The 144,179-nt window shown below is 35.7% G+C and overlaps 13 protein-coding genes and 2 pseudogenes across 18 annotated transcripts in view; 8 read left to right on the top strand and 7 right to left on the bottom strand.

Annotated features, from left to right (window-relative positions):
* Window positions 1–3,204, top strand: part of LOC113230153 (adenylate cyclase type 2-like) — a 32,779-nt gene extending 29,575 nt beyond the window's left edge. The window contains exons 17-20 of the mRNA XM_026463943.1: window positions 135–313; window positions 495–765; window positions 2,030–2,154; window positions 2,689–3,204. Coding sequence (XP_026319728.1) covers window positions 135–313; window positions 495–765; window positions 2,030–2,154; window positions 2,689–3,081 — 968 coding nt within the window. The 3' untranslated portion in view covers window positions 3,082–3,204. The remainder of the gene's footprint in view (window positions 1–134; window positions 314–494; window positions 766–2,029; window positions 2,155–2,688) is intronic.
* A 10,079-nt stretch (window positions 3,205–13,283) lies between these two features.
* LOC113229894 (general odorant-binding protein 56d-like) lies at window positions 13,284–14,824 on the bottom strand. Its single transcript, XM_026463583.1, has 2 exons — window positions 14,777–14,824; window positions 13,284–13,640 (listed from the first exon to the last, which is right to left on the bottom strand). The coding sequence occupies exons 1-2, from the start codon at window positions 14,822–14,824 to the stop codon at window positions 13,284–13,286; spliced, it is 405 nt and encodes a 134-aa protein (XP_026319368.1).
* Window positions 14,825–23,331: 8,507 nt separating this feature from the next.
* On the top strand, window positions 23,332–30,857 carry LOC113230280. Its single transcript, XM_026464136.1, has 4 exons — window positions 23,332–23,448; window positions 24,309–24,536; window positions 27,725–27,872; window positions 30,722–30,857. Exons 2-4 carry the CDS (start codon window positions 24,318–24,320, stop codon window positions 30,814–30,816), a joined length of 462 nt encoding a protein of 153 aa, XP_026319921.1. The 5' UTR covers window positions 23,332–23,448; window positions 24,309–24,317; the 3' UTR covers window positions 30,817–30,857.
* Window positions 30,858–38,616: 7,759 nt separating this feature from the next.
* On the bottom strand, window positions 38,617–55,410 carry LOC113229999 (N-alpha-acetyltransferase 35, NatC auxiliary subunit). 4 transcript variants are annotated; one of them, XM_026463716.1, is made up of 14 exons: window positions 55,345–55,410; window positions 53,015–53,097; window positions 52,591–52,742; window positions 52,126–52,349; window positions 51,408–51,591; window positions 50,767–50,956; window positions 49,807–49,988; window positions 48,438–48,707; window positions 47,384–47,524; window positions 46,307–46,470; window positions 44,557–44,749; window positions 42,037–42,194; window positions 41,491–41,584; window positions 38,617–39,272 (listed from the first exon to the last, which is right to left on the bottom strand). In XM_026463716.1, the coding sequence occupies exons 2-14, from the start codon at window positions 53,091–53,093 to the stop codon at window positions 39,132–39,134; spliced, it is 2,172 nt and encodes a 723-aa protein (XP_026319501.1). In that variant the 5' UTR covers window positions 53,094–53,097; window positions 55,345–55,410; the 3' UTR covers window positions 38,617–39,131. The 4 variants fall into 4 exon arrangements, with proteins under 4 accessions (XP_026319501.1, XP_026319500.1, XP_026319502.1 ...); XM_026463715.1 differs by having other exon boundaries at window positions 55,357–55,406; XM_026463717.1 differs by having other exon boundaries at window positions 48,492–48,707; window positions 55,357–55,406.
* Window positions 55,411–56,349: 939 nt separating this feature from the next.
* On the bottom strand, window positions 56,350–62,531 carry LOC113230000. Its single transcript, XM_026463719.1, has 6 exons — window positions 62,337–62,531; window positions 61,497–61,600; window positions 58,706–58,850; window positions 58,131–58,223; window positions 57,067–57,224; window positions 56,350–56,542 (listed from the first exon to the last, which is right to left on the bottom strand). Exons 1-6 carry the CDS (start codon window positions 62,389–62,391, stop codon window positions 56,360–56,362), a joined length of 738 nt encoding a protein of 245 aa, XP_026319504.1. The 5' UTR covers window positions 62,392–62,531; the 3' UTR covers window positions 56,350–56,359.
* Window positions 62,532–62,720: 189 nt separating this feature from the next.
* On the bottom strand, window positions 62,721–66,363 carry LOC113230496. The gene is made up of 6 exons (XM_026464453.1): window positions 66,238–66,363; window positions 64,126–64,208; window positions 63,692–63,827; window positions 63,497–63,589; window positions 63,263–63,414; window positions 62,721–63,036 (listed from the first exon to the last, which is right to left on the bottom strand). Exons 1-6 carry the CDS (start codon window positions 66,293–66,295, stop codon window positions 62,812–62,814), a joined length of 747 nt encoding a protein of 248 aa, XP_026320238.1. The 5' UTR covers window positions 66,296–66,363; the 3' UTR covers window positions 62,721–62,811.
* Window positions 66,364–67,419: 1,056 nt separating this feature from the next.
* On the bottom strand, window positions 67,420–70,114 carry LOC113230476. Of its 2 annotated transcripts, none has more exons than XM_026464421.1 (4): window positions 69,935–70,114; window positions 69,463–69,762; window positions 68,477–68,645; window positions 67,420–67,604 (listed from the first exon to the last, which is right to left on the bottom strand). In XM_026464421.1, exons 1-4 carry the CDS (start codon window positions 70,005–70,007, stop codon window positions 67,439–67,441), a joined length of 708 nt encoding a protein of 235 aa, XP_026320206.1. In that variant the 5' UTR covers window positions 70,008–70,114; the 3' UTR covers window positions 67,420–67,438. The 2 variants fall into 2 exon arrangements, with proteins under 2 accessions (XP_026320206.1, XP_026320205.1); XM_026464420.1 differs by having other exon boundaries at window positions 69,463–69,855; window positions 69,935–70,108.
* Window positions 70,115–70,371: 257 nt separating this feature from the next.
* LOC113230473 lies at window positions 70,372–72,029 on the bottom strand. The gene is made up of 4 exons (XM_026464416.1): window positions 71,658–72,029; window positions 71,079–71,582; window positions 70,814–70,982; window positions 70,372–70,743 (listed from the first exon to the last, which is right to left on the bottom strand). The coding sequence occupies exons 1-4, from the start codon at window positions 71,728–71,730 to the stop codon at window positions 70,449–70,451; spliced, it is 1,041 nt and encodes a 346-aa protein (XP_026320201.1). The 5' UTR covers window positions 71,731–72,029; the 3' UTR covers window positions 70,372–70,448.
* Window positions 72,030–72,905: 876 nt separating this feature from the next.
* LOC113230085 (transcriptional regulator ADR1) lies at window positions 72,906–82,047 on the bottom strand. Of its 2 annotated transcripts, XM_026463839.1 has the most exons (7): window positions 81,894–82,047; window positions 81,116–81,208; window positions 75,478–75,645; window positions 74,762–74,851; window positions 74,365–74,676; window positions 73,530–74,273; window positions 72,907–73,472 (listed from the first exon to the last, which is right to left on the bottom strand). In XM_026463839.1, exons 2-7 carry the CDS (start codon window positions 81,186–81,188, stop codon window positions 72,952–72,954), a joined length of 1,908 nt encoding a protein of 635 aa, XP_026319624.1. In that variant the 5' UTR covers window positions 81,189–81,208; window positions 81,894–82,047; the 3' UTR covers window positions 72,907–72,951. The 2 variants fall into 2 exon arrangements, with proteins under 2 accessions (XP_026319623.1, XP_026319624.1); XM_026463838.1 differs by having other exon boundaries at window positions 72,906–74,273.
* Window positions 82,048–87,838: 5,791 nt separating this feature from the next.
* Window positions 87,839–96,118, top strand: LOC113230141. The gene is made up of 5 exons (XM_026463925.1): window positions 87,839–88,195; window positions 91,922–92,068; window positions 92,743–92,835; window positions 94,846–95,053; window positions 95,688–96,118. Exons 1-5 carry the CDS (start codon window positions 88,126–88,128, stop codon window positions 95,944–95,946), a joined length of 777 nt encoding a protein of 258 aa, XP_026319710.1. The 5' UTR covers window positions 87,839–88,125; the 3' UTR covers window positions 95,947–96,118.
* A 10,475-nt stretch (window positions 96,119–106,593) lies between these two features.
* LOC113230202 (pancreatic triacylglycerol lipase-like) lies at window positions 106,594–110,263 on the top strand. The gene is made up of 7 exons (XM_026464012.1): window positions 106,594–106,664; window positions 107,722–107,773; window positions 107,920–108,068; window positions 108,381–108,472; window positions 108,699–108,849; window positions 109,122–109,434; window positions 110,102–110,263. The coding sequence occupies exons 1-7, from the start codon at window positions 106,616–106,618 to the stop codon at window positions 110,157–110,159; spliced, it is 864 nt and encodes a 287-aa protein (XP_026319797.1). The 5' UTR covers window positions 106,594–106,615; the 3' UTR covers window positions 110,160–110,263.
* A 1,975-nt stretch (window positions 110,264–112,238) lies between these two features.
* On the top strand, window positions 112,239–117,393 carry LOC113230236 (pancreatic lipase-related protein 2-like). Its single transcript, XM_026464073.1, has 5 exons — window positions 112,239–112,459; window positions 113,555–113,726; window positions 114,710–115,116; window positions 116,396–116,738; window positions 117,027–117,393. Exons 1-5 carry the CDS (start codon window positions 112,423–112,425, stop codon window positions 117,247–117,249), a joined length of 1,182 nt encoding a protein of 393 aa, XP_026319858.1. The 5' UTR covers window positions 112,239–112,422; the 3' UTR covers window positions 117,250–117,393.
* Window positions 117,394–128,057: 10,664 nt separating this feature from the next.
* On the top strand, window positions 128,058–130,235 carry LOC113230007 (pancreatic triacylglycerol lipase-like). The gene is made up of 5 exons (XM_026463729.1): window positions 128,058–128,117; window positions 128,204–128,390; window positions 128,536–128,930; window positions 129,137–129,470; window positions 130,147–130,235. Exons 1-5 carry the CDS (start codon window positions 128,081–128,083, stop codon window positions 130,190–130,192), a joined length of 999 nt encoding a protein of 332 aa, XP_026319514.1. The 5' UTR covers window positions 128,058–128,080; the 3' UTR covers window positions 130,193–130,235.
* A 7,018-nt stretch (window positions 130,236–137,253) lies between these two features.
* LOC113229988 lies at window positions 137,254–138,531 on the top strand (annotated as a pseudogene).
* A 4,041-nt stretch (window positions 138,532–142,572) lies between these two features.
* Window positions 142,573–144,046, top strand: LOC113229987 (annotated as a pseudogene).
* The last annotated feature ends 133 nt before the right edge of the window (window positions 144,047–144,179 follow it).

Here is a 144,179-nt window from a genome sequence, read left to right as displayed (position 1 = left end):
CTCTCTCTCTCTCTCTCTCTCTCTCTCTCTCATATATATATATATATATATCTCTCTTTCTTTCACTCTGCGTACGTGCTTGTACGTGCATGTGTTATGCTGAATGTTATTTTAGTTGTTATTCTGTTTTTCAGTTCAAGTGTACCTGGACTTAAATAGATCTATAGATGAGCTTTACTACGAGAAGTACGATAATGTGGCTGTGATGTTTGCATCTCTAACGGATTATAAATTGGGCGTCGAAGACGATGGTGACTTAAATGACAAATTTTTTTTGCGCATATTAGACGAAATTATTTCGGATTTTGATAGAGTGAGTAAATACATACATACGATTGCTAACCACGTACATAGATAATAACATTCTAATGAATCATAATGCTACCACCATTTTTTGGTTTTGGCCTTTACCAAGGGTTTTATAGCAATACGAATACTTGTCTATAAATCTTTAATGTATTATACTAAAATGCGTCTATAAACCATAATTTCAGCTCTTACTTATGGGCTCATCAACTCACAAAGTAGAAAAAATAAAAATGGCAGGCTGGACCTACATGGCGGCGTGTGGCTTAGATCCTACCCGGCGGGAATCATTCGATTCTATATCATACAACCATTCGATCGGGGACAGTCGACAAACTACACCTTATAATAAAGCGATTCTCATCACAATGGTGGAATTCGCAGCAGCTATAATGATGCAACTACAAACTTTTAACAGAGGCTCTTTTCAGAGTTTTGAAGGAATGAATATAAGAATTGGTAAGTAAATCTATATACTCTCTCAAGTTTCTCATTTATCGTATGCGATAGGCAAAATAAATATGCAGATCCATTTCTTTCCGTTGCTTTAAACGTTTAAATATGTATAATTATTAACAATAAACTATGCAAATAGACTATAGAAAAACTGTTCTACAGCTAACTGCTCACTAATATCGGTTTCTGTAATTGCGAGAATTAAAAAATAATAAATATCTATATATTACCTACTTTGCTTTTAATTATAGTGCACGATATACCTTTTTTTACGATATACCAGCCCGGGGATGCCCGTGGGTTATGTGGGACTAGCCCACTAAAACTATCCGACGCACCCTCTTGGCGGGATGTTGTGGGCCGTGGTATCCCGTAGATTCACCACTACGACGCCTCCGGCCATCTTGACTTCTGCCAAGGTTTCCGCGCTAGAGAGAGGAGGGCCGGACGCTTGACCTTATCCCCCAGACAGAGCGGGTTCGCGTCGACTGCGTCTTCGCGTACTCGCTCTCGGCCTCCTTTTGCGAGACGACCTCCTCGCAAAAAAAGGTCACAGCCTCCCAGGATTCCTCGTCGCTCAGCATGGCAGATACCACGCTTGGCAGCGAGAGATCTCCCCCTATGGTCGCTACCAGAGTGCGGCGTTGCGCACTCCAGCGATTACACACCTCTAAGGTGTGCACGATATACCAGCCACATGTATTTAAAAACAGTCATTAAAATAAACGAAAGTATTTCGAATTTCGTTTTTGTTTTTTCTGTTTCATTTTTGTATTTTTTATATATTCTTCGCGCATGATGAGTCTTAGTAAGAAGAGCGAAAATTTAATAATAAGCTAGTGTATCCCTACTACGCCTAATTTAAAACAAGAAACGACATTTAGTCATGGAAAACTGGCATCACTTTTTCTATTTTGCATTTTCATTAATTCTTTAGTCTTTTATTATATATTTCCTCGCATTGTTTGAGAAAAGCACTATACCTCTGTACACCTCGGCGAGAACGAGGATTGTCTGACTCGTATAATACAAGGTAAAAAGATATATCTTTTTACCTTGTATAGCAGTATGAGTTATAACTCATACTGCTATCCGCTAACTAATACGCGGCTATGTGACAAGTGGTCAAATATCCAGTAGCATACTCGCCTGGGAATTGTTTACTTCCCGGCCTTTGCAATAATGTACTATTTTTGTATAGGCGATTGTCCTAAAATACATTAAGTGCCACTTTATACAGAAGTTAATTATAAAACATTTGTCCAAGGTATTTCAAATGGAAAAGTCGCGGCAGGTGTAGTGGGCTCTCTGAAACCACTGTACGATATTTGGGGCCACGCCGTTAACATGGCTTCCAGGATGGACTCCACTGGAGAAGCTGGAAAAATTCAAGTGAGATGCATATAACTCAAACATTATTAACACTATACTTATTAGCTTTCTCAATCTCATAGCCATTATTCGATGTCAAATAAAAGACAGAATATAGCACAATATATCGCACTGTTAATATAATAATGTATTAACTCACAAAGTGTATTTTTTCAAAATCGATGAATAACGAATTACTCACTTGCTGAAAAATATTGTTAGAACTTATATATAGTTTAAAGTTTATCACAGACATCTAAACAATTTGCTACTTCCGAAATATCATATTTAAAAATAAAAGGGAAAAATCATTTAGTATTTCTTAGAAAGCTGTTTTGTCCAGAAATAGCTCACAAAAAATTGTCTCATTTTCAGTTGAATAGATATATTTCAATTGTTTCTTGCAACATTCAAACGACGGTTTTATTTACTTGAAGAGAATCATATTTTAGGTTCAGCTGTGGCATAATCTTGAATTTCACATATTTTGAGTTACAACGTTATTGTAATAGCAGTGCGATATCCTGAAATTTATTTCAATTGTGATTTTTACAGGTAACTGAAAATACAGCATATATTTTGGACGAATGTGGGATACTCACTACATACAGAGGTGAAACCTTCGTTAAAGGAGCTGGTTACATTAAAACATACTTCGTGCCGCTTGATGAGAAATTTTGCTTAATAAAGAAAGAACAAAGCATGGAATACTATAGAATTCATGACAAGAGCCGTTATTGTCATTTAAAGAATGCAGTGCTTAGCGATGATAGCTGGATGGAGGATAATAAATCACAGAGTTCCACTTATGATGTAAGAACCTTATCCATGTATGATGGTAATAGTGATGAAGATAGTAATAATAGCTATGAAGGTAATGATTATATCAATAATAGAAACAAAAGTCATGCGTCTTTAGAACACGAAGTTATTGAAACTCGGTGTTGAATATTGTATATAGAAAATCATTATGAAATGTTTTCAACTGTATGTATACGACCACGATGTTATAAAAGGTTTTACTCGTAAAAATAGTTTTAAAACACGTTTTTTGTACTCTGAAATCGACTGTAGAAAATCGTCAGTTGTTATAAAATGATAGTTATTAAGTATATAATTAAATGTAAACTAATTTTATGTAAATTAAGAATGTATTTACAGTAAAATAAAGAAATTCTTTCAGATCGTACCTACTTTAATGCCAATGCCCTTTTGAAATGCTAACTAAACGTGGAATAATCGATATATTTAATACGTTAATATACTTTTGGTGATGTATAGTTTTCTAAGGAAATCCTTGTAATATTTAAAAAGAGGCTGCTTTATATTAGCAAATTAGCAATTGATTAACTAATCAATTTGTTAAACGATACTATTACGCGATTAAGTAAAAAGAAAATACAAAACATAACTTCACGCGAAATTGTCATTTACCATTTTTATTTTACTTTCTCGTACACATTTGTAATTCTGTCCAAGCATGCGCATTTAGAAGCAAACGATTAATACCGTGATTGACATTCCTATTCCTATTCCATTTTGTCGAGTCGCAATAAAAAAAAAAAAAAAAAAAAAAAAAAAAAATTCCTTTTCATTTTAACAGTGAAGTGGTCAGTGATCTTAGAGGATGAAAAAAAAAGGAAGTCGAAGTCGGTGATAGTTAAAAGGTTTCAAACGATAACGTCAAACATATTTTAATAACTAAGTACATCGTATTATTATTAGCAGGATACGGTTAGTCGTTAATTTGTTTCCTTTATTTTTCGAAAATAGACGTATCTAATAGACGTATTGCGACTATCCAAATCAAACTAATTTTCATATTCTTGATGTAACAAGGCAACATTTGCAAAATGATAACTTTTTAGGAAGATGTTTAAAGCTACATCTCTCCAGAAAAGTTGTCATTTTACTTTTACGAACAAATTCATCGATAACTTTTATTTATAAAAGCCGATACGACCTCACCTCGAATTCAATTTTTTCCCGTACTAATACGGTTCATTTTGCTTGGGCCGAGCACTGCGGCAGGGCACTGACTTTATTCCAGAATAATTTTTTTTTACAAATGAAATTAAAGCCATTTGGAAAATATATATCGCACTGCCATTACAATAGTGTTGTAACTCAAAATATGTGAAATTTAATATTATATCATTACTGAACGTAAAACTTGATGCTCTACACTTCAAAACAACCGTCTTTGGAATATTGTAAGAAACAATCAAAAGACATCTACTTAACTCAAAATGAGACACACTTTATGTGAGCTAGTTCTGGCCAAAATAATCCTTATTGAAAAATATGATATTATTTTTTCCATTTTATTGTTAAATATATTTGGTAAATTATTTAAGTGTCTATAATAAACTATAACATATAGATTTTATTGATTTTTTTGCGGGAAGTGAGTAATTCATTTTTCATCGATTCTGAGAAAGTCCTCTTTTTGAGTTACAATACTATTGTAATGGCAGTGCGATATCGTATAGGTTACTATACGTGTTTTATTTAGTTCACTTCACAAAAAAAATCATTGGTATATGTAAGGTACCTATTGAATAAGCGGTTTTTTTGTAAAATTTCGAAGTGTGTATTTTTTTTATCGTGAAAATTTTTAGGAATCGTATTAACGCGCCGTGTATATCTTCAATTTTACTGTATATTTTTTCCAAAGTTATTGATTCAATACTTTCACAGTTACGCGGAATAAACTAAAGCCAATTGAGGTTGTATAGACTCTTAAATAGGAGAATTATAACATTTCACATGTAGGCATTGACTTACAGGTATATAATTTGTTTCATGTAATCCGTAATATTTTAACGACTTTCATGAAATAAAGCAGTTTTGACGTATGACTACATGTGGCTTTATTATACCAAGGGTACGTTACAATGAGGTAAATAATTGGCTATAAAAGTTTCCGTACCTAATTTGTAAGAGCCGTCTACATACGTGCGGCGCACTATAAGTTTCCGAAATGAATAAGAAAAAATACTATAAATGGTCAGAAATTCATTTATTGTTTCTCAAAATATTCTCCGTTAGCGTTAATGTACTTTTTCATACGAATGAACCAATTTTGAAAACATTTATGCCACTCCTCCGTGACAATCTCTGATACATACTTTTCATACTATTCGACAGCCTCTTCAGGTGATGAAAATCGTCGACCGCGAAACTGGTTCTTAATTTTTGGCCATAAATTAAAATCACAAGGTGCCAGGTCGGGACTGTACGCGGGATGGCTCATAAGGTCAACATTGTTCACCTACAAAAATTCATTTGTCTGTCTGGCCGTGTGAGAACTGGCATTATCGTGGTACAAGATGATACGGCGTTTACGGTTATTTTTACGGAATTTGTCAATAACTTCCGGCAAACAAATCGTCGTGTCAAACGGTCGTGTGCCAATCGCTATTCACGGTACAACGATTCTCCAAAGCAACAGTAGCTACGTGTCCAGTTTTATTAAAAACAGAAACAATCATCCGCTTAGAGGCACTTTGCACGCGCGTCACTTTGGTTGGTTTCGGGTCATGTCGAAAGACCCATACGCTCGATTGCTGTTTTGTTTTGGGATCGTAACTATAAATCCATGTTTCTTCACCTGTTACAATGTCCCGCACCAAATTTGACGACCCTTTGTTAATCTGGTAATCATGGCATTGCACCAAGTGACGCGATCCGTTTTTTGAGCCTCAGTCAAATTGTGTGCGATCCACCGAGAGCACAGCTTTTTTACACCCAAACGTTTGTGTAGTATTGATAGTATTTGACTCATGCCTATGCCTAAAGATGCCCAAATCTCATGATACGTCACATGTCTGTCTGTTTTGATCATGCGGTGCACAGCAAAGATGTTTTTGTCATTCTCAGCAGTGGACGGGCGACCATCACGAAATTCGTCACTGAGATTCACATGACCACATTTGAAATCTGCAAACCAGCTATAAATAGTCGTCTTGCATGGTGCTTCATCGCCAAAAGAAGTTTGAAGCCGAGCGAAACTCCATTGAGCTGTTAAATTACACATAAAGTCGTAGAAAATCATACTACGAAAATTTTCACGAGTTAAATCCATGGTGATGTAGACAACCAATGTCTAAAATGACGCCACATTGTAAAAACAAGTGACAGTCAGATGAAACAAACTGTATTCTACAGCCAAAGAGTTCCATTTTCAAATGTTGTAATTACTTTTTAAATATTGCTTATGTAAGTGGCCAGTTCCGGAAACTTATATTGCGCCCTATGTATTTTCCATTCGTTGGGATATATTAGTCGACAGAAAGCACAGGTTGAAATTATTCTGATATTCTTCTACCACAGTTTTTTTTATAATTTACAGTTTTACAATTATTATTATTAATATTGAGCCCAATCACTATCATTTCAATTTATTTATTTACATAAGAATCTTAACATGCTTTAAGCCTATCTCATAAAAACATTGCACAAAATGAAATACTATCTTAGATGTTTGTGTTAGTGATGTGTTAGTTGAATACGGAAACTTAACAGAAATAATAAGGTATTACACACAAAATATAAAATCCGAGTATAGAAATACGTATGTAAAACTTCATACATTGTATCCATGTGCCTTAAGTTTTTTGATGTCATACAAATGTATTATTTCTTTTTATTATTTTTGTGTTTGAGCTTGGTAAAAAGTGCACCTACTCCAGATGATGCGGTGGATATACCATAGATACATGCCATTTATACATATCTTAAATACACTAGTATATTTTTGACTATGGCACCTAGGTAAGTATTATTTGCATTTGTTTCCTATTAATATACGCATTCACTGTATTTCCTCAACTCCTATGTACTTAAAACACATATCCTAATAGATGTGGAAACAGGATATTTCAGCTTACAGTCCAAGATTTAGGTTTTTATACTTACTAGAAAAGTTTACTTTTCAATGACAATGTTGTTCTCGGCAAAATAAATTCTATTAATACAAGAGAAGGAAACTAAACAAGGCCTAACATTCAAGAGGTTACATTTTCAATTCGTGACGATGATCGCTATACAATGTATTATTAAATAAAGGTTTATAGAGCTCATAGACGTTTTATATAGTTAGTATATTGCTAAAGTAGAGCCGATTTTAGAGGCTTTTAGTCAATGGCCATCTATTATTTAATCTAAGTATTAATTGGATGAGGTGACATACTACGTACGTTACGAATCTAAGGGCTTGCTGAAGCATTTATGTTAGTCGACGATAGATGGCAGTGTGTTGTTTACCAAAATTATATCGTATACTATGATGTGAAGACGAATGTACAATGTTTTAATTGAAAATCGTCAAGTTCTTGGTCGGTTTTATATATTATTAATTTTATCTATATATATTTCAGCAATTAAATTACCAGCAGCAACGGTTACTAGAATATTTTTGCAGAGTTTACCATGCGTGCCCTAAAAAAGTCCCACTGCTTTCAAATTAATTGAAAATGAAATATGCGAGATACGGGACTAAATAAAAAAGCTTCGGTGTTGCGTTTTTCATCTTCAGAGGGTAAGATAGTTATACGTTGAAGTTGACTGAAATATTTCCTGATGGAAAAAAGAAAATTGTGATTGTAACTCAAGAATGCAGAAATGATGACGAAGGCGAAGGTAGCCCTGAAGATAGTATTTCATTTTGTGGAATGTTTTTATGAGATAGACTTAAAACATGTCAAGATTCCTATGTAAATAAATAAATTGAAATGATAGTGATTTAGCTCAATATTAATAATAATAATTGTAAAATTGTAAATTATAAAAAAAAACGATGTTAGAAGAATATCAGAATAATTTCAAACTGTGCTCTCTGTCGACTAATATATCCCAAGGAATGAAAAATACATAGGGCGCCATTAGGGCGCATTATAAGTTTCCAGAACTGGCCACGTACATAAACAATATTCAAATTAGACGCTTATAAAGGCGCTGCAATGGCGCCTATTATAAGCGCTATAGTGTTCGCGTTAGGGCGCGTTCAAATTAGCCGCGCTGCCGCAGCGCTGCAGCGCGTCTAGAATTGTATGAAAAGTGACAGTCGCGCGGCCGCCGCGCGGCTGCAGCGCTGCTGCAGCGCGGCTAACAGCGGCAAATTTGAACGCGCTCTTATTATGAGTGTGTGCACGTAAATTTCAAATAAAAATTTCGCACATAAATTCCGAAAACTCAAACTCTGGGCTCGCCCAGATTCCAATCCATGGCCTCAGCTTGAGAGGCTGTAGACCAAACCATTAGACTACCACGGCTATACTTACTTTGTTACCATCTACTTTATACAGCATGTGTTTCAAATAAATTGTGAATTATAAAAAATCAAACAAACAAACTTTATTCCACATTTAATTACCCCAAGCAATATGAACTGGTGTCTTTTCTTGATAACATTTAAAAAAATTATAAACTTTATCTTTTGCCTCTGTAGCACTATGGTCTTTGCAGTTTTCAGCGGCTTTTATTATTCCTTCCTTGTCTACATTTTGAGGGTAGATTCTTAGCAATTTGTCCGTATTTATAATTCCTTTTCTATTCGATATCCCTGACTTTTTGAACGCACATAGGAAGAACTGCTTCACGTTATCATCAGCGGAATATTCCTTATTGCGAATTTGTATCAGAATTGCAGGATCCGCACCAGTTTCGCTGATACATTGTAATACAAATTGTAATAAATTTGTAGTTTTTTCTGGTGCAAGCTGTACATTCTGGAATAAATAAATAAGTAAGTAAATGAGAAATCGATTAAATAAAAAATTAATTCCACGTTCTACGTTAATCTTTTATCAAGTAGTTTCTAATTTTTAACTGACTACAAAAAAGAAGGAGGAGGTTTTTAATTCGATTGTATTTTTTTTATGTATGTTATGCGATTACTCCGATATTTGTGAACCGATTTTGATGACTCTGTTTTTTTTTGCTAGAAAAGGAGTACATCAGTAGTGGTCCTATTCAAATTTGAAGAAAATATTTTACTTCTAAGAGTGGTAAATTAGGGAATTAATCTGGTTCATTGAATTTCACCCATTTTCACTTAAACGATTTCAATAAAACTTGGCACATAGACGTAATACAAATGAAAATAAATTGTCATGACAGATGAGACGAACTCCTCAACATACTCCTCAACACAGCAGCTACCTTGTGTTTGAGCTCATACGTGATTCGTTTTGATAAGGATTTTCATATGCGTAGCAGTAGAGCTCCTAGTGAAAGAGTTCGTCCAGGGATTTACTGCTACCTTACCTATTTCTGCCGCCAAGCAGTTATGTCAGCATTACTGCGTTCCGGTTTTGAAGAGTAAGGGTGCTGGTGAAGTTACAGACACAGGAGACTTGTCTACTTATGTCTCAGGGTTACGGGCGCAGTGGCAGTGTCCCTAAGATCATTACGATTTAATGCTGTGAGTGGCACTGCAACTGTTATGGACAGGCGTGTCGCTTACCACCAGGCGCACGACTTGTTCGTTTCGTCACTTGGAATTATAAAAAAATGCGTTTAGATTATTATTGAGGAGGCCGCGTCAACGAACAAAGCGAAAACTGATGAGATTTAGGTCGACTTTTTTTAGTAATATGTTATGATTATATTATGTATCAACAAAAGAAATAAGAAATAAATTACCTACAAGTAATGTTATTCAATTACCTATAAATATAATACTTTATCGAATTTTAATTAAACTTGTAACAGTAAAACCGGCAATTGGAAATTATTGTTCATAGTTCAGTTAATAAGCGCTTTAGATATGACAAGATAAATAAGAAAGATAACAAAATTTTATCATTGTTTCGGATTTACAGGGAATTCTTTCGTAAATTAACTCATTCATTAACAGTACCCCAAACAAAACTGTCACTAGTTTTCTTGCCGTAGTGCTTATATTGATTCAATATAGTAACAGTAGAGCGACTTGAGAAAAAATTATTCCAAGTAACTACTGCCATCTTACCTATTTCTACGGCCAAGGAACGCAGTAATGCTCACATTACTGCGTGTTTTGGAGGATAAGGATGCTGGTGAAATTACATGCACATGGGACATTTCAACTTTTGTCTTAGGGTGATGGGTGCAGTGGTAATGCCCATCAGATCTTAGCGATTTAAAGCTCTGAGCGAAACTGCAACTATTTTGGACATGCGTGTCGCTTATCACCAGGCGCACGACTTGTTCGTCCCATCACTTGGTATCATAAAACAATACATAAAATTTTCAATATAAATCATTGAATTTTGTCAGTACATTGTTAAATACTTCTCTATGGAGGAGCAGTATGCAGCAACGACACAGAAAGTACTTATGAATCGCACTGTAAAGTCCGTAGTTGGTCTTTTGAGGTCCGTATAGCGAAACGAGGTACCCCATATTATTACCCGATTTTAAAAAAGGGGGAGGTTCTTTATTCGATTGTATTTTTTTTGCATGTTTCGCGATAATTCCGACATTTGTGAACCGATTTTGATGATTGCTTTTTTTGTTGCAAAGAGGTCACCTCTGTATTGGTAGTTGGTCCCATTTCAATTTGAAGGAAATATTCCACCTCTAAGGGTGGCAAACTAGAGGATGTATCCGGTTTCACTCATTTTCCGGTAACCAATTTCAATAAAACTTGGCAAATATAAAGTAACTCCACGAACTTTTGAGGTCGTTTTTTTATAACAAAGTCATCATATTCTGATATTTAATATTACGGTAAATGACGTTACTGTCTATGAACGGGTTAATATATTAAGACTTAATTAATTAACCTTACAAATAACCAACTTACGTGACGCGAATAACCAAAGTCAACATAAACCAAACTCAAGGCAAATGTAAATATTATTTTATACATTTTAAATATAAAAAAATAATAATGTAAGAAATTAGACAAAAAGAGTCTTACAGCACTCAATACATCTAGTAGAATGAGCACGGTGAGGGTAACCATAACTTTTTATACCTTTATTTAGGTGGCATTGAAACGGATTGAGGATAACTTGTTACATTTGACTAAATGCACCTTTATATAAAAAAAAGTAAATTCTTGAACCTTCTTCTTCATTATTTGATGACATTGGTGGCCCGACGGTTTAGGACCACCTAATATCATCCAGATAGAACAAATTTGGAACTTTTCCAAATTATTTGTTCTCTTGGTGACCCGGAGAGCATTCTATTGCCTTGGTACTCAAATATAATACTGAATATAAAAATACACAAAACAAAGAATTCTTCCTTAGTTCGAGAACACGTCACACATAAAACCAAATAAATGTCGCAACTCAAAATTGTGAATTTAATAAAACACGTTTCGAAAGTACAAAATATTTACTAAATGACACCAATAAATTTACATTCTCGTTTATAAATAGATGTAAGTGAACATTGTGTATAAATAAAAATAACCATATTATTCGCTCCACATTATAAGATCCGTTCAATATTTTTTTTTACTTTCAAATTGTATTTTCTCTATTCCATCAATTTTTGAGTTAGAGACCGTATTTGGTTTCAAATTCGATCTAAGTGTGGTTATTTGGCACATTATTATGAATACAATATAATTTCGATGTAAATAAAAACAAAGACAATGATTCAAATGATACTGACCAGTATAAAATTTCCTGGTGGTATTAGCATTCTACTTTTACGAGCTTATAAAAGTATTGAATATGAAAATATAATAATAACGCACACACTCCCAGCCCCACACTAGGGAAATCCTTTATCGCGGGTGCCATAGACGCACATGTAGACAACCACAAATTACATCCAAAAAGTGCGTGGCAACAGTTCGGCCAAGGAGGTAGTATAATATGTAGAGGGATATTATTTTTAGTAGCGGTAGAACTCCTTGTGAAAGAGTAATGTGAACATTACTGCGTTTCGGTTTTGAAGGGTGGTGGTGAAATTACAGACACATGGGACTTGTCAACTTATGTTTACCACCATGCGCACGACTTGTTCGTCCTGTCACATGGTATCATAAAAAAAATATTATTCGCTCAGGAGATCGCTATACTATCCATAGGTAAGATCCGGAACCAGGAGTAATCTGAAAATCAGCGTATTTGAATGTCCACCAACATGAATGGCTTTAAATTTCTAAACGATTGTCATGGATGACCAAACGCAAAACTACGCGGATGAATTAGTTTTTTGATATCATTCTGACAAAACTCACGAAGTATGCTTCCACATTTGTATGGCGAACGGTTGTGGAGTGGAATTCCCTGCCTGTAGACTTATTCCTTGAACGCTATATCGTCAAGGCGAGAGTAAATAGGTATTATTTAGGTGTGCATGCTCCATCGTCGACCTCCTTACTTTCTATCAGGTGCGATGGAGTTCAAACGCGCACTTATTTTTTTTATAAAGTTAAATAAATAAAGTTTAATTTGGCAAATTAATTTAAATAAATATTAATGTATTAATTAGACTTTGGAACCTCAGAAGACCTAATCGTAGAACACTTATGTAGCGAATCACAGCAGTCGCTACAAATCTCCTTTATATATATTTTATACAGCCTTTTTAAGTTTAGTTTTATATTTAAATTCTAAATTTAAATGTGATTGTTTTTGGCGCCTTCTCTTGCTATTGTTTTCTGTTTTGCTTTGATAGCTGTACGTGTTTATAATAAATTTATAAACTGTAAGGGATGCTTAGATGGTTCGGACATGTAGAGAGAATGAATGAAAGAAGATTGACAAAACAGATTTATAAGGCGAGTGTGAGCGGGTAAGTTGGTAAGGGCCGACCAAGGCGAATTTACCATGACCAAATTGAGGCCATCCTAAAGAGGGGCCAAGTCAAGAGTACCTTTACCTGACGAGCGTGTTTGAAAGCACTGATGCGTATTGATGAGGCGAAAGGTGTGTGTCAGGACCGTAGCAAGTGGAAGGCTGTTGTCTCTACCTACCGCGATGGGAAAAACGTGTGAAAGACATGTTAAAAAAGATCCACCCAATTATACGTGGTAGTTTTACCACGTGTAACAAAACTAATAACAAAATGAATATACAAAACGAATAACAAAATTAAAATGTAACAAAAAATAAACATTTTAATAATTTATCAAAGATTGAAAGAACAGCATAAATTAAAAAGAATAACAATATACAAAAAATCAATTTCTTATTTGCTTAAAAAATGAGATGAGTTGGAGCAGCACTGTAGTAGCATTTGAAAATTTCAAACGCAGTGTCGGCATGAGTCTTTCCCGTCTTCTTTTTACATTCCTCTAGAACTTTAGCTACTTTGGTTTTATCGACGTTGGAAGGCAATTTGGCTAAAGCTACGTCAGTATTAAGCTTCGCATCGGAAGTCAAAATTCCGGTCTTTTTGAAGAAACATAGGGTAAATTTCTTAAGAGCCTCATCGTCGCTGAATTGACCTTTCTTTGCTTGGGCTAGAAGTTCGGGTCTGACGCCTGTTTCCTTGACGCACTCAGCAGTGAACTTCTTTACGGCTTCCTTTTGTTTTTGCGACAACTCGGCGCTCTGGAAATAGAGATAAAAAAAACCTATCATATTTTTTTGTTTTGGAAAACTGAGTGTATTGTAGTTAGCTATGATATAGCTATGACCATATTAAAATAAACATTAACAAAATGAACCTTAATTATTAAGTAATCTTCATTTTATTTATTACTTACTTATTTGGTAAGTAACTTACTAATCTTCATAAACCTATACAATTATATCTTAGAATAATAGTGTAGTTGCGATGCCTAAACAAAGTAAATGACTACCTTTATTTTAGGTATCTTGTTGTAAGTAAAGAATGTGCAAAGGAAGCAGAAGAATCTGTGCGGGTGTGCTGTGAGGAGTTGTATACAAGAAAAGTATCGAGTCTGTGGTTGGTTAAAAATATGGAACCAAATGGATTAATTGATTGTTTTTTTCAAAACTTTTTGTAGGACAAACAGTTGCCGAACAGAGAGGCATGTAGTATGTAGTCTTATGCTGTCGAAGAAGAGGTAACCAATGGCGGATACGAGTTCTTAAGTAAAGATGGAGTGACGATATGCGAAAGACTGCTGCCAGAAAATGAATACGAGAAGCTAGGGAGAAGGCAGGGCGACATGACGCACATTGGGAGCGGTCTTTGTCCAGCAATGAACCACAATAGGCTGATAATTCTGATATACGTGCCGATCCGAAGGTTGAGGCCATTATCCTGTTGGCATTAGAAACAGAGAATTTACTTTTTTATTAATCTTTGTTTATTTAGGGACTTTGATCGTTATTGAACATGTCAGCCCCATTAGTAAAATGGTACATCAAGAAAACACTTAAAAAAATCCAGACAGATAAATCAAAATACAACCTAACTAAACATGTATACAAAATCTCCACGGCACTCTACATGTTGGCCCCGACAAAACAGATAAAAACCACCCAATATTAAATGTAATTAAAACCAGCCTAAACTAATGAATGGGTTTTTCTTTTATCTACATAAATTGTAATAAGATTATTGAACATTAAAAACAAATAAAATTTTATAGAAGTGATGCCTAAATAAACCACAGAACATCTCATGACGCCTTACGTCAAAATCACTACAATATTTTCTATTTTTTTTCCTTATTACATAAGCTATTGCTTAATATATAATAAGTAATATATCTTACATTAGCAGCGGCGATGGCAACCATGCACACGAAAAGGAACGCCTTCATTGTATCTAAATAAACTAGATAGTAAATACTCCTGTGAAATACACAAAGTTATTGGATAAAATGAATTGGCACTATATCTTTTTATACTAGCCGTGAAGGAAATCTACTATAGCTTTGAGGAAATAAAGTATTTTATATCCAGATTTCAATATCATCCGGTATTCCTTCCGATCAACGCCTATGTAGGCACTTGCAGTTCACTCACATTGAATCCAGCTCCAGAATCGTAAGTTTTATAATAGAACAGATAAAAAAATTAAATGATCATTAAAACTAAATTGTATGATATTATAATGTTCTTTGCCAGTAAACTTATTCTAGTAAATAAACTTTATATTACATAGTGCAGATTGCATACTTGCTGTTGCACACACCTTGTTCTTTATAATTAGTTAGATGCCAGCTGTTTATAATGTATACTTACTTATATCTTTCTATCTTTTTAGTTTGCTTGTTTTGTTTTCACTGTTAATTTATTATGTGTCCTTATGGTAAGATAACATTACGTATTATGTATTGTCTATCTTTCTAATTGTAAGCAATTCATTGTAGATCTAGCTAATCTCACGTATACCTACCTACTCAATAGCGATGCATTGGATACCATAACGGACGCAGACATCAAAAGTACGAAAACGGAAGCGGACGCGGAACGCAAGTGTAAATACCATAAAGATTTCAACGAAATAGTTCCAAACGGGGCTTGTTTTAGTTTCACAATTGCACTTAACACAGCACAAAACTGCTAAACACGCGCGCCCCATCGCCAATACGCATGTGCGCCTGTACCATCTCGAACGATGTAAATTTCGAGTAAAGTTCCATTACAACAGTTGCGGAAGCAGAAACGAAAACAGGCGTGAAAAAACGGGCGAAACTTCCGCAGTTGCAGCAGCAGAAGCAGAGGTTTGTTTTTCTGTCAATTTAAAGAGCTTTGTCACAAAATGCGATTACGCCGTTCTATATATATAAATCACAGGTATGTTGCATAATTAATACTCAGTTTAGATAAATGGATAAAACAATAGTTATTTGACTTTAAATCTACGAAATACGCGCGCCTAACAACACCTAGTAACACGCCTGTCCGAAACAGTTGCATTTCCCCTCAGATCTTATCTTATCTTATGTCTCAGGGTGATCCCTGAGACATAAGTTGAAAATCCCATGTGCCTGTAATTTCACCAGCACCGTTCCAAATGGGAACGCAGTAATGTTCACATTACTGCTTGGCGGCAGAAATAGGTAAGGTGGCAGTACTTCCCTGGACGAACTCTTTAGTAAAGTGCTCTATTGTTACTAAAGGCGCAAGGAGCTCTGTTACATAAAATGTCTAAATAAATAGAACCGCAAACAATCAACATTCTTAATTAAAAAAAATATGTTTAACTATTCATCATATACATTTATAATTTACCAAATTATCATAAAAATATGTAACCATCTAAAGACATAAGATTTTTATAATACACTTTTGTAGTTCTATATAGGGTCGAAATGAGAATAAACTTTTCCAGTTTCAAGATGTAATAATAACGATAGTTAGTAGGTAAATACTAGATGAATAATCGCCTTAACCACATGATACCAGTTACAGCAACTTCATGACCTAACCTTGCCCGGTGAATTTCCGCTTGTTGCACTGTAATTGGACCGGTACTTGTTTAATTCCCGTCCACATTTATTTTTAAATTTTATTTGTAAACTTTTTCAAATCGACTTCGGAAACGGTCCACTGAAAACTAATGCTGTGGCTCCACGCCGCAGTATATTTTTTATAATATCAAGTGACGGGACGAACAAGTGCGCCCATGGTAAGCTACACGCCATAACAGTTGCAATGCCACTCAGAGCTTCAAATCGCAAAGATCTGAGAGGCACTGCCACTGCGCGCGTCACCCTGAGACATAAGTTGACAAGTCCCATGTGCCTGTAATTTCACCAGCACCCTTACCCTTGAAAACCGGAACAAACGGTATTTGCTGAGTTGGACCCTTTTCAGTACAACACACTTTGAAGCATAAATTCATAATATTGTACTCGTAATTGTACTGCATGTATGGTACTAAAAATATATATATTTTCTCTTTTCTTTCTTTCTAACTGCACTTGCGTTATGAATATCAGAAACAACGACGGTACCACAAACACCCAAACCCGAAACAATATAGAAAAGTAAGTTTTCTATATTGTCCTGGCCAGGGATCAAACCCGGGATATCCGAGATGGCAACACCATGAAAACTGTAATTTGTCCGTAAAGATAGTTTTGAACATCATCATTATCATCAACTCATTTACACATCCAACTGCTCTGCACGGGTCTCCTCTCAGGCGAGGGTTTTGGTCATAGTTAGCCACGCTGGTCCTCACACACACGCGTTTTCCGAGGATTGTGAACCTTCTTCAACGTGCGAGTTTCATCACGATGTTTTCCTTCACCGAAAAAGTCATGGTAAATTTCTAATTAAATTTCGCAGTTAATATGTGTGTTTTTATGTGAGTTTTAAATATCTAGGGCGTTATATTACCGACGACCTTGATGACCAGGCGGATATTGAGAGGAAACGTAGAGCATTGGCGATTAGAAGTAATATGTTGGCACGCAGCGCAGGTTTGCTCGTTGCAGTAGGCAAGTAAAAATTACGCCCTTCAAAGCCTACTGCCAATAGTTGTATACGAGCAGCCTGTGGTTCAATTATACTAAAAGATCATGATGCAATAATAAAAACAAAAACACCTCGACTTCAGTTTCGCGTGTGGATACAGTGAGTGTGGTTTGTGTGAAAAAAGTTAGTGACAATGGTAACGCCACAACAAATCGCGATGAAGGTAGTTCGTCGATAGCGCAAGAGGGTAGACAGATATGTCTGCTCTTAAAGCTGTCATCTGCCGCTGTCCAGTCAACCCGTGACCATGGAGCGTGCAACCGTTCCTGAATATCGGGAAAATAAAAAGAAGTCATACCGTGGTAAGAAGCCTAAAATTAGTGATAATCATTTTTGTGAATAAACACGAAAGCCTTAAAATCTATATACTAAAAAATCGCTTAGTGAGATAGTTTGACTTGTATTTTTATTTTATTTTCTTTGTCACTAACATAGTTTTTTTAATTATTTTGTAAGATACTAACACTGTTGGACAATACCATTGTCTGAATATATAATTATATTATTATTCAAAATTCCGAAAAACTCATAGTCTTTCGTATGACTTGAGATAAATATATCATAATGTGATACCCACTACCTCTTATCCCGCGACTTTGTAGAGCAATTTTGCACTCGTATTTTCCTGTTGATATCATAAATCTGAACAGAATCTGATTACAACGTCGCAATGACGAATGGGGACCTTCTTTATAAAAAGGTATCATTCGAAATGAAACTATTTTTTCCGGATCTAATCGTGTTTATTTATTTTTTCATACAAACTAACGTTTTGGGCTCTTTACGAAACTGAAAGACATTTATCACTTTATAACATACTGACCTAAAAGAAAATTTCAAAACATGTCTTCGATGATGTTTTTTTCTCGTAATTATGTAGGTATCTAAACACTTTATTCTATTAAAATATAAATAATAGTTATAACTTTTTTATAAACAAACCGATCTCAAAAGTCTGTGGAATTAGATCTATTTGCTAAGTTTTATTTCAATCGGTTAACGGATAGTGAATAAAATCCAATAAACCGCATTCATCCCTTAATTTGCCCCTCTTAGAGGTGGAATATTTTCTTTGAATGAGACCGCTACTGAGGTGCCCCCTTTACAACAATAAAAGAATCACCGAAATCGATTCCCAAATATCGGTGTAATCGTGTAACACACACAAAAATAAGAAAACTTAATCGAATTGAGAACCTCCTCCTGTTTTGCAGTGGGTTAAAAATATGCGAGACGTATATTCAATTATGAACCTCCTAAATTTTAAAAAGAAATTAGATGTAATGTCACTCTAATGTGTTTTACTACGGAAATATAACTTACGCACGAATAAAATAATACACCTCTATTACGCATAATCAGGCTTCAACAATAAAAAACGAGTATAATCGTATAGGGTATCTTGTCATTTACTTAAAAGTGGTTTACACGTTTATTGTTGTATTTTATTTTATCTTACTTTTTGGTATTGTATCATGCAATAATACATGCCTATTGAAAAAAATTGGCAGTCGCTTATAGTTTTTATACAAATAATAGCGAAAAATTCTTTCAAACTGCTGTTCAAATATGTTTTCACAAAAATATAAAAATATACCACATATTTTTTATTCTTTTATTCTTGTGAAATGAAAATTTCACATTGATTTTGATGAATATTACGATATTTTACTACCATATTCTTTTATTTTTGTGAAATTACTCCTTAATGACTCACCTACTTGCTACTTACTCCACTAGTTTATTATAATTATTAATACAAAAGTCGGAAAAATTCCTTCGATCTGTTAGGACACGAACCTGTGTCCGTTTTGCCAATCTAGGGCAACTATCATGTCAGATCAAAAGAATGATTTCCTGATGTTCAACCTCTGTATTAATAATTAAAAATATTTGGTTTTCAGACATTTTCTTAAAAACCTTTTAAATTCTACACATACATTTTATTTCAATCACGTTCATCATTTTTTTCAAATAAATCCATCAGGTGCAGAGTTATTGAAGTTGTTACTCTATTTTTCCTGTAAAATTGATATTTTGATAATACACATATTTTATTCGGTGGAGCCATCGATATTCTATACTATACTATAGTTTTGTCTAGTTGATGTGAACTTTTAGTATAAAACGACTAATTATTTTCGTAGTAATGTTGTACCTACTCGTATTATTGTGTGGTAACATTTTCGAATGTAATACAATTAGGTTAACACCTTGTATAAAACGATAAATACTTAATGTAAGCCCGAATTAGTGACCGTGCAGTTTTATTGACTCTAGACGTCACTCTAATGTCGTAAATCTTTACTTGTCAGTATATACGTCTTTACATAGGTATACCTAAAAACTAATTGGTGAGGTAATCAGAAAATCAATTAGAGATTTCGATTACGTTGGTATTGAAGGACAAATCGGCAATATGAAAATCAAATCTTGATCTAGTTCGATATTGGCCTTAGAATATGCAGGCCACTGATATGCCATAGATGGTTATTGCATGCTGGTACCTATCTTGTATTAGAATAAATTGAGTAAACTTGTTACTGACCTAGGATATTCAAGTACAGACTTACGTACTTAGTTTAGTCTTGTAGGGTAAATAAAAGTGAATGATTTAGTTTAAGTGTAGATGCTAGAAGAAAAGCTTTTAGATTAATTTCAACGTTGCCTTTGTCGTTTTCTGCATCTTCTTACGCCGCTGATCACAGTCACAAGGTTCATTATAAACCGACTTCAAAAAAGGAAGAGGTCCTCAATTCGACTGTTTTTTTTATTACGCGATTACTCCAACTTCTGTGAACCGATTTCGATGATTCTTTTGTTGGAAAGAGAGACCTTGGTAGTTCCATACAAATTTAAAAAACATCCTACCTCCAAGGGTTATAAATTAGATGATGAATCGGTTTATTGGATTTCACCTACTGTCCGTTAGCAGATTTCAATAAAAACTGGAAAATAGAGGTACCTGAGGCACATTTTATTCTTAACGTTACAAAAAACGGTATCCATGAGGTACGATCTCCCAAACAGTTTACTGTAGTAATTGTGAATAGCACCAACAGAACAGATACAAAACTTGCAAAACCGAATTTGGAAGTTTTCAACAGCAGCCACCACAGCAACCGCCGCAGCAAGAACTGCACCCGCCACAGCAAGGCCCGCATCCGCCGTACCTAATTCTACAAACTTTTGAGGTCATTTTTTTATATAAAAAAGTTATAATTGTATGTTATTTTATATGATTTCTGTTAGCACCTTTCTTCTTGGACATCTTTCAGACAAACCTTCATCGAACTTACCTATACTTTATTATCATTGCTTATAGTAACATGTTTCTTTTTTCTGAAAAAAAATTTACCGAAATTCGTTAGTATCAATATATTACAGTACTCATTATATATTAGACTGCCTATTATATATTAGAACCTTGACCTACCTGCTTCTGGATTATAGTCATAATCACCAGTCATGGAAGGAGGCTTTTTGGAGAAATCTTTGTCGATGTCGCTTTTGTCGTTTCAGTTGGATGTGTGTGTATATTTACGTGTGAGGCAACAAATATGCTCGAATTTTCATACCTATTATACGTCAAAAATTAACATTGAAGCAGTGAATCCTCACAAGTGCCAGGGATGCACAACATTGTTACAATACAATAGTCTGAATTTTAAAAAAAACTATGATAATTATTGGGTTGTACTAAATCACTAAAAACAGGACATTGAACAGTTTAAATAGCCATTATACTTAGATACTTTTGGTTTCACAAAGAAAAATCATTTGTGTTAAAAAACTAATGAAAAATACATAGAAAGAAGAATGAAAAATAAAAGTGACGTCGGTCCAAAAGCAGTAACTGAATGGAGTCCCTAACATCCTCCGGAGAACAAAAAAAAACACAATAATAATAGCAGTAATAACCATAATGGTATAATAATTAACACAAGGATCGAACACTTAGAAAAATTCCTTCGGAACGTCTTCTAGCAAACCGTGTCAGACGTTATGCCAACTAAGCTACGGAACGAATCAAAACACAATAAAATCCAAAAGACAATGTCAAGTATGAAGCTTCATTTACTTCATGCGTCTATAATTCGGTCGAGTACTACATATTTGTCAATAATTGTTTCGGATAGATATCGGACGGAAAACGGAAGTACCAAGTAGGTAAGGTGCTAAGAAAGCTATTTGTGATTCCGCTCAAGAACACTTTAATGGAACAAGGTCGAAACTTAGACGTAGAACACATAGGGCGCACTATAAGTTTCCGGAAGTGGCCACTTACATAAAAAAATATTTAAAAAGTAATTACAACATTTGAAAATAGAACTCTTTGGCTGTAGAATACAGTTTGTTTAATCTGACTGTCACTTGTTTTTACATTGTGGCATCATTTTAGAAATTGATTGTTTACATCACCATGAATTTAACTCGTGAAAATTTTCGTAGTATGATTTTCTACGACTTTAAGTGTAATTCAACAGCTCAGCGGAGATTCGCTCGGCTTCAAACTGCTTTTGGCGATGAAGCACCATGCAAGACTATTTATAGCTGGTGTGCAGAATTCAAACGCTGTCGTGTGAATCTCAGTGACAAATTTCGTGATGGTCGCCCGTCCACTGCTGTGAACAACAAAAACATCGATGCTGCACACCGTATGATCAAAACAGACAAGCATTTGACATACCATTAGATTTGGGCATCTTTAAGCATAGGTATGAGTCAAATACAGACAATACTATACAAATATTTGGGTGTGAAACAGCTATGCTCTCGGTAGATCCCACACAATTTGACTGAGGCTCAAAAAACGGATCGCGTCTCTTGGTGCAATGCCATGCTTACCAAATTCAACGAAGGGGCGTCAAATTTGGTTTGGGACATAGTAACAGGTGACGAAACATGGATTTATAGTTACGACCCCAAAACAAAACAGCGATCGAGCGTATGGGTCTTTCGAAATGAGCCGAAACCAACCAAAGTGATGCGCGTGCAAAGTACCTCTAAGCGGATGATTGCTTCTTTTTTAAATAAAACTGGACACGTAGCTACTGTTGCTTTGGAGAATCGTTGTACCGTGAATAGTGATTGGCACACGACCATTTGTTTCTCAGAAGTTATTGACAATCTCCGTAAAAATAACCGTAAACGCCGTATCATCTTGCACCACGATAACGCCAGTTCTCACACGGCCAGACAGACAAATGAATTGTTGAAGATGAACAACGTTGACCTTAATGAGCCATCCCGTATACAGTTCCGACCTGGCACCTTGTGACTTTTATTTATTTCCAATAATTAAGAACCAGAACGCAGTTAACGATTTTCATCACCTGAAGAGTCTGTCGAATAGTATGAAAAATATGTTTCAAAGATTGTCACGGAGGAGTGGCATAAGTGTTTTCAAGATTGGTTCATTCGTATGAAAAAGTGCATTAACGCTAACGGAGAATATTTTGAGAAACTATAAATTCATTTCTGACCATTTATAGTACTTTTTTCTTATTCATTCCGGAAACTTATAGTGCGCCCCACGTATAGAGGGCGGTTGCGCCACAGAAATCTTTGCGGCTATCGTTACATAAGGCGCTACCTGTTCCTTCACGTCTATTGATTTATGAACATAGGTACTAGCTAGTACTAGTAGGTACTACCAGTCTTTCACACGTTCAATACTACTCTCGCCTTTTTTCAAACACCATGGTATTTAGAATTTTCAATGAAAATATTTTTATAATCACGTCGAACCTGACGTGTTAAAATGTTGGTTAACCCTAAAACAGAACCTATAGCAGATTATATTTATAAGGTTTCAGCGTGTCACTCGGTCTACTTAGTGGCCCACTCACCAGTGTTCAAGCTGCTTTTGTACACTCCACTAATTGTCACTATATTTATATCATTTTGAATACAATCAAATTGTTTTAACATCTGACTCTGTTTTAAAGAACCGGTAAGTTTAGAAAAAAAATAATACGTTCCTGAAAAACAAAATAGGTTTGATCTTGGTAATTTGGATACCTCGTACTAGAATGCCTATATTTAAATACTCAAATTCCAGTAATTACTCGTTTGTGGAATTTATAGGCGTTAAAGTAGGAAATCCGTTTTTTTCTCTTTTCCAATTATATGACATAAGTATCGTCATATAAACAAATCATATCGACACGCGGCAAAACAACAACATAAGTTTTGTCACCAGTGTAACATGTTAATAGAAGACGATGTTTTTAAGCAAAGTATTCAATAATGTAACTTTGGAATAGCCTGAAGTTGTGTCTACGTAACCTATACCTATTCATTAATAATCTCAGTACAGAGTACCTACTAAAAAAACCGACCTCAAAAGTACGCGGAAATACATCCATTTCCCAAGTTTTATTGAAATATCCACTTTCGGTTCACAATTCGCCACTATACAGGACTTGACATAGGAGATAATAAAAATCGGTACTCACTACTGAAAGTATATTGAGAGAACCAACCATTAAAATAATTGCTCCTTAAGTAAAATCGCTATTTATAAAAATGAATGTTCATGCGTGATCAGCCACCCTTAGAGATGGATGATTTTCTTCAAAATGAAATGCAACCACTATGGCGGTACCCTCTTTCCAACAAAAAAAGAATCATGAAAATCGGTTCACAAATACCGGAGTTATAGCGTGACATACATACAAAAAAAAATATGCAGTCGAATTGAAACCCTCCTCCTTTTTTTTAAGTCGGTTAAAAATAAGTACTTACCTTCTGTAAAATATAGGTCTACAACGTCTCAACAAAATAAAATTGATTCGCGTATCTATCCCCCAGATAAGAAGCATGAATGACGAACCTGAATGCGGAGTCCGTCGTCGACGATCATCCGCCAACCCAAATCTACCACTCAACCTAGAGGTTGGGTTCCAAGTGAACGAGGGCGGTCCAAGCCAGGGCACTCCTTCTCCGTGTCATTTCAAGCTGATGAATTCTGATAGCAAGGAAGGGCCTTCATCAGCTCTATTAGAGTTCAGAAAGAAGCAACAATCGTTTGATGTCCAGGTACTATTTCACATTCTACGTAAATGAAATGAATAAAACTATCTATTAAATTGCTCATATACATTATTATTTTGCTAAGACCAATTTATAACAAATAACATTTACAATTGTAATATGCTATAAATTGCGGAACTAGCCGCCGGAAGGAGGTTTTTAAAAAGGCGATTTGTGTCCTTTTATAAGATTTAATTACATAGGTTTGCCTTAAAACTACTTATGCTAATTGACCGGTTCGCTTCAGCGGTTGAGCGAGAGTGTTCTCTAAAACGTTACATGGATTAACCTTAATTTCGACACTTCACTTTTGGGAATTTTACCAATGATTCACTGGTCTTTCACAATCACTGTTGGTATGCGGCGTCTTTGTGAAGGGTTAGCACCGGTAACACCTCCCCTCCTAGACAAGTAACTATTTACAAAGGTTGAGAGCAAATATTGCGACTTGACGATCTTCCATAGATGTCCTTTCAGCTTCCATGGGTGTAGAGATCTCCGTAGTCCTTATATTGGTTTCAGGGGTTGTTTGAGTAATTTCTATCTGACGGCGGCGACGGTGTCGCAGTATATATAAAATACTAAGTACAGCTGCACTTAATAGAGCGATGTACAACGGTATTGTCGTATGATATAAATATTTGAAGGATCAACGCTATCAATCTTTATCGGGGCTTCCATAAGAACTTGGTGTTGAATATTGTGCAATTTGTCCAAATTAGTCGTTGTGAAATTGTAGTGTGGCAAATTCTTAATAAGTGGTGTGGTAATTGTTGGGATTGGCATCAGTTCGACGGCGTTACCGCGAATTTTGTCATCAGCATTAATGATTATCAAATCTTTTGTTATAATTTTGCAATCTTTGGGTACCGTTGCAAAATAACTGCCGCTCAGTGAGCTATATTTTTCATTTTCGCAGAACATCTGAACTTTTGTGGCTTCTGGGAATGACATGATGTAATGTTGACTATCGAGTTCCAGTAGTGCCTCTTTGAAAAGAGTTACCACTGTTGGGGGCATAGATTTTCTGTTTCGCGCTGGTATATGAGATGATAGATGCAGTCTCGATGTGCGCATTTTTGATGTGTGAACTTCTGCTCGCAGATGTTCCAAGAGTTCACCTTCGGGCATTCTGCCTCTATGTACACGAATTCCTTGGAATTGGTTACTATGAAAGGGAATGGAGGCAAAATTATATGGGAATTTTTATTAGGGACTGGGCAGAGTCGGTAAAGATTATAAGTTGTTGAAGATAAAATAGGGAATTTTAAGAATCACTATTTTATTATCAATGAAATAAGAACCTAAGCTAATCATATCATAGTAATATCTAGTATCTAATGACCTGTAAAGGGCCCGAAACGTCGGTTTGTTTGAAAAAACAAATATACGCGATTTAAATCCGGAAAAATAGTTTCATTTCCTATGTGTAACAATCGCGAAAACCTAAAAACTCGATATCTAGTATCTAAGTTAAGAAATTGATCCGAATTATATAAAGTGTTTAATTTGCTTACTATGTTGCCTAATTGCTTAATAGATAGTATCGAACGGTGCACAGATTAAGTATGACTAAATGCTAAAATATTTTCTAGTCTATCTATTTCTAAAGGAAGCTCCTGAATATTTTCAGAAATCGCGTTGAAAAGTTGCATTGTCTTAATATATTATATTACATGCTCATCCTTTGAGGAATTCATAAGATAAGAAATAGCTCCCCTAAGCTTTTGTTGATTATGACTTTTGTTGTTTAGAGTTTGAGTATGTTGAATAGTCATATCTTGAAATAAACTAATGTGTTTGTTTAACGTCGCTGATAGTGCTCGATCAATCTTTTGCAAAATTTTGATAGCGTTTTCGAATCTTAGAGCGTCATTTTGGTCAAGATTACCTGTTATACTTTTAATAATCGTACCCAAGGGATCGATTAGACCACGTGTTTATCTTTTAGATTCAAATGATTCTAGGCGTGATTTTATTAGTTTTAGTTTACTAAAGAGGTGGAAGAATTGAAATTTGAAAATAAAATTGTTTTTCTTAGACAAACGACTGATAGAGTCAGTTAACTGGGTTTCAAGAGAGTTAGTTTGATTTTGTATTTCATCGATGTGTATTTCTTGTGGAAAGGAATGTTGGTGAGGTATGATTTTTGTTTTGCCTAAGTTGAAGAGTAGTAATTCAGGTCCGTTAGACAAGTCGTCAAGTCGTATGATGTTCCCCGTCAGGTGGTCGGCTTGTACTGGGTCCAGGCTCTGGGTCATGACGAGAATCAGTTCTAGTAGTCGCTGCATAACTTCACCCATCGATTTTTTGATGTAGTGCTCCTCAACGCAGGAAACTGTAGACTCCTCCAACGGTACTTCTCGTAGATTCGTAGAGATAGTCGACTGTCGACGAAACGACTATCAGACGCGGGCGATCGATTTTCGGATCACTCGGTCCGATTCGCCACTGTCCTACCGACTGCGCCAATTATGGAACTAGGTGCCGGAAGGAGGTTTTTAAAAAGGCGATTTGTGTCCTTTTACAAGATTTAATTAATGAAAGTATTACGTAGGTTTGCCTTAAAACTAATTATGCTAATTGACCGGTTCGCTTCAGCGATGAGCGAGAGAGTTCTCTAAAACGTTACATGGATTAACCTTAATTTCGACACTTCACTTTTGGGAATTTTACTAATGATTCACTGGTCTTTCACAATCACTGTTGGTATGCGGCGTCACTGTGAAGGGTTAGCACCGGTAACATATATGAAAACAAACCATTAAGTATTTGTTCGTGTCGAAAATAATAAGAAACGCAGAATTGTTCTGCCATTTTCTCTAATTGACTTATTGTACAGATGGATAATAAGTCATATTGTATTAAGATATGCTAACAATAATATGATGTGCTAATAATATATGTTATTGTACATAGCCTCTGAAAGTTCAACAGTTTGTGTTCTCTAATAAAGACTTATTAACAGGAAATGAAACTATTTTTCGGATTTAAAACGCGTATATTTGTTTTTTCAAACATACCAACGTTTCGGACCCTTTATAGTCAACCATGGGAAAACTCGATAAAGACTTATTAAGTAAATTTGAAAAAACTGTCCAATTAGATACTTATGAGCTATTATATACCTTTAGCTCTACATAGTTAAAATTGTTTTAATTCTTCTCCAAGTAAAATTGTTTTTTTTTTTCAAGGAATCTTTGCAGATAGAAGAATGCGAAGAGGAGGAAATCATAATCGATAGCGACGGCGAAGGGGACGAGAATGGAGCTGCATGTGCCGACCGTAGTGTAACGCCAATGCCCATACAGGACTTTGCTGCTAATACAGTCTATACTGAAGGTCAGTACAATTAGGGTTCAACATTGATAAGGAACGTTTATATGGTGTAGTTTGGTTTTCAAATCCCAGATGTAAGATAATACAGGGTCCGCCATCTAACGTTTTTTTTTTCAACTAGTGCTTATTTCGTGAATAGTAACACTTAGCTCATGTTTGATTTGACAGATAATTAGTTTTATCCTTCCGCTGAACGAATATGGTTGTGTATACGCTTGAACAACGCTGGGAAATATTGCGACATTACTTTGAAAATCATGGTAATATTGCAGAATGTGTGAGAAAATTGCGTACGGATTTTGGAAGAAGAGAAGCACCGTCAGCTCCGTATGTTCGTTATCTTGTGAAAAAAGTGAAAGAAACTGGCATCCTCATCGATAAACCAATGCGTGAAAAGCCCAAAACAGTGCGTACACCCGAGAATATTGCTGCTGTGGCAGAAAGTGTGCGTGAAGCGCCATCAACATCAATTCACCGTCGTTCTCAACAATTGAACATTTCGGAGACATCATTGAGACGAATTTTGCATAAAGACCTTGGTATGACGCCATACAAAGTCCAATTGGTTCAGGAGTTGAAGCCAACTGACCATCCAATGCGTTTTCGCTTCGCTACGTGGGCCTGCGATCGACTTACAGAAGATGCCGATTTTGCAAAAAAAATCATCTTTTCAGATGAAGCTCATTTTGATCTTGGCGGGTATGTAAACAAGCAAAATTGTCGCATTTGGGGCACAGAAAACCCGCACGCATACATTGAAAAGCCGACGCACCCAAAACGAGTCACTGTTTGGTGCGGATTTTGGTCCAGAGGCATAACTGGGCCATTTTTCTTCGAAAATGAGCAAGGAGTGGCCATTACAGTCAATGGCGATCGTTATCGGGCCATGTTGAACGAATTTTTGTTCACAAAAATTGAAGAGGAGGATATTGGCAACATTTGGTTTCAACAGGACGGCGCTACGTGCCACACAGCCGAAGCTACACTCAATGTTTTGCGCCCTGTTTTTGAAGATCGCATTATCAGCCGCAGAGCTGATGACGTTTGGCCACCTCGGAGCTGCGATTTGACACCGTTGGACTATTATTTGTGGGGTGCCGTCAAAGATAAGTGTTACGCCGACAAGCCAGAGACAATTGACGCTTTAAAGGACAATATTCGTGAAGCCATTGGTGAAATACAGCTGCACACAATCGATAATGTGCTTAAAAATTGGACCGATCGTGTAGGCTACTGCATGGCCAGCCGAGGCAGCCATTTGAATGAAATTATTTTTCATTATTAACCGGAAGGATTGTACTTTCAAATAAAAAAAGAAATTTGAGAAAATATTCAGTAGTTTTTTTTTTAATTTCATTTAAAAAAAAAAGTAATTTGGCGGACCCGTTAGAATGCATCCAGAATTGCGTTGGCCACATAATGGAGCTTTCCTCTAATCCTAAGGCTTAAGCGTGACTTAGAATTAGACCTCTATGATAAATATGTGAATTTGATGAATAGAAAATGAAGTACCTACTGACATACATCTTTACATACGTACCTTTGAACGCGCATTATCAACATTTTATGATTATCAACATTTTATGATCTCATTCTGACCTCTGATTATTGTCGAAGACAAAGAAAAACTTGAACTATAAAATGTCAAAGGAAATTCTATTATGATGAGTTATTAAGTACTTAGAATAACAATTTAGTTCAGCAATTACAGTAACAAAAGTTAAAGTGCACCTTTAATGTAAGTATGCATACTTATGTCATCCCGATACTATATAGCTTTAATACAAGACAATGGATTAAGAAAATCGATATAAGACATGTGACTGTTAGGTTACGTCGCTTATTAGATTATCCAATAGGTGCTATTGAAAATTATTCCACTACGGTCTGTTTACTTGAGAATACGCTCTTGAGTATCTACCCACTTGAGAATCAATCCAATGCTTTGGAGAGTTATAGATACATAAAGCCTGTGACACGGATGCAATGATCAGCAACTGTGTTTTCCGCTGAAATAATATAAAATGAGATCCTGTTTGGATTACTAAGCCAAGGCAATTAGGTTTATTGTAACACAATAAACCTAATATAGTTGTAATATAGTTGTAACACAATAAACCTAATATACGGTATACAATTATTTATTACGCTAATGATACTGCCGTTCTAGGTATAAGCACTACCGTCGTAGGTACTTGTTTGGGACAGATTCCGAGTAATACGCGCATAAATTGTAAATCACGTTAGGGCGCATTTATTCGATACGAATTTCATTATGCAACTTATAGGTACTCATTATGCTGTATTACCTCAATATGCTCAGAAAGTTACCGGCTGAGTGAGAAGGTTCATAAATCTCCCACAGATGTCGCTTATGGTGTCGAAAACCGAAAAAACTCAATAGATACAAAGATCTACATAGAAAATTTTCGCCGAAGCAAGAAAACGTGCTTATAAATCACCCTCATGTAAAAGTCAAACCTCACGTAATTTACTGTTTTTAAATCATATAGATATCCTTTGTAAAATTTCCTTAGTAAAATTTAAATAATAATAAGTATAATTCTTGTTTTTATGTATTGTTCTTTATGTAATTATCACTCAGATATATAGGCCCTTTTGGGACGAGTGTTGTCTGGATTATTAGGAAGTGTTTTATAAGCACTGATTGTACTTTATACATCATTTTATTCCTTTATCGTTACAGCATTTACGTTTCTACTTGTAAATAAATTATGTGGATCGAGACTTTCTTTTACTTTCTCTAAGGTTAGGTCACACGTTGATTATTAAACGGCCTTGTATAGAGGAAACCTACATCATCCAGTTTAATATTAGTACTTTTTTTTCAGGACCACATACCATGGACTTCTTAAAAGTGAAGTCTCTAGAACAAGATTGCATCACGGATATTTCCGATGCGGAAACAGAAGGCGAGGAAGAATAATGAACGCCATCAATATAGACCTCTACGAAATAAATTATCCATAACGAGTAAAAAATAAAAACTGTATTTCCGTGGGTATAGTTTAACTAGGGTATAGATATATGGGACCTAAACGTATGGCGTTAGAAATACATAGATAGAACTTAGAATTAAACGTTGATTGAGATGAAGGAATCGCTAAATTATTCGTATTGTAGATAAACGGTTTATACGGGATGACTTTGATGAAGACTTTTAGAGCCAGTGCAAACACATCATCAACCCATTACGCGTCCCACACACGGGGGTTTGGACTATGGTCCGCCAAGCTAGGCCATTGCTATTTGGGGACGACGCATTTACAGTCCAATAATTTCCACAGTGTTTAAAGTGTAGTATCGATTAATAGAGTACATGATATTTTAAAAATAATGTTTTAGTATGGCTGCGTTAGAGAGGTATATCATTTTTTCTTATGATGTCAAGTGACAGGACGAACAAGTCATGGGCCTGGTGGTAAGCGACACGCCTATCCATAGCAACTGCAATGCTACTCAGAGTTTTATATCGCAAAGATCTGAGGGGCACTGCCTCTGCGCCCGCCACCCTGAAACATAAGTTGACAAGTCCCATCCCCCTTACCCTTCAAAACCGGAATGTAATAATACTCACATTATTGGTTGGCGGCAGAAATAGGTAAGGTGGCAATACTTCCCTAAACGAATCTTTTCAAAAGAGCTCTAATGCTACTATCAATGTTATTGCTATCTCTATCAGTCATGACGCTTGTGTGACCGAGATCTGTCTCAGTCACACAAACGTCATGACTTCATGGTCGTTTGGAAAAAAAACGTAATTGCAAGTAATTTTTGTATTTCGTAGTTTGTTATATTTATTCAAATTATGTAGTAAATTTATTATTTTTTTATTATATTAATTAAATTGATAATGTTTTATTGACTGAATGAAGTTGGAATATTTTGAACGAAATTAAATTTTTGAACCAACGAACCACAACATTAGTAGATTAGTTACTATTCAAATTGGAATCGAATTTCTTCGTACAGAGCGAATGGCTAAACTGTCTCAAACACTATTGTAATTATGGAAAGCTAGTCATACAATACAGAGGCGACTGTTTCCTGTTCAGCTGCCTTTAAACTTTTTAATAAATAGTACCTACACCGAGCGCAGAAATTACCTTATCGAGTCATCCCGATTATCCAAGGGTTCGTTAATGTTAATCGTTTATTCAGTTATTTATAATATAAATCAAAATATGCATTATTTTTAATAGAGTCTAATTTGATCTGGTAAGAACGTTGTTATTTTATTAATCTCCTCATTTATTTAAAAACCTATTTACTTAATTGTACTTCATTAGAAACACTACGTACTTTGCTTATACAACCGTTGTTTACTAATGGTTAACTAACGACACTCATTGCCATATTTAGAGGACCGCTAAAAATGGTAGAAATGTGAGAACAATGTTTACTGTCCACAAATCGCTATCTCCAATGAATATTACACCAACTAAATTTTTGGTCATTTTCTGTTTTTAATTTTAAACGCCCTTATTTATTTACTAATATAAAGGTCCTCAAATTTTGTGAAAAAAAAAGAAACAAAACAAATTAAGTTGGCGTAGTATTCATTGGAGGCATTGATTGGTAGGTCAATGATTGGAGTTATCGAAATACCAGAACGTGCCAGAACGTATAATTTAAAAAAAGAATGGCTTCAATCGTCTATTGATTTTCGTTAAAAGTTTTAGTATAAAATACACACATCAAAAGTGTCTAGGGATCAAGTGAATATTTTTGAAATAAAAATTATTTAAGCAATATTTACCAAATCCAGTCTTCCAGGACGACTTCTTACTTTAATGCTTATGTTTTATTTAACCGTTTACCCCTATATTTAATTAAAATAAACTAAAATTGATGTTTTTGCAAATTGTGGGAAAAAACTCAAATTAACGGCGTCAATGAAATGACAAAAAAATGGCGAAAATCATGATTTTGCTCATTTTTATTGTAAAGATAAGAAAATTAATAATCTGTATTTCCACCATTAACACGAATCACACAATTACAGCGATTTGGCATGCTTAAGATGAGTTCATCAAAATCACTTTGAGGAATGGCCGCCAAAATATTGTTGTAGAGTATGTACGGTATGCATACTCGGCACAGCTCTTCTTTGAAGCATATCCCATGCGTGCTCAATTGGATTGAGGTCTGGCGATTGAGCAGGCCACGGCAGAACGTTGATACGAGCTTCGGCAAGAATGCGTGTTACGACTCTAGCCGTGTGTGGACGTGCGTTGTCATGCATTAGTTGAAATGAATCACCCAACTGGCCTCGCAAAGGGATGATAACATCTGAAACAATCCTCTCTGCGTAAACTTGAGCATTGAGGTTACCCCTGATCCAAATGAGATCGGTTCTTCCGCCGATCCAAATACCGGCCCATATCATTATTGTTCCCCCACCATATGGATGAACTTCCTGACAATATCTCAAACGTTCATGACGTCCAGATGTTCTCCAAACTCGAGTACGTCTTGTATCCGGTCTCATACCGAAGCGGGATTCATCCGAAAAGCACACATAGCGCCAGTCTTCTTCCTCCCAGTTTCTGTGTTCGCGAGCCCATCGTAAACGGGTCCTGCGATTGCAGGGTGCAATAGGTGGAACTCTGAGCGGCCTTCGGGATCGCAGACCCACTTCACGTAAACGATTTCGGATTGTTTGATCGCTTATTAGCAAGCCTGAGGAGCTGTGGAGCCTCGTAACCAACATCATGGCGGTCATGGTACGATTCCGTCGAGCAGTATTTTGGATATACCGGTCCTGTCTGCGAGTCGTGATGCGAGATCGTCCTCCATGTCGCTCGGCCACGCTGCCCGTCATGCGATAGCGCGTCCAGAGGCGACTTATGACGCTCTGTGTAGTGTTAAGAGTGAAAGCCACAGCACGTTGCCTGGAACCAGCTTCCAACATTCCGACGGCTCGCATCATCACTTCTCGGGTTAAATGATGTCGTCTCTCCATAATAATGTAAATTGTTTCGGTTCCGATGCAGATATTGTAATGATTTTGTCAAAACGCTATAACTCATTTTTATATAAAACCACATTGACAATCGATTTTCTTCTTATTATCGAATTTTAAACAATATTCCTTATTTAAATGTTAAAACTCACTAAAAACTATCAATAGCGATACAAAAAAGTTAATATAATTAACCCTAATTGCAGCAATACTCTTAAACGTACTTGATCCCTAGACACTTTTGATGTGTGTATTTATGTGGGCAGTGCAAGTGGCATAAATGAACCTTGTTATCATAATTCAACCTTTTTTAGCATTCGTCTAAATATATCCTGATATATATTGAGTACAGTTTGCGAAATTTTTAAACTTTTGGGAAACACATATAAAGTCAGAATTGAAGACAAGCGTCACCTTTTTACAAAATCGGATCTAGAGAGAGCAAACCGCGGTACCAGGCTAGGCCAGTTATTATGGACGCGGCGGGCATTCGTCTGTACTTTTGAATCGCTTCACTTACGACCTTTGCCATCTCATGGGCTGTATTTTGGTCGCTAAAGTGACAATAAAACATGTTGAATGATCAATCAATCAAAATTTCTCTTTTTTTTTTAAATTGTTTCAGCTTTAATCATCCGTGTCTTTACTGTTATTAACCGAAAGCGAAAAATGTTTGCAATTTTTTTTCTATGAAGAAGACGGATCATGTAGTTATGATAAATAAATAACAAAAAGGCTGTATATTCAAAAAGCCCACTTATTAGACAAATTGCGCTGAGACTTTATTTAACAAAGGTTAACTTCTTCTATGTTACATCTAATTATAAACTGGCCGCCTCTAGTACGGAAAGGATAAGAATAATCACTTCACCTATTTCTGCCGCCAGTTAGTTAGGTACCAGTAAGGGTGCAGGTGAAAATACAGGCAAATGGGTTTATCAACTTAAGTCTAAATCTTTATTAAATATTATTATAAAATAGGACTGAACATCCTGGAAAAGTCAGAGAAAGCTATAAATTTGCCTACTCCAGCTGTATGTTATAGATAGGGACAATGAAAATTACTCAAGTATTGGATAAACTTTGCTCGCTCAGATTGCTTACGTCTTTTAGATCCATCATGCAGGACTATTCTTAGTTTGCGTCTCATAGACTAGTATGTCTACAGACGAGTGTCTGAAATTGGACTAATCAAGTAAACAGTTGCCATGTAATCGGTTCTAGCCGTAAAAATTTAGTCGATTTAGTCGCTCGGTAGTTCAAGATATAAGGGTGTTTTACTGTGCATGCTACAATAAGTTTATTCCAGCAGCGGCATTCCTCAATCAAATTGAGACCAGCACCTAGCTTAGATCCGATTTCACTAAAAAAATGTCATGATTTACCTAATCGGTTCTAATAATCTTATTCCGCCGTGGACAAGGCAAAATTTATATTGCGTCGGAACGGAACGGAAGCGAATTTTTCTAACGTACGAGTAACGTACAAACTAAATACGAGCCAAAATCTTCCGCGAAATGCGCGAGAATTCCGCGGAAGATTTTGGCTCGTATTTGGTTTTATTATGCTATGAACAATATCGTTACAAAAATTCGCTTCCATTCCGTTCCGCGGCAATATAATTTGAGCCTAAAACACCACCATAACTTTAAAACGACGGACTGACCAAATCTAGTTTTTTGCGGCTTGAAAGGACTGAATTTTCGCAATTGTTACACTTAGGAAATGAACTATTTTTTCGAATCTAGTTCTGAAGCTAAACAAACAAGGCTTGTACGCGATTTAGATCCGAAAAAACAGTTTCATGTCCTTAATGACGATATTTTACCTGGCAAACCAAGTTTCAAACGTTCCCATGTTAACGCTGGAATAAGGAAGTCTTCTAGTTTTCGTATAAAATACGGAAATGTTCAGGGTTTGCTACTACGCCCGACGTTATCGGTCATATTCTAGTTTTGTTGAAGATTGCAAAAAAAACCTTTCACCCGTCATAGTCATGTAGCCCTTACAGAATTCGTCACAGTTTTATTTAAATTTGCTTTTTGTTACAATTAATAAATGCTGTAGAGGAGGGGCGATAATCCCAAGCTATTGCTTTACTTCGGAAAAATATCCGGCGTCGCATGTTCAGGATCAAAAAGAAAAATTCAGTAGCCTCACCAAGACTGCACTTTAATGCACTATTACATAAGGAACTTCAAATACATATACTTTTTTTATATTAGACAGCATCAAATACGTTGCTCTAATCCCAAAGTAACTAAAGCACTATGATATGAAAATCGGAAACAAAGACGGTACCACAAACACCCAAACCCTAAACAATGTAGAAAAGTTCGTTTATCTACATTGACCTGGCCAAACCTTAGAGATGGTGACCCCATGTAAACCGGTGTGCAAGTCACTCGACCACGGCCGTCGTCAAAATTCTAGCAAGGAAAAAAGTAAACACAAGAGGCTTAAAGTGTTTTCAATATTTTATTGCACATGATCAGGATACAAATCATCATAGACGAGTTAAAAGATAATATTTCCGGAACATACATTATCAAATTTACAGAAGTACTATAATCATTCTACTTCTTATTTATAAAACTGCTCCACAGTTTATTACAAAAACATTTTCTATTTACATTTTATTGTTTAAGTAAGGTTTCACGCTTTAAATTCATGAATACCATTCAGTTCTAAGTTTATGTGAGATCGGAACGTCAATGTCAGACAGATATATGAAGATTTTAGAGAATTCATACATGCCAAGTATGCTATACTTCGTTTTTTTTAGGTATTAGGCAGAAGCAAATTTTAGATGTTTTATCAGGCGTCATTTCATTCCGTCATTTTGTAGGCAAAGCAATGTAATATAAATATACCGTGAAACGAAAGTTTTCAAACACATTCACAAAATTTATGTAATTATATTATTATTAAAGATTGAAAACTTTTGTCTTTACATACTCTGTCTACTTTCAAAAACGTGCACTATCAAAACTTAAAGAAACAAGGTTACGAACATTTAGAAGGAAACTTTTTATAATAGTATCTTATCGAGTTATTTATAAATGCCATTAAAATTTGTTAGTTGGTCAATGGCCGTTTGTTATCAATTCTCGTGATGTTTTCTTTAATGTAATTTATTGTCAGATGAAAAAGGTTTATGATCACTGCTTCTTTGTTTACGTTTTTTCTAATTCCAAAAAAAAAAACGAACTATATGACTTAGTCTCGCGTTATAGCGTTCCGTATTCCCGTTTGGCATTCCATGTAACGTGCGTATGAAGGTATGACATACACAGAAGGCGTACCAATCGGGCAGGTCAACTATATTGAATTTAGCAAACAGGAGTGAGCACGAAAACGCGTAGAACACATGATCGCCGACTATCTAATGGTTATATTATAAATGTCATACGTTTTAGCATTAACATAGTGTAATAAGACGAGTAGTGTAACTCTATGCAAGGCTTGTATGTAGGCACACCTGCAGCGCACCCCATGCGCTATTCTTCATTGTGTCAAATCTATAATATTTTTATTTATAAATGTATCGTTATGTATATACAAACAAGCATTTCATTTCTATTTCATGATCGTATTCTTATAATTGACATACTAATCCACGATACGATTAAAATATCAATATGTAAATAGGTACTGCATATATAAAAAGGTTATTTCAATATAGCACGAGGCTACTGTGATGAATTTATTTTTTTAAGTTAAATTATGTTTTGCAACCTGTAGGTACAACTAAAATAATGTTACAAGCCTACGCTATGAGCGACATGTAGGCGTACACGCCGGAAGAAACACTGCTTGTCTTATTTATACTATGCCATTGATTTGTTGCAAAAGTAAACCGCCTTCGCTATAAGATACCTTTAGCAGAGGATATTTTATTTCGGGGCGGTCTTCACCAGGCTGTTTTGCGCCTCATTTCAAACATCAACGACAACTTTACAGGAAAAATTCAACCTTAAATTAACCCGAGACGGATTAACAGTTTATGTATTAGTATAAGGCTAAGGGCGCCTTCAAACTAGATGCTTGTAGAAGCGCTGCAGCGGCGCTACTGTGGCGCTGCAGCCTCGCGACTACTAATTTTCATATGTCATAGTCGAATAATAAAAAGAAATGAAACTAGACTAGACAGTCAACCGTATATACACCATTATGACATTAAGGGTCGTATTCTAGAACTCTACTCAATGCTCAAGTCAGGATTTGAGTATGGTTTAAAGCACTCGAAATCACACTCAAGTCCCTGCCATTAAGGTCATATTTCCAGTGCTTGTGTTTCCAGTGCAATCCTGACTTGAGCATTCAGTAGAGTTCTGGAATACGACCCTAAGAGTCAAAATACGGCTTGACAACCTGTTTCGTCTACTATATCTTGCCTGTGTATTTTTTATCATTAGCCCTTGTAACCTTGATAGATAAAAGAAACGAAAAAGATTTTAATAATTATTAATACAAAGATCGAAACACATAGACAAAATCCTTCGATCTGACAGGACCAACTACTAACTGAGCAATAGATTGAGTCAGCAGAGCTTACGAATATCTATGCGTTTGTTACAGATTTTTCTTTTTGGTTTTAACGGCTTGAGAAATCTATGAGTTTTTTCTTCACTCAACCAGATCCCTTCCAGTTACCGGAGGTTAACAAAATATGTCGCTTTTTGAAATTGTAATATTGATTGTATTAAATACCATGACGTTACCATGAAACATCATGGTATTTAATAAAATCAATATTACGTGTAAGTGATGAAAAAGGAGAATGATTACCGAATTAAGTACCATCGTGATGAACCCCTTATAAATCTCACTACTGGATACGGTCTAGTCTAGGGTTTGTGTGAGACTTCACACGTTTCCCAAGGCTTGTGAACTGTGTGTATTCCATATGTAACTTTCTTCCTTCACCATTAGGCTGCTAACAGATTGACTACATATTTGAAGTTAATGCGTGAAGTCATTATCAATTTCACGCATTAACTGCATGTAGTCGATCGCGGCTGCACGAAGTTGGTTTCGACTTCATGCAGCCGCGAGAGGTAATCATACTATTCACAAATGTAGATAACTTAGAAATAAACATCGTTTAGGATATGCCGCCACAGGGATTCGAACCGTAGACTTCTCAATTGAAAAGCTGAATTGAGTACACCAATGATGAAACAAGAAACAACTAACTAGTTTTTGGTAGACGAAACGGGATCAAGCACAAAGAACAAAGGTAAAACCGAAAATATAACTATACTTAAACTATATTACACCAATTTTATGATTGGAAAATGTCTATGTACAGAGAAATCAAACTCGGGTGGCACCGTCGAGTCCCTTTTGTGTCCACCGGCTAATAATTTTAAAACTACGAAATTTGTTTTGGCTATCTTTAGGAGATCTTGTACCTGAAAATAAAGAGGAGCAACATGTATATTAAAAAAAAATAGTGCCACCATCTAATCATTACGTACATTATGCTTTGTTTGTCCAGGAATATGGACGTCGTTAATCAATGGATGGCGCTAGCATTTTTTTGCGTTACAAATTTCAGATAATTTTTCAGAGCCCAAAGGCCTTTTTGAAATGTACTTTAAAACATGTTTAAATAAAAACATGAACCCAGAAAGCCAGTAAAAAGCATGAAGTTGGAGATAAGTGTACGTATAAAAATACTTCCCGCGTTAGCCACCAGTTGTCTTATGAGGTGATGACTCTATACCCGTATGTATAAGGTAGTTAGTTTTTGGTTAGCCTCTACATAGTCCCACTGTTGGACACAGGCCTCCTCTTACAATGAGAGGGTTTGGGCTGTGATTACCACACGGTCCCAATGCGGGTTAGGAACTTCACACACAAAATTAAATTGCTTTGCACACGTGTGCAGGTTTCCTCACGCTTTTTTTCTTCACCGAAAATAAATTCCGTAAAATTCAAGAGGTGCAAGGCCGGATTCAAACCCACGACCCTGTACTTGAGAGGTGGTAGGTCAAACTATTCGGCTACCACGGTATACTGGGTTATTTTTAAAATAATAGCAACCTAGCAGGACCGGACTTTTTTGTACAATCTGACACTTTTTAGATCTGCTAGCCCACCCTCGTTCTCTTTTCGAAACAATTACTGTCAAATAAGTAATACTCGACCAAATAAAAGACGCATGATGCGAATGAAGCTTCATACTTGAAATTGTTTTTATCATTGCCGGAGAACAAGAGTTAAATTTACTACCATGTTACCAAATACAGAGAGTATTTGGTAGCATGGTAGTAAATTCAAATGTGCAAGCGTCCTATCCGATGACTCCCGCGTTTTGCACAGAGTTACCACCGTTTGAAGCAATCTGTTCAAATAATGTTATTTTTATATGAAAGTGAAATCTGGCGTGATAAAAGTCATGGAACAAAAGTTGTTGTGTATTATGTTAATAATACAAGTAAAAGTTGTTAGTATTTTACAAATAACCCCGTATAATAGATAGTAAAAAGTTTTTTTTTTTCATAACTATAAACATTTTATGTTTAAAAACAGAAAAAAGGATCAAGAGATTTTCTTTCCATGAATCGCTTACTAACGTTGGACCTTGCATTCCGATGTGACTACGTGATATTATGGAGCAAACATGCTAACAAAACAAACAACATAGCAGAAACATCTCCGGATTTTTACCGTTTCGAACCACGGTTGGCTGAGATGGTAAAGTCATCAACAAACAAACAAACAACCTGTATAGGTCCCGAAACGTTAATTTGTTTAAAGAAACAAAAATACGCGATTTCGATTCGAAAAAAAAGTAATTTCCAATTAACATCGAGTCTATAACCAGAAATAGAGACAAAATAATAAAATAATCCATCCTTGGCAACTCATCAGGTAAATGGGCCTTATATCACTTTTAAATATCAACTCTCGTTTGCGCTGAAATCACAAATTAGAAAAACTGAAATAGTACAGCGCCAACAACTGACCTGTGTGTACGTCTCCGTACATTCGAAAAATATTCTGTATGTATTGTAATAAACATAATATCTCTAACAATGGGGGCTGTTACAATCGGTGGATAATATCTCTAACAATGGGGGCTGTTCCATTCGGTGGTGTGGGAAAAACAGCAAAACATCTAATTACAAAACAAACGGAATAACATTTCATCGGTAATTAAAAATGTAATTTTTCAATTTTCGTCCATTATAGCAATTTAAATTTTTAATTGCTCAATTTAAATTGGTCGATTTGAAGTGAAACAATTGACGACTCCCGTCAATTGTTTCGAACTCGGACTGGCCAATCGGAGCACAGTTATCTCAGTAATGATTTGGCAGAATAGTTTTCAAACAAATTAATTGACTTGATGTCAATTAAAAGCTTTTGTTTAAAGTTTAATGCACAGCATCGTATATAAGCAGATATATGTAAGTCCTCTAAAGGAGTATATATAATAAGAAACAAGCACATTACACACAAGTTGTCAAAATTATATGCACCGTCTGTGGCATGCCAGTTTCATCGCTGTTTGCCTTCACAGCAAGTGGTAATTGTAAACTCAATAGTCCATAACCTGGCTTTATTTGGGTTTTAAAATTTCAGGTACACAAGCAAAAACAAAAATACACTATAAAACCTTACCTCTTGATCGGGTGTTGTAATAGTTTCTAAAAGAGACCGAGCCTGCTGAAAGTGTTTGCAGCCGCCAAGGTATAATATCACAGGGTTTTCGTACCTGGCATATAATAAGAAAGTTAGTAAAGTTACAATTAATTTGAAAATATTAAAATCCCTACTCGTTCGATATTCCCTTCAGGCGTACTAAGCACATTTAGTCATTTATTCCGAGCACATACAGCCCAAGTATCATCTACTATTGTATAAGTTGAAAAGTCCCATGTGCTTGTAATTTCACCAGTGACATTAATTAGAGGATAAACTCTTTCACAAGGAACTCTACTTAGTAGTAGCGCATGCAATGTAAAAATTTAAAATGTGACAGTCCTGCATGTAATGGACTACAAGAACTATGCACATCCGTAATTTCTCTCATGCGAAAAGGTTTTCGCATTTTATTTATATACATATATGTATATGGCTCTTATAACGTAGTTTGATTTGACGCGCGCAAATTTAACTACATTTGATCTTAGTCTAATGAAGGAAATATACTAGTTTTATACTTACTGTAACGGCTGCGTCATTTCGCAGAATTCGTGATAATGAACTTGAGGTGGTGTCAACACCGACAATGGGGCGAAACGGTGCTTGTACCGCACGGCTTCGTTGTCAAATTCCGATTGGGGCTGCCTGATTTTGCCCTGTAGTTTGAATGCCACTAACGCCTGAAACCACATAAAAAAACAAAAAAGTTCAAAAAGTTGCTCTACAGTAAATAAATAAAAAAGAAAAAACCATAGGTCATTAAGTAAGACTGCTTTTCTAAACGCTTACCACTTTAGCAGAAAATGTTCGCTCTGTATAATATATATTGGAAAATCGAATAATATTTTATAGTATAAGGAAATAGCTTTATAAAGAGCCGTATCCTTTACATCATAGAACGCGTTGTTTGCCGTGGGACATTAACGTAAGGTGCCTATCTGTGTAAATCTAGGCTGAATTATGATGTAAACTTTTTATTGATGATAAAGTACCGGACTCAATCCCCGGCCGGGTCAATGTAGAAAATTCATTTTTTCTATATTGTCTCGGGTCTGGGTGTTTGACGGTGCCGTCGTTGTTTCCGATTTCCATAACACAAGGTATTTTAATTACTTACTCTGGGAACAGAGCAACGTATGTATGTTGTCTTATATTTATTTATTTACTTCTATGACATCACAGATTATATAGGCGGTAGTAAACATTTAGCATCAAGTCAACATTCTCATTATTTACAGTTTTACATCATACAAATTACAGTCACTTCCACTCCAAGCTCCTTTATTATTAAGAAACTCTCAAATAGGTAAACTTTTAATTATAGTTTGTCGCACCATTTATTTTATTTTGACATAAGCATGCGTATGAAGTTTAATAATTACTGATAGAAGACCGTAGACAAAAAAATTCAACAATTCTCTGGACGCTGATTTTTTCTTTACTGTAGTGAAGCAACGTACACTTTAGCTCCGATATTTTATCGCGCAAACAGATTATGTAAAGATAATTTTTATTTGATTTCTCCATTGTATAGCAGTATACCACGGAACTGTCTAATAAATTATAACCAAAATTAATAAATTAAAAAATGTTTATAATAAATTCTAATTGTTTATTACAATCAATTCTTCTCTATATGAACTGGAATCATCACTTGAATCCACTGTAATATTAATAATGAATTCATTGTGAATGTGAACCCGCTCACATTCACGATTAAAACTTCTTCATTAATAAAGTCGATTGTAATAAGAAATCGAATCGGTGACGCATTAGGACGTCACTAATGATTAGTACTCAAGCTGTAAAAGTAAAAAAATAAATGGTCTGCCGGAGTATAAAAAAAACCATTACGGTCTTCAAATACAGTGCATGTTTAAAAATATATCCGGTAATTCAAATACAGAATGTATCTAAACAGATCTAAACAGTTAATATAAACATTTAATTGCGGTTGCAAGGTCACAGGCGGGAAAGGAATAACATACTTAACTTTGAGTAAACTAATATAAAACTAATAAAAACCAAATGTTTTGAGCTCTAAGAAGAACACATAAAGTCTTATAGGAATTTTGAAGTACACTAAACTTGCCGTTGTTAATCATCTTTACATGTTTTTACAATTATTTTGCTAAATTCAATAATTACGATATAAGAGGAACAGTACATCGTATAGGTACCTCGTGTTCTCAAGATTTCGCAATAAAATTGTCAAGATTGGATTTTTCCGCCATTTGGATTTGGAGCACCGTAGCGACATCTCTATAAAATAATTTAAACTAATTTATCTGTTTTATCAACTGAAAGACTATTAGTGCTAAACTCTTTAAATTATGTGAAGGCTTCAAGTAGCGACGGGACGAGTTGTATTTTTTTCAGCTCGAATTACTCGAATTGACTCGACCTGGTGTCTGACAGAGCAATCGCAAATCACGAGTAGCGAGAGCGATGCGGCGTATATTCATATTAATAATAATAATAACGCACACACTCAACATAGCCCCGCACCAGGGAAACCCTGTGTCGCGGGTGCCATGGACACACACATAAACAACCACAAATTACACCCAAACTCACGATAGAAATAAATGTAGGCCATACAAATATTTCTCCCGACCCGGGAATAGAACCTGAGACCTCTGCGTGGCAGTCCGGCATGGTAACCGTTCGGCCACGGAGGCAGTTATTCACCGAGTTGGGCCTATCGGCCAGCAGACTGCGTCTTGAGCGTGTGAGAACGAGTAGCCGAAGCCGCTGTATGAATGAAGTATTCGCGCGGGTTACGCACCAAGCTAGCTCGAGTTCATAAAAAAGTACTCGAATTGACTAGTGAGAGTAAATAAATAGAGTTAAATAACTCGACTCGCCCATTGCTAGCTTCAAGTCCCTATTCCCCCGGTGTTCCTCTTACCCCCATCTGACCTTAATTTTATATTGCCAAATAATATATAAGAATAAAGTAGGGTGACAATGAAATCGTTAACTCAAGTGAAACGTATAAGCTTAGACTTTAAAAAACAATACTTTTTATAGGACACTAACTTTGTAATACCCTCCACACATATTCTGCAAGATTTGGCACATCAGTCCTTCCCTGGCGTAGGGTCTGGTGCGTTTCTTTTGTTTCTTAACGCCGCTACGTTTGGAATCACCTCGCTTGGCGCCCTCACCCGCCAGACCTTCCGCGCGGCCCAATGCCGATATTAGCCACCCGTACAGAAATTCGTATAAATACCTGGAAGTTAAGCAAATAATTAAACAAATTACATTACAATATATTATATAATTATTACTAGACAAAAGGCAATAGGGAACCGAAAGGTATATGTTTAGTCACCTGATAACGTCACTATAGTGTTGGAAACATAACGAATCACAATAAAACACCGACAATAGAATACACACTTAGTTTATTCGTAAGGCCTACGTATTATGGTATGTTAACATCAAAAGCCGCGCGGTCGGAGCGCGGCGGGCGGAACTCTATACAACACGTACAAACGCTGGGTCGCGGACGCGCGAACTGCACGTAGGCGGAGATCTGTCGCTGGCGCACGCCGCGGTGCGCATGCGTAGTGAGTGTATCATGGCTTGTGTAGTGGCTGCGCGCAAACGTGTCCTTATAATAGTTTTTTAGAAGCATTATAGAAGGAAAGAGAGGCAGAGGAAGACCGAGATGAAGTTATTTAGACCAGATAAGGGAAAAAGTCAATGTCGTGTCGTATCAGGGATTCATAATTAGGCCGTTGAACAATGATGGTTGGTGATTGCTCCACTGACAAAACCTGGCTCTCAAATAAGAAGATTCGTAATACTCCAATATCAATTTAATTTAGTATAAAATGATTATGAAGAAATTCATCAACATTCGTTGTTGTTTACGTTTGCAATTATTTATTATATAATTAAATAGTTTCTACATAAGTTTTTTAGCAGAAGAATAGTCGAGAATTTATAACGTTTTTGTGACTAATTTTGTATATGTGATGGATGTGTTTCAGTGAATTGATTTTGAACTGAAACAAATACATCATTAACATGACAATAATATTTTACAATGTGACATTAGTAGCTGTAAGTTTTGTCTAGCTAATCAAAAATTCTCCTTTAGATAAAAAAAAATAGTGAAGCATAACGCTTTTAGTTATCGCACAGGGAAATTTGAGTAATATGTCAATAGTATGTTAAAAAACGCTTATCAGTGATAGACCACACGTCACGTTACAATGTCTGAAATGTGTGAATGTGATGTACGGACAACGGCACATCAGGCTACACGTTTTTGTTCGAAAATCGCCTCCAGTGCAACGGAACAAGTTACGTCAATGCGCACCTAGATGTGCTGGTGCGTGTACAATACACTAAACCCCACTCCATACAAAACCAATCCTTCGAAACTTGTGCCTAGTCAATGTATAGGGCTTTTTCTCTCTTTATTTTTAATGTAAAAGGGTTTGTTCACGCAGTGAATATGCCACCGCACTAGGGAAACCCTGTATCGCGGGTGCCGTGGATACACATATAGACAACCACAAATTACACCCATTCACGAGAGAAATAAATGTAGGCCATACAAATATTTCTCTCGGCCCGGGAATCGAATCCGGGACCTCTGCGTGGCAGTCCAGCATGGTAACCATTCGGCCACCGAGGCAGTAGTCGTTCTACGTTACATTGTTATCTTCTACTAATACATTTGGCTACTAATTTATATTGCACGTTAACCTCGTCCGATGTGGGTGATAACGGAAAGGATAATGTTAACGTATAGGGCTTGAAATAGAATACCAACCAAAATATATAATGATACTCGTGCACGCTGTAAAGCTCCAACTCTAGCCCCGAAAGAAGGTACGCGATCATGACGCGTAATACGTGGTACAGGATCCAGGTGCCGAAGCAAGCGCGCGGCGGAGTGCCCGCAGCGCCACTCACCACTGCGTCCACACTCTCCGCCTGGACAAAATTTACATGGCAATATGTAAGTACCAGTTACATTAAATGAGTGTTTACCAATGATATTTATCCATAGTTGGGGAAGCCCCTGGCAAAGTCGCTATCAGTTGCACAATACATTTCATTTTGCTTTGAAACGGGGCCATCCGCTTACTGTTTATTGAAAAACAAATTAAGTATAAGAAAAAATACAGTCGAGCTGAAATTACTGATACTATGTACTTTTCCTTGCGGAAAAGCAAAGATGATTAGACCATGCCGCCTAGTCTTTTTAATATTTTTAAAATATATATATTATGGTAACCACAGTAACTGTTTTATTCATATTATACGCACTCTGTTATTGTGTAGTCAGAACACTCTGTTGCTTATTAATCTATGATATTAAAGTGTTGTGTATAGAACACCGCATCATAGATTTCGTTGGTAATAAGAGTCATCTTTGATGACGTCATTTCAAGTAATCAAGGCCATTGCATAAAAAGACAAGTAAGGTAATTCCTTACAAAAGTAGCAGCGAGGTTTGTGTGTCGCACACGCCATTTGTCATAGAATTAAAGTAATCGCTCGGTGTTTAAAAAATTACTTCAAATTGTTGACATGTTTACTGTTGTGTATATGGTTGTATGAGCAAGGGTGTCTCAAATTTAGAACTGATGCTGCCATATTACATGTAATGATTGGATGGAACACCTAACTAGCACCAAAGATAGTGTATATAATATTTGGGTCGTAATGCTGAAAAACGAATTTCTTATAATACATAATAAATTCAAAAATCAATTGTTTACACCGTTTGTAGGTCAAGACATAACAAATAATGATCTGACTGTTTGTTGTTATCTGGTAACTTTAAGGCATATTGTATCAGGTATGGTGTGTTCAAATATAAATAATTGTATAAAATGTGTACCTCCTCTTGAAGCGCAGCAAATTCGTCAAGCAACAAAGCCAGTTTGTCCCTTTGCCGCGCGCGGTTGTGTCCACAAACTTGAAGTAGCACCGCAAATGGCCTCACGCAGCGAGATAGGAAGTTTTCTACGAACTCGCGAGCCTACAATAAAAAGAAAAAAAAAAAAAGGACGTAATGAGAAAACATCTGCTTTTTAAAAGAGTAGCTGCGGTAAATCGGGGCCACTACTGATACACTCACGGAAACTAACCCAACAGTTCGCAGTGTGGGCACTAGATGAGGACGTCTCAGGTTCAATTCCGGGTAGGAAATAAACATTAAACTCTAAAATTAATAATAATAACGCACACACTCCTAGCCTCGCACTAGGGAAGCCCTGTACCGGGGGTGCCATGGACACACACATAGACAACCACAAATTACACCCAAACTCACGAGAGAAATAAATATAGGCCATATCTAGTTCTTAGGTTTTCGCGATTGTTACATCTATATGTAACGTTCCTATGAAATGAACCTATTTTTCCGGATTTAAATCGCGTATATTCGTTTTTTTCGTGTAGTAAGTCAATGTCAAACCAAATGTAGGCCATACAAATATTTCTCCCGGCCCGGGAATCGAACCCGAGACCTCTACGTGGCAGACCAGAATGGTAACCGGTCGGCCACGTAGGCAGTTTTAGTTCTAGAATAGTTCTAGAATGGAAGTTCTAGGTAGCGCCCCGGAGTGAATTGCGGTGCTTTTGGTATACATAGCACGGGAATAATTACCATTTATATAAAAAAATTGACTTTATTTAAAATAGAAAAGATTGCTTACAGTATGTCCATACGCGATATTGAATGATACAATTAGTAATCATAAGTACCAGAATGGTATAAGGCGAAATCAGTGGTTATATTTAATACATACATTTTATTTTCCTCGGCAAATGCCGATTCGTCAGTGTTAAAAAAATCAATGTACTGTCTCAAAAATGTATAAAGACGTACACGTCGTCGTCGAAGCGGAAGCCTCTCGTCAGACTTGCGAAGAAATGCGAGAATGACTTACCCCTGCCATGGAACGGTCAGAGACTGACAGGTCGGTGGTGTTAGAATAACTCACTCCGCGGTAGGTGGGCATGAGCGCCGGCGGGTTCACAAAGGCCTTGACAGAGTCGCGCAGCACCTCCAGGAAGGCGTGGTGGGGACGGGGGGACGCAGGCGCGGGGGACCCGCCGGCAGTCGCCGCGCCCGCCGGGGACCCGCTCACGTACAACAGCTGCAGCGCCGACCGCGACAGGATGCACGCGCGCCCCCGGCTGAACTCCATGAAGAAGTCCTGCAACACCACGCACACATTAGCAAACATTTCACTGCAATTTCGCTGATGTTTGCTACATTACTTTCGAGCAAAAGCAAACTATTTAAAATCTTGCTCATCCCATTAAAACATTCAAATCATTAAAGATGCCTGCAGATTTGTTTGGTTTTTTTGACGATCGATACGCGTGAGTACATTTGTAATAAACAGGCGATTGACATCCTATTTTTGTTCGATGAACATGTGTGATCAGACAAAAGCGACTATATGTTGGAAACAGACGATAGATAGCGTATTTTTTGTAATCAACGCGTGTCGATCGTCAAAAAATCGAGCACAACAGTAAATTTGTTTCTAAAAGTTATTATACTTTTTCTAACCGTACTCTAAAAGGAGTTTTCTCAAATATGCTCGGAAATGTTTGTATTACTTTCAAAAAACGAACACGGAAAGTTTGTCCTTTATGGACCGTTTGACTTCTTCCCGGCAAAGGCCTGCAAAGTATATATGAAAATCCATCACTGTCTAGTTCTCTAAACTTTTAAATCTACCTACTAAATGAACTATGTAAACAGGCAAAAGGAAAACTCATACAGCCAACTGCCTAGTGTTCGTAATTGCATCGTCGTATTTTTTAAAAAGGCGGTAAAATAAAGTCATCTAGTACATAAACTCTATAAGTAAAGTGCTTGGGTATTCTTTTGTTCTTTTTTTTTGTCTTTTTTCGTCGCGAAAATAAGTTCTAGTGAGAAGAGCGATAACGAAAATGCCTGCAATACTATGTCAAATATTACTCTTCATTTTAATAAACATTTTATTTACTTTTTCTATTATACATCTTCTTCTCTTTAGTCTTCTATTATTTCCTCACATTGTTTGAGAAAATCACTATAGAAGCCTCGGCGGGAATGGCTGCTTGACTCTTTGGCTATTAAAACAACGAGTATGAGTTACAATATTGTCCCCCCTTAGTTCCCAGCCTCTGCAATAATCTATGTGGCTGGTTTCTAGCAAAGGCACAATATTTTTAACCACTAGAGGCGCTGTGTATTTTATCCATACACATTTTACGCTTTCTCAAGAGGCTTTCACGCTGTGAACTGTACAGATACACTACCAATGCCGTATGGAAGTTGGAGCAAGAAGTAATCTTCCAGGCGTGGCGCAGCCTCGCGACTAGTTCGTCGAAGTAAAGAAGTGCTTCGGCGCGCGGCTTGATGCGCGTGTAACGGGGAAATGTTGGCGGTAATAGGCGCTGATTGATCATCGGTTCGAACCCCATTGGGTTTGGGGAATCCGCTGAAACAATAATAAAGATATCTTGCTAGAAAAATACACCCTATCTACGTAAATAAACAAAAGCACTTGGCATAGTCTAGAAGACACAGGCGAATTTCAGATAGTGTCCATTTAAATTGTACAAACCGGTGTTACATTTTTTGGCCTAGTAAGAGGTCGCATCTATCACGGGTGCAGTCAGTTGGACACAGTGGGTACGAAAGCAGGTGAGACATACTTTGTGCGAAGGATCCGCAAGCACAATGGTTTTGGGTTGGGTTAATATGGCCCCATCACATTCACCACATTTGTCTGTACATCGATCAACTTGTCCTAACATGGTTCACGGATTAATATTGACCACCGCGACCTATGACTGCAACTGACCACCATTTTAATTAAATTCCGTGTAACGAATTTTAGTGCATGCATAATGGCTGTCATCAATTAACGCTATAGTATATCGATGCCTTACTTTCTCAAACTCGTATAAATAGTGATTACTCAGGAGATGGCAATACTTCCTATTTATTTTAAATTTCTTATCAAGGGTTTTGGATGCATTACTTTAAGAATAGGAAAAAGCCAGTGTGTGCATATGAAGGAAATGTGATGTGAAATCAGCCTGCAAAATTTGCATACACAACCCATTTTTTGCATTTCAGTAACTTTGTGCTTTACGATGCGAGTTTGAGAAAGTAAGGCGACGATATTGAATATATTCAACTTCTGAAATTTATTTACATTTATTGCATTATTTATATATATTTATTGTAATCACAACAGAATACGAACTTACAATTTTCCACTGGTTGTGTGCCCCGCGGCGCTGTCTTGATGATGACTTTCATCATCTCAGAACAGCCGTTGAGAAGCGCCACGCAATCGGCTCCTGATTGCGAATCTCGCTTCGTGATCAACAGGAGTGCTTGGTACAACATTCTTGTGAATCTGATACGGGCCGCTAGCGCTCCCCACAAAGTGCTGGCCTAGAAGGTTTTTATTAGTAACAACTTTGACGGACGATGGTCTTAAAAGCAAGTACACCATGCTAATACTTGTTGAATAATAATGATTATAACAATTCACTAACTTGGCATGTGTATTTATAGTAAACAGTACACAATAATCTCAGTACAAAGTATTAAAAAAACCGACCTCAAAAGTTCGTGCAATTATATCTATTTGCCAAGTTATATTGGTCGGTTACCGGAAAGTGAGCGAAAACGGATTCACCTCTAGTTTGCCACCTTTCAAGATGGAATATTTTTATACTATATGGGATCACTATTAAAGTACCCTCTTTCCAACAAAAAAAAAGCATAATCCAAATCGGTTCACAAATGCCGTATCAAATCGCGTAACATACATACAAAAAAAGAGATGAATTGAGAAACTCATCCTTTTTTTGAAGTTGGTTAAAAATAAAATTTTTCTTACGTAGTCATCTGTAGCGCTCCTAACTTTCTTATTAAGCTCCTCCTCCTGCTCACGAAGCATAGCGATGCACTTTTGTTCAGTGACGTCCTGACTAGCGTCGTACGCGTTGCCTGCCTGTGGGTTCGAACCTAAACGATAACCATAGCCCATTGGTTGGAAATCTTCTTCTTCAAACACCTGAGCCCTAAAAAATTGGATAATTAGTTAGCTTTGTTACTAATCCATACAGACACGCACATGAGTTGATAGATACAGCATATTAAAATCACAAAATAAATTCTGTAGGAAAGTGTTGTACATACGTATTTCGTATACGTATTATCATTTAAACATCAATTACACAATAAGACCAAGTAAAACATTTGGCGTTGTGTACGAAGTGAGGTGTTCGTACCAGTTCACTTGGAAATTTATATCTATAATATTTAGTAGCAGTAGAGCTCCTTGTGAAAGAGTTTGTTCAAGGAAGTACTGCCACCTTATCTATTCCTGCAGCCAAACAATAATGTCAGCATTACTGTGTTCCGGTTTTGAAGGGTCAGGGTGCTGGTTTAATTACAAGTACATGGGACATGTCGATTTAAAGAGCTGAATGGCACTGCAACTGTTATGGACAGGCGTGTAGCTTATCATCAGGCGCACGACTTGTTCGTCCCGTCACCTGATTTTATAAAAAAAAAATCTGAATATACTATAAATATTACACAAAATCACTTACTTGTTAATACAATCCCTAATGCAATCGAGCAGCTTATATACAGCAATGCAATAAGCTTTCAATGTCTTGTTCACTATAGAATGTGGTTGATGCAGGTATAGGTTTGTGAAGACTGTTTGAGCAAGTGAATGGCCTTCTAACCAGGACACTATACAAGCCATTGTAGCATCTATTATGCCTATTATCTCACTTGGTTCTAGGTCATCAATTTTCAGCTTTCCTGCCTGCAATCCAAAAAAAGAAATAAAATTTTGACATTAGAGGCTTATCAAGATTTTGCAAAACATAAAGTCAAACTATGAAACCAGCTGCTGCAGACATCAGTAAACAAAGATGAAAGTTAGATAAAAGGGCTTTTAATTATAATCTCTGTTAATGCAGTGGAGCAATGAGTATCTTGAAGATCCTAGTTACATAAATATTTTTTATCATACTGACTTAGAAATTATTAAGCATAATACATACAGCAACCGCTTGTTGAAAGTTCAGGGGCTTAGGGTTACCACGATTGCACATCATGCCTGCATCCATCTTGGGGTCCATCATCTCAATAGCTGACATAGCCTCGAATAAACCAAATAGATGTCCATCGTGCAATAGCTCTCCTAATTGGAGATCTGGAAAATGGATAACAATTGGAAATCAGAAAACAAAAACTGCAAGAATATCTTACGTGCAAATTGAACATGCAGCACTTATTACATTGTGAATAAAATCTGTCTATTTGTGATCAAAATATGTTTTATTGAAGTAACCAACTCAGATGGGTATAAGAATGTTATATGCTCACCTAATATCTAAATGACCATAAATTTAAGGTTAGCTTGAGTGAATTGATTATTTATTGCATACATAATGGTACTGTTTGTACAGTACTGACAAAATTTACCTTGTATGTATTTAAAGAAATCTGATGTTATGTCAACCCAATTGTAGGTGACTTCGGGAGATGCTGGCATTGAGTCCATTGCCCTGTAAGTGATGGAAAAATGTTCATAGTTCTTTTTATTAATCATAGATAGGCACAATAGTAAGACCATATACTAGACAAAATATAAGTTTTTTAACCTGCCACATGTCCTAGAGGCATACTATGTCCTTAACAATTTTGGTATTATAGCCTTACAAAGTCTCTAATGCACAACTAAGTTTACATCCACCTTATTTAAAAATAATTAATTATTTTTTTAATTTTCCCAAAACCATTACGGACACCATGTCTCCAGGATGCATGTCAAGTTAAAGGCATTACACTACTTTGTGTCCACATCAAAGTAATAGGTTAGGAAATGGCCAGGAAGAAAAACAAAAAGGATCATATAAAATTGATTATAATGAATATTATTATGTTTAACCTCCATGATATGCCCTTATTTTTGTAGAATATCTTTCCAAAAAATCCATTAAAAACAAAAACAACAAGATCTGTAAGAAACACGTGGAAGAATTCATAAGGTCTGCTAACACAATCTGTAGCCACTTGGTAGAGCAGTTGCCCTGGTATAGCACAGATGCAGATTTGAGTCCTGTCAGATCGAAGGAATGTTTTTCTTTATGTTCAATTTTTGTATTAATATAATATAATAATTCGAAATATATTGACCCTGGAAAGTAAAATGTTTAACGTGCTTTTAGAAAATATTACAGGTGATTCACGTCATCAAACCGTTGAACTGCTTTTTTGTATTCACATGTAACAGTGAACATCAACGAGTCCAATTTTAAAGTCATGCAATCCAAATGTCGTTAAAGTTATTCTGGTATATGAATCGAACTTAAATTTACTCTTAAACAACAAGTCATATGCATTCTGCTAAACTTTTGACAGTTCTTTCAAGGGACTTTCGACAACTAAGTGTCAAATTTCACAATCCAAGATGTCATTCATTAGTTGTTACATTATGATTCTACTCATATCAATGTTTGTTCAAGTGATACGTGAATACCCATTTACGACGCGACTTCGCTCTAACGACTACGTAACTTAAATGATACTTTGATAGCTTGAATTTACGTGAATCGCACTACTGGAGAGTAACTTGAATTCATAACATGAAGTCGTTTAAAAAAAAAATTATAACTCTAATTTTATTTCTTATGTGGAAAAGCTGAAACTTTCTAGATTTCCATATAAGAAATAAAATGAGAGGTATGATTTCTTTCCTTCAAAAATTTTTTTTAAATCGCTCTCTTGTAATATTTTCCAAATTACATAAGATGCATGTCATACTACAAAACTCTTAGATCATAAGTACTTTTGTTACTAACCACCTGTAGATTTTAGTTTATTCAATCTTTAATTTTTTTTTGCTTATTTATTCAGTTTTAATTACCTAAATTTTAATTACAAGTAATATTACAATAATATAATTTGAAATATGGATTGTAATAATCTGAACTAAAATATTTTTGTTATAATTATTAATACAAAGATCAAACACTTAGAAAAGGATTCAAACCGACATCTTCTAGCATGCCGTGCCAGACACTATACCAACTAAGCCACGGTAGGTTCGGGTAGGAATTTTTTCTGTGTTTGATCTTTGTATTAATAATTATAACAAAGTAATGGATTAATTTCACAAAACAATAATTGAATGTCAATTCAATAAAAATTTCAAATATTTTTATTTTTATTTATTTTATAAGATGTTTTACCTTTCCAGCATCAATATGAACATTAAAATTTTTAAAGCACTACAGAAAGTAATTCCTCAGAAATGAAACTAGCAAAAAATTTAACACATTTGAATAGCTTTTTTGGCAGTGATCCAAAATAATAAGTGTTAAAAGTCAGGGCATGCTAAAGGACAGGTTAAAGATTATATAAATACAACACATTTTGCACCAGACTGGCAAACACCATGTTAATGACAATAGCTAAAACTGCATGTGAACCACACATTGTTTTTTTTTTCATTCCCACTTGATTCTATGTACTGTGTAAATTTACTACCACTTCATAAGTAAGGTGAGTAATAGCCATGCAAAATCCAGGAATGTTTGCATGCTTTTTGTCTTAGAATACAGGTTATATTGTATAGCAATAATGTCAACCAGTATAAAACCACAAAAACACAAATTATAGATACACTTACTGCAAAAACAACAATGTGTATATACAACATCAGGTGCGAATTATTGCTAATACTTACCAAAAACTTAAAATAAGCTAAAGTTAAACCAGTAAAACACGTAAAATATTTCGGTATCATGCACCTCTATACTAACCCGTCACCATCGTAATATTCATCGTTATCGCTCATTAGTATACAAAAATCGTGGATTCGTATAAGAGAAGCTAAATTACCATGTAATTTTGATGATAAAACAAATAAACGACAAATTTGCTTTCGGAAACCGCTCGCGGGATCAATTTGACTTTATTTATTTGACACTGTGCTTCGCAATAATGATTTCATATGGAACTACTTAGTAAGAAAGAGACACATTACGAATAACTACAGAACAACTCTATCGTCTTTGATACGCAATAAACGAACAAAAAAAACGTTAATTTGAAGCATAGATAGTTTTGGAAAAAAAGGGTTTGAAGTGTGAAGTGCACAGAATTGGCGTTTTTTAATAGTTACATTTTTACACCAATTAATTTTTAGTTTATGTATAATTACGTTGTGCGTTTCTTGATTATTTGCTACCATTACGCTGAAGGCTCTGAAGCCAAACAATGCTTTATAAATAATAAGTGTGGAGTGGTCTTTTTTTTCTGAAATGGTGGGCTTTATGGCTTTAGCAGTTACTTTTTTTACATGAATTAATTTTTAGTTTATGTATATTACGTTGTGCGTTTTTTTATTGTTTGTACACATTAAGCTGATGGCTCTGAAGCCAATGCTTTATAAATAAATAAATAAAAGGTGTGAAGTACTGCCATCTAGCGTCGAGCAGAAACTATAATATATCCAAATAACCAACAAAAAAAAAACTCCAATATGACATTTTTCCGCGACGTGTTCTTTGTTGTGTATTGCTATTCACAGACTTCCTTAGATGCTAACGCATCAGCAGCTTGATTTTGATTGCCTCTCCCGATCGGAAACTGCATCTTTTCCGAGTTGAGGCGTATAATATTGCGGATGGGCTACCCGATCGGATTAATTCCGGTTTGAATTAAAATCAGGGCCCAGATGGATGATTGATATTACTGGTACCTACTGCTAATGGATAGAAAGAAATAATGAACTTCTCGTATGAATTAAAACAACGCATATAATTATATATATGTTATACTGTTATTGAACATTTGAGTAGTGGGTTCCACAGCCTCTGTGACGGGATCGTAGACGTCGCTGTCGAGTTGACTCGGTTCGGTGGAATCACTTGCTGGCATGACACCACCAGGTTTCGATAAGCCGACACCGTTGAAACCCATGTCCATACAATCGAAATGAAGGACCTGTTTACAATAAAAGAAACTAATTATAGAGAACTGATAGGAATAGTTTTTTTCCGTAATCGAGTGGCTTGTACACCGGTTTCATGACGTCGCCATCTCGGAGGTCTCGGGTGAATGAAGAAAACTAAGTTTTCTATATTGTCTCGGGTCTGGCTGTTCGTGGTACCGTCGTCGTTGTTTCCTATTTCTATGACATAAGTGCTTCAGTTACTTATTTTGGTATCAGAGCAAGGTATGTGATGTTGTGTAACATTTATTTACTTGTTGTTTATGTACCGGTATTGGTTCTTGATAAGAATCTCGGAAACTTAAAAGACGGACGTAAAACTCTCGTAAAGACGAAAGAAGTGGTGGACGAATATGTATGATATGGACATCCAACAGCAACCAGTACATGCATCCTCTTAAAAACTAAAAGGTCAAAAAGTAGAAACCCTTACGCAACAAATACGCTATATATGATGCTATCTGTTCATAATTACTTACGACAAACGTAAACGATTTAAAGGGTACAAAATCTTTACCAAAACAGGGGTCATGTCGATCCTAGTATCAATGTCCATACAGATGTGCAGTCTCTGGTCCATTACGTTTATGTCAAATAATCGGATGCACATGTCGACGAGACCGGGCGGTACATAAGGCACTGGAATCGGCAGGCAGAACGGTGGTGGATTGCGAGCTGTAAAACAAATAAATAGGTAGGTAAGCTATGTAAGTTGCACACTTTCCATTTCTTGCGCCGTACGTGTAAAGTTCATTTTTAACCGACTTAAAAAAAAGGAGGAGGTTCTCAATTCGACTGTATCTTTTTGTATGTATGTTACGCGATAACTTTGTGAACCGACTTTGATGATTCTTTTTTGTTGGAAAGAGTGTGCCTCAATATTTATTGATCCCATTTAAATGTCAAGAAAATATTTCACAAATTGCTAATTAGGGGATGAATCCGGTTTCGCGCACTTTCCGGTAAGCAATTTCAATAAAACTTGGCAAATAGATGTGATTCCAGGAACTGTGTGTGATTTGAGGTAGATTTTTAGAACTCTGTACTGAGATTGTGAAATATTTATTTGTAGATATAATTTGAATAAGCTTTATTGTTTTAAGATAGACTACCATTATAAAAAAAATATTACGATAAGTGTTATTTTTAGAAAAAATATAAACTAATTCAAGACTGTTCTGAGCGTGAATGTATTTATCACATTCCAAACACCATTTATTTTTCAAGCAACAAAGTGGTAACAGAGAAATCCGTAAACGAACAAGAGCCACCGATATAGCTCAAAACATTTTTAAATTCAGCTGTCCATAAACCCTACCAAACAGGCTACATACGAGTATATGCAGATATCTGCCCGAACTGACAGCCAGTTGTGAACAAAAGACTTCCATTGGTGACTCAACGGACATAGGCCCATCATTAGGTGAACCGATGACCTGCTGAAGGTCATCAGTTCTTTTAATTACTTGTCATCAAAATATGGACGTAATAATTCGGAGTAATATCATTTCGTAGAGCAACGATAATAATTATTCTGTTAATTAGCTCTCAAGTAACAGTGAAGTAAATGCCTACACATACCAGAAAATGTATTTTTGTAGATACTCGCATTGTTCATCATTACTTCCATATTGAGCGTCGAAGGTTCGGGATCATAGTTGAGAAGTATACAGGCTGCAAACAAAAATGCTCATCAGTAGTTAGGTAATTTATTTGTGAATGTTTATATTGGATAATTATGGCTTGTGTAGTTTGTGTAGTTTTATTGAGTGAAGTTTGAAATAGTTTCCCATGGCTTATTAGGCATTTATTTTTATATTATGTAGGCAGCAAACAAGCATATGGCCCTCCTGATATAAAGCGGTTACCGTCGCCTATGAACGCCTGCAACACCAGGTGCGTCACGAGGGCGTTGCCGACCCACTAGGACCCTTCTCAAACCCCTTATAACCTTACGCAGACAATCTCACGCAGCTACCAATCCAAATCATTTAGTAAGCGTAACTTCTTATTCTGTGAATAAAGCAACTAATTCCTAAATCACTCCATCTCGTTTATGTTGCTCAATCCATACTTCTATTTCTACTGTTACCTTAAACTAGCAAAAGTATCATGCTCATATACAACATTCCTAATGTAATCTAATACCCACTTACTTTTTTCAAAACCGAACGTCCTTATCTTAATTCCTGTACAACATTTACACTGATTTTCTTCACAAGAACATGCTCCTCCCATGAATGGCAGCCGCAGCATCCAACCAGGCTTGTACCATGGACGGGGCATCATTCTCTTTATTGTCTGTGAAATAGATATTTTCGATCAATCTCAAAATGACTCATTTCTGTCTCCTTGAAGGAAGCTTTTATTCCAAACCCAACACTAACCCCATCCGTATTTGAGATTTTACAACTTTCAGGAAACTTTTCACAAGGTTTTCAGTCACAGAGGAATATCAATATAACAATTCAATCTGGTGGTATAATACTACGGATTACGGACTTACTAAATACGGATATAAGAATTAGGGCTTTAAGTGAACAGCGATTGCCATTTACGTGGTTTAAAGCTTAGTGAAACAAAAACTTTAGTAAAGATTAATTAAACAGGTTCTGCGTAGGCACTTGAACGACCAAAATCCATGGTGGTGATCCGTTTAGCTTTTGCAGTTTGTCTTGACCTTTCGTATTTGTAATAAATATTGTAAAATACAAATGTTTATTTAGAAAAACCAACCTCTAACAAATGTTTACTTAAAACGAACAACGGTTACAAATGAGTGGTAGCGTTAATCAATGTGACGATTTCAAGTGTAATTTGTTACCTATGAAATAAAGATTAATTGAGTTTGAGTTTAAGCCAAACTACGTGGCAAGCATGGTGAATATTCTAAAATCTTTTTTTATTTCAAGATGTCTGTGAAGCCTTACAATTGACCGATAGCGTAAGTGAATTCTTAATCCAGTTGTTTCAATCATGTACTACAATGAATTCAACAACATGCGTCACTTAATGGCTCTCCGATATGAAAGGCGGAAGATGTGTAATTTTTATTGAATACTTTAAAACACAACGCGAAACAAAGTACTATTTTAGGAACACCTTCAATTGGTTGACTAATTCGAAAAACTTTAACAACAACTCTGCCGTTCTTATCATAAACAACGTGATCGACCTTTTTAGCGAAATTCAGTTATTAACATTATCTGGGATCAGAGAACGAGACTCGTACAATCACATACAAACGGTTTTATTATATATTATTTACTTTCAGTTTTAGCGTAAATTTACAATTTCCAAAAAGAAAACTAGGTGCCAATATTTGGAATGTTCCCAAAATGCAAATGCATTGTTTACGACAATTTCATGTGATAAATAATAACATTCCTGAAAACTTTAATTCTTATGTAATTTCTTGAAAAGCTGATTGTTTCAAAGAAAAAAATTTTAGTTTGGATAAATAAACATTTTATTTTTTATCTCGAAATGTAGGAGAATGTAATGTGTGTGGTTTATTTACAGTATAGGTCCAATCATTCTCTATCAAGAAAAAATAACCCATCTGCAGGTACTTGCGGCTTCACGAGTAAAAGGTGACAAAATTTTAGATTTGTAATTTATTTTTAACCGACTTCAAAAAAGGAGGAGGTTCTCAATCCGACTGTATGTTTTTTTATGGTTTTTTTTGTATGTATGTTACGCGATAACTCCGGTATTTGTGAACCGATTTTCATGATTCTTTTTTGTTGGAAAGGGGACCACTAGGTCCCATTTCATTTTAAAGAAAATCATCCACTGCTGTGGCTGTTCACGCATGAAGATTCATTTTTGTAAATAGCAACAAAATTTTACTTAAGGAGTAATTATTTTAATGGTTGATTTTGCTATTTCTCCAATTCAAGGAGTTTTTCTCTCCTTTGAGTAGTGAGAACCGATTTTTATTATCTCCAGTGTCAAGTCCTGCACAGTGGCGAATTTAAGGATATGTCAATAAAACTTAGCAAATAGACGTAATTCCACGTACTTTGGAGGTCGGTTTTTTTAGTACTCTGCCCTGAGATTATTTAACACAATATACTAGTTTCTATTTAAGTTTCGTGTTATTGTTATAACGTTCTTTAAATTACACTAAAATAACTTTTCTTTAGTCGTAGCTCGTGTATTTTGTTAAATAAGTACATAAAAAAGTTAGCAATTTTGTCGCACCTTTACTTACAAAGCCGCAAGTATATGCAGATGGATTTTTTTTTTTACATAGAAAATTATTGGAACTATACTGTACGTAACCAATGTGCGTGACATTACATTTTCGTATATTTTGAGATAAAAAAAAAACATTAATTATTCTTTTTCTCTGAAACTATCAACTTTTCAAGAAATTATACAAGAATAAAAGTTGCAAGGAATGTTATTATCTATCACATAAAAAAAAATAGCTTGATACTCCACAAGTTATTCCTATGTCCAAGAATTATCAATTTAAGCCCACTCTGGGGCACCGCGCCGTGGTAGTGCCCCTAAGATCGTTACGATTTAAAGCTCTGAGTGGCACTGTAATTGTTATGAACAGGCGTGTCGCTTACCACCAGGCGCACGACTTGTTCGTCGCGTCACTTAGTATTATAAAAAAAGTTGAAATTAAAATTAAAAATAATATGTCTACGAATGTCCTTCACGTCAAGCTACAAAGCCTTCAATTACAATATAGAATCTTTTCAAATTATTCACAGTGTAGGATGTACATGTGTATGTATTGCACCTTTGCTGAGATTGACGTCTGGGCGTAGTAAAATGAGGAAGCCACGAGTTTGATCACAGTGGTACAATTTGAGCAGTACATTATATTTTCTTCTTCAACAAGGAGGCCGAAATTGCACAAGCTCAAGAAAATGCGACCGTGTAACCATAGACGTTTGAGAGTGCGCTTGTGCTACTGCAAAAACTTACCTCGTTAGTTTTCAAATCGTAATAAACAGAAAAATCGGATATATCCATCACTTCGTTAGCATTTAAAATTCTGGCATTGTCTTTTCTATGTTTCAAAGACGTTCCTGAAATTTAACAAACATAATTTTTATCAAATTCTTGAGTTTTCGCTATTGTTACACATAGGAAATGAAACATGATTAAATCGGATCTAAATGATCTAAACAAATATACACGTATATTTGTTTTTTCAAACAAATCCACGTTTTGGTTCCTTTACGGCCCCATGTGAGTCAGCCGTGACCACGGAAGAAAGAAAAGTTATGTGGTCTGTGGCCGTGACCATGGGACCTCTAAAGAGCCCGAAGCGTTGATGGTTTGCTATATACGCGATTTAGATGGGAACTAACAGTTTCAACAAAATTTTTGATAACTGTTTAATTTTGTTATATTTGTATAAAAATCCGTGGTCTATAAAAAAATAAATACATACCTACCAATTTTTCTTTACATTAAATTAAATTTAAAAATCTTCACTTCAACGGAAGGAAAATATAATCGCCAACTGAAAACTTAAATGAGACTACCAGCGCATAAGTGGTGTAAGCCATGTTTTTACATTTTTTCTACAATATTATTAAAATTTAAATGATACTAAATTACATAGTTATTATATACGTATTTGAATACTATTCTCACGTATAATTTTTTTAAATAATTATGCATATTAGTCGTATATGATTACTATATGTATGTAAAAGAATTCGGCTAACTTTAAATCCTTCATTATCTTCTATATGCGTTTCATGGGGTGACATTAATTTACGGTGCTAGCCTCATATATAACAATACACTACTCACCACAGCTAAAGGCACCACACACCAGCAATACCGAAAACACTGTTCCAATTTCCATGTTTGTAAGACACTCAACCTATATTCTATGACCCGCTGCCTCCAGGGACACCATTCAAATGACAACACGTCGATAACCTATGTCAACGGTAGCAGTTTTACTATTTGTATGCATGGCGTGCATGAGCGCAACTAACGCGGGACTTTCTAGAGAAACTCCTGCGCATCACTGTCGAACCACCACTGCAGTGCATGTAACGACCATCACAGTTTCACGCTGAATATTACAAAACTCTCTCGCGAAATCGCAAACCATTCATTATATATTATTTTGTTAACGTAATGGGTTTAAAGAAAACATACCACCGTGTGTCGTACTTACTTTACTTATGATTTAAAATAATTTACAATTTTCTGAAAGTGAGCGTATACAAGCATTGAAAACAAAACCGTCCAATTTTTTATTTTGTCGTGAACTCTATTAAAGTATATCCAAAATTTTAACATTTGTTTGGGATTGATTTGCTCTCAATTTATTTTGCGAAACAGTATCGTAAACATCGCTGTCTAATTGGGAACTTATAGTAGTCATACTACTGTTATCGGAGCCCATTTCAGTACTGACTGTATTATCAGGTCCACCGAATCCAGGTCTGGTAATACTAATTCCACCAACTCCCAAATCCATGCAGTTAAATTGGAGTGTCTAAAACCAGATATCATTTATTGATTAGATTATTCTGTCAGTCACTTTTATTACACTGAGTGGTCATTTAATTTTTTTTGTAGTGAAAATATATGTCCACTGTAGCGAAAAAGAATCAGACAAGGAATACTATCCCGTTTTAAAATATTTTTCGTATTGCTGAAAAAGTTTGAATTTTGCTATTGGCAATTTCGTAGCCTACACTATTGTTCTAAATAAAGCTTACCAAAAATGGATATTGAGCGATCCTGACCAACATAGCCAAACAAGTATGTAGTCTTTGTTCTACAACATTCGTATTGTAAAGTTGGACGCACCAGTCCACAGGGCCAGCTATAGTGATAGGTATAACAGGCAAACAAAGCAGTCGATCTTGAGCTGAAAATTAATTATTTACACACTTTCAAATAATTTTCGATATTTATTTGTGGAAATAAAACTTAGTAGGAATAGGTCTTACTAGAAAACCTGCTATGCAAAAGGCTATTATTATTCATCCTTAACTCCAAATCCAGTTTTGACTCTTCTGCCTTGTAGGTTAATACTGCACAAGCTGAAATAATGACGTACATTAACACCAAGTTACAAGATAATTATTTAATAAAAACATTATATAGCACAATGTACCAGTGTTGTACTACACAATAATCTCTACCTTCTCTATCAAATCCGAAGCCATGTATTCGAATGCCAGTACAACATTTACACTGTGGGCCATCACAGGAACATGGAGAGGCGAATGGCGTCAATGCTAAAGTTTCAGGTTTCGATGGGCGTTTCATAGTAAGTGTCTAAAAAAAACATATCTAATCAATTGGATCTTTTCCACGGTGTACCACTAGGTACGTTACTGGACCCCTTTGCAACTAGTTATTTCCTGCGTTCACCTCATTGGTCCACTTTTTAAGACACTGCCGTATAGGGTCTTCCAAGTCAATATTGCCAATCAAAAACCTTTGTACGACAACAGTTTTAAAAGATGAACAAGAATATTTATTGCCGAAAAAGTTAAACTTTAGGAATGTATTCGATTTTTTTTTTATTAATTTTTGTTTCAAGCAAAGATGCCAAATTGAACTAAAAAGTCACCTGATTCGTTTTTGTATTGTAGAAAGTGGACAAACTTGCTATTTTGGCAACATCCAATTTTCCATGTTCCTTTTCTACATGAGCTGAAATTGAAAGTGTGACAAATAAGACAAAGGTACTGAATACTTACAAACGACAACACGCGGTAGAATGTTCTTTCAAGTGTTATTATTATTGTATAAATAGTACATACTACATTTCATCACAACTGTCTCCAAGCAATGTAGGCCGAGATAACAGATCTCTCGATCGAGATTAATACCTGACTAACTTTTCGTTAAATGCTTGATGGAACTCTAATTTTACATATGTATTATACAATATTAAAAATTCAACGTGCCTATTTAATGGCTGTCATTAATATAAATAGCTACGTGCTATGCGATCTGAAGATAGGTATGGTGTTGAGCCGTTTTAAGGTATACAGTCACGTGCGTGAATATCACACGTAGCGAAATTATAATAACAGATATCCCTGAAACGTTTTTTGTTATTTTTTAGAAACTAGGTAATTTGTATGTAAAAAGAGGGAGGACATCTACCACGGAGTTTGCCCAGGGTGAGGCTGACAGGCTTCAGCGATCTAAGAACGCATTTGACCTCCATTTTATCCATTTGATCCTTGTGAAGGAATTCGTCCAGAGAAGTACTTTCACCTTACCTATTTCAGCCGCCAAGCAGTAATGTGAGCTTTACTGCGTTCTGGTTTCGAAGGGTAAGGGTGCTGATGAAATTTACAGGCACATGGGACTTGTCAACATATGTCTGAGGTGGTAAGCGACACGCTTATCCATAACAGTTGCAGTGCTATTCAGAGCTTTAATAGCAAAGATCTTTGGGGTACTGCCACTGTGCCCGTCATCCTGAGACATAAGTTGAAAAGTTCCATGTGCCTGTAATTTCACCAGCACCCTTACCCTTCAAAACCGGAACGCAGTCATTACTGCTTGGCGGCAGAAATAGGTAAGGTGGCAGTACTTCCCTGGACGAACTCTTTCACAAGTAGCTCTACTGCAACTATAAGGCGCACAACTTGCTCGTCCCATCTCTTGGTGTGTGAAAAAAACACCTGATGGATAGTGACAATACACAAGCTCGACGATGGAGCATGCACATCTAAATAATGCTTGTTCACACTCGCATTGAAAAGGCCCAAGTTAAGTATTTAGGGAATAAGCATCAAGCAGGGAATTCCACTCCAGAGCCGTTCGCTAATTATAAATGAAGAAGCGAAACGCTTCTTTCCATTCCTTACAATATCAAAAAAAAAGGGAAGGCGAAATCCAATTGTGCATTTCCATCGCACACTCTCCGTGATGTATGCTTTAGAATACTGATAAGCAGGCAACTTTAGGGCGCGGCGGTGTTTAAGGCTCTGCATTTTCACGTCTACTAAATCCGAGTCGCCTATAAGCTTCTTAGCATTCTTTTCAAGTAAATCCAAGGTGGCCAGTTGGTAGCTGGGCATCAATTTGACTTGCCAACACTAAGTGCGGGTATATGTGTTTAGTAGCAGTAGACTTCCTTGTGAAACAGTTCGTCCAGGGAAGTAATGCCACCTTACCTATTTCTGCCGCCAAGCAGTAATGTCAGCATTACTCTGTTCCGGTTTTGAATGGTAAGGGTGCTGGTAAAATTACAGGCTCAGCGGACTTGTCAACTTATGTCTCAGGGTGTCAAGCGCAGTGGCAGTGTCCCTCCGATCTTTGCGGCTTGCTCTGAGTGGCACTGCAACTGTTATGGACAGGCGTGTAGCTTACCATCAGGCGAACGACTTGTTCGTGCCGTCACTTGTATTATAAAAAAAGAAATTAACAACATACTGACCAATCCTGCATCCAAAGTGGCCAGAGTGTCCTCTAATAAATAAAGTAAAAAGAGACTATAAGTAAAAAGAGAGAGAATTGATATAAAATATCATAGTTATGGTTTCAATGAATGTTTGTAACGAAAATTGTAATTGTATTTCACTATATACTTTCACAATTTCAATATTTTTATAGGTCATAGGACACAAGTATTGTCTTAATTTAATGAAAAAGCACCTTGAAAACACGGCAATGTCCTGAAGTGTATTTGTATTTTTTTTTAATTTTATGTCTTGTTACTTACCTGTTGCAATGAATCCTGTTAAGACGCTCAACATTAATATTAGAACTAAGTAACTCATGTTTTCTGTGGTAGTTTTTGCTTATGATATTGTCTTCCAATACGCACGAAACTTTATATTTTTTTGTCTATTGTCACGGCATTCATTAGTAGTACTACTTTATAGAATAAAGATTCAACTGCAACTAAGAAGACTTTCTCTCCTGTGCATATCGTTTATGCACCACCACTTGTTCTCCAATTCATAAATCAAGTTTAATTTATGCAAAATGTGATCATCTCACGATAAAATTAGAATTATAGATTCTAACAACAAGACGGGGATTTGAACATTGTACGTACATATTTCACATCTCTCAAGAATTTGAAGATTTACTACTTTACTAAAATACATTTTTTACATGAATAAATACATGTCAAATCAACGAAAATAGGAATAATAACAGCTTTTAACCTAATAGGTACTGCGTTATAACTGCGTAACGTGGTGAAGGCCTCGAGCACAAAGGGATACATCACAAAAATGAATACTACATACAACTATGGTCATAAGACCTATCCTTAATGTACACCTTGCTTAGTTTGAACACTTGATCCACCGTTATTAAATAAGTAAATGTAAAACAATTTGTATTTACGCATTAAGAATAATAATGTATAAATACGAAAATCTAATTACGCATGTACACTAACAAAACAATCGTAGACAGTATGAGCTGATAGGGGAAGCGGTTGATTCACAATTGAGAGGTTGATGGTTTGAATCTTTGAGGCGGATTGAATCCATGTATATATGTAATTCATGTATAATTTTAATATGTGAATGGTTACGCAATATCTCTCGCATACAGTAAATGAAATCGTTTTGATGAAGTTTCTGGAAGTTCGACATGCTCGAAGAAAGTTCACAATTCTTAAGACTGCCCGTGCTCGCCCGTGGCGGCCTGTTTGGATTCTCCGCCTGGTCGGTAACCCTCAAAGGCGCGAGAGCGTGTGCGCCCCGGCCCGTGGCCATCCGGAGTCGACTGTTTCGCAAGCTCGCCCTTACAATCGGCGCGTTCGACGTCACCGCCCTTGGGAACCTACCCTTAGAAAACGCGTATGAAACAAAATAATTTATAAATAAAACGCAAATAAACAATAAAAACAAATAATTTAATAAATAAAGTCAACAATTAACACAATATTCGTATCCATGCGTTCTCTATCTTCTGTCGAATAAGTCTAAGAGTGATTTCACAACATTTTCGTCGTAGTCTTCGATGTCATCTCCTGAATCCACAACGGCATCAACTCCTCCTTGAGGGTTCGGTATAGTGATACCGCCATTGTCCTCCGGTCTCATCATCGCTAGGCCGTCGGCGCCCATCCTGAAAATTAGTGATAGCTCATTTCCACGCTATTCTACACTCTTAAGGCCCAGCAAAGTACGCTGGGAAAAACGCTAAATTAAAATATACTAAATATAATTGTATAATAATAACATGCTTCAGACACAAGTTAGTTGTGCATGAAAAACTTTTTTTTTTTGATACCCTATGCTATATTTTCATAGGGTGTTTACGTGGTCGTAGGAATAATATTGTCTGACTCTGAATCACTTCACATTACATTTTGATGTACGAGGGGCATTCGGAGGCTATAGTATCCAATATATCATCGTTATTGTATTAATTCATATTTTTTGTTTTTATTCAATTAAGATAATATACAGGTAAGGTAAAAAAGACAATAAAAGCTTAACTACTAGAAAGTAAAACTAGGATTTTTAAATTATATGAATAAAATTGGGTCCCCGCAGCAAGGTGCTAAGATGCTGGCTGCGTTCCCCCTTTGTAAGTAACTTTTCAATCAGTGTAAAGTAGGGTGATATTAGATATAACTGGTTGACGACTTTATCATCTCAGTCAACCGTAACCATGGGACATGTAAAAGACCCGAAACGTCGGTTTGTTTGAAAAAATAAATACACGCATACACATAGGAGGTGCATACATAATTTTGTCTTGTTGTGCACATAAACCCGTTATTGTAATTATTGTGTCCCATATTAAGAGGTCAGACAGGAAGAAATTTCTTTTAGATTTAAGCAGTACCCTATGTTTGTGTTTTCCTTTTTACTTCAATAAATGAATACATGCGTTTTAGATCCGAAAAAATTGTTTCGTTTTATCGTTGTAATTATTATTATACTAGCGAAAATATTGACTGGCACCTATACTGCGTTGGTAAACAAACATACCTCAAACAATCGAATGCCATGTTAAAGAGCTCCAACTTCCTCCACTGACCAAACATGGCGAGGCAAAAGTGAAAGTTTCTCCCCGGGAAAAATACGTTGTAGAACTTCGCGCACACTTTTAAATTATTCATTCGCGGTGGGCTAATACAGATTGGGCGGGGATTTTTTCCTGAAAACATTGGTTTAAAACACTAAATTTGGCTTAACATTATAACATACGAAAGTTATTTCACTATACTTGTAATTATAACCAACACGTCTTCTGATTTTATTGGCGTAATGTTCACCATCAAATCTATGCATCATATTTGGTATAATAATAAAGTAAATGACATGAAAGGCATAAAAATAATACGAACAATATGAAACAAGCTATGTATATATGTGAAATATTATAACTTTCCAATTTGAGCATAAAAAAGCTGTTGACACATTTCGTTCGTAGAACCCTTAACGTTTTGACGAGACTAGTGATGTGACAAGTTATGAATTTCCACCAATATTACTTTAATTCTCCCAAGTTAAAGAAGAACATAACTGAGCATAAAATGCAACTATGAATACTTACTTAACTAGAATATACAAATAATACATGGAATATCTTAATATTGATTTATTAATTTTTGAAAACGTTCACGCTTTAAAACGTCCATGGCGGCCAACGGGTGAAAACCCTGTCTTGAAAAGTTGTCATTTTGCAGATATGGCCTTACACCACGCGTGGGATATTTGATTGTTTCAGTTAGCATAAGAAACAGTACAAATAAAAGAGAATGTAGTTTAGATAATTAATTACCAATCGCGTATATTTGTTTTTTCAAATAAACCAACATTTCGGGCCCTTTATGGGACCTGCCATGGTCATGGTTGACAGTCAACTGTGGGTTCCTTTGAAAAAACAAATATGCGCGATTTAAATCCGGAAACAAAATTTTATTTCCTATGTTTAAGAATCGGGAAACCCTAAGAACTCGATAATTAATTACCTGTTAAAGAATTTTCGTAAAGAATCCGATCGTTCCATGACATAGCGACATCGAAAGCGAAGTCGCCAGGATGGTACGTAACTCTCATACATGCCTTCTGGTTGAACAGATCCATGATAAGGCCTGTGCAACATTTGCATACTCCAAGGGTACAGGTGCACGGACGTGATTCCTCCGAAGATGATGATGAAGATGAAGAATTTGTAATTGCTGTCGCAGGAGCCACTGTTACTTGAGTTTGCTTCGGCCTGGCCCTCCCCATATATGATATAGTAGTTGATTTCTTCAAATTCAGCCGGTCTAGTAGTAACAAAGAACTATCAGGTACTTCCAGTTCCACATCGTTTAGTGTTAATTTATGTGCACTTGTAGCATTGGCTCTCTTTGGTATAACTACAAGAAAGTAAAGCTTGTGGTATTATGAGGTATCTAGCAAAGTTATATAAAATTGACAAAAATGCAAAAAACTTACGTAACTTTTGTCCGTCGATCGGCGGCAAAAACAAGACTATCACAATATATAGCAATTTATTGTATTTGATCATATTTAATATTTATTGCGACGCGGGACTGCGCACGCGGCGATCTTCTGAATAATACAACGTTCCAATTCAATACGACTGTTTCGGACCGGTTTAACGCAAACGATCTCCACTTTCACATGCAGGTTTAGTTTTATCAATCTTTAAATATCATAATGGTATTGACTAACCCAGAGTTTACATAGTCTGAACATTCACTAAGAAGGGGCAAGAAACATTGTTTTCACTCACAATAAGGCGCCACTTTCGCTTTCGCTTTTACACAGAAGCTACTAACAAAAATCGACTCTAAGAAAAAGTATACACCTAAATTTTCTTTATAATTTAGTACATTTATTAACAAATAATCAGTACGCGTCTCTTAATTACAATACATAAATAACTTAACAAGGTTTTATTGTTATTCACAATATATTGTACACGTTTATGGCACGCTATAAGTGTTTAAACTTTTACACTACGTCCATCAAAAAAATCCCCGATAGCATCGCCGATACCATCTAGTGGTCCTCCATCGTCATCATCGTCGGATCCTCCACCACCGCCACCGAAAAATCCACCTTCGCCACCAAAAATTCCACCTCCGTCACCTCCTCCGAAGAGTGCCCCTGCAGCGTTTTGAAGAAAACTTCCACGATCACCATCATCATTGTTACTATTTCCGTAAATGTTAATAGGAGTAGGTCCTGCTGAAACTGGTTTAGGCTTTAATCCTGACTGAATTCCAGACACACCGAAGCTGTAAGGAAATACATAAAGTTAAAAGATAATAGAAGAAGAAACTTCACAAAGAAGTATTAATTTCTTACCCAAAACATCTAAAGGAAGCAGAATAAATAGGGAAACCTCCAATGTCCGCGTTGATGTCTAAACAAGCGTAAGCGTTTCTATTCCGCACACGAATATTTGAAATTTCAGCACAAACTTGAACAAATGGTGCTCGTCTCGGATTAAAACATATTGGCGGAGGGTCACTAGCTACAATGTAAGATGAAATCTCCAGTAAAACGTAAATTATAATTGAAATTAAAAAGGAAAAATCAAACTGAAATCAAAAACATAAACAACACCCACCTGAAACTCTTTGTCGTACTACCGTCTTATTATTTACAGATAATCTGACATCGAAAACAAAGTCTTCTGGGACAAAAGTCATATTTCCACAAGTTCTCATTCTGTATCGGTCTAAAAATGCCCCTGTACAACATCCACACTCTCCGTCCCTACACGAACATGGAAACCGAAACACTTGCCCGGCTACCGGTTGTTGTGCTGGAGGGTCGCTCACCGGAGCTTCACTGCTTGGGGTGTCATTAACTACAGTATCATTGGCTAATACTGGTGTAGGTGTGGTATTCACATCGCAAATTTCATCTTCGGAGGCTGTCGTACTTACTACTTCTTCTTCGTCTAGGTATTCATCATCTACCTGATTTTCTTCAGACACATGCACCGGTAAAACAATAGTTACTGGTGACTTAAGCACTGGGGTAGGTTTTAATGCTTGCTTCCAGACATACTGAGGCACTTTTATGTTGATTACATCGTATGGTCTATCCTCTTTTGTTAGTAGGTCAGCTGTAATTATGACAAATAAAGGTTAAGCAATGTACTCTAAATAGGTTGGTTACATTTTTTAATATTACTTCATACTTCTTCTCGCACTGGTTTGTGTACCACTATATACTAAAATTATTAGCAAGCAAAATTTAAGGGAAGTGTTCATTTTCTGCCAAGGAAAATAGTAATGAAAACGTCTTGATGAGCGTGGTTTGACTTTGTAGTTGCAATTGCAGGCTCTATCAGTAGCGTCAAGTATTTAAGTGTTGTCCACCGACTGGGTTCCTATGAGTCATGTGATTGCATGGTCACTGGATGTTGCGACAAGTTATAAATTTTAAAGACAGTACAGGAGAAAGTTGAGTTTAAACGATTTTATAAATTTCTCCTTTCGGCATTGGAAGCGTGTTCTGAATTGGCAGGTATGTCATAACCCTTATAATGTTTACATCAACTTAAAATGACGGGGCCATATCCACATAAGACTTGACTTGATCAATTTTTACGTGACATTTGATTATAAATACAACTTATTACAACGAATAAGTACCTTAATAGTAAATTAAAATGTGGTTCCAATTACAAACATATGATTGTCTGATACATCTAAGGATTCAAAAGTATTATTGGATGTTTACTAGTTTCCTTATTTTCTTCGAAACTGAAAAACTGTTAATTTCCTACTAACTTAAAAACTGAATCCACAAAAAATGTTAAAACGGATTTATTTTATTTTAGTTTTTTGGATAAATAATAAAAAAATATATCGAACTTTACGCCTGTTATCTATAAAAAAATTTAATGAATATATTCTTGACTACTAAACTATGAAGCTTAGACCCGAGCTTATGAGCTACGAAACGGTTCTTGTTGATTTATTCATTCCATTGACTTTTGTTGGTTTATGCAGCCATTCAACTATCTACAATGATTTGATAATTTTACCGATGATAATCAGTAGAGATAATATTTTGTCGTAAAAATATATTGTATGGCCTACCTATAAATATCTAAATAATTATGTAGTTGTGTCATTGAACTGAATTTGTCATTGAACTGAAGATTACATTAATAAAAATAGTTAATATGGTCGTTTATCACATTTTGTTTTTAATAGACTGAAGAGAGTGCAGAAGGCGAAATAGACTTGTAGGGAACTGTAGTTTCATCTTTTCTGCCTACCTAAGAAAATAATTATTGTTTTTTTAAATTTTATTTAAGGATAAAAAATAGCACAGTTTCGAAACGTTCTATGTACGTCTTTATTAATACTCAGGCCAAACATACAAACACTAATATAATTTCACTATTTACACAGTCAATAAATAAATTAATATTGAGATATAAATAATTTCTATGCCTACTTATAACTAATGTGACTCTTCTGTCATGCTTTGGACCATTCTCCTTGCATCATCTTATTCTGTCTTCTCCTATTTTTATTGTTTTTTTCAGATCTCTCAAGTCCAAGAGATTCGCCAACAGTATCAAGACCAAGCATATCGTAATCGTACTCTTTTTGGCTTCCTTTAAATCTTGTGTCCTTATGTTTTTTTTGTCTCTTGTTTCTTCCTAAAAGACCTAATTGATCTCCTACAGTTTCTCCAATAGTTTCTAATCCAAGAACATCATAATTATCGATTTCATCATTTTCTCCGTGGACTTTTGTGTCTTTATGTTTATGTTGTCTTTTGTTTCGTCCAAACAATCCAAGTTGATCACCAACTGTTTCACCAATTTTATCGAGCCCCAAAATATCTAAATCCTCCAGACTAAAGTCACTGTTCCTGTTTTGTCTAAGTGGAATCATAGGTACATAAGAGTTGTCTTGAAAATGAGTAGTTCTTGTTTCTTCAGCTGTCATTTTTTCTTCTTCTTTTTTTGAGTCTGTTATCGTTTCTTCTGAAGTGGAGTCAAGATTTTGAACAACCTGAATCATATCTCCGTTAACTCTTTGCTCTGAAGATGTAGGGAATGAGACCGTAGTGCCTTTAGGAGTGATAGTTTCAATTTTTTCATAAGCAGTATGCCCTTGATCGTGCATTGTAGACATCATGACAGTATCCTTAGCTGCTTCGGATATAATTGAAGTCTCAGGCATAGCAGATAATTGACCAGTTATATGAGCTAATGACATTTCTATACCAGGGTCTTCAAAGTTTGTGTCTGGTTTTTCTGTGGGAGTTGACATTGTGAAATGTGGTCTTTGAGTTACTATAACTACTGGCTCAAATTTTTCATCATTTGCGGTCGGTTGTGGACTAATTGTCGTTGGCATAGGCGTGTTGGCAGAGGACAGTACTGTAGATGATGGTGTAGTCATTGTCGACGTGGAAATGGATGATGGAATAGAATTTTCTGTTACTGCTGTAGTAATAGTCGGTCTTCTATTAGGGCGATTAGGTCTCCTTGACGGTTTGCGAGTGGTTCGCTTATTTCCTGCGGCCGGACGAACTTTTACTGTCGTTGTTCTAATGGGTCTTACTGTCGTAGCTCTTGAACTTGGCTTGCGCGTAGGACGTCTGTTAGGTCTAGGTCGTTTAGTAGTCGTAGTAGTAGTCGATAGGGTTGGCGCCTGCTTTTTCTTATTTTTATTCGATTTTTTCTTATTTGATGTTTCGCCAAATAAGTCTCCTAATAAATCTTCACCTAGGAGACTAAACCCTGTATAGTCTCCACCGTCTACATCATTAATGCCAGTGAAGTCACCTGAAAGTTACAATAGTCATAATAGTTCCTTTATAATTATCATTAATTTCAGCATAGAATATTTTTGTATTCTTGCTAAAATGCTACTTACTATCATCGTCGTTATCTGCGAGGTCGAAATCGTCATCATCATCATCGTCGTCGTCATCATCGTCATCGTCGTCACTGCCTTTCTCATTTTGTGGTACTAAAGGCAATGGATCAGCCGGTTCTGAAGAGACTCCTCTAGGGCCAAACTTGAAGCATGATACTCTCACAGCTGCTTCAATGGTTTTCCTCGATTGAAGCTCCAATCCAAGACACGCTCTGAACTCTTCACCAGAACGGGCGATATTGTACACTCTTCCACAAAACTTCGATATACCACCTGGTAGAGGCATGCACACCGGACTTGGCTTGCGACCTGTTTAACAGATAATTGATAAATTGTCCGCTAGCATTTACAACATTATTTTAAATTTTATAAAATAAAAACCAATCATACTCACTTGAAAGAGTCTTATTTGTTATAACTTTTCTTCCGAAGCTCAAGGACACCGCCATTTTGTCACCATTCAAATACATTAACGTTGCACATCCTGAAATATTTTTTAAAATAAATTTATTTTCTGTTGAAATGTAATTCATAATATTATTTTATTTGAAACATGATAATGCAAGCTAAATTATTAGACACGAACATAATAATAACTTTCTGCACGTTAAGAAATTTTCAATGCAAGTCTATATTTATGATGACATCAAACTCTTTTATTGGTCCATGCACTGCTAGACGCTTTCTGCTAGATTGTTCGTAAAAACTGTATAGTTTCTTTTTCTTAGATCTCTAGAATATGTGTATTAAATTGTAATCTATCTAGATAGACTAAAATTTATCATTGTCATTATACTGATTGTACTATAACTATACCATGTGCTTTACTATAATTTTTAATATTTTCTACATTTTGCTTAAAATTATTTCTAAGTTAGATAACTGTTATTAAACAAGTTCTTAGGTTCCTAGGTCCCATGGTTACGGTTGACTGTCAACCGTAGGGCAGATTACAATTTAATACATATATTCTAGAGATCTAAGAAAAAGAAACTATACAGTTTTTATGAACAATCTCGAGTTGTTTGCCAAAAAACAAGTATACGCGATTTAAATCCGAAAAAATAGTTTCATTTCCTATGTAATTAAACAATTTCAAAGTGTTTTTACCTGGTCCATCCAATTTGACTAGCGGCAAAGCGAAATCTCTACAGCAGTTGCAAAACGCTTCGGAACACTTGCAATATCTATTGATGCTGCTGTCTTCTAGAGGTATCACTTGCTCCGAAGATACATCATGTCTATTCGTTAGGTTTTTTTTGTTGTTCTTCTTGTTACCTTTAAACAAATATTGACTACAATTTATATAATGTAGAGGATACATTCCATTTACAAGACCGTTTGTTATTATAATTGAAGCATTGGATTAATTATTCGTTAGGTACTTTTTTTTCAATTATATCTGCGTTCATACATTCTACAGCTGCGCACAGGCTTTCTTTAAGAAATGAAATTCGTACAACATGCTGGCCTTGTGCAGGTTGTTATCGTGAATTAGTCTAAAATGCAGCTCCGCTCTTTGTTCAGAATATGTATAAATATAAAAAGAGAACTGTGTATTTGAAGTTGCTCTTTAAAGTTCTGAAAATTCGTGTTATTCTGTGTTACTAGTAAGCTTAGAAAGTTTCTTGTGATATAAGCCTAATCTTAATGGCGTCAAATAAATATTATTTCGATCCTGGTAAGATATTATATATAGGTTCTTACAGAGACCAATTCTAATACATGATTACGAAAATTTATGTGAAACTGCACTTGATTGAAATTGTTATTTACCATTGTTTTTTATGACACCAATAACTGGGACGAACAAGTCGTGCGTCTGGTGGCAAATGATACGCCTGTCCATAACAATTGCAGTGTCACTCAGGGTTGGAATTCGCAAAAATCTGAGGAGCACTGGCCTTGCAGCTGTCACCCTGAGCCATGAGGTGACAAGTATCACCTCAGGTAACAAGGATAAGTATGCGCCTATAATTTCACCTGCACTCTTACAATTCAAAACCGCAAGGCAGTAATACTCACATCACTGCTTGGCAACCGAAATAGGTAAGGTAGTGGTACTTTCCTGGACGAACTCTTTTACAAGGAGCTCTAATGCTTTTATTGACTGAATTGATATTTTGTTAATATTTGGTCATAAACACACGCATTAGAAAATGATTGATTATACGCTTTACAACAACTCACAGTACACACTATAACAAGCTTACAATTTTTAAAACAACCAAAATAAGACGCCAATGATGAACAGAATATAGGTGAGTTGAACACCCAAACGTATTTTAAAAGAAATTTATCGACTGCAGAAGTCGGGATAGGCTGAAAACTAGAAAGTGGAATAGCGTAAAACAACAGCATATCAAAACTACTACAGTGAAGAGTTAGAGACTAAGCTAAGTCTACACTAGTCCACACACAATTATAGACTGTCATCATCATCCACAGCGCGACTTCACCCGCTACTGGTTATAGGTTTCCTGTAGTTTATGCCATCCACCACGATACTGCGCTAGTCGGTGGTGACAATGTCGTCCACCCATCTCGCTTCAGAACGTCTCACGTTTCTATAACCATTTCTTGGCCACCATTCGGTTGTCACCTTACTCCGTCTATCTCCATCACGTCTCGCAATGTCCTGCCCAGTTCCGTTTTAAATTCGTTCTCCGATCTCCTAGGTCCTAAACCTTAGTTCATCTTCGGAATTAAGAATTAGAAACGCGATCCGTAAGTAAGGTGCCGAACATGACGTAGACTTGGGTTTCACCCCTATGTTGTGAATATTCCATAGATTCGCACGAAACGTTACGCTTCCACATTTATATAGCGAACGGCTATAGAGTAGAATTCCCTGCCTGCAGACTTGTTCCCTAAACGTTATGACTTGGACAGAGGGTTATAGTTTGGAGAGTGAATAGACATTATTTAGCCACTTTCCATCAGGTGAGATGGAGGTCAAATGTGCACTTACATTTTATTAAAAAAAAGACTCGCTCCGTGGCTCTTTGTGGCTCTATGTGTAGACTGTATGTAGACTTAAATGTCGATCTGAGTTTTTTTATTGTAAACAATATTCACACGCAATCTACTAAATTCAAAACATTTTATAGGTTAAAAAAATAAGCTTCACAGTAGAATACTATTTGTGAATTCGTGTTCATTGCACAATTATCGTAAAATTACATTTATCGCTTGACTTCACAAGAGCTATTTTAATTTTAAAATGTAAATAGATAAATTATGCGGCCAATGTGCCGTTGTTGTTTAATCATTTTCGGTTTTCTTCATGTTTTTTTAAGAATTATAATAATATAACACTTTCACGCTTCATTTAAAACTACATATGATTATTATTACAACAGTCTGAAATTGTCAACAACGAGATGAATATGAGTTAAAAATATCAGATAATTGTTATTAAAAAAAAATTGTTTTACGTTGTTATTATTGTAGCTTAATTACTGAGAGCTTTAAACGAGCCATGCAGATATTTTTCTGATAATAATGTTACCTTGTTAAGTTTAAAAGATATCTGCCAATTTGTTCCTATAGTGATAAAAATCTATAACAAAAAAACAATTGATACTATTATGACTTGGTCATGGAGAGTTTTCAGCGAATTGTTTCTTGTTTTTACAGTTAATAATTTTACCTTTTTAAATTTAAAATAATTTTGTCATGTTGTTTCTCTAGTTAATAAAATCTGTTTTAATTTGCCACGTAGAAAACTATTACTGTTGTGCCTTGATCACTGAGAACTTTAAAGGAGTCGTTTAACTTTTGTTTCTGTTGATAATGTTTGCTTCTTCAGTTTAAAAGATATTTTCTTATTTTAGTCCTAGAGTTATAAAATATATATTTATTTACAACAAAAAAAAAACTTGGTTGGTGAGAGCTTTTAGCGGGTCATTAATCTATTTTTTTACTGTTCATCACATTACGAGTACCTTGTTAAGTTTAAAATATATTCTGTTATATCATTCCCGTCTGTATTAAAATCTACATTCATTTACAGCAAAACAATGTTATGATAATGTAATCGTTAATTAATTGTAATAATATACTATTTAGATTCATGATTATGTAGTTATGTGCGCATGAGCAGTAACAACTTATTATGTATGCGATTTACATCAATCATATTAATGTTTTTGCCAATGGATGACACGAATTCTACAGCTCCGTTTTTTACTGTCGTTTTTACATTAACCAAAAATGTTTTCTTGTTGAAATATAAGGAATAGAATATCATTAGTTTCATATGAAATTTAAGATTACTATCAAAGTTCATTAATTAACGTATCTTCTGTTTAATGGTAAAACCACATAAGTGACATTTTCGACAAAAAGCCTTTAATTTATATAGATATGGTAATTCTCAATAACAAAAAAGCTATAAACTTAATAAGAGTTTTATCTGCAGAAAGATCGTGAATTTCTTACAACTGGTACATAATTTGGAGATTCTTTGTGGAAAATGTCACTTATGCGGTTTTACCTTTAAGCAGATGATATCATAGAGAAAAATCTGTTGTATGTTTCATTGCACAGGAACTACAATGTATTTAATTATTAATACAAAGATCGAACACTCAGAAAAAATTCCTTCGATCCGGTCGGATTCGAACCGACGTCTTCTTGCATACCGTCCCAGACGCTATACCAACTAAGCCACGGAACGAACCAACGGACCTCACGAATTCTTCTATGTGCTTGCGTCGTGTCTTTGTACTTAGTCTTTCAATTACTTTTTAGTCGTAGCGCCATCTATGAGAAATCTATTGCAGATTTATAGCGTCTAGCACGGTATACAAGAAGACGTCGGTTCGAATCCGACCGGATCGAAGGAATTTTTCTGAGTGTTTTTCTGAGTGTTCGATCTTTGTATTAATAATTATAACAAACTAGTGGAGTAATTTCACAAAAAATAATTGAATATCAATTCAATAAAAATTTAATTAATACAATGTATTTATATAAAATATTATTATTTATTATTATTATTTTATGATATAAAGTGACGGGACGAACAAATTCAACGCCTAACCATAACAGTTACAGTGCCACTCAGAGATTAAAATAATTTTGTCACCCTGAGACATAAAATTATTTACTGATTTTCCAAGGAGTTCATGTTGTATTTATGTGTCATAATATAATAAATTGTGATGTTTATGTGTCCACTTTCACGTAAATAAGGTATATCAGTCACATTAGCATTATTTGACTTGTTTAATTTAAGATGCCAAAGAAAACTAAAACTTTTAAAAAAATCAAGTAACGGGACGAACAAGTCGTGCGCCTGATGGTAAGCTACACGCCTGTCCATAACAGTTACAGTGCTCACTCACTCAGAGCTTTAAATCACAAAGATATGACTTGTACTGCCACTTGGCCCGTCACCCTAAGACATAACTTAACAAATCCCATGTGCCTGTAATTTCACCAGCACTTTTACCCTTGAAAACCAGTAATTCTGTAATGCTTACATTACTGCTTGGCGGCAGAAATCGGTAAGGTGGCAGTACTTCCCTGGACGAACTCTTTCACAAGGAGCTCTACTGCTACTAAATTTTCGCTTTGTCAGATAGATACAGAATAGATAGTTAGAAACTAAACGGGCGGTCATGTGCTCAATTTGCGTGATTTTAAGGTTTCAGTTATTATTTACTTAGCGATTACCTTATTCTTTTTTTAAATATAAAGTAGAAGGCAAGCGTACAGACTAGCCACTTCTTATTCACTCCTCTCTCACTCCTCTGGTGATGCCAATGCGTTATTATACTTTGGACACCTTGTTTACTCGCCTCATGAAAAGCCCCATATCATAGGAAATACTTCAGGATGGAGTCCACTCTACATCTTGCAGGTTCGAGGAAAGTAGGGATATTAAGCTCGCGTGATCAGTGATTAATACTCTCCCCGCACCACGTCCTATTCCTTTCCAGTACATCTAGCGCACTCTGGGTAATACTGGGTATTCGCAGATGAGTACTTTACGCCAATTGTCACATCCTTTCATCACGCAAGGATTACAGTGCATTTTTTTTATAATACCAAGTAACGGAACGAACTAGTCGTACGTCTGGTGGTAACGCCTATCTATATCAGTTGCAGTGCCACTCGAAACATTAAATCGCAACGGTCATAGGGGCATTGCCACTGCGCTCATCACCTTGCGACATAAGTTGATAAGTCCCATGTATTTGTAATTTCACTAGCAGCAGCACCCCTACCCTCCCAAACCGGAACACAGTAATGCCTATATTACTGCTTGGCGGCAGAAATAGGTAAGGTGGCAGTACTTCCTAGGACGAACTCTTTCACAAGGAGTTTTACTGCTACTAAAATGCCATCAGTACAATAAGAAGAAGTATGACAAGCATCAATGATGTGGGTATGGGTTCTACTCCTTTGATGAGACGTGCGATTGTGAAAACTTGTGAAAACGTAACATATCTTAACTCGGTGATATTTGCTGTTGAAATACCGTTGTAAGAATCCAGTACGTAAAAATAATCTTTAATATGTTCTACTTTATTCATTATAATAATTACGTAAAGACCACCGGACGTAAATTCGTTGACATATTCATTCTAAAACATTATTTCTTTAATAAAAAAATACTTCCAAATTTCTTTACTTTTGTGCTTTTAAAAACTACGTAAACAAATTTCTGAACCCTAAATCATTCTAAACACCACAAAACTTACAAATACAACTTACTTGATGAAAAAAAAATACTTACGAATAGTCTTAGAGGCAGCGAATGCTAACAGCACGAATATTAGCAGCAACTCAAAAACCAGGGAGAGCTTCATTTTGAAGACTCTATCCCTGCCTGAAAAGACAGATAAATATTTATTCTCTAGGATATATAAAAAAAACTAGAAGTATGTAGGTCCGTACTAAGGAAACCTTGTAATATCAATATATGGAGAATTACGCAATATTTTAATAAATAAATAAGTTAAATGAAAATGAAATGAAAAATGAATATGAAAAGCATATAAAAGTGATGAACTTCAAATTTCAATTTGTATTGATTTTTGATGCTCGAATTGTTTTCTAATAAGTTGTTAATATACCAACACATTATGTGACATATAAATTCATCATTCATTCATCAACTCATTTATACGTCCAAGTCCTAGCAGGAAGAGCTATAAATAATAAGTAAAAATTATTTAATAAATATTTAATTTAAATTCTTATGGTTGTCAAACTGGTTCATTTTTATCACAAACACACGCGCGTTAAAATCTTTTCTTAGAAACTAATTCTTGGAACCTCGTTCGCGCAATTTCGCTTAGTGCACAATATGAATTTTCATTTTTGCATTTTCTTTAGTTCATTACTATCGTAGACGTAAAGTTGATAGATTATACATTTTCATTAGGTATCAAATAATAATATACAAATAATTTTATTATTATTTATGAAAAATAATTAAACGGCCCCAAAATCTTTAAACTTTTATATTGAAACCGGCTAACAATGATCAATAACGTAACACAATCACTCACCTTAAATAAAGTTCTCAATTGCCAGAAAAAATAATAAGATCACTGAAACAACAAACAGGACGTTCTAACGTGCGAACGGTAACGAACGATTTATAGAAATCACTGGCCCTAAAAATACAGACGACACCGGCGTATGCGCAACACTGCTTTGATATGACCACAACTCGCACCCGGAGAAATGCTCACTGACGTATTAGCTGACGAGAAAGGAAAACTGCCGGTGTTTTGTCCTTCTCTCTCGTTAAACAACTGTAAGAGAGAGGTGAAAGTTAAAGACGCACTTGGTCGATTATGTAGAATTCAGTGTCAAGCGTTCAAGTCAATACTAACAGCGTGATTATAGCCGTATCACACGTTTCACACTTCATTTTATGCGTATCTTATTATGGCCATTGCGTGGAAATAGATTTCGTTTCACTAAAAGTAGGGCAAATGCTCTTGTTTAGACGTCTCTAAAACATCGAAGACTTTTCCTTGTCTCTAATGAACAAAATAAACATACTGTATATGGACGTCTGACACGATCTAGATACCTATTATAAGATGTGAGAGAAAAGTCATTCCATGTCCTAATTATTGATCAAAATAATTAATACAGGTATAATAAATTATAATCAGATCATAGTAACATAGCAGGCATACTATAATTGCCCCAAATACGTCTTAAATTTAAATCCCTGTGTACGCTATGTGTACGCAATATTTTTTAAACTACAAAATATATTTAATGAGATTTATGCTGTCGAAGTATGTACGTTTCGTGGAAGCACGTTTCTTTTCTCAGTAATTTCTAGAATCTCCATAAAGCGTGCATTGCTCTCGGATATTATACCGCCATCGTGAAATGGTCAGTGAACATTTTGTAAATTAGTAATTGATTAATTACGTATGCCGTGGTTATTTAATGCACAGTTATTAATTTTTTTAACTACAACACACTTGGTTCGTAATAGGAAAGATTGTTACGATGTGAAATTCGGAAACTGTATTATTACTTCTTTTGTGTGAGTTACAATTGTTCAATAAATCGTATACTGTGTGTAAGTAAATTGAAAAAAATTATTATAACAATTTTATTTTTAAAAAGTCATCAAAATACTTCAAAATTTTGTGGAATTACATCTGTTAGCCAAGTTTTATTAAAATTGGTTAACGGAAAATGGGTAAAACCAAATAAACCAGGTTCATCACCCAATTTGTCACTCTTAGAGTTGGAATATTTTCTTCGAATTTGAATGGGATCGCTACTGAGGTATCTCCTTTCCAATAAAAAAAAGAATCATCCAAATCATTTCACAAATATCGGATTAATCGCGTGACATACGCACACAAAAAATACAGTCGAATTGAAAACATCCTCCTTTTTTGAAGTCGGTTAAAAAGCCGCTAATAGTTTTACGTGATTTACAAATTCATAAATATAATTTGCAAACTTCGTTAAATATTACTTCAACGTACATATTTACTATGTAGTTACGACTACTTTTTACGTATTCCTTCATCACGCCAATTCTCACCAAGCCTACAAGATGAAGGTCGCAGCGCCCAAGCGTCCGGGCTACGTACTTACGACATGGTCACTTTCTACACGGAGAAAGTAGTCGGCGCCGAATTCTGAAGCCTCATACGCCCGCGCCTCTGCTTCCCGCTCCATCCTTTTATTTATTATACATACACTCCCTTTTATCTCTATAAATACGACCCTCATACTCTTATGAGCGTCGGCTAAATTGAGAAATTACTGTATTTTTTAAGTTTATTGAAAGATAATGCTACATTTAATGGAATGTCTCCATTATATGGCTCTAAGAAGTCAATTTCAATTAGGGAATATTTGGCAGGTTGTGGAGTTAAACGTTGTGTTGGGTGACACGTTGGCGAAGAGGGCTAAAACTCTATACTCATAATTATGTGAAGTCTTGTCTCTCACTACGAGGCGACACTATAGGGATTGGCATCACAAGGCCGACATTGACACCCAAGTGTTAACAAGCGTTATTAAAAACAGATAAAAAAAAGTTTATTGAATGTCAGGATGTTTTACTACCATGATATTCTATTATTTTCTGTGAAATTACTCCACTGGTTTGTTATAATTATAATACAAATTCAATAAGCTTAAACATTACAATTATTGAAGCGACGTCTCTTGTCAGCTCCGGGTAGCTGTAAAGAAATAGAAACTGAGTGAAGAAATAGATTTCTCACAGTCGCTACGGCAAAAAAGTCGTTAAAAACCTAAAACAAAGATCTGCAACAAGGACATAGCAAAAATCGTAAAGTCTGCTGGTGCGTTCCGTGGCCAAGTAGGTAAAGCATCTAGCACGGATTGCAGGAAAGCGCTGGTTCGAATGCAGCCGGATCGAAGGAATTTTTCTTAGTGTCCGATCTTTGAGCCCATAAACACTTACTTACTTTACGTACTTAAAATTATTGCACGGCAAAGCAACATTCCTAAATTTCAAAATTTTGTAAATCCTCCCTCTCCCACCAAATAAAATTTGCTGTGCCCCACAGGGTCGATAATGCGCTATTAACTTAGCTTTAAGCCATTTCCATCTATGTAACATTATGGTAAATGCAATAAAGAATTGAGTTGAAAGAAAATCCATAAACCTGTTACGTCGTACGTCGGCACAAAAACAGAATTACTTACTATATGATAATCTATGATTATACCTTTATTTTCTAATTAAAAAAGGGTCTAGAAATTATATTTTAAGTTTAATAAAACAATGACTTCGTCCAAAACACGGAATTACGAGGTTTACGAATTTAGCCGAGTATGGCATTAACTTAGGAAATGAAACTATTTTTCCGGATTTAAATCGCGTATATTTGTTTTTTCTAACAAACCAACGTTTCGGGCCCTTTACAGTCACGGTTGAGTCAACCGTGTGTAACAATGTGTAATAATCGCGAAAACCTAAGAACTCGATATACCATTAACTAATAAAAGATTTATGGGAAATTTATTACTGTATTCGAGAAGCATGGAGTATATTGCTAGAAATAGAGACGAAATGTCATTTAATTTGTTTCAAACTATTCTGCCAAATCATTACGGTGACAACTGCGCTCCGATTGGCCAGCTCGAATTCGAAACAATTGACGGGTGTCGTCAATTATTTAACGTCAAATCGACCAGTTTAACTAGAAGTTTTGCTATAATGGACGACAATTAAAAAATTACATATTTAATATTTAATTACCGATGTTATGTCATTCTGTTTGTTTTGTAATTAGATGTATTGCTGTTTTTCCCACACCACCCGATGGAACAGTCCCCTATAGTTAGATATATTATCTTTATTACAATAAATACAGAATATTTTTGGAATAGACGGAGACGTACACACAGGTCAGTTGTTGGCTCTGTATTATTTCAGCAGCTTGATTTTGATTGCCTCTCCCGATCGGAAACAGCGTCTTTTCCGAGTCGAGGCGTATCATATTGCGGATAGGCTGCCCGATCGGATCGATTTCGGTTTGAATTAAAATCAGGGCCCTGGTTTCCAATTTGTGATTTCAGTGCAAACGAGAGTTGATATTTAAAAGTGATATAAGGCACATTTGCCTGATGAGTTGCCAGGGATGAATGGCCCTTATTTCTGGTTATATACTCGATACGGGAAGTGCCGTTTGATTGGTGTTTAGAATAGTCGAGTGAATAAAACTCTTAATTTTTCTGCTGGAATAACTTGAATGTATCGTAAAATTAGGACCAAAATTACCTACTATAATTTTTGGGACTTCTTAGACGATTTGCACCACTTAGTTGTTTATATAAACTTCGTATTTAATAGAGTTCACAAATTTTAAACAAAATTCGAAAAGTCGTAATCATCCAGGTGATTTAATTTCAAAATAACGTAAAACTACCAAAAAAAATCCGCCACACTGATCCAATGCAGTTTGGCGATACGTTTTTCAACGGTTATGAATTTCCTTCAAATGATAATAACAATAACAAAGCCCATGAGCACAGGCCTCAGAAACAGAGGGCTTTTGCTGTAGTTCCCACGCGGGCCAAATGCCGATTAGGAACTTCACACATACCATTGAATTGCATTTTTTTTTCAGTATTTGTTTTTTGTATTTAATTATTATTTTATTTTGCAGATGCGTGCAGGATTCCTCACGACGTTTTCCTTTACCGAATGCTCACGGTAAATTTCAAATAAAATTTCGCACGACACTCTGAATGAGAGGTGGTAATTTTCTTCAACAAGGTTTTATTTATTACGTTTTCTTTTACTGTTATATTATACATAGCTTTGAAAGTAAAGCTGCCTTACCTATATTTACCACCAAGGAGTAATGAGAGCATAATTGCGTTTCGGTTTTGAAGGATTTAGGGTGCTGGTGAAATTACAGGAACATGGGACTTTTCAACTCATGTCTCAGGGTGTCGGGCACCGGGGCAGTGCCCCTCAGATCTTTGCGATTTAAAGCTCTGACAAAACAGCTGCTAAACGTTCTGTACCTACGTAGAATGTGAAGGCTTGGATATATGCTGCCAAAGATATTAAAAAGCAACCGTAATGGGCTACCACCGCCCAAAGTTTAAGTAAAGGTTAAGTTTTTAACCTACTTCAAAAAAAAAGGAGGAGGAAGGGAGGTATGTATGTTACGCGATAACTCTTGTTTGTGAAGTTGTGAACCGATTTTGATGTTTTTTTTTTTTTTGAAAAGAGGATACCTCAGAATTCATCCCATTTAAATTTGAAGGAAATATTCCACCCCTAAGGGTGGCAAACTAGGGATAACTAAATAAAACTTAGCAAATAGATGTAATTTCACAAACTTTGAGGTCCATGCTTTTTTATAAAAAAGTTACAATTATATTTATTACACAAAGACCATAATTGAAGCCATTCTAAAGTCATGTGAGTGAAAATGGTTGAATATAAATATTGTTACTACACTCTCTCCAAATGATAAACAAATCACTTTCTAGGACATAGTTTCGTTTGATTTACGCATTTGCTCTTGTATGCTGTTTGAAAGTACGTTTGTGGATGACTCAGAAGATAATCAACGCCAAGAGTATGATGTAACAAGAAAGTGCTAATGCAGTGGACGTATATTGTGTGACACAAGTATGCTTTTGTGAAAACAAACGATCAGTTCTCTTTCTGGTCCATTTGATAATTAACACTTGGAAGTTTCGGTGAAATATTTAATGACGTAAGTAACGCTATCAATAATAAGAATTATGTAAAAATTTACTTAATAGAACTTATATATTCTTATATTATTACTTGACTTAGGTATATATAATAATACTAATAATAATACTTCTAGTATAATAATACTTCGTATTATTAAGCTTTACTAATGTGAGTCCATTTTCTTCAAGAATATTCTGCGATCGATGACCTCGATGTAGGGCAGTAGAGCGCGATGCACTTGCCATCGTGCACGTCTAGCCTATACCATCGCTCACACAGTATTGTCCATTTCTTCCGTGGTACATCACAAGCAATGGTGTTGCATACATATAAGGTGACGTTTATCTGTATGTTAGGTTGTATTTATTAATAGTTAAAAGTTTGTGGCTCCTCAACACAAGGAGGTTGGTTTATATTTATACAGAATATAAAGTTAGCTAGGAAAACGTATGAAAATGTAAAGGGAAAAGAATACAAGACTATTTATTAAAATCTAAACTTTAATAATACAACTGGCTTATTCAAAATTCACATGTTTCTAAGGAACTTTTTTATGTCGTTTCTAAAATATATAAATGCGATATAATTTTTAATCATTAATTCATACACTCCCGGTTTTTACACAATAAAACACAAAAAAGTGCAATATTTTGTCATCCCGTGAATCCACTCGTAATAGTTTGTACTGTCGATGAAATCACCCGTCTAATTAATTGAAACATACTGTTGACTGTTATGTAAAATAGAAATGCCAACGTCTTCTGATCCGACGACTCTGTCATATCGTAGTCGCTTTCTCGATGCATCTCACTGATGCATGTCATTATTATACAGTGTTATGCTTTATTTAAATTTCACCTTCTATTGTGAGCGAGGTGAAACGGGTGGAGCGAGATCCGAGGAAAGGAGCAGTGTGGGCTCGGCTGTGGCGACGATCGCCTCTTTCGAATCTACTGCGGTCCGGCTACTCCGCGTCCTTATAAATCGGGTTAATTTTACTTACAATTCAAGTTATTCATATATAAATTGCTTTAGCGCGTGTTGACCGTGGGATCGCCATGTCGGTCAAGCTGACACTTTCGCTACTACTCGTTGCGCTCGCCGTTGCTAACGCCGCTAGTATTTTAGGTAAGTATTTGTTGCTTCATTAGAAAGTATTTAACGTAACAAGATGGTAATCAAATGCCGTGTCAGTATGTAACGTTTGTTACAAATACGTTTACATTGTATCGTCAGTGAGAATTAAATCAAGCCTCTATAATAACTTTCATTAGAAAGTTCGATGCGGGTTTTTTTTTTTGTTTTTATCAGTCCGATATTCACTAATGTTACTAAAACGTTTTCACTGACTTTCGTTTTATACGAAATAGTAACTTATTATATTTATTTTTTTCATACGAACTCTTGTCCGACACATTTTATAACAAGTGTACTATGTTCATGAAGTTACTGGACTGATAAATCCCCTAAACATCGTTACTTAACGTCCAAAGTTCAAATGACGTAACCGAACAATAGATCAAAAATCTGACTCTTACAACAACATTATAACTCACGCGCAGTGAAAGTGGCGAAACTGCTTCGCGTGAAAGTGGCCAAAGTGCACGCATTTTGGACGCAAAAAACATAATCGATTTGATAATCGTACTGCACGCGAAAAACAATGTTCTGCAGTTTCCGTTTAATTCATGTATTACTTTGTTAGCCATTTATTAGCCAGGTAATAGACTAAGTAGACGTGAAGAATAATATATGAGACCAGTGAACCATAAGGAATCAACGGGGAAGTTTTTTAGAGTCTATACGCTTTGTGGCGTGATATTATAGGGGAATACTAAAGTCCGTAAAAGCCAGTGTTTACATAGTAATATTCGGGATATTGAGTATCTAGTTGAATATTTCCCTTCTTTTATCAAATTCTATTTTGTATGCAATACCCAGCAACTTCTTTATAGGCTTCCAGTCAATCTATCAATCTTAATTAAGATGTAGGTACAGTATAAGTGGCCTAAGCTCAGCAGTGGAAGATTGTGGACTAAAATACATGATAGAAAACATTTAAAGGACCACTTAATAGAATACAAGTTCCTTGCAAACACAAATATAAACACACGGATTTTTTACATCGTAAATATAATATGAGGATCGCAAACCTTTCATTAGGTATTTAAAATCCATGTATTTTATTTACTTTTCAATATATATCTATATTTTGCTATAGCATGTCACGATTTTTATTTCAAAATATAAAATATACATTTAAAAAATATGTCAATAGAAATGAATAAAGGATGTGTTTACTTTCAACTTTCCAATAAAAATGAGATATGATAGCTGTTTGAAAAAGCAGGCTTAAGCTAAATACGAGAAACATTAAAATTTATGATACTTCCCTGCCTATGAACACTACTCATATATATTATGACATCGTATATTACTCTTAGTCCGTATAAGATCACTGTTGCTCAGAAAAAGAAAGCAAAATTCAATGACTACCTTTCCCTATGAATAATTAGGGCGACCAAATCCGGTGTGAGCTTTCTTAATGCTGTCTGGACTTCAGGTACTGGTTTATTGCTAAAGATAGAACTTGTTCTTAACAGACGACTTCTTATAACGTTATAAGTAGGCCACAAAGGCTGACAATTCAAGTGTATCATAAGTTACATGGTTACACCAGACTAAAAAACCATTGGAGAAAACATGAAATTGAAAACTCTTTAACCTTATAAGGACGGTTAGTATATTATGATTATTATTTATTAGTAGTAGTGAGCCTGTGTGTATACTGACGGATAGATGTATAGGTACTGACCTCAAGGCTCTACTGAGAATTTCGCCAGAAGGGCGTACATAGGAGAGCAGCGGCCCTAGAATATGCCGCTAACGCGAGTAGACGCACGCTCATGTGAGGTTATTCATGGGTTATTCTGTATGGAATGTGAAGTATACATACCGTTACACAAAAATAGATTTTGTTTGTGGTCTCAGACTAAGGAATGAGTACAAAAGCATCGATGTAAAAGGCCACTACCAAAAACACCCAGCCCAAACCATAGATATAGAAATGGCCCAAACTACTTCCCAAATTGGTTCTACCGGAGATCCCTTATCCACAAAGCTAGCCGCTGAGCTTGTGTTTACTTACCTTGCGTTGACAATGTCATGATGAACGTAAATTTGGGTTACCCTGTCGATTTAGAAATTGGTTCATTAGAAAGAAAATGTACTTGGAGCATATTTGACTTGCCCAAATGACAAAATTGTATTGATATTGTTGACGCCTGATATAAATAAAATTGCAATGTCATTCACCAACGTAATGGATGAATTTTTGATTAAGGTAGATTATAAACTTTTAATTTTGTATGTTTCTCTTTTACTCTCTTTACTCTTTTTATTGCAAATTGAATTGCAAAGAAATTACTGGATTTCATTGAAGAAGATCTATTCTTGCGCTAAAGCAAGAACGTTTGGCGACCTTGACAATACACAAACCTGCAATCTTCGGATACATAAATTCATCTATTACGTTGGTGAACAACATTGCCGTTACATTTATGTCAAGCGTGAACAGATATGAAAAAAGATACGGTAGTTTTATTACATGTATTTATTATTCTGCCCTCCGAATCATAAGTATCATAATCGACATTTTTAGCGAAATTGAGTTATTAATATATTATACTGACTTTTTTAAATCAAATCAAATCATTTATTTCTTTGTGATACACAGGTTATAAAGTTGTAGCAAATAATGAATTTTGAATAACTGTGATCCGTCTTCGCGCATTTTAACAATTTTTTTCATCTTAGATTTTTCGTAATTTTCATGCAATAATATGTAACGTATTGCAATCATGCAGTCCAATTACGGGAATTTGATTCTAATAAAAACGTAATAACAATAGTAAAATACAACAACGACAGGTTTATTATGTAACAGTAAAGGATAACAGTATGCTCTGCGGGAAAAACTGTTTTCTTAGATCAAATGTTTTTGGAAATATATTTTAACTTATCAACGGTGACGCTTTATCTATAAAACAATGGACATTACTCAGGTGTATCATAAGTAAAATGTAATGTAAATTTTATAAGAAATCTTCAGTATTGTGGAATGTCATATCATTTAAGTAATTAAATAATAATTTCTTAAATTAAATAATTTCTTAAGTTTTTCACGATCTAGTTTTCAGTTGATCAGAACGGCGCTGATGTAGCTCTCAAAGAAAAAACCTTAGATACCAATATCTTAGAAGTCATCAAAATGCAAAAGTGTTGAGCGTTTACACACGACGACTTTTAGACGATACAGTAGCGATGCAGTCCAATCGCGCGTTTCACGAACGCGTGTAACATAAAAAACTCTTAGTTATGATAAGGAGGGTAATATTGCTTTTTATTTCAGTTTCCCAATAGTTTTAGGCTCAACTCACATTGACGCAGAGTCGAAGCGTCGCGTCGCGTCCTGTTTTTCAACTACACCGCCTAGCGACGCGCGACGACGCTTGCATTATTGCGCGAGGGATCACAGTTTGGTCGGCGTCTGACGCCTCACAGCGCCCAAGTGACGCGCGGCGACGCGCGAAGCCGCTTGATTCCATATTTGCAAAACACAAATTTGTACCTTAATAATGGGAAAATATAGATGAATATGCTAGGCGAAAAACATGACGTGTCGCGACGCTTCGATCCTGCGCCAGTGTGAGTTAAGCCTTAGTAATTTTGTAATTAAGAGTGCGAAGACGTTGCACTTTGAATAGTTTTTTTTTTTTGTTTTTAACTCCTTAACTTACTTTATTTTTATCTTGTGTGTACTTGAAATCAAATTATATATTGTTACTGTTACAGACTACCTCGACTTCGACGACAGTAAGAAACTGATAGCGGTTCCCGAATTGCGACAAGAGCAACCGAATCGAAACTGCCTTTGCAAAGGCCCTGCCTGCGTTTGCTGCGTCGACTTCAACATTACATTTGTCGATCTCGGCGGGCCAGGTAGGAAAAATACTAAACATTTTACGTTTTGTCATTCGTTTTTTACTATTTAAGGAATTGCGTTGTTACTTATTCAATGTCATTAATTAACATCTAAAACACAATGCCAGAATTAGCGGCATGCACAAATGCGTATCGCAATGTACCAAGAAGATTCAAAATTTGTAAACATTTGTTTCCTAATACCATACAAAAATACTACTAACTTATAGGAACACCCAAAAGTCAATGTTACGAAAACATCAAAAACATTACTTGAAGTCAAAATTACATCAAGCTTTAACCTTTGTTCATAAGCGACGTAGAGTTGAATTTAAATCTTATGAAGCGTGAAACACATAGAGAGCGGGTTCAGGTTGGGCGCAAGACGGACGCACGCGCCCGCACTCAGTGTGTTGTCGTTCATATAAATACACGAAATTAGACCCGCTGCGGTTCCGACCCGTCACGCGCGCGCTCATCACCCGCTCTCTGTGTGTTTAGCGCTTTTAGTGTCAAGCATGACGTGATCTGAATATTGGAATTCGTAGTCTGTGGCATTAGTAGTCGTAAAAATGTAACCATCTATTGTCACCATCCATTTCAATAGATGGTTACATTTTTAATATTATATGTGTATTTATATTTAGAAAGATAAGAGCATTTTAAAATTATAATTACTTTCCACTTTTTAGGATGTGTTCACATGAAATATGTCTCGCCAGAAGAAGGATTTTCTGTGAACGTCTCCTACGGCAAAAATCTTATTCACAGCTCCAAAATTCAAGGTAAAAACAGAATACTTACTCTCTTACTTAATCAAATTGAGGACATCCTCAAAAAGACTGACGACTGAGGTGAAAGATGAAGGAACGTAGGAAGTGGAAGGCTATGGTCTCTGTCTATCCGTAGAAAAAGGCGTGAAGTATATGTGTTATGTAATACCTAGCTGTGTTCACTGTACTGTACTGTAATTTTCTAATATACCATCAAACATCAAACCTTTGAAGGAAGACAAATACCTGTTGATATCTTATTAAAGATTATTTAAATTTAATTAGAATAGCGCAAGTATCTACGTATGTGGGTAATAGTAATTAACTTAATAGTTAAATTAAATTTATTTATTATTACTAATTAATTATTTTTAAATTAATAGTAATTAATAGTACCTTTTAGTAGCAGTAGGTCCAGTAAAGTACTGCCACATTACCTATTTCTGCCGCCAAGCAGTAATGTGAACATTACTGCGTTCCGATTTTGACTTTTTTATATATAATATTAATTGACGGGACGAACAAGTCGTGCGCCTGATGGTAAGCTCTGAGGGGCCATGCCACTGCGCCCGTCACCCCGAAACATAAGTTGACAAGTCCCATGTTCTTGTAATTTTACCAGCACCCTTACCCTTCAAAACTGGAACACAGTAATGCTGACATTACTGCTTGGCGGCAGAAATAGGTAAGGTGGCAGTACTTCCCTGGACGAACTCTTTCACAAGTAGCTCTAGTGCTAGTAAATTTCAGGCACATGGGACTAATCAGCTTATATCTCGATTTGCGCAGTGGCTGTGCCCTGAGTGGCACTGCAACTGCTGTGGTCAGGCGTGTCACTTATTACCAGGCACACGGCTTGTTCGTCCCGTCACTTGGTATTATAAAAAATACCTATAAATACTATAGAATATTTATGGAGGTCGATAAATAAAGTTTACCTCGACGCTACAGAGAAATTAGCCAATAAAATTTATTTACTTTAGAAAGTCCGCACTTTCTGCACCGAGATTTGCTATCTATCGTAAACATGCGTCTAGTTATTTTCACTTTACGATAATTCACTTTGGTTGCCACGATGTAATTAGTATTAAGGAGGAATGCATTCTTGTAAAATTAATTATACAACTTACTTTTTCGACCAAATCAGTTTACTGTCTCGTTTCATTTCTCTGTCATAAGTATTATAATTTATCATGTAATCGAGACCGCGTTGTCGCCGCGCAGCGACCGCGTGCTGCTGAAGTGCGACCAAATTTTCCTACGCCTTTTTTTAATCCAGCCGATTGGAATAACTGGTGGACCTGCTACCCCATATTGCAGGGTGTTGTTTATATTCTCTATAAATTCTTCAATATGATTATCATTCATCGTGGTTAATTTAAAAAATTGACATGTACACCGTGATTGCAACCGAGCCTGACTGCAGCGCAGCTGTCGCGCGGCAGATGCGCGGTTGCAGCGCTTCTAAAAATTGTATGAAAAGTGATAGTCGCGCGACCGCCGCGCGACTGCAGTGCTGCTGTAGCGCGTCTAACACCAGCTACTTCGAACGCGCCCTAACTATCATGGCAAAGTACGCTCTATTCATTTAGCTTTTACGTTTTAACTTAAATGAGCATCCCGGGCGCGCGGGCGAGGCTGGCTTGTCTTTGATCTACGCGGCGACCGCGCGGTTTTATTGTTCAGAGGAATTTTAATGTTGTTGTCTAGTAAACACAATTCAGATTCGCCATTAAAGCGTGGGAACTGGGCTTTCACGTTGTGTAACTGGGCACCTATGTAACTATTAAGTAGTATTCAAATTGTATTATTAGTTTCTTACTGGGTGCATATAACATTTTAAATGTAATAATGTGGAATTTAATATGAATTAGTTGAATAATTTGGCACCTTGGCATAATTTGACAAAATTCGAGACAGCGTACTGTTAATTACTGGTGTTATTATTATTGCAAACATCCGCATAAAAAAATTTATTACGAACAAATTGATATTACGCGTTCCATGTATGTTTTCTTACAGGCGCTAATCCAGAGCCGATTTGTTTGGAAGTATTCGGCAAGTTCGCACAAGTTTGCGCCAAGTTCAGTGACCTTGCACCAACGGCTGATGGCCTCAGAGGATGTTTGGAGCTCACACCTAAACTGCTGGGTGAATCGCAACTAGAGTTCCCGATCGGTTGCTTCAAGTCCACAACAGGAGGAATGGAAATGGAAGATCCGCCGGAAGAGTAAGTATTTAGCAGTTTCAAAACGTTACGGTTTAAGGTGGTTTTCCACCGACGAGGTGAGACGAGGATAGAAATTTGTATGAACACATTTCAATTCTCTCCTAGCCCGTCTTCGGTGGAAATGGTCTGGATTGACGAGGATGGGTGCATGAGGCAATAACTGAAATATTTGTTAATGTAATATTAAAAAAGGGGATAATTTTGACAATGAAAAGGTAAAAATAGTACAGGCTCGGAGTAATAACAGCAGTAAGTATATTTAAAGTAATGAATAATAAAGAAGAATATTATATCATTTTAATGTAAAAAAACCAACTTGAAAAGACATCTATTTGCCAAGTTTTATTGCAATCGGTTAATGGAAGTGGGTGAAATCCATCGATATGGGAAAAAATCCAAAAAACCGAATTCACCTCCTAATTTGCCACTCTCATAAGTGAAATATTTTCTTAAAATTTGAATGTAACTACCAAACCCAACTTTTTGTCGGAAAGGGGTACCTTTCCCACAAAAAAGAGTTATCGAAATCGGTTCACAAATGTCGGAGTAATCGCGTAACATACGCACAAAAAAAAAACACTTAAATTGTGGACCCTTTTTGAAGTCGGTTAAAAACACTTTCTTTTCTGCACAGAACCACTGAAGAAAACACAACTGAAGAGAACAACGCGGACGAAAACAATGGTTTTGACGCTGAGACTTTCCTCCTTGGTGTATATCAAACCGCGGAACAAGGAGTTGCCTTCCTTTCCAGCCTACTAGATTTGCCCAACAAATTCAATACAACGAAACCTACCCAACCAGAGCTCACAACGACTACGCCAGTAGAAACTACAAGCCCAGAAGGTGTCCAAAGAGCTCCGAAAAAACTGAAGCATCCCAACCAACTGTGATATCCATTCGCTTCCTGATTTGTTTTTAGTACAAAGAGGCATTTCTTAGAAATTAGCCGCTACACTGCGTAATTTTATGTCGATTAATCCTATTTATTGCTTTAATATGTGTAACTTTTTGCTAGATGTATTTTATTTTTAATTTTGGTAAAAAAAAATAAAAGACTGGACACTTGTACGTTGCTTCGAATTTATAAACATAAAAAAATACCTTCAGTTAAAAATATAAGGAGACATTTTTCATCCTCTGTAGGACTTGAACGACAGGGCGCAGCTTACGCGAGAGCGACATAAAGCTCGAGATCTATCGCATAGACAGCGAGATACTGTATACTATACTGCGAATAGCAGTATCTCGCGCTTTATGTCGCTCTCGTGCAAGTCGCGCCCTGTCGTGCTAGTCCTAGTGAGAATGGAGAAACAACATTGGTTACCATAAACCACAATCTTTTTAGTCTAAAAATAGGTTAGTCGTATTTTGGTTTTTAGAAGCCACTGTAGTAGACAAAACTCAATAGAATCAGTTTCGGGTATACTTTATTTATATTACTTGCGAATACTTCATTCATACAGCGGCTTCGGCTACTCGTTCTCAGACGCTCAAGTCGCAGGCTGCTGGCCGATAGGCCCAACTCGATGAAAAACTGCCTCCGTGGCCGAACGGTTACCATGCCGGACTGCCACGCAGAGGTCCTAGGTTCGATTCCCGGGCCGGGAGAAATATTTATATGGCCTACATTTATTTCTCTCGCGAGTTTGGGTGTAATATGTGGTTGTCTACTTATGTATGTGTCCATAGCACCCGCGATACAGGGTTTCCTTAGTGCGAGGCTGTAAGTGTGTACGTTATTATTGTTTTCAATTTGTCAGATAGCAAAGCGAAGATATTGTAACGTCAGTAATATAATTGATGCACTATCGTCCCTCTAAATGCGTTTATTGTAATAAGTAAACTCTAAGAAATAAAAAGTAACAAGTAATAGTCCAGGGAAGACCTACCTTACCTATTTCTGCCGCCTAGCTGTAATGTGAGCATTACTGCGTTTCAATTTTGAAAGGGTGCTGATGAAATTACTGGCACATGGGACTTTTCAACTTATATTTAAATGTGACGAGCGCTGTGGCAGTGACCTTGCCTCTTGTATGAATCTTCATGATTTAAAGCTTTAAGCAGCACTACGGCTGTTATGGACAGGCGTGTCGCTTACCACCAGGCGCACAACTTGTTCGTCCCATCACTTGGCATCACGGAAAAGTAACAAAGAAACGTTATGGGGTCATCACAGGCGTTGGATTTGCAGGTAGATATACCGCCATTGAGAAAAAATCAACTTGAGCCATGTCTTCTAAGAAACCAATGAGATAACTAGTGTAAACGACTTCGGCATACGTTCTGTAGGCACCCAGTCGGTTAAAGCAGATATTACATGAATAACTTGTGAATAGGTACAGTTTTCACATATGTTCCTACATTGCAGACGCAGTGTACGGTGACCACAGACCACAGACATATACATATGTATATGTCTGTGACGGTGACGTACAACATTGAACTTTGATTTGCTGCATTGACATGGTCTAGTTCTAGTTTTATTTTGCTGTAGTAAGATGTGCCAGTTCTAGTTATTTTGTTAATGTGGTATAAATTGTATGACGATTTATTGTATTTTAGGATAGTTACCAACAGCTAAACAATAAACATCAATAACATTTAATATTAAACATTAGCACATTCAAAATATTTAGAAAGAAAGAAAGAAAGAAAAGAAAGAAAAATAGTTTATTTGGTAACCATAATACAAATAGAACGTAAAAACAAAAATTAAAATAACCTTATTATAACATTTACTTAAAATAAAACAGTAATATATTTAAGATGGTACCAAAAAGGTCTCCACTCAGCTTATTTGTAACGAGACGTAGGGAAACATCTCGTTACGCTGATTTTCAGTGAAGCCACAATTTATAGTTAAATAAAAATAAAGTGGTTTCGACCATGTAAAAAGAAAAATAGAAAATTTAATTTAAATTTGAAAATTCAATTTAAAAAAGGAGAAACTGCGAGTACGTGTAGAGTCTGTGTGAGCGTGTATTGTGTGATCACTGTGTTACCATGTATGTGTGGTTGGGATATTAGTGTCAGTAGTGGAATGTCACAATCGCACCGCACGACTGCCATTGCTGTTGGACACCTGGCTAGATAATAAAAATTTCTTAAAAGACAATTTGAAGGATGCAAAAGATTTACAATAATTTTTATATTTTACATTTTCATTTATAATTAAACAACATTACTTTTAAACTTATAACAATTTAATTGTAACAACTACTTCGAAAACACCCTCGTAATAATGGTTACCCCGTCGCGATCACGAGGTAACATCCTGTAAGGGCAGAGTCGCTATTTTGCCCTTACACGTAGTGAATAAAAATTAGTCTTCGAAGTCATTGACTGACAAATAAAGTCAATGTTCGAAGTGTATTAAAAGAAGAAGAGCATAGGTTCCCAAAGTTTTTGGCTCACCGCACACTTAGGCAAGATAAAAAAAAATGAACGCCCGCTATCACGAAAACTAATTGTAGACACGTATTTTTTTATAATTATTAACTTAACCCAAGAAATATCAGAAGGAAAAGGAAATATATATAATTGTAGTGTAATTCAGATGTTTCACCACCTTGATGTTTATAATTTTTTGTGATATTACTCCACTAGTTTATTTTTATATTTATTTATACAAAGATCGAACACTTAGAAAATATTACTTCGATCCGGCCGGATTCGAACCTACGTCTTCTAGCAAACCGTGCCAGACGCTATGTCAACTAAACCACGGAATGTACCAGCGGATCTTACGAATTTTTGTATGTGCTTTTTGCAGATCTTTGTTTTTTAACGACTTTTTTGCCGTAGTAGTTATATGTAGTTTAATTTATATAGATAATTCAGGTCTTTTTTCAAATGTGATAAGGACCCCCTGGACAGCATCAATGCCCCCTACCGCCCCCTAGGACTCTTCAATGCCCAATAGGGAGCCGTAGAGACCCCTTTAGGAAACTATGAGGTAGTGCATATACACTTCCAGTATATGTAGATTCAGGTAATAACTATGTATTTTTTGCTGCTGAAAGTAATCGTAACCAGTAGTGAAATATTGTTGAATATCGGTCGGCAGTTACTTCTTAACAGTTATTTCCAATCGGCTAACGAATGGAAATAACTGTTATTAAAAATAGTTAATCTACGAATATGTTTAGTATTCAAAATTGTATCAAGATAAGATATAGTCCGATTGATTGAGTTGTTTTTAATCTTGTAATCTATCGTGGATTAAAATATTACGAACCTAATCGATTACTTTTGTCACTTTGCAAATATTTTTCTAGAAACGTTCTACAAAAACGATATCAGTAAACATGTTTGTGTATACTGCGAGTGACGGTATCCGTGGGGGGTGCAATATGAACACACAATTGTGTAAGGTTAGGTATGTTCAGGCGGACCGAAACTAAACTTCCAATAGACAAATTCAAATTGTCTATCTATCCATGGGTGGTAACCTATCACAAAGTCGAAAATTTTTATGTTAATAACGTTTGTTCGAATTTTCATTACACCGAAAACGAATTATAACGAAATAGTTGTTCCTTCAGGATATGTTGAACGTTTATCGCAAAGACACGATTAGGTTCGGTTAGGAGAGGTTAAGTTAGGTTTAAAAGAAAAAAACATTTTCCTCTCAAAATTACTTTCGAGGTTATGAAATGTCAACCAAACGTTATTTCTGGAAAATGTCATTTCGCACTACTGATAGGTAGGAACCAACCATCTATGAGTACGTCAATATGCATTGACGTACTCATACATTCCGTTTGCCGCGCAACATGGCCTGGTGCTGGTATTCCATGAGCTACTACTATACTGTCATATCAAATAAAACACCGATAAACATTCCTAAAGCAATCATTCATTAACCTTACAATCTTACCTATTTAACATGGCTCTATAAACCATATCGAACTTACTGAGTATCCTACTTACTATTTACATTTCATTAGGTACTACTACCTGTTTTAAATGTTCATACGATGCTGTTTCTCTGATTGTTCACTGAAGTAGTACTATAATATACTAGAAGTAACTCTGAAAAACCCTAACATTACACCATTTAGTCCGTCTTTGTAAAAGGGGCGAGAACCCCATTTCGAATTTTTTTCAGGGGAGCATGTTATAGATTTTCACGACTGCTTTAACATATGTACGTCCTGTTCTGAATTCGATTTTAAAACTTAAACTTAACTAAAACCAAAATTGAATTTTAAAACACGACGTAAATATTTTAAAACACTCGTTAAAATCTAAAACGTGCTCCACTGAATTATTTTTCGAAATGGCGCTTTCGCCCTTTCTACAAAAAACCAATGACATGAACCTCTCTTCATAAATAATAATATTAATCTGTATCTGTAAGTCTGTGACAGAGTGAAACCAAAGTTAAATTCCTGAAAAATAAAAAAAACAGTTTTTGTAAAAACATTTAAAATTTTAAGTTTGAAATATGGTTAATTTGTAGGTATTCGTATTACTTGAATTTCTGTACAACTCATCCCGTATTTATATACGGGAGAAGTCACTGTTATTCTCATAGAAAGTAATCACTTACACTTATTATAAGAGTAATTACTATTAATATCCTAGAGAATATTAAATCCCGAACAATGTTTTATGTGAATTCTGTATGCATTTAAAAACAAACATCTTATGTGATAGAATGTTCATTGCATTAACAGACAACTCCCGCGTTCTACATTTAGTAATAATTTTATTTTGTGTCGCACTTTGTCTATGTGTACGTTTATTTGTATTATATCCTTGCATAAAAAAACCCTTTTAGATTTAAGAATACCAAGTACCTAGATAATAAATTGTTGTAATATGAGTAAATAGTAAATATCGGTACGATATTAAGACACGTCGTCTTACATACGTCAGTCCAGAACACGTCAAGCTTGACACTTTAAACTTTGGACCGTTCTTATCGTAAGCGGCATAGAGTTGGATCTAAATCTTAAGTGTCAAGCTTGACGTGCTCTTGACCCTGTATATAAATACGTGTATAAAGATATCTCTACCATGGAGTCTGTACTGGACACAATACGGTTTATTGTATCTTATCTGCTTACTTATATAAAACTAACAATTTCAACATACGAGATACAATATTGTCATTGATAAGCATTTAACAAAACAATTAAAAATGTATTACATAGTGATAAGGTATTACACTTGATATCTGCTGCACCTAAATATGAAAGATTGATCAATTTTGATCGTCGTTTCGATCTTGCTCATATATCAGGATTTTAATAATCAAGGAAGCAGTTATATGATTTTATTTAATGTCGCATTAAAGTTCGTAGTGAGATTATTTTTTTAAAATGCACGAAAATATATCACATTTCAAAATCTTTACTTTATTGATAATTTCGGCCGATAACAATAATCAATTTGGAATACAATCAATTTCGTACCTTCTAGATTGTGAGCTCCGTCCTCAAACAGGGAAGTAATATTTATTGAAATAATCTTGATAGCTTTTGAGATAAAAACATACAACAATAGCTAATTTTTGTATTCAGGTGCAAGAAATTAAAATACCTATTCCAAAGGAGAGACTCGTTTAAGCTAGGTTAATAAATACTTGGTTTGATTTCGCAATGAGTTAGTATGCACTGTAAATAGATCTGAAAAAGAAAATTAAATAGTGTAAAAATTAAATACTATGATTATTGAATGAATGAAATACTCGTACTCTATATTGCGCATGAAATTTAAAGTGATTTTCTTAATATAATATCAAGTGACTGGACGAACAAGTCGTGTACCTGATGGCAAACTACACGCCTGTCCATAACAGTTGCAGTGCCACTCAGAACTTTAAATCGTAAAGATCTGACGGGCACTGCCACTGCGCCACTGAGCCATAAGTTGACAAGTCCCATGTGCCTGTAATTTTACCAGCACCCTTAACCCTTTAAAACCGACACACAGTAATGCTGACATTACTGCTTCGCAGCAGAAATAGGTAGGCTAGTAGTACGACCTGGACGAACTCTTTTACAAGGAGCTCTACTGTTACTTAAAATGACTTAAATTAAACTTAAATTATATTACTGTTCAATGATAACAACTTAGCGGTCGCAACTATAACAAATCAGTTTAAAAAAAATTAGTTACCCTTGTCAATGTAATGCCAACAATAATAAGAATAAAATATACCAACGGATTATATTACCTAAATAATGTACGACAAATCGCGTAATAGAACTTGTCTTTATATTTTCATTCATCGAAAGAAACAATTTGGTGTGCGTTATTGTTCTAAGTGTGCACCACAGGCAATCGTCAAGTTCGAATTTTAAAAACGCTTTTGCGCGCAGATTTCTAATTCCGAGCTAGTGAGGTATAATTTTAAGTCAATGTAGTGAGGTGAAAAATATATTAATACGCTATTGAATCCCGACTTATTTAAATCAAATAAACCTTCTGCTATCCTTGTCCCAAAATGTTTCGAGTCCCATAAACCAGAGTCGGAAAATTCTACAGGGAGAGAAATGTACCATATAGTGTCTGTGTCCGGTACATTCGTTCATCTATAAATGTTTTTAGGATTCAATGCTTGAAGTCCATATTTATTTACTTTTAAAAATTGTTTTTTTCTTAGTTTTGAATTGTTTTGTCTTTATTTTGTCTGCCATAAATACGTTGCCCTGCGATATGTCCCCATTTCAACATATTGTCCCTACATCGAACAACTGATGTCCTGAGACGGTTTTAGGGATATTCGTATTGATCCTTAGTTGCAGGTGCCCGTGGGAACAATGAGTTTGGCATACCAAGTTTGCGCCTTGCATTTGTTGTGCTACCTTCTATGCCGGCGGTAGGAAACTGTCACAGCTTGACAATCGTGCTGGTTGTACAACTCTGCTACCAGGTCGCTTACAGAGTATATTGAACTACTGTCTACGAGGATAGACTTTGCATCCTTAGGTCTGGTCTATCGCCCGTACAATGACCAATGTTCTAAAGAACTGTCTGACAAGATGCTAACAGCAAAATCTTATCATTGCACTGCTCGCCACCGGCAGGGCGTCTATCCTTACGCTATCGATCCGAATCGATCTCGTGCTGAACGGTTTTAGAGGAGCTTCCTCCCACGAACAATTAGGTTGTGGAATGAACCCCCGTCAGAGTTTCCCGCATGAATACAGCATGGAGTCCCTCAAAAGGGGTTGGGGAAACCCTTCTGAACCTAAAGGGTTGGCCACTCGAAATGCCCCTGGTGTTGCAGGCGTTCATAGGTGCGCTTCTTTTGTTGTCAGTCGACTCGGTGTAAACAGCAAGTCGACTGCGCCTCCTTTGGCAAGGCAAAGTAGTCTGTCGAAGGCGGCAGTTGACATAACACACCATTAGTAAGTTGGGGCGTCATACAAAGCAATGTAAAAATAAATTGTCGCACTGCTATACTGAAGCGACATGTGCAGCGCCGTGTGATTTCTGTGTGTAACGTCATATCGATGATTTAAACATGAATAATTGTCATGAGGAACATTTGGCTGGCTTTCAATACAAGCAAAAAAAAATTTTTTTTTAATTTAATTTAATTATTACACATTTTCTACCTATTGCTAAGCTGCGAAAGAACAAAAAGTCCATAGAAGTAGATAGAAAATTATACACTCCTTTGCAAAAAAACTGTCGCCTGCAGTCAAATTTTATTATTTACTAACTAGTATCCTCAGAATCTTAGAAATGAATATGCAGAAAATGGTTTGAGCAAATTTTTTCTATTAATTTCGATTAACTAAATGAGAAAATGTCGTTCCAGTGCCAGTGGTCAGTAGAACACTACTCGTTAAGTAAAATAAAAATTAAAAGATTTTTGTTTTTTTAAATAATGTAAATGAAAAATGGTAACAATTTAATAATGAGTGTGGCCTCCTCTTGCCAAAATCACAGCTTGTATTCTTCTAGACATGCTTTCGAAGACATTGCTTATGACCTATTGCGGAATATGTTTTCATTCCACGGCGATAAGATTCTTAAGCTTCCTGATGTTTTGTAATGCTGACTGCGCTGATCTTACCCGTCGCTTCAGAACATCCCAGACATGCTCTATTGGATGTAGGTCGGGATTTCGAGCTTGTCAATGCAAACGCCGGATTCCAACCTCTTGAATATGCGCTTCCACATCGCCAGAACGGTGGGCGCGAGGATTGTCATCCATAAAAATGGAATCTTCTCCAAGAACATGTGGGTTGTACGTGAGGAATTATTATCTCCGTCATGTGTCGGTGTGCATTCACTAGACTAACTCCGTACGGTCCATAAAATTAATTGCTGCCTAAAACATAACGGAGCCTCCACCATAAGGGATGACTTCTTCAAAACATACGTGTGCAAAGCGTTCCCCTGGTCTTCGTAGCACTCGCTGACGTTGGTCTTCACCACACAGAGAAATCGTGGCGTCATCAGAGAACAATACTCTTCTCCAGTCCTCTTAATACCCGGCTTACCAGGAAGCGGTCATCCCGTGATTCGGTGGATGATTTTCTTCTAGAACCTGTCCTTCTATTGACGGAACCGGTCTCTTGATATCGTTGCACAGTGCTCTGAACTGTCGAACGACTCACATTCAGCCTCTGGGACACATAACATTGAGAACAATTTTCTTCAAGCAGCGCTATAATTTTGCTGGCTATTATTGCTTTGTCAGCTATTTTAGAGACCACTTAGTAATAGCACAATAACTTAAAATGATGAATGAACAAGATAAGTTATCAAAATTTATTTAAAAGTGATTAATTGGTTCATATGAGCTTTCAACAATTCCCGCCGTTTCATGCAGTGAAGAGTAATTTTGTTGCAGACAGCATTGACTTACGAATAAATGGACGACGGGTCTAATACAAAAGCCACGAAAAAAGTGTCCCAAGTCAACCTGTTCGAAATTTAAATTGTAATGTCATCGCAGTATCGCGCTGTCAGTCGAACAAATGAAGACTAAAGCGGAGTGTCGCGCTCTGTATACGATTTTAGCGCCTTACAAGTGCGAACACGTTTTAGCGCGGACCCGACGTCCATATAATTGTAAGTCAATGGTAGACAGGCATTGACTTAGACAGGTCTAATCTCTTAAATTTGAATTTGGAACGAATGTTTTACAAATGAGGACACTTAATTATTATCAAGCCAGAGACATTTTTGAATTAAAAAAACCTTTTTCGTATTGTAATTATTTCAAGCAGGGAAAAAATCAAACGTCCGTTTTTTTTGCAAATGAGTTTTTTTTTGCACACACACAACATAGCTTTGCACTAGCGAAACCCTGTGTCGCGGATGCCATGGACACATACATAGACAACCACAAATTACACCCAAACTCACGAGAGAAATTAATGTAGGCCCATACAAATATTTCTCCCGACCCGGGAATCATATATATTTCATATAAAAAACCAGCCAAATGTCCCTTAGTCAAATGACATTTAAACCATCAATGTCTATACCCCATGATAATCTTTGATTTACACGGACCGATCGACGCGTTGTGCATCGAAGTAAGGTGGAGTACAACGTACAAAGTTATATTTTACCTATATTTTGGCTTCCTCATTAGTAGATAAAACAAAGATATATTTATGTGACCAAAATTAAAAATTGAGTAGTGTTTAAATAGATAGGTAATGTAAATCGTCAAGTGCTACTTAATATTATTGCTTTTTATTTATTTTTTAATTCAAAAATGTACCTACCTACATAAAAATCCATTTGAAATAGGAACTGAACAACACAAGAAAAAGAAACACGCCGAAGATTAAAATAAATAGGTAATGAAATATGGTTTTAGATTACAGAAATGCACAATTATCTTTTTATTATAAATTATAACACTATCTACACGAAATTGGCTTGATTTTTACGGACAGAAATTCTGCTCAAGCTGTATTGGGTAGAGGACAAAATCGCGCTCTTTTCCTTCTTTAATTTCCTGATACATAATGTGATAATATCATTGTCCTTTATTCAGAGATTTACGCAGAGATTCCGGGTTCGATTCCCGGACCAGGAGAAATCTTTGGATGGCCTACATTTGTTTCTCTCGTGAGTTTGGGTCTAATTTATGGTTGTCTACTTATGTGTGTGTCCTTGGCACCCGCAATACAGGGTTACCCCAGTGCAGGGCTGAGCATGTGTGTTATGAGTGAGTTTGTACATTCTAAATGTGGAAATTCTATAATGGCATTTGAATACTCATCCTTGTTCTATAACTATAATGTCAATTAAGACTGTATTTTTATGCAAAAAGTATAGTTAAATATAAAAAAATCATTTAGAGATTCATTTATAGTATTTATTTCACATTCAACTAACATCTACTCGTCACTCCTGTGGATTTTTTAAATTATTCTGATATCTTTAAATAATCATGTCTTGTGTAATAATCTTTATGGGAAATCCTTTTCGATAGATTTATGGAGGCAATATTTTGATAGTAATTATTAAAGGAAATATATCTACCGCTTGTAAATTTCTGAGAATTATTTATCGTAGATTATATGTTTTATAAAACTAACGACACAGTCAAGTTTAGTTATTGCCGAAAACATGTACGTGCTAGCCAAATGTATCCTGTTGGTGTACGCTGCCGTTGCAGGTATGATTCTTCTTATCTGTAATAGACACGAAGACAATTAGTAATTTATTGGATTTCGTTGAAAATATTTTCAATCCTAGTACTGATTTGCTTTGAACTTTGTGACCCTGACGTACAAAATAAAAATACAATTTATTCATACAAAAATAAATTTCGTCGTTCGTCTCATCACTTGATATTATAAAAAAAAATAGGTATTTGTTATGCGAGGCTACAAAGTTGTTACTTGACGCGAGTGCTTGTATTGAAACCTGAGCAAGACAGGAAGCTAAGATTATACTTTATTTATATTATTAACAAAAATTATTAAGCGAGGGTTTCAAGGCACGAGACGCAAAACAACTTTGCTGTCGAGCGAAACACGCAACTTTTCACCTCACTATAGCGAGGAAAATGGTGGATGAAAGAAAACAGTTAAACTATAAAATATCAGTTTTTTTAAGCAAAAGAGAATGTTCACACAAAGAAAACACTCAACATATTACTCTTATATTTACAGGATTATTAGGAAATGTTATTTAAAAATTATCGCCGTCAACGGAAAATATCTATTGATAAAATTAGTACCTTTTAATACTCGTTTATTTTAAGGATTATATTTGTCAAGCACTCTAATATTACGCATGTATTTATAAAATTACTTAAAGGTCATGTAAACACGAGTATATCACGAATTACCTACACGATATTGTTTTATTTTAGTGTTAACGAAATGAAAAGAAATTTAAAAATTAATGATGTTGTAATGTAGGATTTCTTTTGTACTCGTGTGGTTTGTAATCGTAAAATGTAATTCGTAAATTGCGGTTACGAATTATGATTATATGTATATGATAAAATGCTAATGATAATTCAAGATACAAAAGAGACAACCTCGTTTGGACGCTGTTTCAGAAATTGCTGAAGCTTTACACGACCAATCGGTTGGTCATTCTTCAGTACCTAGAACTTCAGTATAATCATCCAAGCAAAGAGTCGAGTTCTGCGTAGTAAATTTTATTTGTTTCCCATCCCATATAATATATAATCTAAATATTCATTTCTATATGCTTTGCAGCGTCTGGCTTCGAGTTAGGACCTCAAGATGTGGTATTTCACTTATTCACTAGGTTTGTATATGTTTTCTACATTTTTAACTACAGTTTTAGAACAGATATTAGAAATTTAGTAACTGGTTTAAACGCATTGCGGAAAACCTGTCTTTTATAACATCAACGTAAAATTTAATTCCAAATACTACGTTGATTGATTACAGGCAAAATCCAAATCAAAGTGAGCCACTGCTACCCACTGTGAATTCAATTTCTTTGGCCAACTTCCTCAGTCTGGATAAGTGCACAGTCTTCACCATTCACGGTCACAATGACTCTGCAGGTGGCAACTTTAATGCTTTCGCAATTCGTGGTGGGTTATTTCGTATGTTTTATTCATCGTTTACTATCTATCTCAAAGTAGCAGCGCCTAATTGTGTTCTTATATAAAAAACACATAAAACTTGAAATCTATTCCTCAAGACCAATCAATCTAACGTGTGAATATTAAGAGTACTTCCTTATTACCGCCAACTTTATAGATGGTACAGCAATATAAATGTCACTGCTTCATCAAGTGATAATTGTAATTTAAACTGCACATGATTTCAAAAGACTCAGTGGGTAAAGCCCGTGCTTCTAGTTTGGAAGACAAAAGACTATTTCGCGATGTTATTTATTACAGCTCACCTACTATCTCAAGACGTGAACATATTAGCAGTTGACTGGTCCCCTGGTGCTAGTATGTACACCCAAGGCCTCGTGAATGCTCGTCAGGTAATTTATGTTTTGAATATATATACTTGTTTATTCCAATATGATTTTTGAAGGAATATCAAGAAAAGTCTCATAACACTTTTGGATGCATTAGATTTACCTTAAAGAGAATACGTTTTATTTAATAATTATTCTTCAAAATGAATGACTTGTTGGTTTCTTTCAGTAATTGCTATAGAATTTCAACAATATAAGTATGACTTTGATTTCCATGTATTGTCTTCAGGTTGGACAAGTGATAGCCAGTTTCATAACGATTCTATTGGACACTTTCCGTTACGACCCTGAATGCATTAGAATAGTCGGTGTTGGTCTCGGTGGACACATTGCTGGAATTGCAGCCAGATCAGTTGCGGTTGATATTCCTCAAATCATTGGTACGGGTCGCTCTAATTTTTCCTTTCATAGCTACTATATTAGACTAATGGTAGCACAGAAAAATAAAGTATCCAGGCATACTGATTTTTAATGATTTTTAGGCTTATGCCTAGCAGATACGCCATGCTTCGTTTATATGTTTTAGGTTCTAAACATGATAAGATGTGTATGATAATCTCAGTACTTATTAGGTGACCATTTAAATACCAAACGAAACCTAGTGATGATAAAATATAGATAATTAATTTTAGTACATCAATTTTATTTGCAGCTATCGATCCTGCTTTCCATGGCTGGACACATAACCCTGACATCCTGGCACCTACCGATGCTAAAGTCGTTGAGGTTCTTCATGCAACCGCTGGTTCTTTCGGTTACGACTACCCTCTTGGCGATCTTGATTTCTATCCAAACGGCGGATCTCAGCAGAGTGGGTGCGCCTTCTATGCTGAATCTCTTGAAGCTGAAGTTAACGATGGTAATAAATTTGTTGGAACTGCCTGTGAGACCTATGAAGAGGCCATCGAGTTACAATGCTTCGGTGACAGAAACGCAACCTTTGGTGGAACTGACGTTAAGACCACGTAAGTTTTTCTCACATAAAGTGTGAAGACATTGTAACTATTTTTTATACCTCTAGACAAAATAAGTGCGCATTTGACTTCTAAGTCACCTAATGGAAAGTGACGATGGAGGATATAGGTGTGTCTATATAATTCCTATTCTCTTTTGAATTGAAAAGGTTCCAATCCTAGCGTTCGGGGAATAAGTCTGGAGACAGGGAATTCCACTCCAAAGGCGAACGCCATATAGATGTGGAAGCGTAACGCTTTGCTCGAATCTTAGCTTAAAATATCCACAACATAGAATTGGAACACCGGGCTACTTCCAATCCGCCGATGATGGAAAGGGGGTGGCGGAATTAGTTCATGCAATTCCGTCGCAACTAAGACTGGTTTTAATGTTTTAGTTATGTGGAGAAGGGCAATGATAAAAAAATTCTAACCATAAATATACAGTGTGAAATACGACCAATTTAAGAAAACGTGAACGCGTGTGTTGCTTCTTTGAATTAGCACAAAAGCATCCGACGAGGAGCGTGTAAGAAATAATTGACGTTATTTTGAAAAATATGTATATACAAACACAATTTTAACAAAATAAGACCCGCAGGTCTTTGATCAAAAGATTTGCGGATTGATTATGTTTTTTTTCCGCTTTTGAATATACATGTTGTATTTTTTGTTTCAGTGAATCCGGAATTTACATTTTCCTTACAAACTTGGTACCACCTTTCGCTAGAGGCTAACTACAATATTTAATACAACGATGTGAGACTACTAACCAAATATAAACATACTTAAATACCTCTTTTTGGAAGATATTTAATTGGAGTTCATAAAAATTTATAAATTTTGTTTGTGTTTCTCCGATTCCGTCATCAGTAAAATCACTCTGGTTCATATGATCATTATAATAACGTGATAACCCTACGCTCCGTGTGACGTACAGGCATTGACGAGCCGAACAGGCGGCAGTTAGAATACTTGTCTTATTTATACTATGGCTAAACACTATCAGATGTGATCATTAACTGATCTTATTTACAAGCACGTCGTGCACATTGTAAACACAAGTAGTATAAATCCCCAAAGAGTACTTTCAAAAACTATATATAAACTATAAAACATAAACTATATAACATGGCGATATTGTAAAAAACTAATGAAGCTGACATTATTGCTTTGTTTTTGTACAGAACTAGCTGTACCCGGTATGCGTACAAGTCGCGTCATTTGGAGATTAGGGTTATCACGTACTATTATTTAAAAGAATTAATATATATTCGTCACAATTTTCTCGTACTATATTGAAACAACCTTTATCATTTCTTACATATTGAAATTTTTTATACTTTATCATTTATACTTTTATATTTGAGTAAGATCATGAAATAAAAATAAAATACGAGTTTGTACGAACGATACATTTGTAAATAAACACATAATTTGTCACAGAAAAATATCTGAAAAATGTTAAATACCGAGCGGACATTGCAACTCTATAATGGATGGCTCGTGTGGCATTATCCGCATGTGCGCATAATCCGGCGTTATACAACTCGAGTGCACCGCGAGATAATGCGAATGTGTGCGTCTGTACACGGCCCGTGGCGGGCGTGCATACATATAAGCCACACTGCTACGATTGTAGGGAGTCCCACTAATAATTATACTATGAGTTACCAGTAAAAGCTAGCCGTGTATAGCAATAGAGTTTAATACTTTAGAAACTTGAGGGTGTAGACACAACACAATTTCCTATTCTGTACACCCGTTTTATCGCAATCAGGTGAATAACAATTGAACGAACAAGACACAAATATACAAACATTTTTATAAACATAAATATAGATATATACATAATGTGAGGAAGGTTCGAGTTAAAACAGACACAACCTATTCATTAATTCCGTCGACCTTGATGGTAAGCGACACGCCTGTCCATAACAGTTGCAGTGCCACTCCCGATGGTTAAATCGCAAAAATCTGAGGGGCACTGCCACTGCGCCTGTCACCCCGAGATATAAGTTGACAAGTCCCATGTGGCTGTAATTTCACCAGCACCCTTACCCTTCAAAACCGGAACATACCTAGTAATGCTATATAATATATAATATTACTGCTTGGCGGCAGAAATAGGTAAGGTGGCAGTACTTCCCTGGACGAACTCTTTCACAAGGAGCTCTACTGCTACTAAATAGATACATAGTATATCATAGTATATCAGCTATGAGCATGCCAGCTGAACTTCTTGATAATATACATTTTAAGACTCATGGTCGTTCATTAAATAATTATCACAAATATTGGAATTGAGACGAACTTCGGGGAGTGAATAGTCCATAACAAGTCATAGTCGTTTACGTTTTGACACTTCATTCCAATTTAGTGTGTACAAAAGAAATTGCTTTAGCTCAAAAAGGTTTTGAAGTAAAATAATATCTAATTTTAAGAGATATGAATGAAGATCCAGCGAGTCCGTTCGTTATGTATGCACCCAACTCTCGTTTTTTTTCGAAACTAATCTTAAAAAAATGTACTGACAGACAAAATGTACGCAAAAATGCTTACACTAAAATAATAAAATGTTGAAAAGGTATGTAAGATTAGTCGCTATGAAAATAATATGAAATATTCCCTGCTGCCGAGCAGTGCTCAATTTGGCAGTTAATAAACAAAAAAACAGCATCTGTTTTTCTTTCTATAATTAAATAATTTAGTCATGGCAATTTGATTAAAATTCCAATGTACTAACTCCGACAAAATAAATTATAAGTATTCGAAAAATTTCATTAATAATACAAGTTTCCATTAACGTCAGCTTGTATAATTGATGATTCTTTTTGTGCCAATAGTTTTTTTAATGAGCTATAAAATGGACGAAAACTATATTCAACAAATTATTTAAAGTTTCAGTAATAGTGTGTTATATTTTATTATTTTTAGTTGTGTTTTGATTTTCAAAACTCAATATTATACAAATAATTTCACTATTCTACGTTATCAGATATGAAGGTGTTAGTATGTTTGCAAACTATTATTACACGTAAGTTTAACTACAGTTTACTTTGGTTAATACATTAGGATTGTTTGGAAGCTAAAGCAGAAGCACTCTGTAAATTTCTACGTTACCTATGTATGTAGCAGTCAAGTAATATACTGTCTCTCCACAATTTTTTTCTGGAATTAAATGAGACAGATTCTTCTTAGGCTGCCACCAGATGGTCTGCACGTCTGCAGTCGTGATCAACTGCACGTCATAGTGGAGACTTGAACTGCGTGCAGTTAAGTATTCAACTGCAAGCGTCGGCTGCTGTCGATGTAAACGACAGTCTGAGAATCAAAATTAGTCAATCAAATATATCATTTTTTTGTTTGAAACAACTTTATGTTTAGTAGTAACGGCAAATGGTAATGGTTACTTGAGGGATTAATAAATTTAATGGTAAAACTAAAACACGATTGGTGGAAATTTTCTCTATGAATTTATATGATTTGCACAATTCTTAAAAAAATATTGTAATGGTACCTTTATTTACATTTTTAATCGCAAATTCCACCGCTGTTTATGATCGGTGATTACAGACGTGAATTAATTAACAAATTAAATTAAGGATGTCAATAGCGATATGTTTAATTCCTTAATAAAATGTAAAATCTGCATCTGAAACTATAAATATTGTGAATACAGTGATAAAGTACAAGAAACATTTTCCATTCCAACATCAACACATACACCGAGCTTTTGACTAGGAGCACGGCGATAACTGCTTGAAATCAGTGTCGACAGCATGCAGTTGAAACCGACTGTGTTACATATAGACTTCGCGCATGCAGTTCGTCTAGTAGCAGCCTTAGAGATTTTTAGTGTCTTCTGTCATCCCCTTGTATGCAAAATATTAAAAGTGTGTAATAAATTAAGCTATGTACAATTATTGTGTTTTTGTTTTCATTTATTATTAAAATGAAAGTGAGTAAGCTATTCCTAAGCAAGAATGCTTCATTCTCGGCAACATCCTCGCTTACTATCGGGTGACATTAAGGCCAACAAACATGCCTACATTCTGCAAAAAATAAGTTAGTAATGTTATCGTTCTTCATACCTTAATGGATTAATTGAAGTAAATATCTTTCGATACAGTATCTTCTGCACACCAGCTTCGCTCTGATTCGTTTCTGATTGATTGCTCTCAGTACCAACCTTTTGAAGTAGTACGCGACAATGGCGGCAAAGGTGCTCTGGTAGAGAACAGACCTTCAAGTAACGCCAGCAGTAATAACGAATCTAAGGTCGACTTTTATCTTTACAATAGGTAAGGTTTAACTTTTAGCTAGCTTTAGCTAAAATATTTGGTATATTTGTGTACGGTACCTAGTAATAATTAAAAATATTTTCTTATGTTTATTTTAAAAAAATAATTATCATTCACAAATTTAATATTAAAGTCCAAGTCAAATAATGTTTATTTCATAGGTAAGCAAATTACGTTGAAATCGTCATACAGATTAAACCCTACTGCTCATTCGTAACGCAGATTCCCCTGAAAATAATGTTCAAAAAACTCTAGGGGTTACTCTTTGAAAATATGCATTTGAATACATTTATCCTTATAATATTTAATTTAAATATCTTAGATCCAGAATACCTGAAAGAGCTAACCAGGTTACTACCACGGATTTTTGTCAACCTTTAATATAAAGTTTTTGTTTCACAATAGTTTTAAACATCGTTTATGGCAAATTTTGAATATCAATCGGAATCTTATTATAGAAGCGTAACATTGACCCTCAAATGAATTTGAGACTTCTTGAACACGATTGTTAAGAACAGCCAGTTTATTTTTATTCCTCGTATTAATGTTATGTCTGTCACTATTTTTTTATAAAAAAAAAATAATACTTTTCTTAACCTAAATAACATTTCGAGTTCTTAGGTTTTCGCGATTGTTACACATAGGAAATGAGACTGTTTTTCCGGATTTAAATCACGTATATTTGTTTTTTCAAACAAACCAACGTTTCAGGCCCTTTACAGGTCCCATGGTCACGGTTGACTCCCATGGTCAAAATTCAAAAAGAAATATACGCGATTTAAATCCGGAAAAATAGTTTCATTTCGTATAAATAACATTTTCATAAATGTACTGTGACTTTAGTGTAAGAATGTTAATGACTTTAATTAAGGCTAAGTTAAATAAGAGAAATTAGGCAGAGTGCAACAATGCTTGCTCTGTACAACTATGCTAATACGTTGGATTTAAAAATAGATTATGAGCATTATTTATTTTTATTTCAGAGAAAACCCTGAGTCACCTCAAGACATAATTCTTCACGACCTAGAAAGTGTCAAAAGAGCTCATTACGATGCAAATCTTCCCCTTACAGTCATAGTACATGGTTGGTTAGGGAGCAGTAGCACTGGATCAGCTAAAACCATCAAAAATAGTTTTTTTCACAACAAAAACAATAGAAACTGGAATGTGTTACTGTTGGATTGGAGTGGTCCATCAAATGACGAAAGTTATACGACTGCTCCTGCAAAAGTACCATACGTTGGTCAAAAGCTTGGTGAATTATTGAATTGGCTTTTGAAAATTACTGGTGGCAAGTGGGAGAAGGTTCATTTGGTTGGTTATGATTTAGGTGCTCACATTGTAGGTCATGCTGGTCGCATGACTGGTGCTAATGTTGGTCGAATAACTGGTGAGTTAACATAGTTTTAAACAAACTTCACGGCCAGGAATAGACCATAATGAATGAACGAATGAAATATTCTTTACTGTACATAAAATTACAGTTAAATACAATAAAGTAACTTAAGTACAATAAGTAGTAAGATTATATGTGACAGGCTGTTTTATTGCTATGTACCAATTTCTTCTAGGCAACCTTAGGATAGAAATTTAGGATATGCAAAAAGGGTGCAATAAAAAATATCGTCATAAGTACACTTCATAATAAGTATTAATAAAAATATATACGTAAATAGAAATATACACACAAATAATATGAATACGTACCAATAAATAGATAATAATAATGTTAAGTACTTGTATACTGTTATAGGAAAAAATATATATATATAAATATAGGAAATAAATGAAAGGATAGTGGAGAGAAAACGAGACTTAGGAGTTGAGGAAGTGATCACACGTTGTTTGAAGGAATCAAGAAAAATCAGTCGCAAAAACGGTAAAAAAATTGGAATAAAAGTTAGATGTATGAGAGGGCATTACTATGAAAGTATCAGAAGAGCGAAAGGCGGCGGCAAAGTGTAGAAAAGTGGAAGGTAAAATAAGATAAGAAGGCGTAATGGGATGGAATGGAATTGAGTAAAGAAGGGAAAGAATATGAAGATCTGTACGCCAGGCATGGGTAGCCATTTAAGTTGTGCGCGAATTTGAGAGACATGGTAAAATTTACGAAGTCCAAAGATGGACTTTACATACATATCCTGGAGCCGTTCCAATTTATTGAGCAGAGTGGCTGACAAATCCAGGTAGCTAACATCTGCATAGTCCAGTATCAGATGTAGAATGCTTTGGGCCAGAGTAATTTTAGTTTCCTGCTAACCTCAGCCACGTGCGGCTTCCAAGTCAGACATTTATCAAAAATTACCCCCAACAATGTAAATCCTAAAGATAAAAATTGACAAATCCAACCCGCATTAAGCGATAATGGTGTACTTAGTGTCCATTAGTATGAAAAATGTTTGTTTGTCTTACAATCTGAAAGAAGCAGCAACAACAGGTAATTAAATATTACGCAATATTTCTGTGCCATGTGAACGAGATTGTGGATGCCACTGATAAAGATAATGCTATTAGGCTGCCAGAACATTAGACGAAGTTGGACAAGTGAAAAAAAAACAACTGTAAAGTTTACAGTGCTGATTTCTGGGGGCAAGAATCAAAACGGCACGCCTTGGGGTTGCCTAGCGTTTTAAATGATTATATAATTTTTAATCTAACTGAAATTACAGGATTGGATCCCATTTCGCCTTGTTTTAAAGAAACGACGAGGTCGTTGAGAAAGACTGACGGAAAATACGTAGAAGTTATTCACACCGACTGTGCTTTTATTCGAAGCCTCGGTATTATATTCCCCATAGGTCATGTTGACTTCTATCCCAATAATTGTAAGCTGCAGCCCGGATGCGAGGATTACATTTGCAGTCATACACGCGCGTACGAACTCTTTGCTGCGAGTGTTGTTTACAACAATTTCAAAGGAATCAAATGTAACAATTTTTGGGAAGCTCTCAAAGCTAAGTGCAATAATACAGACACTTTAGTTATGGGCAATGGTGATTATGATAAGCGTGGGTAAGAATTTATTGCAATTTAAAATTTACTAAAAGTAGAACCTGACGTATAATTCTATACAAACATATTGTAAAAAATTTAAATACTCCTGTGTGAATGAAATGTAAAGTCAAAGTAGTGTTTTCATAATCTTAAGTGGACTTTATTATTATCCTCTTTATTAGTACTTTAGCAATCTTTTTGTCAAATACTTCGGAAAACTTGTCAAGGTTTATACTGGAGCGAGTAAACGCGTATTTTTCTGCAAAAAAATACATGAGTGGGACTCCATTATTATATTGATTTTAGGAATGGCATTTATAGTTTAACTACTGCTGATTGGCGTAATGATCTCGTTGGTGAACAATCTTTTAATGCTAACCGAAGGGTGCTTAGAAAACACAAGAAAGGGAAAAAACAGAAAGACAAAACTAGAGTTCGTCCAAAATCACACAAAAAACCTAAAGTTTCCAAACATGGCAATCGCCTTACGCGACCAGGACTTCTCACGGACATGTCGGGGCATGGATAGGGGCGAATTATTCTATTAAAATAGTTGAATAAGATATAATTCATAAAATGTAGCTATTAAAACTCTGAAAATAACTTATCGAATATAACAAGAGTTTGTTAACAGTGTTGACAAACAAAAAAAAAGTTAAAAAGTGTTGTGTTGTTAAGAGTGTGTCAGATCGAATCAGGGTCTAACAACAGCCATGCCTTTGTTTATATATTGAAGACTCATGTCAAATCGCTTGAAACTGTCGCGAAATAAAAACATAATGCATAAGGAATGCAACAGCAGCTACTAGAAAAAAAACCACGGGAATTACCCGTTTTACTCTTTTAGGTAACTACGACATTTTAAAATAAACATTATATGATAAATGTGAACAAATATCTATTTATAAATAAATAAACACATTCATAAGTTTAAATTTGAATTTTGAATTCAATATTGTAATAGGTATGACATTAAAACCAGATCCGAATTCGATCTGACGAGTTAATGTAATAAAGTTTTCAAAGGAAACTAGTGCTTTTCTTTTTTTTATGATACAAAGTAATGGAACAAACAAGTCGTGGAGAGTTTTAAAATCACAAAGACCTGAAGGGCACTGCTACTGCGCCCGTGACTCTGAGACATGAGTTGACAAGTCCCATGTGCCTGTAATTTCACCAGCCCTTTACTAACCCTTCAAAACCGGAAAACAGGAATGCTCACATTACAGCTTGACAGAAATAAGTAAGGTGGCAGTACTTCCCTGGACACAAAAAGCTCTACTGCTACAACATAAACCAAAACAAGTTTCAAATCAAGAAGACCCTCTATTAACACATAGATTAATCCTATAACAGCAGTGGTTATATTACATACCATACATAACCACAAAAGAAAGTAATGAATCTTCCTTTGTTTAATTTCTTGCCAAAGTCGTAGAATATATTATTATATAGGCCACCTAACCCAACCCTATTTCTTTTCTCATCTATTATCGTAAATTATAAGTCTCTAAAGAAGTAATAACTGTTATTACATTATTTTAGGAAAGGCTTTTATAGTTAAATTATCATTAGGGATTAGGCTTTCGACAACGTTGACGAAGAAGTAATAAAATTATGTAAAAAAGTGAAATTATTATAAAACACTCCTTATAAAACAAAATAACATAATACACAATACTCACCAAAAGGGCCAATATACTAGCATAATTTTAATAGTAATTGGGAAATGAAGGCGATTTGTGATTACCAATGGACTGGCGACGGATCGAACAAACGCAAGAATCGTGAAGTTAAATGCAAATCGGGAACGATTCAAAGTTTAGAAAATAAAAGGTAAGAAAGGGGATGATGAAAAGGTGAGAAAACAATGAAAGAGGTCAACATCGTCACAACTCCATTCTACTCAATTATATCCAAGACTTGTAAGATTGTTACAAATATTTCAAACATCACAAGTGTTTTTCTTTTTGTTATCAAAAACTGTGAGGGTAAAGTAACAACAAGCGGATTTTCATCTCATGTCCTTTATTTATCGCTTCCTTAGTTGCTTCTATGATAAGTGTATTTAAAGCGATTTGTAATAACAGATTGTTATTAAAAATGTAATGTCGCCAACTGTATACGCAATACAATAAATAATGTGTGATAATCTTCACTTTTTACATGGGCCACATTTATCATGACGACAGAATGACGTACGCATGTAATCGTACCATTCTACATTCTTTTGATTGTAGTAAGTGTGGTCAAATCAACCGCTCGATCGATTGATCGACATTTTCTTTTAAGTAAAGTAATTTTTTACGTTCAATTTACTTTTTTTTTTACTAAAAAACACTGATTTTCTACAATGAGAGATAATCTATTTTTATTTATTACTTTGAAGCAAATCAGTAACTACGTATTTAATCATCGTTGTCATCAAAAGGAAATTAATTGAAACAATTAACCAATGTTAGCCACACAAAAATTAGGGAATAAAATATAAATTAGGAAATTAAATTGATTGCCGATAATTAAAGCCTAAGATCGGTCTTACAAACAGGAAATATTACTGATAAAAGCTTTGTATGCATAATGAAATATTTTAACGAGAGTTAGAGTGAAGAACCCCTAAAAAAAACCTTTTTAGGTACACCAATTGACCACAAAAGTAGGTAAAATAAATTGTATTATTTCCCAATAATTAAAATCGATCTTACAACGGCCATTCTCACAATTCGGTTTTCTCAGCATAATTACCGTAGCCATTTTTTTCTCATTGCATAATTTTAAGCTAAACTATTAATGTCTAAATGGCATTAGAATAGACAAAGTAGTTTTCGGATTATTAAGATAGAAATATTTTATGGCAACAGTAATTAGAAATTTTATTTTACATGGTTGCGGTAATTAGAAAGTTCAAACATTTTTAACAAAACATAGAAACAAAAATTGAAAAGAAGAACTAAAGGCATATTAATAACTTTCATTTCGTTTTTCTACTCTTTCTGTAACTAATTTTACCGGAACAAAATATTTTTTGCTAATTCTTTCAAATTTTAAAGGTTTTTGTTACCATTATCTTTAAAAAACTACTCCAAATTTACAAAAAAGAAAACCTTGAAAGGCACTTGTATCGGCAGAAATAAACTAAACGTAGCAAAATATAAAACATAATAATTCACCTGTAAGAAAAAGACAGACAATCGATTAAGCTCGAAACATAGATCGTTGTATAAAAGATTTCGAATCTTCCTCAAAGGGATTCGTATTTGTGGAGTTCCTGGAAGAAGTAGATGACTAGCAAAGTTCGTCCTTAAGAATATTTTTTGTGGTTTTTGTAACAGCACACTGGAACCGCGGTGAATTTATAACTCGCGAATTTACTGGCGATTGGCGGAGATTTCAGGGGATCTCTTATATTGTATTGTGAAGAATAAGCCTCAGAACCTATTGCTTCCAGGGCCACTTCCTCAACTGTTACCATTTTTTCTTGTAGCTTAATACCATGCTTTAAATTTGATTCTGTTTATTTTTCTGACTTATAAGGCGCATTTTTTTTTTTTTTTTTTAATATATAATAGACACACGCTTGGCCACAATCTCACCTGATGTTAAGCGACGATGTGACCGACGATGGGACGCGTTTGCCTAAAAAATGCCTATTCACTCTAGCCTTGAATAGCCCCAAATTGTACTTTTCGGGAAATACATATGCCGGTAGAGCATTCCATTCCTTTGCCGTACGCATCAGAAAGGAGGAGGCAAAGCGCTTAGTGCGAATAGGTGGAATATCAACGACATAAGAATGGAGTGCTCCGGACCTTCTAGTCGACCGAAGGAGGAACGGTGAGGGCGGAACCAAATTGAAAAGTTCCTGCGCACACTCCCCGAAATGTATCCGATAGAAAACCGACAATCACCAGAGGAGAAGCGGGAAAAAGTGTTTTGCTACATCAAATGGTTTAGGTGATGTACTTAATTTGATCATATAAAATCCTGAAAACAGGCTGAAATAAAAGTCTAAAACAAATTATTTAAGAGTAAAATATCTAACTTTGTATGGAGATATTTCTCTTTAACTATTGTTCATTTTGGTTTGATTATAAGGTATAATTATCTAAAGATCTGGTTCATTTATACCATAATAATGTTTATACATACTTTATATTGACGCAAAATAGTATATAATATTTAAAATTCTTAAATGTTTTCATACTACGGCAATTAGATAACCTACGGTAATTAATAATGCGGTACTCAGAACACGAACCAGTTTCTTAGAGATTTCAAAAAGTTAGGAAATGTAACTATTTTTCCGGATTTAAATCGCCTATATTTGTTTTTTCAAACAAACCAACGTTTCACCACCGTCCTAAGTGATATTTCAAAAACTGTCAAGTGATGGAAAGTACTCGAATATCGTAATACATAAAAGCCTCATAGCTCTTTTATTTTCATAAACGACAACACATTTCCTTGAAAAATGTAATTCACAAATTAGGGAATGGGAATTAGAAAATTTTAAAACCAAAGTTACGGTAATTAGATACCCATGTAAATTTCGAGCGAATACGTCGACATTGCTACATTCGCACTATTCGAGTGCCGCAGCTCGGCTCACAATTCAGGGAATAGTGAAATATTTCGTGGTTTAGGGATGTCCACTTTGAAAAGGTACGGCGATGGTAATTAATTATACCTAAGGGCCGGCCACTCGAATATTTGATGGTAGATTTTATAAGAATGGTCGTTGTGGGCTATATATGTAATTACATAAGCAATATTTCGCCACCTAGGATCACATCACAGAATAGCACAGGCATCGAGTATATAACCAGAAATAGAGACGAAATAAGGGCCATACATTCTTGGTAGCTCATCAGGCAAATGGGACGATATCAGTTCTAAATATCGACCCTCGTTTGAAATGAAATATAGTACAGCGCCAACAACTGATCTGTGTATACATTTCCGTATATTCCAAAAATATTCTGTATTTATTGTAATAAAGATAATATCTATAACAATGGGGGTTGTTTTGTTCCGTGGTGTGGGAACAACAGCAAAACATCTAATTACGAAACAAACGGTATCGTTATTCATCGGTAATTAAATATTAAATATGCCATTTTTCAATTTTCGTCAATTGTAGCATAGCCCAAGTTAAACTGGATAATTTGAAGTGAAACAATTGACGACACCTGTCAATTGTTTCAAATCATTTATGCGTGTTGGTGCCACCTAATGCAGCTCCCCCGAATTTTTTTCTTAATTTCAGGAAAAACATTGTTAACACAAGTACAAAAAAATGTTATGAAAAAGGCAACCAAAACATTCGATAATCTACATAAACATTTACTAATGACTAACTATTAAATCAGACTTTAAAAACTCAAATTTATTTATAACTGGTCCAGAACAGAAAATTTCATCTTATGACTATTAATTAAAATCAATTTTCAGTTCAGCTGTTCAGCCTTTTTTCAATCACACAAATCATTTCCATACTTCTTATAAAAAAAAATTAGAACGTAATCTGTAGCTACAAAAGCAATAAATTTTTGGAAACTTGCACGATTAATACCTTTCATTATTTTTTAAATGACGAGGTAATTCATGCAGCTTCAAAATCTTTCGTTCCGCTTTTTCTTCGTATACCTCTATCTTTTTCTTCAAACCTTTCATATACAATCGGGTCGCTTTTTATCTTTGCTTTTCTAGCACGTTCCTTCATCTTCTTGCTTCTTCTTCCTTCATTCTCTTCATTTCTAATTTTTGTTTTCTGTTTTGATTTCTCTTATTCATTCTCAGTGGGAAGCAAGTAGTAATACAAAATTGTGAAAATCAATAATATTAACTCAACATATATATAAAAAACGTATATATTTTTTTGTTTGTCAAAGTAAATTATGCGGTCAGACTTTGGAACGCACTTCCCATAGTAATGGGAACACACAATACAGTAGTACATGACAGCAAATCCTTAGCTATCTTTAAAATGATAGTCAAGGTGCACTACTTATCCTCTGTTTCCATCCATTTTATAGATATTATAATATCATATACGTATTTATGTAGGTATTTATATAGTCTGTAGTAATTTAATATTTTTGCTGTTTTTTTTTTGTTATTATTTTATTACATAATTTAATTTTGTTTTGTTGTGCACGTAAACCCGTTATTGTAATTATTGTGTCTGCAGGAAGAAATTTCTTATAGAAATAAGCAGTACCTTTTGTTTGTGTTTTCCTATACAATAAATAATTAAATAAATAAATAAATGAAAATATGGCTTCGATAGCAGGTTTTGCCGACTTCGGTGGAAGTTTTTCTGAATTCAGTGGCATAAAATCCAAGGCCACGGGACTCGGAAAATGTATATATATTTGATATTACTCGTAAACGACAATACTTGTAAAACCAATAAATTGTTATTATATTTTAGTCGTTATAAAACATAGTATAAAAAATATTGCACGTAACCATACGCAACCATAAAATTTCGTTTTTGAAATATACGTATACACCGAATTCAAAAATCAACCTGGACCAAATTCACCGAAGCACGTATTGACACACAAAAAGTCCTAAAATCGGCAACAAATCATCCACCTGTTCTTACCAGTCACAGATGCATGATGGACGAAAAAAACGAACGAATTGCGAAGCTTTTAAAATGCTTCACTTCTTATGAGTAGCGTGATTCGTAACTACCACCGAATTCCCGCGAAAACCTGGGACAATCTTGGTGGGAATCTTGGTATTGTGATAAAACTATTGTTTAGTTTATTGTCAAATTCAGTTAAAAGTACTGTCATCTTGTTTATTATATGTGAACTAAATTCTAATATTGATATACCGTTTCAGTTTCGAGAAAATGACACTTAGAGGATGGAAAAAAATAAAGGAAAGGAGCTCCCTTATCTACGAAATAAACGTCCCTACCTAAACCAAAAATGTCCACCACAAATGGCGGATTTAGTGTTGTACCATAATCATAGATAAGTCAATATCGACATGCAAATGTATGGCTTGAATGTTGAAACTGTTGTTACTGTGTTTCATGTTTGCAAATTTGTGTAGTTTACTGTAATCAAAGTATGATTAATACTAGACTATTAAGTCTAGTATTAATCATACTATATTACTAGGCAAGTAATGAGCCATTTTAATCAAAATTAAATATAATGTTATTTACCAATAAATGTAACGGTAGAATTGCTTTATCGTGTAATCTAGTTACATTCAAAGTTCTATTTAAATTTGAATGGAGCGAACAAACGAAAATGGTATTTGATCCAATGTTTATGGTCGGCAGTGCTATAATTTTCAACCATTCTTTCTTTCTTTTTTCATTTGTAAGTAAACTCTAAAAATAATTATAATGAAATAAAAAAAACCTCGTAGTGAATTGTTTCAATAACAGAATAACGACCATATTTATACTTACAAGAACTATACTATCTCAAAATAATCATTATCAACAATCATCAAAATATACTAACAAACAGGCAATCCAAAGTAACCAAAGCAAAATTCGGCAAGATTTATGAATAAACTACTTAAATGAATCTAACTACATGAGATATTTCGGTTTATTGTATGATTTATAGACAAAAAAATAACACATGCCGATGTAATGTAACATTCGGTTGATTTCCACCTTTTCTACTGCCGCACCCCTTAATGCCGCGGCGACGCATTTAATCAATACTTAAGTGTTCTCACTGTCATGTTTTTGTCCAAATTTATTACAATTCAAACGAATAATTCAATAAAACTTTGGTTTTGACATCTCATGTACTTCCCTTTGACAACCGGATACGGATGGCAAAGGGTACTCCAAAAATGGTAAAATGAGGACAGTTGGCATTTAAGATGACGTTACGTGTTTTCAATTCCCGTGTTTGATATAAATTGATTGTGTACCTTTTTCTTTTCGCGAAATCACTGAGGGGGAAGTTAAGAAGAGTATCCTATCCATAACTTCCAAGACTGTGGGTGAAGATGGCATTTGCCGCGACATGCTGATACCTATCCTGGATGACGTTGCTTCAATTATCACACACATTTTGAATACTTCTCTTGCAACCAGCTTCTTTCCTAGCGATTGGAAATTAGCTCATGTCATTCCCATCACTAAATCCGCTACTCCCACGGCTTTCTCCCAATTTCGTCCTATCTCCATCCTACCATTCCTGTGCAAGGTCCTTGAAAGCACTGTGCATAAACAACTTCACTCATATGTCTCTCGTCATGAACTTATAAGTCCGTATCAATCTGGTTTTCGCCCTGGTCATAGCACTGTAACTGCTTTGCTTAACGTCACCGATGATATTCGCCACGCCATGGATAACAGGTTGTTTACCATTATTGTTTTGCTGGACTTCAGCAGTGCTTTCAACTCTGTCGACTATGACATCCTCCTTGCCATTCTCTGCTCTCTTAACATCTCCCCTGCTGCAATTGCTTGGTTTTCGGATTACCTCCGCAATCGCTATCAAAGGATCTGGGATGATGACATTTATTCCGATTGGTCTCCTTTGACTTCAGGGTTGCCACAGGGTGGTGTACTTTCACCTCTTCTCTTCTCGCTGTTCATAAATGAGCTCACTAAATTAATTTCTCCTCCATTCCACTTATACGCAGATGACTTGCAAATTTATAGACATTTTGATGGAGCCAATACCCAATCTGCCATTGAATCTATTAATAAGGATCTTCTTGTGGTGAAGTCTTGGGCTGATGCGTTTGGTTTACTTGTAAACCCTAGAAAATCACAGGCAATAATTGTAGATAGCAACAGACTTTACTGCAGGTTGGACATTAATAATCTCCCCAAGGTCTCGTATGATGGAGTGAGTCTTGCATATGCTGAAAACACAAAGAACCTGGGTCTGATAATCGACCGCACACTGTCCTGGAGACCACAGGTAAATGAGGTTAGTCGACGCATGCACTTTTCCTATCATTCTCTCAAGCGGCTTCAATTCTTCTTACCGTTCAACACCAAGGTTATGCTTGCTCAGTCCCTACTACGCCCTCTTCTCGACTATGCCGATGTTTGTTATTTGGATATTACTGAGGAACTGCTTAACAAACTAGAGCGCCTACAAAATCTGGCAATCCGTTTCATATTCGGTTTACGTAAATATGACCATATCTCTGAATTTCGGACTAAATTGAAATGGCTCCCAATCCAACTTCGCCGAGATATGCACGTTCTTTGTCTTCATAAAATTTTAAATCACCCCCAGCTTCCTCATTATCTGTGTTCCCGTTTTTCCCCCTTATCCCCCAATTCCCGCCCAAAACGTACCTGTGACACTAGAACACTTTTATATCCCCAATCCAACTCCAAATTCTTTCACAATTCTTTTACCGTAAGTGCAGCTCGTATGTGGAATAAACTACCTGCTAACATTCGTGACAGTCCATCGGTGGCATCTTTCAAATACAAATTAAGAGAGCACTTCCTGTCGAACGCGTTAGATAGTTTATAGGTAACATATTTGTAAACAAATAATCTGTTATTATAATATATATTCTGCTTATGTATGTATTTATGTATATAAAGTTCATGTATGTGTGTATGTCTGTCGTATGTATATTATTATCATTTATATTTTATTCACATTTAAATTTAAAATTTGTTGTACAATAATTAGTCCCGCAGACTTCATTTTTGCACCACGGCTAGGGTTGGCTGGAAGAGATCTCTTATAGAGATAAGCTCACCTTTGTATATGTCCATTGTAACGTGTGTTTCATGTGTCTTTTCTTTGTTATATTATACTCTTAGGAAATGAAAGTATTTTTCCGGATTTAAATCGCGTATATTTGTTTTTCAAACAAACCGACGTTTCGAGCCCTTTACAGGTCCCATGGTCACGGTTGACTGAGGTGGTACAGTCTTCAACCAGTTATGTCTAATATTGATGCAAACCACCGTATTTTTTCACGATAGTTACAATAGTTATTAATTAAATACCTTATTTTTAAGTTTACAAAGAAAACATTCCAATTTACGCTATATTAAGTTTTACAAATTATTATATTGAATGAATTTTTATTAAGTTCAATTTATTATTAATTAGTAATAGAAATTAGAATAAAGTAAAACATATTAATTAGTACTGCAGTCTTATGTCTGTTTGGGATTTTTCATTAGAAGAAATACTGGATTCCAAACTAGTGGTACGGAGAAACCATCTTCCCTGTTGAAATTAGGATGTTTTTTAATTTCAATGGCCTCTCGCAGTATCCTGGGTAGATAACGGACTTCTTTTGCAAGGACCTGGGGTTTGTCAAACTTCATTGAATGTGTAGATTTATTCATGACATGCTCGCAGACTGCAAACTTGTTTACGCGACGGTGTTTGACACCAGCTATATGTTCTTTGACGCGGGTACAAATACTTCGCTTTGTTTGTCCAATATAAGAGAGACCGCACTCACATCGTCATTTAAATATACAAGCCACGACTCTGGAAACTGCACGACAATCAAAACGTGCAAACGTGCTGATCCGGGGTTAGAACCTGATTTAGACGGTCCCTGTGCGGTTTTGCTCGCACAGATCATAGTGCCCTTTTCGTATACCGCTAAGGGTCGGTACGGAGGGTCACCATAATCAAAAGTAATGTAGAAAGATATGGGGCTGCCCTTGTGCCTGTACAAAGTAAATTACAAACTTATTTTGTTTTTATTTATAATTTCTTTATGTTTGCTATCAGTACAAAATTGTGTGATTTTACATTTTTTGATACACAATATCATGCTTACTCGGAATGGCTATGGATTCTAACAATACTGCACTCGAAATCGGTTAATATATATATGCTCTTGACTATTGATTTCGATAATATAACATTTGCTTCCCAATTCTAATGTGATATTTCTAATTCGGGCTGACCAATCGATGGACACAGGTGTGATGCATCCCGGACTAAAATGAGAAGTAATTTTGCAGACAAAGCTAGCGTCCGGACAAGCTACGGTAATTGGAGAACATGTTTAACAATTAAGTACCAGAGCTAAAAGCTTAAGAATACCTTTAGATAAAAGAATACACCACACAAAAAAATATTTGTGGTTCTGATTAATGTTGTACGGGGACAGGAAAAATTTGCTGTTTTGAGAATGGCCGACAAATACGAAATACTTACCCCTGATAAAAACATTGAATATGTAATAAAATATTTTAACGTGTGAAGAACCCTAAAAAATGGTACACACCACAAAAGTAGCTAAAATTAACCTATCAATAAAAATCCTACAATTTGATAAAGCCACATTGACGTAGTGCGAGATTACAACGCATATATAAATTGATGTCTTGGAAAAAACAAACAATTTGGTAATCTGCCAAAATGAAGTTCCTTGTGGCTTTTGCTCTTCTTATAACGTGTAAGTTAAATATTAATTACGATTTTAGGCCGAATATGCACTGTATCGTCGGAGCTTAAGTAATTAAATTAGTTGTTTTATTTTAGTGTGTGCTGCTCTCCCGGCCAATCTTGTGCCCGGTGACAACAGCCACTACGTAGAGGGTGAAAGCCGCTACATATGGATGTCTGATGGTGACGGTGTGCCACACCTCGTGGACTTACACGCACCTGTAGACCACTCCGTTCTGAACTCCAGGAATGGTGCTAACAACCAATACTGGTTGTTTACAAGGTATAATTACAATCATAATGTATGTGTATACAAATAAGTCCCACTTACAATTTCTGGACTAGATTTCAATACCTATTACGCGTAGAATTTTTTTGCAATATTTTTTGGTTTTAAAGTCATTTTAAATGAACCTTTTCACCCATAGAAACAACAGAAACAACCATCAACTTCTCATTCACAATGACGGCAACTCAGTCAGGAACTCGCACTACTCTGGCAACCGCCCTCTTAAAGTGGTCGTGCACGGATGGAACAGCAATGGAAACTCAGATTCTAGCGTTATAGTGAGAGACGCTTTTCTAGATGTTTCGGATTGTAACGTCATCGTTGTCGATTGGCGTGGTCTTGCTAACGGCTTGTACACTACAGCAGTCAATGGTGTGCCCGGTATCGGCCAGCACCTCGGCGACTTCCTTAATTGGCTTATAAGTAACCATGGTGGCAACTGGAACAACGTACATCTTGTTGGGTTTAGTTTGGGATCTCACGTTGTTGGAAACGCTGGTAGACAGAGTGGGCGTCGCGCATCTAGAATTACAGGTGAGTGTTGCAATAGTTTTGTTTGTATTAGAGTTTATAAATTGATGAAGTATAGTATTTATGTAAACCCACGGTTCGTCGCCACGCTATCTTGTACTACCATCTCGGACAAACTATTTCAGAAATTAGAACCATTTCTTCCAAATCTAGTGCTTCGTAATCATTTTTATAACCAACAACTTACAATTTTCTATTTTATAAAACAGGTTTAGACCCCGCTGGACCTCAATGGGGTAACAACGGTAACGCTCTAAATGGCAATGATGGCATATATGTCGAGGCTATCCACACAGACGGAGGATTGCTAGGTATTTACGATCCTATCGGAAATTCCAACTTCTACCCTAACGGCGGAAGAAATCCTCAGCCTGGTTGCTCGATTAGCACTTGCTCACACGGCCGAGCTAACGAATTTTTCGCTTCGACTATCCGCACAAATCACCTCGTAGGAAGACAGTGCTCCAGTTTAACTGAAGTTGCAAACAATCAGTGTACTGGAAGTTCTCTGAATATGGGCAACGCCATTTTGACAAAACGCGGGTAAGTAGAAATTGTTGCATTACTCAATTTTCATGTCACTGTGGTGTAAGAACTTGAATTATGTCCATACATTGGGGGTTGTACGATATAATTCCGCCTACCTCTTTCTATCACCGAGAGACTACACTAGACGTAAGCTTGGTTTCCACCATTATGTTGTGGATATTACAAGGATACCAACCGTTTCCCTTCAATATTTATATGGCGAACGGCTATGGAGTGGAATTCCCTGCCTGCGGACTTGTTCCCTGAACGGTATAACTTGGATCTATTTACCTTTTCATCTACATTACTTAGGTGTGCATGCTCCATCGTCGATCTCATCGTCACTTTCCATAAAGTGAGATGGAACTTAAATACGCACTTACTTTTTAATAAAAATAAAAAAGAATACATGACACTAAGGTTCCTAAGCTAAGCTTAATAATTTAATGAAACGCCTAAGGTGCACAAAATGTTGTTGATTGGCATTGAAAACTGTATGACCACAGACCACATAAATGTATGACCAATCTTTACTTTTTTCATTGTTCAATTTCAGATTTATTTTCTTATGTAATTAAGAACCAGCAAAGTTTATGTACTTATTAAATAACCCATTTCTTTCGTGAAGGTAGGTCTTCTTCTGAACACATTTTTCATTGTGTGTTGTTAACTGAATGTTCTCCTTTTTCAGGTCCGGTCTTTATCGAGTGAACACTGGCAGCTCTTGGCCCTTCTAATGAACACGTATTTTTAATAAAATAATTAAAAAGCTTTATATAATTTGAGTTTGTTTTATTTTTATTAAGTTATTTTGTTTTTGGTGGTTTGCAATTGGCGTGGAATCTTCATCTGCCTCCGTGGCCGAACGATTACCATGCCGGACTGCCAAGCAAAAATCCCAGGTTCGATTTCCGGACCGGGAGAAATATTTGTATGGCCTACATTTATTTCTGTCCTGAGTGTGGTTGTCTATTTGTGAGTCCGTGGCATCCACGACACAGGGTTTCCCTAGTGCGGGCTATGTTGACTGTGTGCGCTATTTATTTAAAATAAAAAAATACAAAACAACAAAGAGTCAACACAAAGAAAAATTACATCGCTAAATATAGGAAATGAAACTATTTTTCCGGATTTAAACCGGATTTCAATCGCGTACATTTGTTTTTTCAAACAAACCAACGTTTCGGGCCCTTTCAGGTCCCATAGCCATGGTTGACGTTGGTTTGTATGTGAACGTCTGTTTATAAGCTAGGTAACGCGGGCCTCGCCCACTAAGCAGTCTATTACTAGTATTTATGTGGTCACAGACCACACACACAGATCAGAACTTATAAATCGCTTGAACGCTTCTATCGAATTCACATACACACAACATAGGCGACCCGTTGATGAAAACTGACTGCAACGTCATCGTTGTCGATTCGTCTTTCTAATTCTACCTATAATATGGCAGCTAATGGTGTGCCTCGAGCACCTCGGCAACTTCCTTGATAGGCTTATAAATACCGGTGGTAGTAATTGGAACAACGTACATACATATTGTTGGGTTCAGTTTGGGAGCCCACATTGTTGGAAACGCTGGTAGACGTAGCGGGCATAGCGCTTCTCGAATTATAGGTCAGTGTTGTAACAGTTTTGTAATGCATTAGTGATCATACATGCTCAATTATGTTCTAGAAACAGCAGTTATTTACCTCGGAGATAACGTGTAAACATGCGGTTCGTCGCCACGCTATCTCATACTACCATCTCGGACAAACTATTTCAGAATTAAGAACCATTTATACCAAATCTAGTGATTCGTAATCGTTTTTATTACTAACAACTTATTCAATTTCATAAAATAGGTTTAGACCCTGCTGAATCTACTTGGGGTAACGACGGGAATGCTCTGAAGGGCAATGATAGGATATACGTCGAGGCTATCCATGCAGACGGAGGACATTTACGACCCAATCGGAAATACCAACATCTACCCTAAGGGTGGAAGAAATGCTCAACCTGGTTATTGGATTAGCACCTGCTGGCGCGGCCGAGCTAACGAATTCTTCGCTTCGAGTGTCCAATCACTTTGTAGGAAGACGTTGCAACGATCTAAAGCAAATCTAAAAAAAAATCTAAAAAAGCCCAAATCGATCAGTATGGTGAAAATACTCTGAACATGGGCAACACTATTTTGACAAAACGCGGGCGAGTAGAAATTAAATAATTTATTAGTAAATTTTTAAACTTACCCATGATATAACACTAACGTTTCTAAACTTAGCCTAATATTACAATTAAAACTTTTACCTCTCTTTGCTTTTTAATTTCACGATGTAAATTTTCGTCAATTAGAAAAATAACGAACAAAATTTATACTCGTACACATTGACTTACAATTATATGGACGTCGGGTCCGCGCTAAAAAGTGTCCGCACTTGTAAGGCACTAAAATCGTATACAGAGCGCGACACTCCGCTTTAGTCTTCATTTGTTCTACGGACAGCGCGATACTGCGATGACATAACAATTTAAATTTCGAATAGGTTGACTTGGGACATTTTTTTCGTGGTTTTTGCATTAGACCCGTCGTCCATGTATTTGTAAGTCAATGCTCGTACACCTTTTTTTAAACACATTCTAAAACTCGCTAGAAAAGAAGAAAGTCTTCCTGTAAACAAAATTTTGATGATATGCTCTTCGTTTTCAGAGACGGTCTTTACCGTCACTTTACAGCTAATTTTGAGTCAGCGCGCCCATATAGATAACATAAATCGGAGAATCCAGCAAGGATAGATAGTGAAGTTACTAATATACATGTAGCCTCACAGGGATCCGAAACCGATATCCTGGGTTTACCTGCTCTTTAGTTACTTCTATGTCTAGTGAATTTTGTTAAGCATTTTTTTTCAGTGACCTACATAGATACATACTCTTCTGTGGTCGCACAAAATAATAAATTTGCGGTAATGGTTCTTTGCTTATACCTGGGGCGCACTATAAGTTTCCGGAATGAATAAGAAAAAATACTATAAATGGTCAGAAATGAATTTATTGTTTTTCAAAATATTATCCGTTAGCGTTAATGCACTTTTTCATACGAATGATAATCTGTGATAATCTCTGAAACATATTTTTCATAATCTTCGACTCCTCTTCAGGTGATGAAAATCGTTGACCGCGAAACTAGTTCTTATTTTTTGGAAATAAATAAAAGTCACAAGGTGCCAGATCGGGACTGTACGCGGAATGGCTCATAAGGTTAACGTTGTTCATCTTCAAAAATTCATTTGTCTGTCTGGCCGTGTGAGAACTGACATTATCGTGGTGCAAGTTGATACGGCCTTTACGGTTATTTTTACGGAGTTTGTCAATAACTTGCGGCAAACAAATAGTCGTGTACCAATCACTATTCACGGTACAACGATTCTCCAAAGCAACAGTAGCCACGTGTCCAGTTTTATTAAAAAAAGAAGGAATCATCCGCTTAGAGGCACTTTGCACTCGCGCCACTTTGGTTGGTTTCGGCTCATCTCGAAAGACCCTTACGCTCGATTGCTGCTTTGTTTTGGGATTGTAACTATAAATCCATGTTTCGTCACCTATTACTATATTCCACACCAAATTGACACCCCTTCGTTGAATACGGTAAGCATGACATTGCACCAAGTGACGCGATCCGTTTTTTGAGCCTCAGTCAAATCGTGTGGGATCCACCGAGACCACAGTTTTTTCACACCCAAATGTTTGTGTAGTATTGATTGCATTTGACCCATCGTGGAGTTCGTTGGGGGAGGCCTATGCCCAGCAGTGGGCGTCGCATGGCTGAATGATGACCCATGCCTATGCCTAAAGATGCCCGAACCTCATAGTATATCACATACCTGTCTGTTTTGATCACACAGCACAGCATCGATATTTTTGTTGTTCACTGCAATGGACGGGCGACCATCACGAAATTCGTCACTGAGATTTACACGACCGCGTTTGTATTTTGCAAACCAGCTATAAATAGTCGTCTTACGTGGTGCTTCATCGCCAAAAGCAGCTGTTAAATTACACTTAAAGTCGTAGAAAATCGTACTACGAAAATTTTCACGAGTTAAATCCATGGTGATGTAAACAAACAATTTCTAAAATGACGCCACAATGTAAAAACAAGTGACAATCAGATGAAACAAACTGTATTCTACAGCAAAAGACTTCCATTTTCAAATGTTGTAATTACTTTTTAAATATTCTTTATGTAAGTGGCCAGTTCCGGAAATTTATAGGGCGCCCTATGTACTTCATTCAACTCTTATCGTGGTTTCAGAGTAAAACTTAAACAATCACGCCAATATTTATTTGTTTCGATTATTTTAAATTTTAATCAAATTAATCACCTCTCACTGACTTGAGTTATCTTCAAGTTAGTCCATATTATTACAATTTTATATTTTATTAATTTATTTGTATTATTATAATCGGATTCTTTTATTACATGTAACGGGTGATTTAAGTCTTTTCTTTCATGTACATTTAAGGTCAGGCCACACAGACGCGGTATAGCGGGAAAAGCGTTTCGGGGGCGGACCTGCGGGAAGCGAATGCGTGCCGGGGCATGCCACACAGCAATCCCGAGTGTAGTTCGTGACGGGACAGCGGCACGAAGGCGGCCGGTGTGACACCAAAAGCGTCACGCCACATTTCATTTTCAACACAAATAAAGAAAGGTCCATGTCACTATCGGATAGTGATGTAGAAGAACTTCTTTAAACTTTTGTATGGGGTGTTAAAGTTACCTTGAAAAAAAAATCTGCTAAAAATTTCAAGAAAAAATTAAATACATATTTTTTTAGTGCTGAAACTAGAGTTTACTAGAGTAATTCGGGCTTTCTTTGGCATTGTGCTCATTAGCTGTGTTATCGTTACAAAAACTAGAACAGCAAAATTAGCAAATTTGTAATTGTAGTACTTAAAAATGGGGTACAGGGCGTACATTTTCAACATTTTTCATTAAAATGCTTATATTACAAAAAGAAAATGACTCCGATTTTTTAAATATTTTTTTCTGGGTAGTTACAAACTAGGCAACATTCTGTTCCCAGGTTATCGTTGAGTTTTGGGACACTCTGTATACTTACTTTGAAGGTTTTGAATCAAACTATTCATATGAACAGAAATTGTTTATTTAAAAACATTAAAAAAATTCTATAATCTTAACACAATTAACTTGAAACTATTTTTTCAGTGAGACTCACTGGGCATTTTCATTATAAAAATTATAGGTATATAAGATTTGTAGAATCAACAATAATAATTGCATTTAACTACTGTACCTACTTACTTTATTATTAACAATCTATATACGTAATTAACTTGAAACTTCTTTTTCTATCAGTCCAAATGGGCATTTTTATTTTAATAAATAATAAGTACCTATCTAAGATTTGTATAACACCAACTATTTTGTTTAAGTTATGTATCTACATAAGTGCATTATTTTGAACAATCTTAACATAGTTAACTTGAAACTTCTTTTTCTATCTGTCTCACTGAGCATTTTTATTTTGACAAATTATTTGTCATCTGATTATTTTGAATTGCAATTGAAATTAACTTGAAACTTCTTTTTGTAGCAGTCTCACTGGGCGTTTTTATTTTAACTAATAATATGTATCTATCTAAGATTTATGTAACAACAATTGTATTTAACTTATGTACCTACTTATATTATTTTGAGCAATTTTAACATAGTTAACTTAAAACTTCTATTTCTAACAAACTCGCTGGGCATTTTTATTTTAACAAATAATTAATAGGTCCCTATCGAAAGTTACATTATTATGAACAATCAACAATCTTAACACAATTAATTCAAACTTCTTTTACTATCAGTCTAATGCTGGCTTCCTACGGCCCATGATTTTTTATTTTAACAAATAACAGGCATCTAAGATTTGTAGAATCAACAACAATTCTATTTAATTTTATGTACCTACTTAAATTATTATGAACAATGCATAATTGCAATTATACTTAACTCATATACCTACTTATACACTCGGGAGCAACGAATCCGAGTCACTAACATAAAAATCAACATCTCAGAACTAACAATGCAAACTTATTCAAACAAAAAGTGTTTTGTAGACCATTCAATACTCTAATAAAAATTATAAAACTCCTTGGTTGCTACTTATTAAACTTAACTGTTTATTTATTTAACTTTTTATTTATTAAATTAGCATTCATCATTTCTTATTACATTTTTTATGTTATCACAGCATTAATTCAGTACCATACCTTTTGGAATTACCCTGTGTAGTTTAGTCATCAACTATATTACAGGTACCATAATGGGAAACACAAGTCTTCAGGAATTAGTTGCAATGAAACTGGGATACTTTCTTGATCGTTATTACTTGTTGTGCTAATTACGGTAAATTAAGGAGATTGTACCGGTGCTTCTGAAATTTGATTTTCTTCTAGGTCGTTCAGTTCAGCTTCTGTAAAAATGTGTGCAAGTTTCAATTTGATTTCGGCTTGAATTGTGGGTTTCAGTTTTTTAAATGTTTCTACATAACTAATGAACAGATAATCTACGGCGTCATGTTTTTTTCTTAGAGAAGAGAAGAGGTATCTCACAGTTGATTGTTATTGATGGAGGGAGACGTTTTCCACAACGTATTCGGCCAGCTAACACAGAAATGGCAAGTCTATAGACGTTTCATGCAATATGATATTGAAACGACAATAGAAGTTGTCAAAGTCACGTGTTGTTTACACAATTTCATTAAAGTAAGAACGGTAACAATGCGGTTCAACAGAGCGATTCTCAACCAGTTGAGGCCAATGAACTACTTCCAATTCGTACAAATCAAAGATCGTCTGATTATGCAATTGAAATCAGAGAAAAATTTGGCAATTATATTAATAATAATTAAAAACATAAAAAATATACTCACGATCTTGATTTAGCTCCTCGGAATTGTTTCCCAAATAATTTCTATGTTTTTATAATTTCTATCACTTGTATTAAATAAACTGGGGTATGATTGCACCAATGATATAAGTTTTTCCGTCGAATTCATCTTGAAACTTGATTAAAATCAATTAAAACACATTCCCTAGTTGTAAAAAAATACAACGTCCAAGCCCGCTGAAGCCCCGCTCCCGGATCGCGCCCCGCCACTGACGCGCTGTGTGAACGGTTGCATAGAACTCAATGTATTACAACACCCGCGCCCGCACCCGCCCCGCGGACGCCGCGGCCGCGGCCCGCGCCCGCTCTGCCTGTTTGTCATGGCGTGCGGCCCCGCACCGCGCCGCCTCGCCCCGCGGCCGCCGCGCCTTTCAGTGTGGCAGGGTTCATAAGAACTGGTACATTACAAAAAATCCCGCGCCCGGAACGCTTCCGCGGCCGCCTCTGTGTGGCCAGAGCATTAACGTGTTTAATCTGTTTTTGCTAAAGAAGTTACGGGTTTTTTTACAAAAATGCGTAATGTCTTTTTTAATTTTATTTAAGTATATCGTACAAAGTTACATAATGCCATCAAAAAAAAATTATTATATAATTTGTATTATTTCCCAATAATCGGAACATACGATCAATCTTACAAATAAAAAATACTCTTGATAAAAGATATCAATGTATAATGAAATACGTTAAAACATATGTAGAATCCTAAAACATGGAAATAATCACAAATACGGGAAAACTCTGGCTATTAATCAAAATTCTATAATTCGATAATATGACATTACGATAGATTAAGATCCGTTTATAAATTAATGTCTTGGAAATAAACAAAGAACTTTGTAATCTGCAATAATGAAGATCCTTGTGGCTTTTGCTCTTCTGATAACGTGTAAGTTAAACATTAATTACGATTTTAGTCAAAATACGTACTGTATCATGAGAGCTTAAGTAAATAAATTATTTGTTTTATTTAAGTGTGCTGCTCTCCCGACCAATCTGGTGCCCGGTGACAACAGCCACTACATAGAGGGTGAAAGTCGCTACATATGGATGCCTGATGGCGATGATGTGCCACATCTCGTGGACTTACACGCACCAGCAGATGACTCGGTTCTGAACTCCAGGCGAGGCTGGCAGTACTTGTACTGGCTTTTTAGAATGTATAACACATGTGTTCACAATGTATAACAATAAATCCCACTCGCAACGCTAGGAGTTGTTTCTTGTAGGCTTGTCTGATATTTTATTTAATACTTTATTTTAATATTATATTTAATTTAAATTAATTTACGTATAGCTAGCAAATCATCACTCACAACAACGCCAACTCAGTCAGGAACTCAAACTACGCTGGCAATCGCCCTCTTAAAGTAGTCGTGCAAGGATGAAAAAGCAATGGAAACTGCTTCAAGTACTATGGTGAGTGACGCCTTTCTAGCTGTTTCGGACTGCAACGTCATCGTTGTCGACTGGCGTGAACTTGCTAACTCTATGTGCCCAGTGTGGGCCAGTACCTCGGCAATTTCCTTAATTGGCTTATTAGTAACCTTGGTGGCAACTGGAACAACGTACATCTTGTTGGGTTCAGTTTGGGAGCTCACGTTGTTGGAAATGCTGGCAGACATAGCGGACGTCGCGTTTCTAGAATTACAGGTGAGTATTGTAATAGCTTATTCATATTAGTGTTCATAACTTGCTCAAATACGTTCCGCACCCTGCAATATTTTCTCAAGATGATGTTTGGACTTATCGTTGTCGCGCTTACCATCTCATAATAAGTTTAACTTCAGATGAAAGATCATTTATTCCAAAATTATATTATCCTTATCAGAACATTAATAGTAATAATAATATTAATAATATCGATTTTGTGAATCAGGTTAAGATCCTGCTGGACCTACATGGGGTAACAACGGGAACGCTCTGAATGGTAATGATGGCATATATGTTGAGGCTATCCACACAGACGGAGGATTGCTAGGTATTTACAACCCTTTCAGAAATGCCAACTTTAACCCTAACGGCGGAAGAAATGCTCAGCCTGGTTGCTCGATTAGCACTTGCTCGCACGGCCGAGCTAACGAATTCTTCGCTTCGAGTGTCCGCACAAATCACTTTGTAGGAAGATAGTGCTCCAATCTAACCCAAGTCCAAAACAATCAGTGTATTGGAAGTACTCTGAATATGGGCAACGTCATTTTGTCAAAACGCGGGTGAGTAGAAATGATTGCATTACTAAATTTATTAAATTAAATCACCGTGATTAAAGAATCGTAGCCATTAAAAAAAAATCTGAATTAACCCTTATATATCGATTTTTTAGGTTTTCGCGATTAGACATTGGGAACACTCACTGTCACACAGTTGTTTCAGATTTTTGATAAAAATACTTATTCGCGTATAAATAAAAACAAATATAAATATCATACTACATTTTATGCGTTGCTCTGATCCCACATTAAGTAACCAAAGCACTTGTGTCATGGAGATCGGAAACATGGACGATATACCACAAACACCCAGACCCGAGACTATATAGAAAAGTTAGTTTTCGACATTGACGCGGCCGGGATCGAACCCGGGATCTAAGCGACACCATGAAATGTAGTCTGTGGTGAAAACCGATGTGCAAGTGACTCGACCGCGAAAATTGTCAAATAAATTTATACACCAATCAGTGTCTGGGGATCAAGCACGTTTTTGCCAATTATTGAAAATCTGATTTTTCAATTAAGTTTTTTTAACACCAATGGTTATTTTGGTCAATTTCGTAATTAAAAAATTAGTAACTAAATAAACTATTTAATAAATTCTAATTCTAAATAATCAAATATATAAAAAATACCTTGATCCCAAGGCACTTTTGATGTGTGTCTTTGGTTTTACAAACCAATCAACATTTCGGGCCCTTTACAGGTCCAATGGTCACGGTTAAGAGACTTTACATACGGTGACTTTCGGCGATGCAGTCGCTAATCGTCCACCCTTACACACGCGCGCGATTTTAAACAGCGATGCAAACGCTATGCAAGCGCACGACTGTGTCGATACAAACGCACGATTGCATCGCTACACTAACGCATCTCTACACTGGCGCATCGCTACACACGCAGGATGCATCGATACAATCGCATGTTTGTATCGATGCACTCGCGTATTTGCATCGATGCAATCGTCCATAAATCTCAAGTGTAGCTATGGAATAGTTTTATTTCCAATAAGCCTAACGTAATTTAGAGATGTTTAAAAATGCGTTACTAACAATGAGCAATGTCAATTTGAGATTTTTTAATAGTTAATTTGATGGAGCAGATTTTCGCCAGTTAACTACTAAACTACTACTACATTTTATTACAATGATGTTTAATTAAAGAATACCTACTAAATTTTCAAAAAGGTTATATGTTTCTGGTTTGACATATCACTATACTATACATATCACTTGCTGAAATTTAGGTTAGTGGCTGTCACAGTGGTATTTGCATAGCTGCCTATTTACTTATGTACCTGGTGGTATTTGGGTGAAAATCTCATGCGTAAATTTTGCGTGTCCAGTCAGAGAATCTTGGTGTAAAGTGAAGAAATATTAATGATTTACTTTTTATAGTTTAATTGGACGTAAAATGAGTTTAGGGCAAGAATTTCAGAATATTTATTATACAATAATAAATAATAAAAAATATTAAAGTCCCGATTTTCAATTTTGCTGGTATGTCCACATTCTCTTTCATTGTATAAAATTGTCGTTCTAGTAAAATATGTGCGCTTTTACGAAAAACAATTCCAAGCATAGGAAATAAAACTATTTTTCCGGATTTAAATTGCATACATTTGTTTTTACAAACAAACTGACGTTTCGGGCACTTTACAGGTCCCATGGTCACGGTTGACTGAGGCGGTACAGTCATCAATCAGTTATGTCTAATATTAATGCAAACCACCCTATTTTTTCACTATAGTTAGAAAAGTTATTAATTAAATACCCTAAGTAAATACCTTATTTTTTTATTTTACAAAGAAAACATTCAAATTTACGCTGCATTACGTTTTATTGAATGAATTTTTATTAAATTCAATTTATTATTAATTAATAATAGAAATTAGAATAAATTAAAACATATTAATTACTATTGCAGTCTGTTTGGGATTTTTCATCAGAGGAAATATTGGATCCCAAACTGGTGGTGCGGAGAAATCATCTTCCCTGTTGAAATTAGGATGTTTTTTAATTTCAATGGTCTCTCGCAATATCCTGGTTAGATAACGGACTTCTTTTGCAAAGACTTGGGGATTGTCAAACTTCATTGAATATGTAAGTTTATCCATGACATGCTCACAGACTGCAGACTTGTTTACGTGACGGTGTTTGACATCAGCTATATGTTCTTTGACGCGGGTACAAATACTTCGCTTCGTTTGTCCAATATAAGAGAGACCACACTCACAGTCAAGCTTGTAAACTCCTGCATCCTGTATACATTTCACGTGTCTCAGGAACTGAGAAATCTTTCTCAGGGGCTTGAAATAGGTCTTGATAGACGCACGACTGAAAACTCTTCCGATCTTGTCTGTAACACCTCTCACGTAAGGTAAAACGGCAGGTCTTCCCTGGACTGTTATTAACAGTGCCTAGTATTTATATTTTGAGTGCCTGTACCTTCGTCAAGCAAAATTATTCACTATTCAAACGACATGAACCTTTATATAACACGAGGTTTCCGGACAGGCTTACTGTACCGGTCAACATAAAAAGAGAAGTGTATCGTCGTAACTGTTTACCTATGTGTGTCAAAATATATAATTCGCTACCGATTGATTTAAAAAATACGCCAAATACAATGTTCCGAAATAGGTTATCCAAATGGTTGTCTAACTGTTGTTTTTACTCAATTGAAGATTTTTTTGACTACAAAAATAATTAGGTATTTGTTTAAATTTGACATTATTGACACTTATTATTTTAAATGTATAAGATATTTTAATAATTATGATAGATATACTCATTTTAAGGTAAATTTGCATGCTATTACTAGCTAAGTGTGAGAACCTGTTAATAGAAATATTATATATTAAGCCAACTATGTACACCACACTTAATGCGAATAAATTATTATTATTATTATAATTATTATTATAAAAATAAATATAAGCTCTACATAGTGTTTAATAACAACAATAGTGGTGTCAGATATCGTATATTTTTTATAAGGCTGTTGTAATAGTAAACACCTTAACCATTTGATGTAGCAAAACAGTTTTTTCAGCTTGTCCCCTAACCTTTCAAACTGCGCAACAGTGGCAGGCATTTTGAGTTTGATGTTCTTTCAAGTTTAATTATAGGAAAGTAGATATCACAAAATACTGAATGTTAGTTTGAATTGTTAATTTATAAAACACAAAAATTTTTATGTACTTTTCACATATTTAAAACTAAATAGTTCTGGAACTAAAAATAACTTTGTTCACAAAGTGCTATGTAAGCACTTCACAGTGGCCTGCATGATATATATCATATTTATCGATAAGAATAAAACGATATAATCACAATACTTAACATAATTAATTAATATTCCTGTAACATTACACAAAACAAAAAACTAGACCAAGTTCTGAAGATATTTTTAAAATCTAGTTATATCCGTGTCCAATCCATAACTCACATCAAAAGATAAATGTAGGCACCAATAGCTATACTCAACTCAAAATATCATAAATTAAATCTGTAATCGAGCTTTATAAAAAAACAATACAGTTAAGATAAAATTGAAAAACAACGTTTAAAAAATTTGTTCAAATTTCTGAGGCAATCAGCAACAAGTGAGTTACTTCTACTATAATAACTATTTTTCAACTTTTGCCTGAAGCAGATTATACGTATTTCATATGCAGAAGGTCCGTGTTGAAGTTACGGCACTGCTCTCCAGCCAGCTCTTTAGATTATTAATTATCACTACATGACATCTAAATATTTTTATAACCATAACCGTTTTCAGAACTCCGATAGTTCCCAAAACCTATTAAAATTACTCAAATATTAGACAATTGAATTGATTCGAGTTCAAGAAAACTTGACGTACGCACTGTCGTCGCCATAAACGAGACAGCAATGCTGGAGCAATCCCATAAATAGTGTGAAACTTATCAACTAATTCTGATGAAAGTCCGTTTACCATGAAGATACTTGGGGTGCTTACAGGGCTCTTAGTGGGTAAGGTCGAGTTTGCTAAAGCGTATTTCAGGTACTTGGTGTATTTTTCTTGAATAAACTTGCATAGTTTTGTACATAAAAGCTGTACGCAGTCTTTTTCTCAAACTGACATTCTTTTACAGCTTGTGCTGCCACCCCTATATCCCCAGTGCCCACTGTGCCTGGTGACAACAGTCACTATAACGAAGGCGAGAGCCGCTACATTTAGATACCCGATGGCGAGGACGTGCCGCGTCTTGTGGACGTAAAGGAGCCTATAGATAAGCGAATTCTAAGCACCGGGAATGGTGCTGACAATCTGTGTTGGCTCTTTACCAGGTGTGACTGTAAGAAGTTATGGTTTCTCTATATCTTCGTATCGAAATAAATGTACTTACTAAATAAAAGTACAACGCCTGCAGGTATTATTTAGATATGATAACAAATGTGTTTCCATTTTTTATAGACGTAATCCTACCAAAGCACAAATCATCCGAAACGGCGATGTTTATTCTATTAGAAACTCCAATTACAACCCCAGCGCATCCTTGAATATATTCGTGTATGGTTGGTCCGGCAGCGAAAATTCTGGCGTTAACACCAACGCGCGAGATGCTTTTCTTGCCGTGTCTGACTGTAACGTCATCGTCGTCGACTCGGTGCAGGCTATATAACTGCTGTCTCCGGCGGACCGAACATAGAACAGCATGTCGGCAATTTCGTCGAATGGCTTATCACCAATGGTGGAGGTAACTGGAACAATATACATATAGTTGGCTATAGCTTAGGAGCTCATATAGTTGGCAATGCTGGAAGACATAGTGGAAGTCGTGTCTCTAGAATTACAGGTAAATTTTATAAATAGGTTTCGTTTTACTTTTACTGAGTTCAAGTAACAATCTTGGCACAAATTATTTTTATAGACTCTGTGAAGTCGAAGTGTTGACGGATAATAACACCAACAATGACGGAATATTTCATTCGTTCAAAGGTTTGGAGCCAGCTGGTCCCTTATGAGTAGGAAACAATGACGCTTTGCGAAACAGTGATGGTCAATATGTGGAAATCATCCATATTGATGGTGGACTTCAGGGTGTTATGAATGCTATCGGTCACAGTGTTTTCTATACGAACGGTGGCAGGAATCTACCTGATTGCAGCTCTAGCGCCTATAATCATAGTAGAGCTTATCAGTTCTTTGCAGCTACCGTCAGATATCACCATTTAGTTGGCCGTCGATGCACCAATACCGAGCAAGCTCAAAACCTGCAATGCACTGGGCCACATTAAACATGGAAAATGCAAATTTATCAAAACGAGGGTAAGTAATAACAAATACAAAACCATGCTATTTTTTTAGTTTATTTACAACATTCCAATTTATATTTAACTACGTTTAATTATATTTATAGAGAGGGTACCTACGGCTTGAGTACTATGGCCAACTGGCCCTTCTAACGGAAACTTCAACAACCACAAGAAACGAATTAAAGGCACGACTGATTACAGGTGAAATGAGATCCAAAATAATAGAAATTTTGACGTATTTCGACCACACCGACTTGGTTTTTTTTATTGACAATGAAAACAG

This window comes from Hyposmocoma kahamanoa, unplaced genomic scaffold (genome assembly GCF_003589595.1).
Source record: "Hyposmocoma kahamanoa isolate Upper Pololo Valley unplaced genomic scaffold, ASM358959v1 63, whole genome shotgun sequence".
Lineage (NCBI taxonomy): Eukaryota > Metazoa > Arthropoda > Insecta > Lepidoptera > Cosmopterigidae > Hyposmocoma > Hyposmocoma kahamanoa.
This window is presented reverse-complemented; position numbering and strand designations above follow the sequence as displayed.

Bases quoted from the DNA above. Each gene is read 5' to 3' on its own strand.
- LOC113230007 (XM_026463729.1), top strand. From the start codon at position 128,081: ATGAAGTTCCTTGTGGCTTTTGCTCTTCTTATAACGT. The intron at 128,118-128,203 runs GTAAGTTAAATA...GTTTTATTTTAG, and splicing joins TTTTGCTCTTCTTATAACGT to TGTGTGCTGCTCTCCCGGCC. The intron at 128,391-128,535 runs GTATAATTACAA...TTTCACCCATAG, and splicing joins CAATACTGGTTGTTTACAAG to AAACAACAGAAACAACCATC.
- LOC113230141 (XM_026463925.1), top strand. From the start codon at position 88,126: ATGTCGGTCAAGCTGACACTTTCGCTACTACTCGTTGCGCTCGCCGTT. The intron at 92,069-92,742 runs GTAGGAAAAATA...TCCACTTTTTAG, and splicing joins TGTCGATCTCGGCGGGCCAG to GATGTGTTCACATGAAATAT. The intron at 95,054-95,687 runs GTAAGTATTTAG...TTTTCTGCACAG, and splicing joins ATGGAAGATCCGCCGGAAGA to AACCACTGAAGAAAACACAA.
- LOC113229999 (XM_026463715.1), bottom strand. From the start codon at position 55,391: ATGAGCGATAACGATGAATATTACGATGGTGACGG. The intron at 53,098-55,356 runs GTTAGTATAGAG...CATCACTTACAG, and splicing joins GAATATTACGATGGTGACGG to GGCAATGGACTCAATGCCAG. The intron at 48,708-49,806 runs GTAGTGTATCTG...GTGGTGTTGCAG, and splicing joins CCAACTTCCATACGGCATTG to GACTTCTTCATGGAGTTCAG.
- LOC113230236 (XM_026464073.1), top strand. From the start codon at position 112,423: ATGAAGGTGTTAGTATGTTTGCAAACTATTATTACAC. The intron at 112,460-113,554 runs GTAAGTTTAACT...CTTTCGATACAG, and splicing joins TTTGCAAACTATTATTACAC to TATCTTCTGCACACCAGCTT. The intron at 113,727-114,709 runs GTAAGGTTTAAC...TTTTTATTTCAG, and splicing joins GACTTTTATCTTTACAATAG to AGAAAACCCTGAGTCACCTC.
- LOC113230280 (XM_026464136.1), top strand. From the start codon at position 24,318: ATGAATGACGAACCTGAATGCGGAGTCCGTCGTCGACGATCATCCGCC. The intron at 24,537-27,724 runs GTACTATTTCAC...TTTTTTTTCAAG, and splicing joins AACAATCGTTTGATGTCCAG to GAATCTTTGCAGATAGAAGA. The intron at 27,873-30,721 runs GTCAGTACAATT...CTTTTTTTTCAG, and splicing joins TAATACAGTCTATACTGAAG to GACCACATACCATGGACTTC.
- LOC113230202 (XM_026464012.1), top strand. From the start codon at position 106,616: ATGTACGTGCTAGCCAAATGTATCCTGTTGGTGTACGCTGCCGTTGCA. The intron at 107,774-107,919 runs GTTTGTATATGT...GATTGATTACAG, and splicing joins GTATTTCACTTATTCACTAG to GCAAAATCCAAATCAAAGTG. The intron at 108,069-108,380 runs GTGGGTTATTTC...TATTTATTACAG, and splicing joins TAATGCTTTCGCAATTCGTG to CTCACCTACTATCTCAAGAC.
- LOC113230000 (XM_026463719.1), bottom strand. From the start codon at position 62,391: ATGGAAATTGGAACAGTGTTTTCGGTATTGCTGGTGTGTGGTGCCTTT. The intron at 61,601-62,336 runs GTGAGTAGTGTA...GTTAAATTTCAG, and splicing joins GTGTGGTGCCTTTAGCTGTG to GAACGTCTTTGAAACATAGA. The intron at 57,225-58,130 runs GTATGTGTAGGC...TTTGTTTTACAG, and splicing joins CTACAAAAATACATTTTCTG to CTCGCAATCCACCACCGTTC.
- LOC113230473 (XM_026464416.1), bottom strand. From the start codon at position 71,730: ATGAACACTTCCCTTAAATTTTGCTTGCTAATAATTTTAGTATATAGT. The intron at 70,983-71,078 runs GTGGGTGTTGTT...CTTACATTGTAG, and splicing joins AGTACGACAAAGAGTTTCAG to CTAGTGACCCTCCGCCAATA. The intron at 70,744-70,813 runs GTAAGAAATTAA...ATTTCCTTACAG, and splicing joins GCTTCCTTTAGATGTTTTGG to CTTCGGTGTGTCTGGAATTC.
- LOC113230496 (XM_026464453.1), bottom strand. From the start codon at position 66,295: ATGAGTTACTTAGTTCTAATATTAATGTTGAGCGTCTTAACAGGATTC. The intron at 63,590-63,691 runs GTAGAGATTATT...TCATTATTTCAG, and splicing joins CTTCGGATTTGATAGAGAAG to CTTGTGCAGTATTAACCTAC. The intron at 63,037-63,262 runs GTAAGCTTTATT...ATCTGGTTTTAG, and splicing joins TCGCTCAATATCCATTTTTG to ACACTCCAATTTAACTGCAT.
- LOC113230476 (XM_026464420.1), bottom strand. From the start codon at position 70,007: ATGATCAAATACAATAAATTGCTATATATTGTGATAGTCTTGTTTTTG. The intron at 69,856-69,934 runs GTAAGTTTTTTG...ACTTTCTTGTAG, and splicing joins GATCGACGGACAAAAGTTAC to TTATACCAAAGAGAGCCAAT. The intron at 68,646-69,462 runs GTAATTAATTAT...CAATGTTTTCAG, and splicing joins TTACGAAAATTCTTTAACAG to GAAAAAATCCCCGCCCAATC.
- LOC113229894 (XM_026463583.1), bottom strand. From the start codon at position 14,824: ATGAAGGCGTTCCTTTTCGTGTGCATGGTTGCCATCGCCGCTGCTAAT. The intron at 13,641-14,776 runs GTAAGATATATT...CTCTATTTCCAG, and splicing joins TTGCCATCGCCGCTGCTAAT to AGCGCCGAGTTGTCGCAAAA.
- LOC113230085 (XM_026463838.1), bottom strand. From the start codon at position 81,188: ATGAAGCTCTCCCTGGTTTTTGAGTTGCTGCTAATATTCGTGCTGTTA. The intron at 75,646-81,115 runs GTAAGTATTTTT...ATTTGTTTAAAG, and splicing joins CGCTGCCTCTAAGACTATTC to GTAACAAGAAGAACAACAAA. The intron at 74,677-74,761 runs GTGAGTATGATT...TCTGTTAAACAG, and splicing joins AACAAATAAGACTCTTTCAA to GTCGCAAGCCAAGTCCGGTG.